Here is a 111,098-nt window from a genome sequence, read left to right on the forward strand (position 1 = left end):
CTAGGACACAGTGCTATCATGTTGGATTTCATAGCCAACCTATATGTGAAAAAATCAAGATATCAGTGTATGCGGGTCATGAAGTAAGGGGCACCTTAATTTGGAGAGATTCCTCACTTTTGTATGTACACTATGTGTATGCTCTGACTCTGGAGCCCAGAAGCATTTGGGGCAACTGTAATTGTTGGAAATGTATTAGGAAGGTCTTTGAAGACTTGGTAAACAAGAAAGTATATTTAGTAGTTCAGTGTTTTGATGCTTGTTTTATTATTTGCTATAGCCAAGGAAGAGAGTACAGCCAAATCACCAAATGTACTACATTACACCAGATTTAACAGACAGAGTGGACTACATTGTTTTCATTTCTACTGTTTCAATGCTTGAATATTCTACTGACTTCAGTTAATTTACTTCCAGTGTTTCAGGGGTGGAGTGGGAAACAAGCAGGTGCAAGAAGCTAGATCATAGTTGAAATTATTACTGGCTAACCAAGACTGCAGACAAACATAACATTATTAGAGCAGCCAGGCCACTCTAGGAACGAAGCAGCATGTTCTGTTCAAACAAATGGTTTTCTTGTCAGGGACAGGTACAGAGATGATTCTGGTTTTGCAAGATTGCTGCAGAAGCCAGCTGTGCATTGCAGATAGGCTGGCACCTGTAATGTTCTGAACCTATCTTTCTCACATTCTTGGAGCACTTTGATCATTCTTAAAATTTGCTTTTGCTTTTTTCCCTATATAAAGAAAGGAAGATGAAAAATGCTTAAATAAATAAAGTCACATGCTGTACTTTTAAAAATAAAAAAGTAGGCAGCTCGCCTGAAGCATGTGGGGAAAGAGGCAAGATTGCTGACTCAGTGTTTACATTTTTGCTTTGCACATCTGCCAATTACATTGCAAAAAGGGGAGAGGGGACCCAGGCTGACCCTGGGAGGAAAGAATCTGCTGTTATTCCTGTTTTAATGTTATGTTTGTACACAGCCCTAAAGCTTGTAAGTTTTTCACCTCAACTGCTGCAGGATTTTACGAGTTTTCTGAAGAAATAACAAAATCAGTTTTTTAATTAGGCCAGAACATCTGCAAGATCAAAATCTCCAGAGGACCGCTGGTTGGGAGCAGAAGTTGTTTCATGAGGTTCAGCTGCATCTCCATCATGGGGTGGTAAAAGATCTTCAAGTGTAAAATCATGACTAGGATCTTCAAGGGTTGTTGTGGGAGCTGCAATAGGTTTCCATGGTTTTCCTGGACACTGCGGAGCAGGTGGTTCTGGGATATCCGGTAGTGGATCAAATAAAGAAAATAAACCCACAGTGCTGTCTTGTGGTGATAGGAGATCTTCATTAGGATCTCTCCTTCCATCTTGTAGAAGAGGGTCTGAAGTGGGTGGTTGATCTGGGATTTCAGGAAGTGGTATAAGGGAGGTTTTGTCTTCATCAGATTCCTTAGAAGACTTATTTTTTTGTTTTTTGTTACCATGTTTGTGGGCGTGGCCGTGGCCATGGCCTCGTCCTCGTCTGTGGCCATGGCCTGGACAATGAACATGAACCAATCCATCTCCAGGTATGTTTTTGCTGTTGGATATGCCTGCCAGTTGAGGACTTCGGAAAGGGGTAAAACCCGGAGGTCTCCTATAAAACTGAAAAGCCATCATAATAATATTTATTTAGATCACCCCTTCTCTGAGGGTCATAACATGCAAGAATTATGCATAACTAGAGTGAACTATAAATTGAAAACTGGCATTCAGACTGGGCTTAATCCACAAATCAGTCCCCCACCCACAACCCCAGATAATGAACCTTCCAAACATTATTCAGGTCTTTGAGGCCATATCTATACTGCAGACTTACCACTGGTTTAAATTCATTCCCTTAGCCCAGGGAGGGACTAATTGAACTGCAGTTCTATGAGTGGAGATGAGGATCCTCCAACAGAATTCTCAGAATACTCACTAAGCTACAGTTTCCGGGATTCTTTGGGAGAAGTCATGGTGACTATTAGACTGGCATAAGTTTGCAGCATAGATGTGCCCAGATTGCCTAGTTCTCTAGAGACTTGGGGGGGGGGTTAGTTCCAAAACTGGCAAAGGACATGCCCCAATACTGCCTTTGTTGTCTGTACAAAGCCCTGTGAGGAGAGACTGAAAGTACTGGGCGTGTTTAGCCTTGAGAAGAGAAGACTGAGGGGAGATATGATAGCACTCTTCAAGTACTTGAAAGGTTGCCACACAGAGGAGGGTCAGGATCTCTTCTCAATCATACCTTGGAGTTGGCCAACTCATGTAACCTACTATTCATGTCTGTTATTTCCCACTTTTCTATAACTATGTCTTTAATCTCTTTATAATCTGTTTATGCTTCTATTTCCTACCCATCAGTCAAGATTACTGCTGCCTTGATTAGATTTGGTTCCAGTTGGTTTTCCACAATCTGTCCCTAGCCATAGCCAGATAATTATTATAGGTTGAAATTGAAACACTTGGATCAGATCTAATGGTCTGATGGAGATGGAGATCATCAGACTATAGATAGTCTCTCATGCAAAATATCTGTACCAGGAGATATTTCTTCAGGAGAAATGCTATTCTCTCACATAAATGGTATTCTATATATCATCACTCTGTGGACTTGTTTCTTCCAAACCTGCTGGGTGAGTTTGGGCCAGCCACTGTCTCTCAGCCTACAAACAAAACTCATTGGGAATCTTGTGGCTAATCAATCTCAGAAATGTGTAACTGTTCAGTTATACAAGGAACGTTTGTCTCTTCAGAAAAGAGATAGCTTTCCCACCAACTCCTCCCCTTTTGTCTTCTTCAGACTGTGAGCCTGCTTGGAACAGGGGTTTTTCTACATTTGCACAGCATCTAACTGCCATGGAAGCTGGTGGCTCCGATGTCAGCAGGGCACTGAATCCACTCCGGGTTTTACTCCAGACTTTCAAGAGCCTGTCCAAGGTGCTGAGCATCAGGAGCACCCGGTGCGCACCTTGGACAGCTCTTTGAAAGTTTGGACTAAAATCCGGAGCAGGTTCACTGCCCCACTGATATCAGAGTCACCAGTCTCCACTGTCAAAGTGCATACTAGGTGCTTAATAAATAAGAAACTATGACTATGATGATGATGGTAAATTGACTGATGCAAACACAGCTTTCAGTGACACCTACAGGGATTCTCAAAGCTTTTCCATTTAGGTCAAGAATGGGGAAACGTTTTTCATCCCAAGGGCTACATTCCTTTCTGGGCAACCTTCCGGGGCTACATTCCAGGAGTGGGTGGGGCCAAAGACAAAAGTGGGTGGAGCAACTAATATAAATGTTGCCTTTGTACAGTAAGCTAGTTTCTGCAAACACTCACACGTCCCTCTCTGTCCTCCATTCAGGCAAGCAAGAGGCATTCACAGAGTTTCAGGGACATTTTTCATGCAGGGAAAAACATTTGAGGCCCAAAGCAGGGCCAGTAAGGGGTGTGGCCTGGGGAAAGGGGGTGTGGCTTAGAAAGAGTTCTGAGGGCTAGACAGAAAGGCCTAGAGGGCTGGATTTGAGCCCCGACCCTGAGGTTTCCCACCCTGTGTGTAGATGCTGCAGGGCAGATGCTGATTAAAAGAACTTCAAATCAATGCCAGACTGTGGTAAACTCATAATGCAGACAAAACGTATGTCAGGAAAGATACAATTAACATAATGTACAATAATCCGTTAGTGGAACCGTTTGACAGACATGTTAGTCTATACTATAAAGCCTTATACGGCACGGGACCATGATACCTGTTGGAATGCCTCTCCCAATATGAACCGGCCCGTACATTACGTTCTGCTACGAAGGCCCTCCTCCGGGTTCCGACTCATAGAGAAGCCTGGAGGATAGTGACAAGATCTAGGGCCTTCTCAGTGGTGGCCCCCGAACTGTGGAACAGTCTGCTCGAGGAGGTGCGCCTGGCGCCGACATTGTTATCCTTTCGGCGCCAGTTTAAAACCTTCCTCTTTTCCAAAGCATTTTAATTTAAGTTAACCTGATTTTCATATCTGTTGTACTGTTTTTAGATTGTTCTTATTTTATATGTTCTTACTGTATTATATTGTGTATTTTATTGTATTTCCTGTGTTCACCGCCCAGAGAGCTATTGCTAGTCAGGCGGTATAAAAGTTTAATAAATAATAATAAATAAATAAATAATAATAAATATACCTTTATTATAATTTTTATAGTTCATAGGTTTCTTTAAAAATGAGTATTTTATATTGCTTTATATAAACTACTGAGAGGCTGTTGTTGATTGAGCTATATATAAATTTTGTTAAGTGAAACAAAACACTGAGTATCTGTTCAACCAAGATGTCTTTCTTGATTATATACTACCAAAAACTCTTAAATTTATAACCGAGTTTGATTACTGCTCCTTGGGAAGTTGACTGATCTTTCTCCAATTACATGTAGCTGATAATGTCCTGTGCTTTAGGGAGTGTGTGATGTGGGGTGGGAGAGACATGGATTTTCATACCTTTGGAAGTTCCTTGCTGCATTTCACTTTAGGATGGATTTCTGACATCCAAGGTCTCTCATAAATAGATGCATTGCAGGTCAACAATGTCTGTGGCCAAAACAAAATGGATCAGACTCATCATGCAAAACAAAACATGGCAAATTATTGAAGCTCTGTCATGAAAACATGTGGAATTTCCCTATTTGCATAGGGGACAAAGGAAAACACAAACAGCCCTTTTATTTGTAATCAGTTGTGTGGGGCATTGGTTTTGTGAAGAAGAAGAAGATGAATTCAACAAGTTAAGGCAAGAAATAAACACAAATTAAGGCAACAAAACTTAACGGAGTTAAATATTACTAGCACTCAGATTTAACCAGGGAACTAAAGAAGTTTACGTCAAAGTAAATCAAGAATGAACTTCTCAAACAGTGAGAATACAAATAATTACATGGATTTGCAATATTCCATCCCTCCATAAACACACATACAAGAATCCAAATTTAAGATCTGGATCTTAAAATATGAATCCTGGAATTACTCCCGGTAACTTACGCCGCCTTCTACAGCATGGCAGTCTTCACTCAGTTTTGGGGACTCAGCCCTGGAGCAATTTGTCTCCTTAATTTTGAACAATACTCGGTACATTATTCCAGCCACAACCTGAAATTTGAGGAGAAAGAAGACTAGCAGCTTGGTTTTAATTTTGATTATAACAGGCTCAGTGTGGAACTTGAAACAGTGTAATGCAAATTAGCTAGTGAACCTGGCAGGAATGGAGCAGGTGTGCCATGCATGTGTTCAAACGGGCTCACACACCTTTACTGAAAGTTGTGAGGAGACACCTATTCCCCTCAGAGTGGCACAATTCCCAGTGTGGTTTAACAATCAATCCCTCTTCTTAGCACCCTTAACAAACTACAGTTCCCAGGATTCTTTGGGGGATGTTATGTCTGTTGAAGTGGTATCATAGTGCTTTAAATGTGTAGTGCAGATGAGGACTAAGTGGCCTTGCACAAGCCACCTTTTCTCTGCCTTAGCCCCACATCCATGATATAGGGACAATAATAACTAATATGTAAAAGATTGCCACAACCCCTACATACCCAATGCACTCTGCAGAATAGGGAATCCGGCAGATTCCATCCTATCAGGAGGTCCATTCCACACAATGCTTCCCGCACTACATATTAGAGAAGCTCCATCTTTGTTGTCTTTTTGGCGCCTGCTAAAGGCGTTCCTTTTTCACCAAGCTTTCTAAAATCTTTATCCCAATTGGTATCTGTCTTGGATTTGAACTGATTTTATGTTTTTGCTATTTAAACTATTTTTACATTTATATTGTTTCAATTGTTTTTGTTTTTGCAACTGTTTTAACTGTTTTTATATATATATTATATTGTAAATCGCTTTGGGATGCGTCATGGGAAGCAATGAAATGGAATGGAATAAAATGAATGAGTGAATGAAATCGTCTTATCTGATGGGGTTGGTTTAAAGATTTCAATAGAATAAATGCAGGCAAGGGTTGTAGCTCAGTAGTGGAGCATCTGCTTAGCATTCAGAAGCTCTCAGCATTCCCAAGTAGGGCTGAGAGAAACTCCAGCCTCAAACCCTGGAGAGCCACCGTCAGCGTAGGCCACTGTTCTTCAGCCTTGAGTCCCCTGATGGACTACAACTCCCATCATCCTTGGCCATTGGCTAAGCTGGCTGGGGTTGATGGGAGTTGTAGTCCGACAACATCTGGGGACCCAAGGCTGAAGAACAGCAGTATAGACAATATTTATTTATTTTATTGCATTTATATCCCTTTTCTCCAAGGAACTCAAGGTGGCATACATGGTTCTCCCCCTCCTAATTTAATTCCCACAACAATCCTGTGAGGTAGTTTAGGCTGAGAGGCAGTGACTGCCCCAAGGTCACCCAGCAAACATCATGGCTGAATGGGGATTTAAACCCTGGTCTCCCAGGTCCTAGTCCAAAACTCTAACCACTATACCACACAATTGGATCCATTGGCTAGTCCTGCTTTGAAAGCATTTCATCAACCTAACAGGCAGTATAGATTCAAGTCTGCTGTGTGTTACTTCTGTCAATCGGATTTTTTTCTTCCCCAAATTTCTCAATATTAATATCAATATTTTGAAAGGAATTATTGATATTTTGAAAGAAAATATAAAAGTTTTTGAAGGAATTGTTGATATTTTGAAAGGAAAGGAGCTTCACGTCCTCGTCCTCCTCTGCTGTTGTAGGCTGGTTACTAAAGGCTTGCTTCCTCCAAGCTTGGATTATTTGAGTGGAGAGAGGGTAGCAGTGAGAAAGAGAGAGCGAGAGCGCTTACTGCTATGCTGTGCTGTGAGTAAAAAAAACAAAACACCCCAATATATTTGAGGGAATATTCGAGGGGAAAATCCAGTGTTGGGGGAAAGCCACTGAAGTTCACAGAGCTTGGAAGTAATTACTCACATGTAATGAATTACTTGTAATTCATTACTTTTTTGAGGAATGAGTGGGTAATTCCTTTACATTTTGATTGTAATAGAACGAGGAGTATTTTATTACTTTTGTGGAGTAATTGTAATGTTTCCAGCATTACTTTTGGGCACTACTTGGGGGGAAGGCAGGGGAAGTCTTCTGCTCCTCTGATTTGTGGATGAAAATCATGTGCCTCAAACTGGGCTTCTGTGCAGCGTCGCTCCACCCTCATGCTCTGTGGGTGGGTAGGAGGCGACGAGGGAGGAGGTGGAGAGTGAGACGGGGTGGAGTGGAGAAAACCATTATTTAAAAAATAGATGGTGGTGGTGAAGAATGGAGTGGAGAGAAAAAGGAGCTGGAGGACAAGAACATGGATAAAGGAGGAGAAGGAGGCAGCAGCGGAATGGAGATAAAGAACTGTGGAGGTGAAAGATGATAACGTGTGTGTGTGTGCGTGTGAATACTATGTTTGCACTTGGCACACAAAGTGGCCTGCACCACCCCCTCTGGCTACTGTGCTGCATTTGCATTATTTTAACTTTTTTGCATCTCGGGAAAATGTTTGCTTGGGTGAGTGTCCCTTAGTTGGTGGCAGGGTTGGGTCTGGGAGGTGGTTAAGTGAGAGAGATTATGCTTGCTGGCTGGGGGGGGGTGCACTAGGTTTGACGTGTAAAGATCTAAGCAGTGGCCTCTGCCTCCCTCCCCACCTCCCTTACCAGTGGAGAGACCACGATTGCTATCTTATGGATAAAAAGAATTAATCTATCTATCTATCTATCTATCTATCTATCTATCTATCTATCTATCTATCTATCTATCTATCTATCTATCTATCTATCTATCTATCACATTGAAATTTAATGGTAGCAACAGAGTTCAGACCTGGCTTGTAGCTTCTGTTATGGTTTCAATTTTATAATAGAATTCATCACTGCATTCTGAGTTAAATTTCTCCAGGGCGGCTGCCAGTGGCTTCTTCAGCTCTGGACTGTCAGTTGGAATGTGGTGGGGGCAACCAGCACAATGAGTGGCAGCAGTGTTGTTTTTTTGTACTGTAAATAAGCAAACCCAAAAGACATTAGATTTTATAACCCTCCTCCTCATCATGGATTATTTGTATGCTTCCTTTCCATAGTAATCTATGCTCAAGGCAGCTCACAACATGAAAAAAGTTACATAATTCACTGATACAAAACAAAATTCAAATAGGCAAACATTGTCAAAGAAACCATCTTGTTAATATACAATAAATTGAAACAATGCCCTTATAATTCGTAATAAGGTTCATCAGTAATTCCAATAACAGCCAAGATAACCGATCAGCAGAATTAAATTCTGGCCCAAACAAAAGCCTAAAAAACACCTCCCAGTCAAGATGGTCTCTGGCATCTCCAGGTAGTAGCAGCTTTTATAGCTGCCGTCAGTCAGGGCCCCACTGTCCCAGGTGAGGTGGAAAGAGGCCAGCAAGCAGGGAGAGGGTCTCGCAGGACTGCAGTCAAGTGGTCAAAGGATGTAAGATAGGGGTAGCTAGTCTTTTTTGGCCCAAAGAGCTGTATTGATCCTTGGCCAACTCTCCAGGGGGTACATGGAAACAGTGGGTTTGGCCACCCTATACTCCCATAGCCATTCACACATACAGGACACGCAGGTGCACAGGACAAACACACATCCCTTGTTATGTTATGTTATGTTACGGTTTATTTCTAGGCCGCCTTTTGACCAAAAAGGCCCCCAAGGTGGCTTACACACAAATAAAAAACACAAACACAAATAAAAACAACACAATTTACAAAAATTCAAGCCAACAAAATCCTAGCATTTCTAAAAAGCAACGATATGCTTCTACAAAGCAAAATTTGCAGTCTATCTCAAATATTTTGAATTTTTTTTAAAAAAAACAATAGTTCTGCAGACTCAGAGTAAAACTACAAAGTGGAAGGCCCAGTTACACAGCTATAATGCTGCTCCTGTCTGCTGCATGGGTCCAGCTGTACTCAGTGTTAACAGGTCTTATCCAAGCCCAGCCTCTCAAGCCACTTGTAGGAGGATTGTGATGCTATGCAAAACTGCACCTTGTGTTCTAAAAACTGCCTTATTATTTAGTCACCCCAATGCAAGACCTGTGTTCACGAGCTATTTTCGTTACGTGGATCTTCTGCTTCTCGCAGATTGATTCTGCATTAATCTTTGCTTACATTTAAACCAGGGTTAAACAAAACTGACCTCTGATAATTCTCCATTCTTATATGCAGGTGGCAAAATCGGACTGGGAGGGGGAAGGAAATTTTGCTAAATATTATGAAGGGGAAGAAGGAGAAAGAAGCATCTCAGACAATCACCTTGGCTCGGTTAATACTGACTGAGGCTATATTTTTAGTTCAGATTCGCAGATCAAAGGCGGCAAGGGGCTTAAAAGAGGAGGGCTGGAACCTCAGCCAGCACAGCAGTGATGGGAGTTTTAGTTCAAAGCACCTGAAGTAGGGGCTCCCTTCAACAGTATTAAATATTTTTAATTTTTTTTCTGATTTCCCAAAATACATAGCAAAAAATTACAAAAATTCAGGTACTTCTTGTTGTTATGTGCCTTCAAGTCGATTACAACTTATGGCGACCCTATGAATCGGGGACCTCCAATACTATCTGTTATAAACCACCCTGTTCAGTTCTTGTAAGTTCAGGTCTGTGGCTTCCTTTATGGAATCAATCCATCTCTTGTTTGGCCTTCTTCTTCTACTCCCTTCTGTTCTTCCCAGCATTTTTATCTTTTCTAGTGAATCATGTCTTCTCATTATATGTCTAAAGTATGATAACCTCAGTTTCATCATTTAAGCTTCTAGTGATAGTTCTGGTTTAATTTGTTAAATGTTTGAGAATAGAATACTGCCCTATTGGATATATCCATGACTTAGGGTTGTATGAGTGACTGGAGGATAAATAATTTCCTTGCAAGCACTGACAAAACAAAGGAACGGAAATTGAATTACATTAAAATGATTGTGTTTGGATACTCCCTTAAATACCTGTAGTGTTATGCCAGATGTTCTGGTTCTGCAGTGTCCCAAACCCCATCCAACGACCCCTGTCTAGAGGGGTCATTTGTGCCTTTCCAATACGTTGCTATTTCCAAATGGGTGGCCGCCAAAAGTATAGCCATTAAATTGTTATGAACTGTCTCCGTGGATAGCATTACATATTTAACAATAATAAAACTGGATCCACAGTTGCACCTGAAGTTCCCCATCCTTTTTGCACCCAGAGAAAAGGGGGCATTTTGCCAAGTATGAGAGAATCTGTGCTGAAATTCTTCAAGAGTTTGATGGGAGCCCAGAAAAGAAAAAAAAAGTGAGAACTTCTCAGAATATTTTTTTTTGAGAAACTTCATCCCACCTCCAGTTTAAAACCATGTCAGCAAAAATGTGTTTTCCAACAAATGGGGGAGTGCTGTTTGTGTGAAAGTCCTTTTATGTGGCTTCCTATTGCCACCTGGGATGAAATTACATGTTTGTATTAAACAGGAAAAATGTTGCTGTTGATTTACATTCAGGTATAAAAGAGTTAACAGAATGTTGAGCGTGATTGGCCGGAGTGTTTGCAAGGTAGGGGGAAGTGAAAGGTTTTTAAATAGGGGAGAAACGACTGGGGGAGTAAGTAGGTTTTGGGGGCTTGTTCTGTCAATATCTAGGGAGTGGGATTCGAGGTCTTATTGTGTGTTAGTTTAGTGTGGGAAGGTAGGCAGGTTAGGTTTAGGACTACATCGAATATAACATCTATAATTTATACTGCAATCATAATAAGCCTTTGTTGGATTAAAAGTAATTCCACGTGTGTGCCTGGTCTTTATAATGCTACCTAAATAAGAAGTTAAACCTAATATTCACAGTTACTCCCCCCACACACACACATATAAACTATATATAACCCAGTAGGCACACTTTGGGAGAAAGTGGGATTGCTAAGGCCAGCACCAGGCATGCCCTTGGGCACCAACCTGCCCCGGGCCATGGCATACACACACACAAGCCCATACCACCTACCTCTTCCTGAAGGGCTCTTCATAAGGGTGGGTAGGTAGTGCTCCCTTCTGCGATGCGTGGTGCAGATCACGGGAGGGAGCTCCCAGGCACCCACACACACTGCTGCGCAGGCCCGCGACTGCCACCTGCAACATGCTCTGCCTACCTCTCCCTTGAGGTAAATGCTGGTTGCCGAGGCTGGCACCAGGCATGCTGGGGCCTGTTGCTCTGCAGGCTCAAGCCTGCCATCAACCAAGACGGTGGCAGAGATTTCCCTAAGGGCCTGATGCCTCTGCTGCCGTCTTGGTTGATGGCACGCATGTGTGCTATGTGCATGCGCGCCCATGCCTGCCGTCAACCAAGAGGGCGGTAGGGGCATCAGGCCCTTAAAGAAGCCTCTGCTGCCATCTTGGTTGATGATAGCCCTGCACGTGCAGTGTGCACAGCAGGAGGAGACAGGAGAGACAGGTAGGTGGAGTGAGCGAATGGGCGGGTGGCCTAGAAGCTCCCTCCCTGCAATCTGCAGCAGGGAGCCTGCTGCGAGTAGCGGCAGGGGAGCACTACTATCCCGCCCTAATGAGAGGCCCTTCAGAGACCCCTGTGGGATGCGGGGCCCTCAGCCAGGGCCCGACCTGGCTGCCCTTTGGCGCCAGCCCTGGCTGAGGCTTATGGTGCAGTAGGTAACTGGCCAAAGTGGAGGCAGGCGCCCTTGGGGTCAACTGTTTCAGGCGTGAGGGACAGGAGAGTTGTAGGCTCAAGACCTGGGATCCATCCAGTGACCACGCTGTGTTTGTGCAGTTTCCGCAGTACTGGGATGGTTTATTTGGTCCTTCCGTAGGAAATTCCTGAAGCTGTGGCTTGTAGGGGGAGGGGCTGCCTACCTTTTGGGGCCATGCACATACATGTAAAACAGAGAGACTGATGTGGGCACCACACACACACTGCAGCCAAGTATATGCCACAACCGTATTCAATTGGCTACAATAGAATGCTTCTTTCAAGCCCAATTTCAGTGGAACTGCTGAGGAGACCTTGTGAGTGCCAGGAAAGGCCTCTGCGGGCATGTGTGCTTGCTGCTCACGGGCGCTGCAGTGATAACTCCTGCTGCAGCTAAACTGGGGGCCATTCTTTGATCTCCAACATCTACCTAGTCCTAAGAAATCTGAGGCTGCATTCCATCCTGCAGTCACCAGAGACTGCTGTTTCTACATTGTCTCTTTTGCCTGTAAGGATTAATGCTGTGTTCTATAATAGGCCCAGCTCCAGCAGTGGGTCAGGCAGGGCACTGGCTAAGGGCCCAGGAGCATAGAGGGGTCACTCACTGGCTCTGGCCCAACCCCGTCAGCAGATCTAGCTCATCAATGTTGTTATAGTATTAAATATTATTTATTTACACAAAAACATGACATCTTTATCTCCAAACAAGTGTGAAATGAGATAATAGTCGAGAGACCCAAGGGTTAATTTCAGATTTGTGGGAGTGAAGAAGAAATGGCACTCATCATTTCAAAAGTTCAACATGTTGCATTGTTTCTCTTTGACAATATGGGGTTGTCATATTGGTCAAAGATTTTTTTTTCTTTAAAGGGGTGGGACCAGGGCCGGTTCTAAAGGGCGGCCAGGTTGGGCACTGGCCCGACGGCCCCTGGAGCTACAGGGGGGCCCTCAGCCACCCCTCCGCTCCCCTTCCATGATCCACGTCCCCCCACGTCTCCCTACTTACCTGTCTGATGTCTTTTACCATTGCCCTTAATGAAGATGGCGGCCGCGGTTTCCCTAAGGTACTGAAGCCCCTGCTGCCATCTTAGTTGATGGCAGAGATGTGCATGCATAGCATGCACGTGTGCCATCAACAAAGATGGTGGCGGAGGCGTCATCCCCTTACGGAAACCGAGGCCGCCATCTTCGTTAAGGGCAACAGTAAAAGACAGCAGACAGGTAGGTGGGGGGCTGCGTGTGTGCATGCGTGCATGCACGTGCACACACACACGCACCGGGGCCCAGGGCAAGCTGATGCTCAAGGGCCCCGGCATTCCTGGAGCTGACCCTGGGTGGGACCCAGAGGGAGGAGGAATGTGGCTTGAGTAGGAAAGCAAGGAGTCAAGGGGCTCCCTGATAGCTTGTGCCCAAGGGCACCCAGAAACCTGGAGCTGGCCCTGATCATGCAGCATTGTGGCCCAAACTAAACCCAAAACTGTCCTGCCTATTTTGATCTCACTCGGAGATTATAAACATGAACGTCACTTGTTTCCAAGTTTTAAAATACATGGAATACAACTCAGATGCTATTGCCTTCACTACATTGCACAACTCTTTCATCATGGTGGGGGTTAAAATTTCTGCAGCTTTGTCTCTAACCCAGTAATTATATCAGCCAACAGCAATGATACACAGGACACCAAAGAGTGGCTGCCTATAAGGAGTGAATAAATTAATTGTTGTAAATCCTTGTGCAATGTGCACTCTCAGAGTACGTCTGCCACCAGCTCAACCCCCAAAGCAGCATATGGACAAAATCTATCAAGTAGGGCACTCCTATGAAACACCCTCCTGTTATAGCTGCTGGCGGCACATTTAACCATGCCAGGGTAAAAGGTCTTTAATATGTAGGCAGGGACTGTAATTTAAAAAAATATATATATTAAAAAGTTATTTAAAAATATATCTGTCAGAAAGCCTTGCTTAAAATCCAAATTGGAAGTTATATGTTCCATGTGCCCCAGCCAATGTATTTTGTAGGAGGAGGAAGAGACTGCCCTGAAAGAGGCGGTGATCCGACCTCTCCTGAAAAAGCCCACCCTGGATCCATTGGTTTGTGACAACTACTGCACTGTTGCAAATACCCCCTTTTTAGGGAAGGCGATTGAGAGGGTTGTGGCGCAGCAATTGCAAGTACTCTTGGATGAAACAGATTATCTTGACCCATTCTAGTCTGGCCTGGCTATGGGACTGAATCAGCCTTGGTTGCCCTGATGGATGACCTTTATCAGGAGAAGGACAGGGGGAGTGTGACCCTGTTGTTCTTACTTGATCTCTCGGCGGCTTTTGATACCATTGACCATGGTATCCTTCTGGGCCGACTTGGTGAGATGGGTATCGGAGGAACTGTTTTACAGTGGTTCCGATCCTATCTCCTGGGTCGTTTTCAGAGAATAGCATTGGGTGATTGTCTCCCCCCTCCCCGGCAGTTGTGCTGTGGGGTGCCTCAGGGTACCATCTTTTCCCCAACACTGTTTAACATTTATATGAAGCCCATGGGCGCAGTCATCAGGAGATTTAGGGCAAGGTGTCAGCAGTATGTTGATGATACCCAGCTCTACTTCTTTGTAACATCTGAATTGGAAGAGGCTGTGCAAGCCATGGACCAGTGCCTGGACTCGGTGGTGGGCTGGATGAGGGCCAGTAAACTCATTCTGAATCCTAGGAAGATGGAGGCACTGTGGGTTGGTGGTTCTAGAGTTTGGATAATTGGTCAGTTGCCTGCTTTGGATGGGGTTGTACTCCCTCTGAAAGGGCAGGTCAGTAGTCTGGGGGTGCTCCTGGATCCATCTTTGTCACTAGAGGCCCAGGTGACCTCAGTAGCTAGGAGTGCCTTTACCAGCTTCAGCTGGTAATATAGCTGTGGCTGTTTCTGGACTGGGATAGCCTGACCACTGTTGTCCATGCACTGGTAACCTCCAGCTAGGTTACTGTAATGCGCTCTATGTGGGGCTGCCATTGAAATTGGTCCAGAAACTGCAGCTGGTGCAAAATGCAGTAGCGTGACTGCCAGTGGGGCAGGGTATTGCCAACATGCAACCCCACTGCTAAAAGAATTGCACTGGCTGCCCATTAGCTACCAGGCTAAGTTCAAGGTTCTAGTTTTGGTGTACAAAACCCTATGTAGCCTGGGACCAGGATACCTGAAAGATTGTCTTACCCCTTATATACCCAGTCATTCAGTACGCCTTTTGGTACTCGTTTAAATCTTTGCCAGAGTTGGCTGTGGAGACCTTGTCCAAGTGCCTGGAATCCATGAGTGGATGGATGGGAAGGAACAAGCTGAAGCTAAACCCCGATAAGACTGAGGTGCTGCTCGTGGGGGACAAAAGGAGGTTGGGAGATGTTGACTTGAAGTTCAATGAGGTGAGTCTACCCCTGAAGGACCAGGTCCGCAGCCTTGGGGTTGTACTTGATTCCAGGCTGTCCATGGAGGCTCAGATTTCGGCAGTGAGCCAGGCAGTCTGGTATCAACTACACCTCATACGAAGGCTGCAACCCTACCTTCCTGTTCATCAGCTCCCACTGGTAGTACACGCCCTGGTCACCTCTCGTTTGGATTACTGTAATGCGCTCTACGTGGGGTTACCCTTGAAAACGGTCCGGAAATTACAACTTATACAATATGCGGCGGCTCGACTACTTACGAACAGTCGCCGCCGGGATCACATCACACCAGTGTTGTTCGATCTACACTGGCTTCCAGTTGTTTTCCGAGCCCAATTCAAGGTGTTGGTATTGACCTTTAAATCCCTAAACGGTTTCGGCCCAGTTTATCTTACGGAGCGCCTTCAACGCCACCAATTATGCCGCCCGACAAGATCGGCCACACAGGGCCTTCTCTCAATCCCACCGACAAAAACAGCTAGATTGGCGGGTACTAGAGAGAGGGCATTCTCAGTGGCGGCCCCCACCCTCTGGAACTCCCTCCCACAAGATCTCCGGCACGCCTCTTCCCTAAATGTATTTCGGAAAGCCTTAAAGACCTGGCTCTTTCAACAGGCCTTCGGGATCTTCAGGGAGGGTTAATAGCTATGACTGAAATGCCTCCTGCCCTGTTTTAATATTGTTGTTCCAGCTGTATTGCTTTTATACTGTTTTTATATTGTATTACTGTATTTTATCATATTGTGTTTTAACGATTTTGTACGTCGCCTAGAGTGGCCATTGGCCAGATAGGCGACACAGAAATTAAATTTATTATTATTATTATTATTATTATTATTATTGCCTACTAAAAACTTCCTCTTTCAACAAGCCTTGAAAGTCTGCGTCTGGGTTGGAACTACTTTTTAAGATGTTTTAAATATGTTTTGTTTTAATGTGTTTTAAAATATGTTTTGTTTTAATATATTTTAATGTCTGTTTTAGTGTTTTTGTTTGCCACCCTGGGCTCCTACTGGGAGGAAGGGCAGGATAATAATAATAATAATAATAATAATAATAATAATAGATCAATAGCTTAGATATTTGGACCAAGGGCTAACTTAGATTTACTTCACTACTAGAGTTATCTGCACCTAATCCCAAGTAACATGCTTCCAAACTGTCACAAGTTAAGCAGCTGAGCATCAGGCCCGGCGCCAGCAGGTGGCTAGGTTGGGCACTGGCTGAGGTTCCCTGGTATTGAGAGGGGCCCCTGTTGCTGGGGCTGGGTGGGTGCATCTCCTACTCCATGATTTGCGCTATTATAGGGTTGCAGAGCAAGCACCCTGCGACCTAATGCTGCCATGGGTCGCAGAGTGGGAGCCACACTCCCAGGCAACACCCCCCCGATGGCACAGGCTGGCTGCATAACTTCCCACGTTAGTTCTCTATGCATGCATGCTTGCCATCACTCAAGATGGGGGGGCACCAACACCCCCCGTCTTGCCTGATGACAGGCATGCGTGCACAGCATGCGAATCCACTGATGCAGCCTGGTGTATTTAAACCCCCAGAGACAGTACTGCCACTGTGTTGCTGCTGCCTTTGAGAGCCCTTCCAGTCTGGTGCCAGCCCTGGCTGTTGCTGAAGCAATATTAAAGCTTTGCTTTTTCTTTTATTATGCAGCCTGAACTCTGCACAAGGCAGTCTTGCCTCACTGTTCAGAGCAGGACAGGCCCGAAGCAGATGCCTAACCATACCCACCTTTGATGCCAGTCTTCCTTTCCTTGTTCATTTCCCATATTTTGAAATATTTCAAAATATCTCTTTCTTTCTTTCTTTCTTTCTTTCTTTCTTTCTTTCTTTCTTTCTTTCTTTCTTTCTTTCTTTCTTTCTTTCTTTCTTTCTTTCTTTCTTTCTTTCTTTCTAGTGCAGTTCCTTAGCTACTATGGCTAATAGCTTTTGAAGGACCCCTCCTCTACAAACTTGTCCAATATTTCTAAGGCTCTCTAAGCAACAGAAAACATATGACATCAGAAGTGCCCACTCAACTGGATGCATAAAATGTAAATCCATCAGTGTTGTGAGATTGTCAGTATTTATCAGCCAGCTATTTTACCAACCTCGAAGTAAACACTTTTGTTCAGCGTGCACAAGCATCTCTGTGAAGTCTACAATGGCATCAGCTGTACAGCTAGCGACATGCTGGATAGGGACAACAAGCAAGAAAAAGAAAAGGTGAAGTGGCCATTAAACTCTGAAGACAATAGCAAATTGTGGCATGCTGGTCTCTGCGAGACATGCTAGAATTCTGCCCAATTCGGATTTGATACTGAACTTTCCTTTAATTTGTATATTGGCTATGGTTGCGTATCCGGCTTTTATGTTGTGATTTTCCTCAGCTGTTTTTGGAAACTAATTTTTTTTTAAATCCATGTTTAAAGTATTGATATTAACATTGATCTTTTGATTGATATTTCCTTTAATTTATTGACATTTCCACCCTGGGCTCCTTCTGGGAGGAAAGGCAGGATATAAATTTAAAAACAAACAAATAAATACAAATGTAATAACAAACAAACAAATAAATAATGTTTGGGAAATTGTTTTATAAAAATATGTGTATTAGCTAAAATTGTATACAAAAATGGGGCTGTTCGGTGAACTTGACACTAAAATGCTGATCAATTTTCGTGCAATTTCATCGCAAACTGATGTGGAAATGTGGAGGACTGAACTTAGGACTGGAATAATAAGAGTCTGAGAGAAACCAAAGTTGACAGATTCACCCATCCCTATAGGGCAGCCTTTCCCAACTAGTGGGCCACCAGATATTGTTGGACCACAACTCCCATCAGCCTCGGCCAGCATTGCCAATGGTCAGGAAAGATGGGAATTGTGGTCCAACAACATCTGGTGGCCCGCTAGTTGGGAAAAGTTGCTATAGGGCAATGGAGATTTTGCAAACTTTTGATCTTCAGGGAATCCTTTCCCCATTGACTCATCTACTGAGCAATCCTCAAGCATCTCCCACAAAATCTCACTACAGTCTTCTGGGGAACAACTCTGCCCCAGGCCTCTGACAGGCCTTCTAGGCCTCATTGTCACCATGCTTGAGCTAAGGGTGTGACCTAAAGCAGGGATGGGCAGAAGGTAGATTGGGATACAGGTAGATCTCTGCCTGGGTTCATAGGTCATAATGAGTTCATAAGTAGAGTGGAACAGTGATGCTTGCCTGGCTTCCCAGTACCAGGATAGCTGCTGGTTACCAAGAGGGGTGACCGGGCGAGGTAGCGAAGATAGTGTTGCAGGGTGAGTTTTGTTTTTTTGGTCCTCCCCAGGTCTCTGGGTGAGGCACCCCAATCTCTGGTTTCTGGTGGGCTGGGGGTACAGCAATGGGCCCAAATCTCCCTTCCCTGGGGAAATTTCAGCCCATTGACACGCCCTCCGGCTTCAGAGCCGGTTTCATTTGATCAGCAGTGTGAGGTTGAACTTCCTCCTCGTCACCTCCCATTGAATGCTGCTGGCTCCAAGATCAGGGGATGTGACAACAGGCTGAAATCTCCCTTCTCCGGGGAGATGTAGGCCTGTTGTCACATACGCCTGGCTTTGGAACTGGCTGCAACCCATCAGCAGGCATGGTAGAGAAAGTTCCTTCTTGTCCCCACCCCATGGGATGCAGCCAGCTCCAGGGCCCGCCCTGTGACATCAGTAGGGCCCGCCCTTGAAATCGCAGGGTTTGAGATGCTTCTGACCTGACAACCCTACGCAGGGAGGTCAGCCTGGCGTAGGTGCAGCAAGAGAGCTAATCCACTGCTCCCACCGCCCTATTCCAACCTCACCACCACCTCACCCCTTTGTCTCTAGGTTAACGGCAGTGACCCTAGCATTGAGAAGCCAGGTAAGCTGCGTCAGCCCACCCCAAAAACTACTACTGTGCCAGACAACACTGGATTTCATGACCTTATGTCTGTTTCAGAGCTCTTTGAATGTGCATCGCTTCCTTTGAAGCTTACATTCATCTTTATATTTTCTTAACAAAGATAGGTAGGTGACAGCCATAGTTGCAGGAGACCGCATCACACGTCCTTTATGGCAGGGGCTAGGGTTCCAATTAGATAGCGTGGTTGATAGCTGCTCATACACCTACCCCTATATTCAAGTGTCTATCCCAGCAGTGGGGAATCTGTGGCCCTTCAGATGTTGTTGGATTCCAGCTTCCATCAGCCCCGGCCAGCATGGTCAATGGTCAGAAATGAAAGAAGTTGTAGTCCAGCAACATCTGGAGGGCCACAGGCTCTCCACCCGGGCTTTAGTGGGCCTCCAAAACTAATACTGCCCCATCTACCCCATTCTCCATAATCTGGTCTTGACCACTGATGGTCAAGGCAGAGATGTACAAAGCAAGAGCAAGCAAATCAGCTGTTCTTTAAGGGCTATTCCACATGAGAGCATTACTTCATACTAAAGACACTATTTTTACCTCCATTTCCTATTTGCACCATCCACAATAAGGGCTCAATGCCAGCTGCAAACACAGTGTTTTCTATTCACACACCCTCTAATTTAACATTTAATTTAGCTTGCTCTGTTTGTTCTACCAGTTGCAGTAGGTTACATTTAAACAAACAACAACCTGGAAGTGGGATATTTGTATTTTCACTGGTATGATACAGCTGAAATACAAATCTTTGTTTGAGCATTGTTATGCCTTTGCACACAAGTTAGGGGGGAAAGAAAAATAATGGCGCCATTTGCAGCAATATAAAAAAGGCCAGCAGGACAGAGGAGAGCAGCAGGAAGTTCCTTGTCAGCCCATAAGAAACAAAATGAAAGGAGGAGGAGATAGTGGGCTTGGAGACTGATACACCCACCTAAAAGCATCGGAGCAAAGTGTCTGCAAGCAGGAGTGCAGTACAGCGGGGATGGTTTTTCCTTCACTTTTTGTATTATCAGGAGATTGGGTTAGTATGGATTTACAGGGGGAAAACTGCATAACAGCTTCTGTTTGCTGGTAACATCTTGTGAACCATGCAAATTAAAAGGAGATGTGAGTAGCACCAAACACATAGCAAACCACCTGTAGATGAGCCCTAATGCAGAGGCTTTTCTAACAATGCAGTAGTGAATAAATTCCTGGTGAGCCTGGATTAATTATATATTTCCACTTGAAGCTTCTCTCCTCTGAACTGCATTGCAGATATATAGTTTAGACAATCATTTAACAACTTCCTTTTTATGGAAATCTTTGCCTGAAGTTAAATTGCTTGCTGTCTTAATCTTTTTCTTTTGGCGACTCTACCAGCACAGCTTTCTTTGCCAAGAGGAAAAACAGAGCAAATTAGACTGCTTCCCCCCCCCCCCGAAGTACTTTTGGCTGCATAGCCAAAGTTTCCTGGAGGTAGCTGTAGCATAGGAGCTAGGCAGGAGTTCAGTGCCCACTTTTGCTCTGATGTTTTTGTAGCCTTGCAGCCCTTCCAGACTGGGTTTTTTTTTTTTTTGCAAGTATATTCTGCAACATGTCATTGATGCAACAAGAGTGCATTAGTGGTGGATTTATACTGGACGATCTACACATCATTCCACATTATTAGTTGTTCTGCGATGCTTCCTGAATGCATTATTACCATCCCATAACTTCTGACCCCACAAATGTTCTGGGACTTATTGTTCTGCTCTTGTTGCGTATTAGCCCCTCTAGGCAGCAATAATGTGGTCACATTGGGGAAGCATTGCAGAACAACTAATAAAGCAATACATTCACCACTAATGCATGATTATTGTATCAATAACATGTTGTAGAATATACCTGCAAATAAAATACCAGTCTGGAGGGGCCCTATTTTTACGTTAAAAAAAATATTCTCATCCAAATGGTACTTATTCCGAAGTAAATGTGTTTAGCACCAGGGCAGTAGAAGCAAACTTCATTTTATTCCTGAAGTCATGATAATGCTATGGCTGAGATGAGATGAGTTTAAATTCCAAAACTGCACATGCTGAGAGTATGTCTTCTTTTTAAATCAGGAACAAACTATTTTTGTTTTTTGCTCTAACACATCATGTAGATGCAGTTGTAGTAACATGAATTGGGCATGAGAATAGAAATGTTAAGGCTGTGCTTCACAACTGAAGTGACACCCAGGGCTATCACTGCTACCCCCCCAAGAGATGGTTGGTTCAGGTTCAAAGCAATGAAGAAATTTTTAGTTTGAGTCCAGCTCAGGTTCACTGAAAAGAAAAAGAACTACTCTCCGCAAACCAGTTTGTCTGATTTGACTCCCCGGCAATTCTGAGTATTTTGAAAGAATAATTTCTTTATATTCATGTTCTCCAACATTGCAAAGGCTGAGGTCGGAGATGGAGAGCATGCCTTCAAGCAAGTCTTGCTTCAAAAGATACGTTTGTATGCACCCTCAATTTCTTCCATTGGTTATAGTTCCATCTAGCTCTGTCCTGTTTCAGACCCATTTCCCAAATTATGTGGAAAGCAAATATGCGTATTGCAGGGAATGCAATTTTTTTAAAATGCAAATTTGTCCAGTTTGTATAATATTCCTCTGTTGTTAAATGTGTGTTTGCTGATTCTGACTTGTTAAGGTCTTATTGTGCACAGAATTCTGGAACCTTTCTGTCTTCTGGAATAGCAAAGATATACTTACACCTGCAGGAACAGCTTTGCATGCTGGAGTCAAGTCTGTAAATTCAGCCTTGGAACAATTTGTCTCTTCTACCAAATACTCAAAACTGTACCTCCATCCAGCAACCACCTGGAAGAAATATTTAAGAGAAGTTGCAAATAACTCAGTAAAGTACCTAGTTTACAAAGTATGTGTTTGGGAGGCGCAGGGTTAAATTAAATTGTATTGCCCACCAGCTATCATGACAGTTGTATTTCCCATCTGGTCATCCAACAGGGCTTTTAAAACAAAATTATAAAATGTGGGAGAGAAGAGGGAATTTGTCTTATTCCTCTCCCTAGCTTTCAAGACATCTGTAGTTACTCATGGAGCATAAAAGCTATCAATGCCTATGAGCCATACTGGCTATATTTTACCTCCACTGTCAGCCTCTGTATACCAGTTGCTAACAAAAGGGGAGAGTGATATTGCGCTCAGGTCCTGCTTGCGGGCTTCCCATGGGCACCTGGTTGGCCATTGTGAGAATAGGATGGTGGACTAGATGGGCCACTGGCCTGATCCAAAGAGGCTTATGTTGTTATATTATTCTTACATTATTTCAACATATTCCTGGAGCAGATAACTATTTTCTTATGAAGGACTGCTACCCACAAGAAAAGTCAATCAGGAGCCACAGTCAATGGCAGGCAAGGCCAAAACACTGAAGGATTGCAGAGTTTCCCCCCCTCTTTGCGGCACCTCAACACTTCTCTCTCTCTCTCTAATGCACACATAGAGCAGAAGAGGAAACAATTCATAGAGAGGCAGTCAAGAGAGTAAAGCCAGGTCCATAGCTGTTTTCCTGCAGGTGATGGGTCTAATATAGGGTTGCCAGGTTCATGGCCTGAGACTGATCCTGTATCTTGAGGAGAAGAGAAAGTCAGCCAAGTGCAGGTGTTCTTGCAACCCTGTAATGAGAAAAACCACAAGGTGGAATTCTCCCTTCCCCCTGCACAGCTTTTAAAGACACCGAAGACCTCTTGGTTGCCAGGCCCAGCCTCTAAGAGGACTTCTGGATCTTTAAAAGTTGTGCAGGGGGAAGGGAGAATTCCACCTTGTGGTTTTTCCCATTACAGTGTTGCAAGACACCTGCACTTGGCTGACTTTCTCTTCTCCTCAAGATACAGGATCAGTCTCAGGCCATGAACCTGGCAACCCTAGTCTAGTAGACCAACTAGGCCAGGCAAAGCTGGTGCAAGTTTAGATTGTAACTTCAACCACAGGAAACCTCAGACTGAGCCTTAAGACTGCAGCTCAGTCTGGGTGGTTAGCTCCACCTCATGTGTGAGAAGCTCTAAGGAACATGGGAACCTTTCTTATACCATCAGATCACTCCTCCATCTAGCTCACTATTGCCAACACTGACTGGCAGAGGCTCTCCCTGATTTCAGATGGGGAATCTTTTCCAGTCCAACTTAGAGATGCCAGGGATTGAACCTGGGACCTGAGGCACGCAAAGCAGATGCTCTATTGGCCCTTCCCCTTCTGGTTAAAGGGGCCTTGACTGTTCAGCAGTCATAAACTTGCACAGCACAAAGGAGATGGAGGTTCTGTTGAGCTTCTGGGCTGGAATCCTCAAGAGGCAGAGGGTGGCAATGCAGGCAGGAAACGTGTAGGCAGAATGGCCTCTTCCCATGCCTGGAGCTTCTCGGGCAGCGGGGACTATCATGGCCAGCTCTGTGGGCAATTCCTGCTCACCCTCTGAATCCTCTGCATCCACAGTCTCATCCCCTGAGGAGGGGGTAGCAGAGCCTGAGCTCATGTCACCAGTGTCTCTGGACAACCAGACAATGCTGAAGGGCGCAAGAAATTAGGTTCTCTACCCCGGCATATACAAACCTGGCGTTGGGCTTTTACAATTTTTCCAACTTCAGAAAGGTAGGGCTGGTCACTGTGGTTATTATACAGCCGTATGGTGTATCTCACAATGGGCAATAGTTCCAAACTCGTGGCGGGGATGGAATGCCAGCAACCTAGGCAGGTAGCCTCCGATTTGTTCACCTTCCCCACAGCTGAAAAACAAGCAAATGAACAACAAATCAGTGTGCCTGTTTGGCAAGCAACACAGCTGCAACTCTGCAGCCCAATGCACAAACAGGTAAGCCTTACAAAGCAAAAAGAAAGTCGGTTTCTGGGGAAAACGACGGTTGTGCAGGGAGAGGGAACAACAGCTCGGGTGAGAGATTCACACTGGAAAAATAACATCAGGAAAAATGTCAAACCCTCGTCCTCCCTTAGTGCTGTGGTCCCAATCCATTTCTGGGATGCCTGCAGCTCCTTTTAATAGAAATTTAAAAAGAAGGGAGAACCAATCACAGTTCAGGAGCCCTCCAGACATTATTGTGCATTCATGATGATTTGTGCTCATGATGCTATCAGGGCAATGCAATCCCGCTATCAACACTGTTTGCACCTGAAAAGGGTTTGGGATGGTCATACTGCTTCATTTCCCATCAGTCCATATCCTGTAACTTTCCTGCTGAAATCTCATAACTTTTCATATCACAAATACTCCGGCTTCTTTTGTTTTCTTTTTTTGTCCCACTTTTGTTGCAGTATAGCCCTTCCAGACAGCAATAGTGCAATAGCATTTGGGAAGCACCACAGAACAACTAATAAAGCAGAACCAATTGACCACTAACGCACTATTATTTTGCCAAGAACAGGTTGCAGAATGCACCCACAATAAAATAGCAATCTGGAAGGCCCCTTGTAATGGTATAGTTATAGTCCTGCTGAACAAAGTCTTGTTTTGTTTCATTGTATTATTATATATTATTATTTTTATAATAATAAAAAATATGTTTGCTGTTTGTTGCTTTGCCAACCTGGGCTCCTTTGGCAGGACAGCTGGACAGAAATCAATAAATGAATAATAGGGGGGATCACCAAAAGAATGGATTAGAAGTCACAGTAGCTGGGAACACTGTGAACAAAGACACTGTTGCTGGGCTTGAACTTGGCAGTTCTTGTGGTCCGGACATGTGCTGCAGCATTCACACTAGTAGAAACACACACAAAAATTGCCATGTGAATTCATTTAGCTCCAGACGAGGCATCTTACATTCAGCAAATGCCATTCAGTAGATTTGTAGGGGTACTTATAGTTGGGAGTAAAGCACCAACACATGTTACAAGTGACCTGAATCCTTGGGGGAAAATAGACAGAAAGGCAATCTGTTATTCCCTTTGTTGATTCCTCCTCCAAAGCGTTTGTTGTTTTTATTTATTTATTTTATTATATTTGTATACCGCCCCATAGCCGAAGCTCTCTGGGCGGTTTACGGTAACTAAAAACATTAAAACAAATACAATTTAAAACAGATCTTATAAAAACAATTTAAAACACAATTTAAAAATTTAAACAGTATAAAACACATGCTAAAATGCCTGGTATTTTTTGCCAGTTTTGCTCCTCCCCTTCCTCCCTTCTCTTCCTGAGTTAGTTAGTAATGGCTCCCTGAATGGAAGCTGCATGCCTGCTTCCATATGACATTACTTCTTTATAGTAATAAACCTGAAGTTTCTTTATTCTTTCAACTATCAGTCTAAACAGACCAGTTATTTCTGCACTGCACTGATATCTATTTATCTGTCTGTCTGTCTGTCTATCTAATCTCAGAGGAAGGCAATGGTAAACCACCTCTGAATACCTCTTACCACAAAAACCCTATGAATAGTATCCAAAATGCAACACGAGATAGTGCTAGAAGAAGAGACCCCAGGTCAGAAGGTACTCAACGAGCTGCCGGGGAAGAACAAAGGATAGGTATGAGTAGCGCTGTGACTAATGATGCAGCTGGGTCAAACCCGAAAGGAAGCCCAGAGGCTGATGAGCACAGATACGAAAGGAGAGTCCGGAGTTGTACAACACACACAATAGGAACATGGAATGTGAGAAGCATGAACCAGGTAAAGTTAGAAATTGTCAAGCAAGAAATGGAACACATCAACATTACAATACTTGGTGTGAGTGAATTAAAATGGAAGGGAATGGGACATTTCCAATCAGGCAACTAAATATCAAACTATTGCCTTAATATCCCATGCAAGTAAAGTAATGCTCAAGATTCTACAACAAAGGCTCTTACCATATATGGAGCGAGAAATGCCAGATGTTCAAGCTGGATTCAGAAAGGGAAGAGGCACCAGAGATCATATTGCAAACATACGTTGGATAATGGAACGGACCAAGGAATTTCAGAAGGAAATCACCCTGTGCTTTATAGATTACAGCAAAGCCTTTGATTGTGTAGATCATGAAAAGCTATAGAATGCTTTAAAAGAAGTGGGGGTGCCACAGTATCTGATTGTCCTGATGTGCAACCTATACTCTGGATAAGAGGCTACTGGAAGGACAGAATATGGAGAAACCGATTGGTTCCCCATCGGAAAGAGTGTGAGACAGGTGTATTTTTTTTATTTTATTTATTATTTTATTTATACCCCACCCTTCCTTCCAGCAGGAGCTGGTTTTTATGACCCTGCTTGTTTAATCTATACGCAGAATATGGACCAAGATGAAGGAGGGAGGGAAAAGTATCAGTAATTTAAGATATGCAGACGATACCATACTACTAGCAGAAACCAGTAATGATTTGAAACGCAGATGAAAGTTAAAGAGGAAAGCACAAAAGCAGGACTATAGTTGAATGTCAAGAAGACTAAAGTAATGACAACAGAAGATTTATGTAACTTTAAAGTTGACAGTGAGGACATTGAACTTGTCAAGGATTATCAATACCTTGGTGCAGTCATTAACCAAACTGGAGACAATAGTCAAGAAATCAGAAGAAAGCTAGGGCTGGGGAGGGCTGCAATGAAAGAACTAGAAAAGGTCCTCAAATGTAAAGATGTATCACTGAACACTAAAGTCAGGATCATTCAGACCATGGTATTCCCGATTTTTATGTATGGATGTGAAAATTGGACAGTGAAAAAAGCAGTTAAGAGAAAAATCAATTCATTTGAAATGTGGTGCTGGAGGAGAGCTTTGTGCATACCATGGACTGCGAAAAAGACAAATAATTGGGTGTTAGAACAAATTATACCAGAACTGTCACTGGAAGCTAAAATGATGAAACTGACCTTATCATATAATAAGAAGACATAAGATTCACTAGAAAAGACAATAATGCTGGGAAAAAGAGAAGAGAGTAGAAAAAGCCCCGTTCCGCAGCTGACCCTGATGGTTGAGTAAGTGGTATATCTTTATAATTCCTAGTATCCGTTGAGATTGAATTTGGTGGATTTCCAGCTGGAGTAATTGAGGCGGGAACATCTAGCAAAGTTGGAATACTGTCTACCGCTCTGAGACGTTGAATCAGCTGGCACAGCTTATTAATAAGTGCCGGTCGTTCAAACTCTGGGAGTTGAGAGTACAGTTCCGTAAGCTGAAGCTCCTCTGGTTCCAGATCCTGTAATAAAGCTGGCATCATTAGAGGTTCGCCAGCTGGAGAAAATTGAGGATCTAAAATGTCCGAGACTAAGTGAGCCGAATGGTGGCAGTTACTGGTCCTTGAGGTTGCATCTGATATAACAGTGCTTGTAGATGAAAGCTGAGCGAAAGAGCCGATTAGCGGCGACGGGGGTGCAGCATTGGTGTAGTATCTTTGCACAATAATCCCCCTTTTTTCTAGACTGTCTCTTATGCTGAGAATTTGGTTGGCTTCCTTGCACGTACGACAAGTGACAATCAGATGCCAGTCGTGCGAATTATGGGAGATGTTAGTCATTGACCTAATATAGTTAATGCATCTCGGAGCGTACGTAAGTTGTCGAAAGCAGTTGTCCAGAAATGAGATGCTCGGATATAATGGGCGTCGTTCACAGACACTTCGGTTACAAGAAATGACCAGCTTTTCCGGTTGTAATTCTAGGGAGCATAGGCTCCAATAATTTCTATTTTCCTCGCCCCTACTTGCTGGATAGTTCTTCACTAATAAAACTCTTTCTGGCTTATCCACATCAGAAAAAGGGCTCTTTGGATCGTAAGATGACTCTGTATTCAAGGAAACAGGTTTTCTCAAATTTGTTTGTCTCAATGGAACTCCTCCATTGAGGAATCCAACAGTTTAAATAATGGTTTGAAATTCAATTTCTCTGAGTTATGAGACTTCGAATTCTTAATATTCTTAGGTTTTTTTGATTTGTTTGTTTTTGGGGCTGAAGGTGACTGTTTCTTCCTGCCTCTGCCCCTTTTCTTACCCGCACCACGGGAGTGACTGTGAGACTGCTCGGGGCTGGGAACTGATGGCAGTGTGGGGCTGTGGGCTCCTGTTATTTCACGTTGAGATGTCATTAATGCTCGCACCAGCGTGGTGAGTAGTTTGTTAGTCTCTGAGATATAGGCTTTAATCAACTTGAATTCATCAAGCAGGACAGAGTACCATTGTTGACCAGAGTCAAGTGGAGGGGAGTTTCCCTGCTCCTTTTCGCTCTCTGGAGAGGTCATTGAATGCCCTTTAGAAGGGCAGTAGGAATCAATGGTTATGATTTCTGATGGGAGTTTGTCATTAGATACATTCAAGGAAAAGTTTAGACCCACATCCTGCAACTCCTCTGCAAGGCTTTTGGCAGCTGAAAATGTCACAAAGGATTTAGCAGCTAAGGGATGTCCTAAGGTCCATTTATCATCCCGCTGTGAAGTCAGATGTTGAGTTGATAATGTCTGTGGTGGTGGAGATGGTAGGTTGCATGCGGGGGGAAAGTAGCTCGTGATTTTAGTTTGAGCACTACTTAACATTTCAGTATCTTTCAGTGTTAATCCCAGCTCCTGATAGTTCCTTCTGGTCATGACCATTTGGTCTCCACACTCCGTACACTGAGTAGTTTAATAAAACAAGCTCTATTCTCGGGTTCCGCCAAGTTAGTTTGAAGGTAATACAGGAGTAATTGCTATAGGCAAGCTTGCAATTGTGTCCGACAGTTCCAAGTTATTTGTCAGGCGCGAATGTTAACAGGAGAGATTAATGGCGATGCTTCCTGCGTGTCAGCGTCCTTGTACAAACAAGTCGGCAATCAGAGATTAAAGTTGTAAATTATTGTACAGGGTTACACCCGCAATTCTTCCTATTCCTTACTCCTCAATCCTTATAAAAAAGTTCAATTCTCCAAACAACTCCCTTGATAAGGGTTTTAAAGTTCACTTTAGGAGAGAGAAGAAGAGGTGGATGCGTCTTACTGGAAGCAAAGCTCCACTGGAAGTCCTACCATTTAACAGTGACAGCTAGGTGTCACCATTGCCTTATAAATATGCCTGAAAGCAAATTTAGAAAGACTTGCTGGTAGATAAAATAAAACTTGACTTTTATGGAAAGCAGCTTAACTAAGATGCTTTCAAGCAGTGCAGGTTGTGAGTAATTTAGGATGCTCTGGCACAGGCACCATGAAATAATTTGCTACAACACCACCTCAATAAGATTTATTATGCATTTTTAGGGGCAGATCCGAGTTTAGTACCAAATGAATTCACTACATTGTATTGCAAATCCCCCCCGGTAATGCATTAGCTACTGTCAGCAGACCGTTTCCAAGGGCTGCCCCATACAGAGTGCATTCCAATAGTCTTTTATTATTACTTACAAATGTATACCCCACCTCTCTACAAAAGTACACAAGATGGGTTACACAAAATCAAGCACAGTAGAAAATAAGATAAAAATGGGACTTCCGGGAAGTGGTGCTGGCTGGTGGTTGTCTCTGAGGGAGCTCTGCCTCAGAGGAAGCTTTTTTCAGGTTAAAAGCCAGCCAAGAGGAATCTTGGACTGGCTTAAATGTTCTCCAAGGTATAGGAGAACCGATCAGATCTTCCACAAGACTTCGTTGAGCTGTCGGCGGCTGGAATTGATCAGGAAATTCCTGAGATAAGAAGGCAAGCCGATCGGCTGAAGACGGAGTCAGGAATTCCACGCAAGCTGAACTGGAATAAAGCGAAGCGTTTTTTCTTCTCTCAAAAAAAAACGTTCTTAACCAGCGAGCCCACTTCTGCCTAAACCTTATCATTCGGCTTAAATTACTGCAATAAAAGGGATTTGTTTATGAATCAGCAATTGAGAAACCTGGGTGAGTCATACTTTTTCTCTTTTAAATATAATTAAGGAAGAAAGAAAATATAAACAACTTATATACTTTTTTTACGACAAAAAGCTGGCTTGAATTTGGACTTTTAAAGTTTAAAAACGGATGAGAGGTAATTATTATATTTTGGACTATTTTTCTCTTTGGACTATTTCTTGTTGGATGAATCCGCTGCTCGTATATGCTACTAATTGTTTAGTCTTGGCAACCAGAATTGTTTTGCATTCTTGGAAGCAGATAAGGACTGTGTTGTGCTGGCTGGATTTCAATAATAGGCCTGGAATATTAACTCTTCTTTTTGGTGGAGGGAAAAAAAGAAAAGAAATAGACTGCCCTTAGGTTCTGAAACAGTGATTAATATTAGAAATTAAAGGCCTCTTTTTGAAAATGACAACTAAAAAAACAACCAAGGCCCAGGGGCGAAGAGGTTCTATTGATACACAGGAAGAGGATATACCCCCAGAAATGTTTCAAAAAATAATGGAAGGGATTAATGCTATAAAACAGGAAATGAAACAGGAAATGAAAACTGAATTGACAGATATAAAAGACTATATTAAAACACAAGTGGATGAGATTAAAGGGACAATTGGGCAAATAAAGGAAGATGCAAAAAATACTAAAGAAAAGGTACAAACCTTGGAGAATAGAACAGATATACTAAATCTGGAACTAGAAAAAAATTTGGACTATTTAGCTGTGACTGAAATGAGAAATAAAGAGCATTGTTTGAGATTCCGTGCAATCCCTGAGGAAACAGGTGAAGACATTAGAGATAAAATTGTTAATGCTTTAGTAAAATTTCTGGACTTGAATGAAGATAGGATGGAATTTGAAATAGACAAAGTTTATAGAATTAACTCCAGATATGCAACAATGAAAAAAATTCCAAGAGATGTGCTTGTTCATTTCGTAAAGAAGACGACCAGAGATATGGTTTTACAGCAACACTTTAAATATACCTTTAAAATTGATGGTAAGGAAATACTGGTGATGAAGGAAATTCCTATTAGACTTTTACGTAAGAGAAAAGAATATGCTTTCCTTACAGAAAAACTTAAGCAATGCAAAATTCAATTTAGGTGGGACGTTCCAGAAGGAGTGATTTTTACATTCAGACAACAGAAATACAGACTGAATACTGTTCAAAAAGCAAGGGACTTCTTGAGAAAAGCTTCAAAAGATATGGAAGAAGATAAACTCAAAGATATGGATATAGTTCCTGGGAAACAAAGTCAACAAGGATATGCAGAGGAGGGGAAGGAAGATGATGGATCAAAAGGAGCATCAGGCAAATTTTAAAATACACGCTTAATGATGGATTACAAATACCTAACTTGGAATATAAATGGAGCCAACACGGCGCAGAAGAGAAAGAAAGTGTTTCATTATTTGAAAAAATTAAAATTGGATATAATTTGTTTACAAGAAACTCATATTCAGAAGAAAGATTCCAAATATTTGATTTGTAAAAATTTGGGTGAAGAATTTATTTCAGCTGGACCAAAAAAAAAAAATGGAGTTGTTCTCTATATTAACCCACAATTGCTTCCTAAATTGGTATTATTGGACGATAGTGGTAGATTTGTGGGGGTTGAAATTACTTTACAAGGTACAAACATTTTGATAGTGGGTATTTATGCCCCCAATGAAGATAAAACAAGGTTTTATACAGGACTTATGGAAAAATTGTCAGAGTTTTCATATGAGCATTGGTGTGTCATGGGTGACTGGAATGGGGTAATCTCACCAAAAATTGATAGGCTTTCTGAAAAAAATATCAAAGAGACACAAGGTAAATTACCGAAGATTTGTTTTGAACTCATGGAACATTTAGAATTGGTGGATACCTGGAGATATATAAATGATAATGCAAAGGAATTTACTTATTTTTCAGAAAGACATAAAACATTTTCGAGGATTGATATGATTTGGATGTCAAAAATTTTAGCGAAGGATATTTTTAAAATGGATATATTACCAAAAACTTTTTCGGACCACAATCCTGTGATATTAACTTTAAAAAAAAAAAATCTTGGATTTAGATGGAGACTAAATGAATCTTTATTACAGAATGATAAAGTAGTACAAGAATGTAAGAAGAAATTAAAGGAGTTCTTTGAATATAATTTATATAAAGGAACAAGTGAAAATATTGTTTGGGATACTAGTAAGGCATTTATGAGGGGATACTTTATTAAATGTAATTCTGAATTTAAAAAAAAGAAACAACAGAAAATGCAATTAATTTTGGAAGAAATAAAACAAAAAGAGGAAGAATTGAAAAAGAATCCAGCTAAAGTTTCTATTGTAAATCAAATTAAAATGTTACAGAAGCAAGTATCAATGTTGACAGTTAGAGAAATTGAAAGGAAATTAAATTTTGCTAAACAAAGGACTTTTGAATTTGCAAATAAACCTGGGAAATGGTTAGCATATAAATTAAGAAAAGAACGTCAAAAAAATATTATTTTAAAGATACAAGAAGGAGATGAGACGCTGACAGATAATGTAAAAATCAAAAAGATTTTTCATCAATATTACTCAACATTGTATAAGTGTCAAGAAATTCCATCTGAAAAAATAGAAGAGTATTTATCTAAACAGAATTTGCCGAAAATTACAGATTTTCAGAGACAAGTTATTAATGGCCCTATTACGTCAAGAGAGATATCTGAAGCTATAAATAAAATTAAATTAGGAAAGGCGCCAGGACCAGATGGGCTATCTGCAATGTATTATAAATGTTTGGAGGAAGAACTCTTGCTACCCTTACAGTCTACAATGAATTCTATTTTGCAAGAGGGAAAGATACCGGATAGTTGGAAAAATGCTAATATAACATTAATACCTAAAGAGGACCAAGATTTAACTAAAACAAAAAATTATCGGCCAATATCTCTACTGAATAATGACTATAAAATTTTTACAATGATTTTGGCTGAAAGATTGAAAATAATATTGCAACAATTTATTCAGGAAGATCAATCAGGGTTTTTACCTAAAAGACAATTACGTGACAACGTCAGGAATGTTTTGAATGTGTTGGAATATTTAGAACAACGAAATGATAAACAAGCAGCTTTGATTTTTTTAGATGCTGAAAAAGCATTTGATAATTTGAATTGGAAATTTATGTTCCAGGTTTTGGAGCAAATGGATTTTGGAGACAACTTTATAAAATGGATCAGATCGATTTATACATCACAGAAGGCCCAGATAATTGTTAATGGAGACTTAACGGATTCATGTGAAATACAAAAGGGTACAAGACAGGGATGTCCATTATCTCCCCTTTTATTTATTCTGGTTTTAGAAGTGCTGCTTAGAGATATAAGGCAAGATAAAAGGATTTCGGGATTAAAAATAAAAAAAGAAGAATATAAATTGAGAGCATTTGCTGATGATTTGATAATTGTACTAGAAAACCCTTTGGAAGGAATTCATATATTGATGGACAAATTAAAAGAATTTGGACCGTTAGCAGGATTTAAGATCAACAATCAAAAAACAAAGATGTTGGTGAAAAATTTAACTTTAAGGGAACAGAAAGAGTTAATGGACAAGACAGATTTTACAATAGAAAAAAAGTTGAAATATCTAGGCATCATCATGACAAATAAAAACTCAAAGCTGTTTCATAATAATTACGAAAAATTATGGACAGAGATTAAGAAAGACTTGCTAAGATGGGATAAACTACAACTGTCATTAATGGGTAGAATATCTGTGATAAAAATGAATGTATTACCGAGAATGATGTTTTTGTTTCAAACAATACCTGTAATATCCTCTGATTTACCTTTTAAACAATGGCAAAAAGATATTTCTAAATTTGTATGGCAAGGAAAAAAACCAAGAGTTAAATTTAAATTACTTCAAGACGCTAAAGAAAGAGGAGGACTGGGATTACCAAATTTGAGACTTTATTTTGCTGCCTGCTGTTTAGTCTGGATAAAGGAATGGATCTTATTGAGGAATAAAAGACTATTGGATTTGGAGGGCCACAATCTGAAGTGGGGATGGCATGGATATCTATGGTATGACAAAGTAAAAGTAAACGTAGACTTTAACAATCATTTTATAAGACGTTCTCTGTTGAAAATATGGAATAGATACAAACCAAGGTTTTATTCGAAAATACCATTATGTGTCTCAAGTCAAGAAGCGTTTTATAGAAGAGAAATGTCTGGAAAAGAGAAATGGTTAACTTATCAAGAACTATTAGAAAATGTACATGGAGAATACACAATGAAAGAGAGAGAACAATTGATAAAGGAAGGATATAGTTTTCATTGGTTTGCCTATTTACAATTGTTAGAAAGATATAAAATGGACAAGAAAATGTATGGGTTTGAAATAAGTAAATCTGATTTTGAAATAGGTTTGTATACAAATGATGAAAACATAATTGCAAAAATGTATAAACTTTTATTGAAAATGGATATGGAGGAAGAACAAGTAAAAGAGTGCATGGTAAAGTGGGCAAAAAATTTTGGTCATAACATACAAATGGATCAATGGGAAAATATGTGGAAAAAAGGCTTGAAATTTACATTATGTTATAATCTTAAAGAAAATTTTTATAAAATGATGTACCGTTGGTACATGACTCCAGAAAAGCTGTCAAAAATGTATAGTAATGTCTCTAATGTTTGTTGGAAATGTAAACAACAAGAAGGATCTTTTTATCATATGTGGTGGTCATGTAAAAAGGCGAAATTATTCTGGGCACAGATAGGTAGGAAGATGCAAAAAATTTTAAAGATAAATATTCAGTCAAAACCAGAATTTTTTTTACTGGGTTTTATGGATAAACAAATAGAAAAGAAATATGGAAGAATATTATTATATATGATTACGGCAGCAAGATTATTATATGCACAAAAGTGGAAAATGGAATCAATACCAACAATGGAAGAATGGCTACTGAAATTAATGGACTTAGTAGAAATGGATAAATTGACGTGTTTACTTAGAGAAAAATCGACAGATACATTCCTTAAGGATTGGAAGCCTCTCTTAGACTTTTTGTCGAAAGATCAAAATAAAATGATGATACTGGGATTTGATGATTAATTAAGACAGCTTATGGAGAAAAGGGATTCTGTATGTACATATTAAGGGACAGGTTTGATGTATATTATATACTTATAGCTGATCTGTGACAAATCGGAAGTCAACCATTTTATTTTTATTTTTTGTTGTAGTATTGTTATGTTTTTTCTTATTTTGTTTTGTTTGTTTTTTGGAAAAATTTGAATAAAAACTATATAAAAAAAAAAAAAGAAAATAAGATAAAAATGCAATCTAAAAACAAAATAAAACGCAGCATTAAAAAACCCAAGCTATAACAAAACCAACTGCAGACAAAAACAAGGAGCAGTTTTAAAAGCAGCAGATCACACAATAAGAGCACATTGGCAGTAGAGTAGCCTGCACAGCCCTGCAGCTTCCCTCACACATTCTTTCAATACATGGAAGGGGGCGGGTCTTCTGAATCCCCCTTATACAATTTACCTGTGTTTATCTACTGCAGTAATTCTCACAATGGACACCAGGGTGCACTACTGTGCAAAAAGGAAGGTCTTCTAGTGTGCCACAGTACCCACCTATGGACATGCAATACATCTCACCCACCATAGGAAGTATAGGAGCATAGCAAGCTGCCATATTGAGTCAGACCAATGGTCCATCTAGCTCACTATTGTCTACACTGACTGGCAGTGGGTCTTCATAATTTCAAGCAGGGTTCTTTCCCAGTCCTATGCGTTTTTGTTGTTTGGTTGGCAAACTGCATCACAATATTCAGTTAAGGGCAAGTTCTGAAGGATGGCTGTGTTTCGGTTCTCATATAGTTTTGGAAAGTGTGAATTTGATAGATTTGGCTTCAAATGCAAACTGAATTGGATTTTCTCCTCCATCTCTCATACTTAATAACTTTGGCAACTTGGGATAGAAGAAGCACAGGTGTATAGGAAGGTGCCTTATACTGAATCAAACCACTGGTCCATCTAGCTCAGTATTGTCTACACTGACTGGTAGCTGTTCTCCAAGGTTTCAGGCAGGGGTCTCTTTCCAAGCCCCACCTGAAGATCCCGGGGATTGGACCTGGGCCCTTCTATACCACTGAGCTACAGTCTCTTTGACTTTCCCTACATCAGGATTTGTTAAACTCCTGCTCAGTCCTGCAAGTCCGGCCTTCATTTCCTATCCTGTACTTCTGCTGTCCTGCATAACCTGGTTTCCTAGTTACCTCATAAAACCAGTCCATGCTGGGAAATATTCATGGAGACCATAGTCAGGCTTCCTTCTGTTTCATGGTAAGCACTGGTGGCATATGTGTCTCAAATATGCCCCCCATCACCCATATATTCTGGCAAAGCCAGCCAAACAATCATGGAGAAGTAGTTAGATCTGCCATAATGTGTGTGCATGACTAGTGTTTTCTTTATGGTATTAGAATGAGGAGTACTCTCTTGAGGCTTGATATACCAGCTAAGAATGCAGATGCTGCTGGTGGCAACTTATGTTCATATTGCCCAGTGGCATACATTTATTTTATTTTAAAATAGATACAGCTTCAGATGCCTGGATCTGGACCCTGTTTGCTAAAGATCTCTTGATGATCCATCTGACAGTTCCAGTTTTTTTCCCATGTGTACTGAATTAACACATCACAAAATCATGGCAAGACTGGTTGGTGCTTCCAAGCCAGCTTTTCCTGGGGAGGATTATTTTACATTTGCCAATATGGTCTATTCTTTTGTCCATTCCTACTGATGATTTTCCCATTCAGTCTGTCCACAATGAGTGCTATCTCAAAAATATTACATACCAGGGGTAATTTTGCATTTCTGTGAAACCGCAGAAAGTTTAGGATAGTCATCAATGTGAACATCAGCTGTACACTCTCCTGAGTCCTGGGGAGGGGGGGAGAGAGAGACAATAACTAGCTTTTATCTGCCTCATATAGAACTCTAGCTGGTAATTCCACTTCAAGGTAGTTAGATACATTAAAATATAACATGAAAAATCAATGCATTATGAGTAACGTACAAGCATGTTTACAAACATCCCATCTATATATTATCTAAGAGAACAATCTAAAGGGGGGGGGGAAGAGTGAGAGAATCTCGGGTGGAGGAACTGTCAGATCCTGAACTGTGGAACTGGCACTCTTACAAGTGCCACATAATACTCGTTCCGCAGTTGTAAGAAATTAATCTTTTAGGGTGGCAACACCTACAGTTTGGAACTCCCTGCCTATTGACATTAGGCAGGCGCCTTCACTATACTGTTTTTGGCACCTGCTTAAACATATTTTGTTTAAGCAAGCCTACGTAACTAGAGGTTACATGTGTTTTAATATGTTTTTAGCTTATTGTTGATTTTAATTAGTTTTTGAATGTGTTTAAATACCAGTTTTCACTTGCCTTTTTATTGATAATTGTAATGCTTGGGTTTTTTGTAAACTGCTTTGAAGTTTTATTACAATCAAATGGTATATAAAATTTTGTTAAATAAAATAAATAAATCCCAAGACCTGTTGGACCCACACCAGGAGGGCAGAAGGTAGTGGTGGATGTTTCTCATGCGGATGTGTCTTGTCTTTTTTGGACTGATGGGGGTTTTGTTCATTTTTGTTTTAGAGTGTGAACACACTAGACACCAGAGCAAAGCTTTTCCATTAGCCACACCTGGAGGGGGAAAAGGTTGATCTGCCGATCAGTTGCGAAATCTGTTTGAAGCTGATTTTAAAAAAAAAAAAAAAAACACTCTCGAGCTGCTCCCACCTGGTTTTATAGTAAAAAAAAGGGTGGGGTTTGACTAGCATTGTGTGCCCCCATTTTCAGAAGAGAAGAGAGGTGGGGACGCACTGGAACCAGCAGAACAGTGAGTGTGTTTCTACCCATAGATTTCCTCCCCTGATCTACTCTGAATGCCCCCCCCATTTGCCATTACTATCGTTGGGGCAGTAATAGCAGTGTGGCAAGTGCAGCTGAGGTTTCTGTGCCTGCAATGAAAATGTTTGCAACCTCCTCCTTTACCTGCAGACTTCCCTCTCTATGGGCAGAAAGGGAGACTTGCTCTATCATATTTCTCCGGGGACACTGTTCCAGAGACCATAAGTTTACTCACTTAGAGTGAAGAAGACAGATGTAATATTAAAATATTGCTCACAGTGAGTCCCTGAGTATCGCCCCCTTCCTGCTTTCACAACTGAAAGATGGATGCACATACTGGAAAATTTGAATGTTGGCTTATCTTCTCCATAACCCCCTACTTCAGATGATCTGGACACCTTTTTTATTTTTAAAAATGGTTGGAGGGGACATTTCTGGGTTGACATCACAGGTGGCCAAACAATCAGTGACATCAACAGCCAGCTTCTGCTTCAAACTTGCAAATCCTGTTTTTGGTTTTTTCCTCCAGAGTGTGGCTGTAGAATATTTAGGCTAACTTGAATGCTATCAAGGTACTTCTTGGGCTTCACTATTTTAAAAAGGCCCTGCTTATCTGGACTTGAAGAGAATGGGCTCACTCACACGGGAGCTAAACTTCACAGTAAAGACCCAGCTTTTGCCATTGCGATAGATTTACAAGGTTCACACTTTCTATCTTCAAATCTGCTGTTTTCTTTTCACACAAGTAGGCATTCCTATGGAAAGGTTTAGTATCACTGTTTCCTTGTGGCCCCGCCCCTAATTTTACATGTTTACTCCCTCCAGAGTATAGATATTGTTAATGGAGAAGGGGAGGTTTTTTTGTCAGTTTCATTGTTTCTTGTCAATAGCACGCCTATCCAGGCTGAAGCCAGGAGAGCATGGGGGTGCAATTGACACAAAAATGTACGGAACTGAATAGAGGGGGGAGTGAGTGAAAGGCAAAGTAGGCAGCAGCTGCCAGCTTTTCCAGGCAGCAGAAAGAGAGGGAGCTGGTGATGGGGCATAAGAGAACCTGCCCACTAAAAAAAATCAAGGCAAAAAGCCTACATGGAGGAGCGCAGCAAAGCTGAGATGGTTTTTCCTTTCCTTTTCTCATTATAATTGGATTGGGTTGATACGGGAAAACTGTGTGATAGCTGCTGATTGCCTGCAACGTCATGTGAACCATGTAAATTAAACAGGGATGCAAATAGCACCAATCTCACAGTAAGTCGCCGTGTGAACGAGCCCAATGTCTTTTTCTGGATATCCCTCCCCATTCTCTGAGTTCTGAAGGGGATGCTTCATCATTTGCCCAAATTAAAATAGTGAGAAGATGGGACAGAATAGAGCCTTTGGTATCATTGCACCCACACCATGGAACAAGCCTGCGAAGGAGATCCACCCAGCTACACTCTTCATCTCATTCTGCTGGCAAGTAAAAACATTTATTTTTAAAAGCATGGCTGGCAGATGTGTGGAGGTTCCACTGACAGATCCTGAAGTTACCTGCAAGTGCTACTGTTTCACTATGTCTCCTGTTGTTTTTAAGAATGGGCAGATCAGTCTTATTTCCGTCCATGTCAGTTTTGCACCTGTTCATTCATAAATCCATCTCATTCCAATTTGGCTTTAATCTGTGACTTGTGTACATTTTTAAAAACTGTATGTAAGTGCTTATTTTACCTCAGTGCATGATTTTCAAATAATATTTTATAGTAAAAATACACATTTTAATGCTTTTTGGTACATTATGTGACCCCAGAACTGCACCACAGATTTTGGAGAAGTGCAAAATTCAGAGAAATACTGAGCTTTGGGAGGAAGGGTGGGATAGAAACTTAGAATAGAAACACACTCACTGTTCTGCTAGTTCTAGTGCTTGAAAATGGGGGCACACAAGACTAGTCAAACTTCACCCCTTTTTACTGTTACACCTGGTGGGATCAGCTTCAGTGCATCTTTCTTTTAAAAAAATCAGCTTCACACAGATTTCTCAACTGATTGGCATATCAACCCGTTGCCCCTCCAGGGGTGGCCAATGGAAATGCTTTTCTGTAGGCGGCTAGGGTGCTCACAGTCTTAGGCTTGAATCCCATGTAGTGCTCAGCAACTGTTCCACCAGCACAAGGATATCCACTTGTGCAACTGAACTTTCCCCCTCTCCTTTCCTCGCACACACCACGTGTCCTTCCGAAATCTGCTCTGAGGGGTTGGGGAAAACTAGGGGGTACACGGGGGGAGGAGAGGGGGAGAAATTCTGTTGTACACATGGATTTTCATGTGTTCCATGCATTGATGGAACACATTAGTTGGATACCACCCTTACAAAATAAATAAAAATCCAAAGGATAATTGTGTTTCAATCTGTGTATACAAATTAGGTCAGTTTGTTTGGAAACATGGACTGAATGAAACTCTTCTCCATCCCAACTTGCCATTGACTTGTAATTAATATTTTTTGAGTATTTGATTGGCTTTCTATTTTATTGTTGTTTCAGGATGTGTTTGAAAAGTAAGTACATCACCTCAGGCACCTCCAGGCACAGTGTGCGCAAATGGAAGATATATAACATAAATAAATTGTCTTTGATATTTTGAGATGATCTAGCCAAGCACTTGTTTTGAAACTGTAATTTGGTAGTGCCGTCATACAGAATGAATCCAAGCAGGACAAACAGACAGTCTGAGGTGATATCCTCTGATTTGTTTACTAAAAAGAATTAATCTAACGTTGAAAGTTAGTCGAAAGCAAGTGACTGAAGAAAATTTATCATATAATGGATCGTTGCTGGAAATGTGGTTTAGGACGATGATATTTTATCCATTGTTGGTGGCTTTGTAAAAAAATAAAAAGTTGTTTATTGGAGAGCTGCTTAAATATAATTCATGAATGGCAGAGTACTCAAAGCACTGATAATCTTGCTTAGTTATTTGAAAAACTGTGTGGACAAGTCTGACAAGGAGCTAATAGTAAATTTATTGATCTCTGTAAAGATGGAATTAGCATGGAAATGAAAGTCTCTGGATTTGCCAGCAGTAAATATTTCAGCAGTAGCTCCCCAATCTAGCAGTTTGCAGGGTTTTTATTTTTGTTCATGTGGATCAGCTGTTTCATGTGCACAAACCCTTACCTCCATAAGCAGCTTCTCAGAGGCATCTGGTTGGCTCTGGTGAGAACAGGATGCTTGCACCCTTGCTGGATGCTGCTGTTACATGTCTAACAACATTAAACACCCTTGCTATATTGTTTTAGACATCTGCTGAAAACATATAATTTGTTTTAAAACATTTACTGATTTTTTATTTGCATTTTATTAATGATTATCTTATGCATACTTGTTTTTTTAAAATATGTTTGCTGATTTTAGCTATGTGTTATTGATAATTTTCTTGTGTACACTGTAGTGTTTCAGTGTTATATGTTGTAATATATGATGGTATAGGTTTGTATTAGGAGAATTATGGTAAGTAGATAGTGAAGGGAGGGGTGTGAGTGAGTTGGGATGTTTGTGAATGCTGTGTGTTGATTGGCTGAGAGAATGGGGGAACGGTGGTTTTTATTTGGGGTGGATGACAGTTGACTGTTAGATAGGGCTTGGCTGAAGAGGGGTGGAAGCCTGGTTAGTAGTAGGGATGGGATCCTTTGGCCAGTGCTGGATCAATAGCATTCCATCGACCTAATAGGCTGGTATTAATTTGAGTTTGCCCTGTGTCCACAAGCCAATGCTTTTACGATCTGTTTTTTCCCCCTCGGAAAAAATATTGATAATAATATTGATATTTTGAAAGGAAATATAGATATTTCGAAAGGGAATGTCAATAAATAAAGGAAATATTGATATTCAAGGAAAGGAAATATTTCTGAAAATAGCTGTGGAAAATCACTACATAAAATTCCGATCCGCAATAATAGCAAATAAGAAAATTAATGGAAAATTCAGTACCAAATTTGAATTCGGCAGAATTCTAGCACATCCCTAGTTAGTGTCAGGATGTATGGTTGGGATTCTGATGTTTCTGAGAATGAGCTAGGAGAGGGGGGCAGTTGGGCTGAGTCGTCTGGAAGGGAGGAGGAGGCTTCCCAGATAGAGGGGAAAAACCTTGAACAGGCAACAGACTCGTTTCTCACGCACTCCCTTCCTAGGAATGTGAAGCAGTTACAGACAGAGGGGGAGGAGGAGGGAGACCAAGGCCCTTCGGCTGCAGAGAAGGGTAGAGAGAAATCGCCTGAAGTGTCGGGCCAACCCCCCCCACTCCCTACCATCCTTTCTGAATCAGAAGGGGAGGAGGCAGCCGCCCCCCGATGGCCCGGCACCCGAAGACAGTTAAAAAGGCGCCAAAGAAAAGAGGAGGGAAGGGGCGTAGATGTGGGCAATTTGAGGTGGAGCGAGAGAATTCGCGCCCGAAAGCCCCCTTGATAAGGGACAGGGAATGTTGGATACTCTGTTCTATCAACTCTCTTCCATGTCGCGGGTTTTGGTTCATGTTAAGAGTTCATGAGGCGGAGAAGCCTATGTCTGGAAATTACTCTAATAAAAACTGATTTGCTTTCATCAAGTGATTCTGTTCTTGAGTCCCAACCCGGGCACGACAGTTAGTAGTGGATAGAGAGGCAGGGTTTACTGATAATATTTGTGAAACTAAATGAGTCTAACTTCTAAAAACTGAAGAACATTATTCTGTAAACTCATGCTTGAGAACCAGAATTTAAAGTATTCTTGTTTATATTATTCTCTATTGTTAAATGGATTAAAAACACTCCTGGTTCTTGGCTGGCTATCGCAAGGAGCATATTGGCTGGCATAAGATAAATGAGGAGAGACTGAAAGAACTGGGCATGTTTAGCCTTGAGAAGAGAAGATTGACGGGAGATAGGATAGCACTCTTCAAGTACTTGAAAAGTTTCCACTGAGAGGAGGTCTGGGATCTCTTCTCGATCATCCCAGAGCTCAGGACATGGAATAATGGGCTCAAGTTACAGGGAGCCAGATTTCACCTGAACATCAGGAAAAACTTCATAACTGTTAGAGTGGTACAGCAATGGAACCAGTGACCTAGGGAGGTGGTGGGCTCTCCAACACTGGAGGCCTTCAAGAGGCAGCTGGACAGCCACCTATCAGGTATGTTTTAATTTTGATTCCTGTATTGAGCAGTGGGTTGGACTCGATGGCCTTATAGGCCCCTTCCAACTCTACAATTCTATGCTTCTATTATTCTAAATAAAGGTTGAAACAGTATCTATGGTAGCAGCAGAGTTACCCTAGAGAGAGTAACAGGTTAAGGGAGCAGCCCGTAGCTGTGGACTTTGAAGGGCGAAAAGATCCACAGAGGGGTTGAGGCTTTTCTGGAACTTGGACAGTAATTAGAGACATTGCTTAGCTAGTGTGTGTGTGTGTGTAAAACATATATTTTCTTGCTAAAGGCAGAAGGATAGCAGTGGGGTACTGTAAATCTTTCTGAATAAACACATGAACCTGTGTGAGGAAGGCTGGTGCTGTGTACTGTTCCATATGGGCCAGATGGTAGTCACACCTTGAGATTTCTATTTCTTAGTTTCAAAACAATGTAACCCACTGTTCTATTTATAACACCCACACACACATATACAAAGTGACATGTAAAGGGACAAAACATAAAATACAACAATAAATGAAAATCCAATACTACTAAAACTGAAAATAGCATAAAATAGTGGACATAACAGCTAATTCAGTGGGTAAAAGGGATACAACATCAGATAAAATAGCACTCACAAGAATCACATCAGAATTACTCTTTGTTAAAAACTCCAGGAAATGAAAATGTCTTTACCTGGTGCCCCTAACTCAAGCTGGAAGCAACAAAGGTGCTAGGTGGACACTTCCATCCTTATATTGACCATTGACCATTGTCAGATCATTAGTCCATCTAGCTCAGTATTGTCTACAATGACAGGTAGCGGCTTTCCATGATTTCAGGCCGGGGACATTCCTAATCCTACCTGGAGATGCCAGGGATTGAACATGGGACCTTCTGCATGCAAAGCAGTTGCTCTCCCACTGAGTTACAGCCTTTTGCCACTGAAAGACAGTGGTCATTATCATCTCTTCTTTTAAAGCCGTCCAAGCTGGTGGCCATTATAAGAACATAAGAAGAGCCTGCTGGATCAGGCCAGTGGCCCATCTAGTCCAGCATCCTGTTCTCACAGTGGCCAACCAGGTGCCTGGGGGAAGCCCGCAAGCAGGACCCGAGTGCAAGAACACTCTCCCCTCCTGAGGCTTCCGGCAACTGGTTTTCAGAAGCATGCTGCCTCTGACTAGGGTGGCACAGCACAGCCATCATGGCTAGTAGCCATTGATAGCCCTGTCCTCCATGAATTTGTCTAATCTTCTTAATCTTCATCTCTGAAGGTGAGGGCATCCATAGCAGGGCTTCAATCAGAGACTTTGAAACCTGAGCAGCTTCGTCTGGTAGTAGGCAATCCTTCGGATGCTAGTGTGGATCCACAGAGTTGTATATACATGCAAATTATCATTATTATTTATTTTTTATTAGTCAATTTTTTCTTCAAAAAGGTGAACGCAAAGTAACTTACAAAAACAAACATTAAAAAGAAGGGTAAAAACAACAAAAATGCTCACCAGTTATATATATAAAAGAGCAGATCCCATCTCACTAGAAGACACAGAAAATTATGATCCAGATGTCTGGGTGAATAAGAATGTTTTTGTCTTGTGCCTAAAAGCAGATAGTGTTGTGCCAGGAATGTCTCCCTGGGGAGAATTTCCCAAATGGTCATATGCACTATAACTTGCATATTTATGCAGCCCACAGAGCTTTATGTTTGGTACTCCCTTGCTAAGGACATCAATGTGCCCTGTGCCCTGGCACACAGTTTTTACATGTTCCATTTTGATCATTTTCATGTGGCCGACCCACCAGCTCATCTGCCACAGCTGGAGACAGGCCTGTTTTTGCCCTTTTCTGAGGCATCTTTGTGACAATGGCATCTGGTTGCTCCATGTCAGTGGTGCTATGGAATCCACTCTGGGTTTTAGTCCAAACTTTCAAGGAGCTGTCCTAATTATACATGCATGTTGAAGAGAAAATATAGATACTTACTCCCTCTGAGGATAGTATGAACTTGCATTTTTGCCAGGGAGTATCTTCTCCGACAGCACAAATGCTTTCCCTTAGCTGATATTTCACAATGAAATTTTTGCCGGGACCTGCCTGGAGAAAACATTTATGTATGTTCATTATTTCTATAGCGAGTGAGGGAGATGGTTTTCAAAGTGATTTCGTAATGGTGGTGGCTGGTAATATTTTGACTTGGTAGGGATACAGTTTTTAACCTGTTTTCATCACAGTAGGACTTGTACAGCACTTATTTAGGAAAGTGTATCATTACACATAGAATCATAGAATCATAGACTAGTAGAGTTGGAAGGGGCCTATAAGGCTCAATGCAAGAATCCAAATCAAAGCATTCCCGTGTCCTGCACTCTGGAACGATCGAGAAGAGATGTGCAGAGTGCCACTGTCTCCTCACTGAAAATATATAAATTCTTTGCACACCTATGTACAATGGAAAAACTTCCATCTAAGTGGGCCAAGTATGGTTTTCAGACTTGATTGACTCCACACCTCTTATTTAGACATTAAGCCATGCCACTTGAAATAAGTTTGTGAATCCATGTATTGATTACATTCTGGCAGTTTTCCCAAAAGACTATGGTAGACAATATGCTTCTATTTTACGTAATAAACAATCATAGATAAATCAACATTAGTACACCTGAATATCCAAATATGGAGCTGTATAGTGAGATAAATAGCTAAATCAGCCTTCTCTTACATGGCATCCTTCAGATGTCTTTGACTACTCATCACATCATCCCAGAATGTTGGCCGTGCTAACTGAGACTCCCATCTCCCACCAGCCCTTTAGCCACCACTGCCTTCATAGCATTTACTTACTTAATTTGCATGGATGTTGTGTCAAAGGTAGTGGGGCAAGGTATGTGTTTGAAACAGAGCTTGGAAAAGTTACTTTTTTGAACTACAACTCCCATCAGCCCAATCCAGTGGCCATGCTGGCTGGGGCTGATGGGAGTTGTAGTTCAAAAAAGTAACTTTTCCAAGCTCTGGTTTGAAATTTGGTTTATAAATCTTTCTAAATAAAATAAAACCAACAATTTAAAATGAATCATTAAACCCCTTTAAAATGTGCATTAAAAGAGCAGTAAGATGCAGCAGTTCGTAAAAATTAATGAAAGGCTGATCAATATATAAAAAAAGAATGTCCCTCTACATAAGGACTGTGCCAGAGGACTAAGCCATAGAAAGTATTAATAGAGAGAAGCGCCTCTGAATATATGCAGAATGCCTTTCCCTAGCTACCACGTAGCAGAAATGGCTCCAGGTTTGAAGGAGTTGTCAGAAAAGCAGGCCCGGTGGGCCTCCTTTTCAATCAATGGGCTTATCTGCTGGGGGTGGCAACAGTGCTGTGATCCATGCCGGTTGACTGGGAGCCATTATTTACATTCCTCGCAATGCCCTGTGAGATGCTATGTGGGAAAATGAAACAGCGAGCAGCTCCCAAAGCCAGCCACCTGGCACAGGAGGCCCCTGGCAGGTTTCAGTGGCGGGCCCTGCTCTTCGCCCAGTCTGCTCCAGAGAGTCCCTCAACTGGGGATGGAGGGAGAAATTCAATTCAGTCACATTTCAAGCCAAATCTATCAAATTCACACTTTCCTAAATAATATGAGAACGGAAACACAGCCATCCTTTGACATTTGCATGTTTCTGAATTTTGCGATGCAGTTCTCCGACCAAAGAACGTTTACAAAAATTCATATAGTAGGGAAAAGTGTGCATGAAAATCAGTATATTCATGCAAATAACATGCATTATGTAAGGAGAAATTGCTTGCAAAAGTGAGTACCTTAGTGAAAACTACACACAAAAAAGCATTTATTATGAGAAATGTGCCCTAAAATGCTGAAGAATTTTCATGAAGATCCCCCCCTAAAATCACAAATCGCTGCAGCAATGTACAGAACCGAATTTAAGATTGGAAAAAAGATAAATGGAGAGAAACGAAATTGACCGCTTCCTACATCCTTACCCTCAACCCTCTGCAGCCGATTTTGAGGGTGCAGGGGACTGGAGGCGGAAGTTCTGTTGCACAAGCGGAAGTCTGATGTGTGAGTGGAGCGGCAGCACTGGATGCAACCCAAAGCAATGAACTCCACTGAAGTCATTTATGCCAGATTATGAAAGATTAACACAGAAGCAACTGTAACTGGGGCCAAATTTCTATGCTATGAAACAGCCCTTTCAGCTTAACAGCCTGTGAAACGTTTTCCACAAACCGCAAAGCAGACCAAACATCTTAGTGAATAAAAGGCAACTGATGGAATATTTAACCACTGTAAATAAAAGCACGTCTCCAGCTGGGGTGTCATGTACTGTTCAAGTGTTCAATAGTGTTTTAATGTATTTTAAGGTCTGTTTTTATGATGTTTTAAAGTGTTTTTACTGCTTTTGTTTGCCGCCCTGGGCTCCTGCTGGGAGGAAAGGCGGGATATAAATTAAATAATAAATAAATTTTTAAAAATGGAAGACTTGTTCCAAGTTCTGCTGTGGTTCTGATGCCCAGTGTTACCCAATTCATTTCTGTGAGCCAGTGATGTAAACTGCATTGATAATGGGCACCTTTGATATAGCCACGTGCCATTTTCTTCCACAATGAGTATCACTCACTGTGCATGAAACCAGAGTGACTTCAGCCTCTCAGTGAGCCTTTATGCGTAATTAGCTCATCAGTAATAGAGGGGTTTGAACAATCCATTTAAGTCATGCAAGCATGACTGCAAAGTCTGTGTTCAGAAATAAATCAAGGCTACAAATAGATTTAAGAAGACTGACCCAAGTCTCTTCTATGCTAGCATCTATGTCAACTCAAAAACTCAGATCAATTTCAGTCTTACGGCAGAGATGAAGTTCATGTAAATTTATGCTGAGGCAAAATTAAGCTGGAAGCAGCTACATTGGCATGCCATTCAGGGGTGCAACAAAACAGTGGGATTGGGGCCCCTCTCACAATACTAGACAACTTGGGATCATTGAGTGAAACCGATTTGCCATAGTTTGGGCTGACAATAAGAAGTAATCTTCACACAGTGCTTTGTAGAATTCAGTATCACAGGATGTTGTTATGATTTCTAGTCAAAATTACTTACTTAGGCTGCAATCCAGTATATACTTACCTGGGAGTAAATCCCATTGAACCCAATGGAGTTTACTTCTGACTAGACATGTATTGGATGGCAGCCTCACTTACTTACTTACTTACTGTATTAATAGAAGGCTACCCAATAGCACGCTCCTGGGCAGCTCATAACATAAAATACAATTACAAATACAGTATCATTGCAGTGTGACAATGCTGAGCAGAGAAAAAGATAAAAGCCAATAAATACTCAGTACATAAAAATAGTGGGAGAGTGGTCAGCAAGCCTGTCCCATCAGTCAGGGATCAGGGCTAGTGCAATGGGATTTCCTCCCTCTCCTCCCTCTGGACACCCCCTGCACCATCCCCAAATCTGTTCTGGAGGGTCAGGGAACCCCCAGAACAGATCTAGGGGGTGAGTGGGGGGAGGAAAGGGAGAGAATGTTCTGCTATGCAATGAGAAATCCTTGCACTGACGGTACTCCTTACGACTGCTTTGAATACAATCCAGAACACTAGAATCACAGATTTTTAAAAAAAGCCTAGAGAGCAAGTGTAGTGTAGTGGTTAAGGTGTTGGACTACGACCTGGGAGACCAGGATTCGAATCCCCATACAGCCATGAAGCTCACTGGGTGTCCTTGGGCCAGCCTCAGAGGGAGGCAATGGTAAACCCCCTCTGAATACTGCTTACCATGAAAACCCTATTCATAGGGTCACCATAAGTCGGGATCGACTTGAAGGCAGTCCATTTCCATTTCAGGGGAGAATAACATAAGACAGTGTATCTGGCTTCAAAATGATCCTACGATGGTGCCAAGCAGGTAATCCTGCCTCTCTGGGAAGGACAGTCTGCAATCAAGGTGCCACCATCGAGGAGCCCCTCTCAGCCACCTGCCTCCCATCAGTTGGGGAGGGCCTGCAGAGAAGGCTCTTTGCAGAGGATGGTTCAGGGAAGTATATGTGGGAGAAGCGGAGATTGATGAGGAAGGAAGGGTTAATTTCACACGAACAATTGCAGAATGGAAGGACTCATTTCGCAATGGTGGGTTAGTTATTGCAAAAGAGATAAGAAAAATGTTTGATCCTGAAAGTGATCCCTGATTGAGTAAAGTTGCCCATATATATTTTTAAACCCTTTTTTCAAGATGTTTTAAAAGCGTTTCTAAAAAAACGTTTTTAAAGTTGTTTTGTTTTGGTGTATTTTAGCATCTGTTTTTATGATGTTTTGATGTGTTTTTAGCACTTCTGTTTGCTGTCCTGGGCTCCTGCTGGGAGGAAGGGCGGGATAGTTTCAGTTGGTGCAGCTTGAGGACATTGACAAGGTGCTTGGACAGGTTCATGCAACCACTTCTGTGCTGGATCCTTGCCCTTCTTGGCTAATAAAAGCTAGCAGGAATGGAACAGCCGGCTGGGCCAGGGAAGTGATTAATGCCTCTCTGCGAGAGGGGGTGGTCCCTGGCTGCCTGAAAGAGGCAGTAGTGAGACCACTCCTGAAGAGGCCCTCCCTGGACCCAGAAAATCTTAATAACTATAGGCCAGTAGCAAATGTTCCATTCCTGGTAACCTCCAAATTAGATTACTGCAATGCAATACTACGTGGGGCTGCCTTTGAAGACGGTTCGGAAACTGCAGCTTGTGCAAAATGCAGCGGCCACATTGGTAACAGGGACCAGACGGTCCGAACATATAAAAGCGATTCTGGCCTGCTTGCGTTGGCTGCCTGTATGTTTCCGAGCTCGATTCAAGGTGCTGGTTTTGACCTATAAAGCCTTACACGGGTTGGGACCACAATACCTGATGGAACGCCTCTACCGATATGAACCCATCCGTACACTACGTTCAAGATCAAAGGCCCTCCTCCGGGTGCCTACTCCAAGGGAAGCTTGGAAGGTGGCAACAAGGGAGAGGGCCTTCTCAGTGGTGGCCCCCAAATTATGGAATGATCTTCTTGACGAGGTGCGCCTGGCGCCAACACTGTTATCTTTTTGGTGCCAGGTCAAGACTTTCCTCTTCTCCCAGGCATTTTAGCATGTGTTTTTATATTGTTTTTATATTGTTTTGAATTTTAAAATTGTGTTTTAAATTGTTTTTTAAAATATGTTTTTAAATTGTGTATTTGTTTTAATGTTTTTGATTGCTGTAAACCGCCCAGAGAGCTTCGGCTATGGGGCGGTATACAAGTGCAATAAATAAATAAATAATAAATCAAATAATAACTAACTAACTAATATCTCCTGTGGTGGCTTTGTTTAAATACAGTTTTATTCATTCATTCATTGCCCATATGATTAGAACAGGAAACATTGTCCTCGCTTTAAGTGGCTTCATTTCCCCTGTTGTAGTGAGTGGCCTACATAGCACTAGCCCTCTTGAGGTGTTGCCATAAAGTGTTTAAAAAACACCTCAGGGAAGGCAGTGGGAACGAGAGTGCGAGCGCTAATCTCCCTCCTTGACAGTCCCGACTTGCCCTCTGACTTGTGCTCGGTGAATGTTTGAAGCAGAGAGTGTGCGAGTATTTGAGGAGGCTCCTCGCTTCAGTCACCCTCTATAAATTGAGGGTGGCAAGAATGAAAGGGGCGGAGCTGGCATGCTCATCCCTGCTGCCCCCTCTGGTGTTTTCTTAACCTTTTATAGCAGGTGGCTCTCCAGATGTTGCTGAACTACAACTCCCATCATCCCTGGTCATTGGCCATTGGCCATGCTAGCTGTGGCGGATGGAAGTTGGAGTTCAGCAACATCTGGAGGGGCAAAGGTTCCCCAGTCCTTTTTTATAATAATGTCTGATGAGGGCTGTTATAATGTCAGCACATCTGGTATGTGATCCCTGATTAACAAGGACCACTTGTGGAAGAAAAAAGTAAATATGAAAGGGAAATGGCCACTCAAACAGCAGCAGAGATAGGGAAATGGGGGGAGGGCAGAAATTACCTATAAACAGCTGTGAATAACTACAAGAAAAAGCAGGAATGAGAAGTTTTTCAGGGAGGATTCATCTCCCCCCAGTCAGGACTCATGAGGAAATGATTGGACCTGGAGAACGCTGGGCTCATCAACACTAATAATTGCTAGTTTAGATAGCTTTCTAAACCAACCTTTTATTATTATTATTATTATTATTATTATTATTATTATATCCCACCCTTCCTCCCAACAGCAGCCCAGACCCCTAGGGCGACTACACTATTTCAAGGAGGAGAGTAGGTTTATCAATGGCCATTAGATGGTGGCCCCATGTCAGTGGGGAGTTGAATCCACTCTGCGTTTTAGTCCAAACTTTCAAGGAACTGTCCAAGGTGCCGAAGTGGTACCATAGACATGGAGCCACCATCCACCACCAGGCGGGCTCCTGAATAACGATGGCTGGAGGTGATTTGTTTCATTCCTTGAGCTTCCAAGAGGCATTTGGGCCAGCCCTGGTTGTAAAGAGAATGCTGAATGAGCTGGACCTTTGGCCTTGTCCACCAACACAGGTTTTTGTAATCCTAATGTTCTAAATCAGGTGTGGGGAACCTTTGGCTCTCCAGATGTTGTTGAACTACAGCGCCCTTCAGCCTCAGCAAGCACGTCATCCAGCAACATCTGGAAGGGTAAGGATTCTTTACACCTGTTCTAAATAGTCAGTAGACGAGCCCTTTTATGCGCCTGATGGCTGCATAGTGTAAATGCCACAGAAGCTTGCATCTTCTACTGTTTTTTTTTTTTTAAAAACCATTATGCGTAGTGAACAGGCATTACCACATTTCCAGAGCTAATGGAAAGTGGAGGGAATTGATGGCAACACTGCTTTTAACGGAGGCCTGCAGACAACTAGTAATTCACGTATCTAGAGGTTTCATGCAATATGTACCTATTTATTTCCACTATATAATATTATATGTCAGTGTTCTGAAGAACAGGGCTACCATCAGCAAGCCATAGTACCTAGAATAACTGGGGAGGATCTAAGCTTTTTTCAAAGGAAGCCTGAGAGAAAGATTACTGAGTCAGACTGACTGGTGAAGAGTGCACTAGAATTTTATGGGTGTAAAACAAATACTCACACATGTCTACAAACATGCAATCTGGCTCTAGAGCGGAGGTATTGATCAAATCATGGGAGGGGCTTAAAGCCAGGCTAAATGTTCAGCCACACACACACATACATGCACACTAATCTATCTAAGACAGAGTATAACCGTCCGTTGGTGAAGACTTTTTGAATGTCCAGTGTGAGCTCTCTGCAGTGAGAATTATGTATACATTTGAAATGTTCAGTAAACAGAGTAACATTGGTGCTCATTTCATTTTATACTAGTTAGAGCTCTTACATGTTAAACAGAGAGAGAGCTATATGAGAGAAGACTACACAGAACAACAATTAGCCCTCATAAATGATGTCCTGTTCTACAAACAATCCCACTGATTTCTATTCCATGTCTTCTTGTACAACAGATTGCTAGTCCTTACGTGTAAAGGTACAAAAGTCTGAAGTCCTCACAGATTATCTTTCTGCTGTTCTTGCTGTTCCAAAGTTTGCTGTTCCAAAGTTTACTTACTGTTCTGCTGGCTTCAAGGACAACGTTGAGAGCAAATTTATTGCCATCAATTCTGTCTCCATTAAATGCTTTCAGTGCTAGATCCACCGCATTGAAGACATCAGGATTGTCGCAATCTACTTCTTGGCCTTGGAGAGGACTGGCGTGGCAACAACAAAAGCTGAAGACTAGCAGAATGAAGAGTTCCATGTCTGGTCAAAGAAGAAGCTTCTTCTGAAATTTTGCCAGTGAAGAAGGTGAAGAAAAGACTCTTAAAAAGTCTAATGGAGAAACGTTATGCTGTGCAAGACTGAACAGACTTTTCTTGTTTTAAGGTAATCAAGCAAAACCAGAAAGTGGGCAGGAGGGCTCTTGATGGACTCTTGTCACTTCCTGTGTACAGTGCAAACAACCTTTTGGGTTTATCCAAACATCTGATTATTATTTTTTTAACCTCTGCTATTATGACACTAAGTTTGTTCACCTGCCACTCTAGTTACAGGATGAACCGCACTATGTCAGGGTCAGAACATAGATTACAAGCTCTCGGTCAGATTTTGTAAATCCTAGAACATTTTGCAGACTTATAGTTAATATGCCGATTTCAAAATTCCCTCAGCTTAATAGAGAGAAGGCTGTGTTCAGAAGAGAAGGCTGAACTTCAAATGTACCAAACAAGCCATGAACAAAGGCGCTGTTGCAACACCCAGAAGAGACCCTCTTCCCTCTGTAGCGGCATCTTCCAGAGGATGCAAGTTTGTCAAGCAGCGTGAGGGTAGAACCAAGGAAGTGGCCAAGTGGAGATGTAGGACATAGGAGAACTATGGCTGCTTGGGGAGGGCTAGGCCCCAGGAAGAAAATACAGGGTGGTGATGTAGATTGCTACCAAGCTGCTTGGTGCAATAGCTATTTGCATTTAGTAAGGGTGGCCTCTTTTCCCTTTGAGGGACATCCTTTTTACCTGGGCATTTTGTTTTGAATGGTTTGTGGTACTCCCTGCAGTGGGAAACCTTTGTATCCCCCAAAGCATCCTAGCAACTGTCTCCTTGCCTCTTCTGTCTCTGTCATCCGAGGCACCATTGAGCACTTTGTGCACTGGATCAGGGCTAGGTTTGAGGCAGCTGCGGCCTCCTGCCACAGATGGCCAGCCTCCATGTAACCACACTCCACCTTCCAGTGTCATGCGCTGATCTGCTGTGGAGCTCCACCGCATCTGAAGAACACTCTCATGTTGGTGTGGGTGAGGATGGTGAGTGGCTCCTATTTTCCTGGATCAGGCCTGGTCCGTTGTTGCCTATGGGGTGCATACCCATGCCACAGCTCTTCAAGGTTCTGGTTTTGGCATACAAAGCCCTATGCAGCTTAGAACCAGGATACCTGAAAGACTGTCTTATCCCTTATATACCCAGTCAATCACTGCACTCTGCAGGTGAGGGCCTCCTGCAGATACCATCTTATCAGGAGGTCCATTCCGCAACACGTAGGAAGTGGACCTTCCAACACTCTGGAATCCCCTCCCCTTAAGTATTAGACAGGCACCATCTTTCGGCGCTCACTGAAGACCTTCCTCTTTCAACAAGCCTTTTAAGTAGAGACCTTATCCCAGTCTGCGTCTGTATTGGAACTGCTTTTTAATGTGTTTTAAAAATGTTTTGTTTTAATATGCTTTACAGTGCTTTTAGCATTTTTGTTTGCTGCCATGGGCTCCTTCTGAGAGGAAGAATGGGATATAAATTTAATCAATCAATAAAAATAAGTAAATATAAAACCAATCGGACAAAGGGGGAGGGATATGCTTACCTCCCCATCCCCCGAATTATGCAATAGAAGTCTGGGCAGATGTCAGTTGGTTAACAACCATTTCAACATCGTCACCTTCCATGTCTCCTTTAAACAGTTTTTTAAAGGGTCACTGGGGAGTCTGTTTCTAGTTATTTGCTCAATATAAAAACAAATCAGAACTCCAATATGTCTTTATATTTGAGCAGGTCCAAAAATATGCAAGTAATGCCTGCCCTTATCATTTATTATTATTTATTTATTTATTAAATTTATATACCGCCCGACTAGCAATAGCTCTCTGGGCGGTGAACATAAAACAGCATAAAAATACAATAAATAACAAAACAATACTAAAATACAAGCAACAATCCAACACAATAAACATTTTTAAAATTAAATCAGTGTAACTTAAAATGCTTCAGAGAATAGGAAGGTTTTGACCTGGCGCCAGAAGGAGAGCAGAGTCGGCGCCAGGCGTACTTCCTCAGGGAGACTGTTCCATAGTTCGGGGGCCACCACTGAGAAGGCCCTAGATCTTGTCATCACCCTCCGGGCCTCCCTGTGAGTTGGAACCCGGAGGAGGGCCTTCGTAGCAGAACGTAGTGCACGGGCCGGTTCATATCGGAAGAGGCGTTCCGCAAGGTATCGTGGTCCCGCACCGTATAAGGCTTTATAGGTTAATACCAACACTTTGAATCTAGCCCGGAAACATATTGGCAACCAGTGCAAGCTGGCCAGAACAGGTGTTATATGCTCGGACCGCTTGGTCCTTGTCAGCAATCTGGCCGCCGCATTTTGCACTAGTTGTAGCTTCCGAACTGTCTTCAAAGGTAGCCCTACGTAAAGCGCATTACAGTAATCCAAACGTGAGGTTACCAGAGCATGTACCACTGATGTAAGGTCCTCTTTACTCAAATAGGGACGTAGCTGGGCTACCAACCGAAGTTGGTAAAACGCATTCCTAACCACCGAGGCTACTTGAGCCTCAAGTGAGAGGGAAGAGTCTAAAAAGACTCCCAGACTACGAACCCGGTCCTTTAGGAGGAGTGTAACCCCGTCCAGGACAGGGTATATATCCACCATCCGATCAGAGAACCCGTCCACCAACAGCATCTCAGTCTTGTCTGGATTGAGCTTCAGTTTGTTAACTCTCATCCAGTCCATTGTCAAGGCCAGGCAACGGTTCAGCAAATCGACAGCCTCACCTGAAGAAGATGAAAAGGAGAAGTAGAGCTGCGTGTCATCAGCATACTGATGACAACGCACTCCAAAACTCCTGATGACCTCTCCCAACGGCTTCATGTAGATATTAAAAAGCAGGGGGGACAAAACTGACCCCTGCGGGACCCCATATTGGAGAGCCCGCGGTGTCGAGCAATGTTCCCCAAGCACTACCTTCTGGAGACGACCCGGCAAGTAGGAGCGGAACCACTGCCAAGCAGTACCTCCAACTCCCAACTCCGCGAGCCTCTCCAGAAGGATACCATGGTCGATGGTATCAAAAGCCGCTGAGAGATCAAGGAGAATCAACAGAGTTACACTCCCTCTGTCTTTTTCCCGACATAGGTCATCGTACAGGGCGACCAAGGCTGTCTCAGTGCCAAAACCGGGCCTAAAACCCGATTGAAATGGATCTAGATAATCAGTTTCATCCAATAGCGCCTGGAGCTGGCCAGCAACCACCCGTTCCAAGACCTTGCCCAGGAATGGAACATTCGCCACTGGCCTGTAGCTGTTAAAATTGTCTGGGTCCAAGGAAGGCTTTTTCAGGAGTGGTCTCACCACTACCTCTTTCAGACAGCCCGGGACCACTCCCTCTCGTAAAGAGGCATTTATCACTTCCTTGGCCCAGCTACCTGTTCCATTCCTACTAGTTTTTATCAGCCAGGAGGGGCAAGGATCCAGTACCGAAGTGGTTGCACGTACCTGTCCAAGCACCTTGTCCACGTCCTCGAGTTGAACCAACTGAAGCTCATCCAACAAAACAGGACAAGACTGTGCTCCGGACATCTCACTAGGATCTACTGCTATAACTTGAGAGTCTAGGTCCTGGCGGATACATGAGATCTTATTCTGGAAGTGATCGGCAAACTGATTACAGCGGGCCTCCGATGATTCCACCGTGTCCGGAGGGTTTGAATGGAGAAGCCCCTGGACAACTCGAAAGAGCTCCGCTGGGCGGCAAAGAGATGATTTAATAGTGGCAGCAAAATGATGTTTTTTAGCTGCCTTCACTGCTCCTACATAGAGCTTAGTCGAAGCACTAACCAGCGCATAATTGTATCCGTCGGGAGTTCGTCTCCATTTCCGCTCAAGCCTCCTCCTATCTTGCTTCATCGCTCTCAGCTCCGGAGTATACCATGGAGCTGTATGAGCTCTACACAGGAGAGGGCGTGCAGGAGCGATCGTGTTTACAGCCCGGGTCATCTCCGTATTCCACAGAGCGACCAGGGCTTCAGCAGGAGCGCCAGTCCTATCAGCCGGAAAATCCCCCAGAGCCCTTTGAAAACCTTCAGGATCCATTAGTCTCCAGGGGCGGACCATTTTAATAAGTCCCCCACCCTTGCAGAGGGAAGAGGTTACTGAAAGTCTAAACTTCAGCAAGCAGTGGTCTGTCCATGACAAAGGGAGTGTTGTAAAACTCCCCACATCCAGATCACTTTCCCCATGCTCAGTAGCAAAAACAAGGTCTAGAGTGTGCCCCGATACATGTGTTGGACCACTAACATATTGAGACAGCCCCATGGCTGTCATGGAAGCCATGAAGTCCTGAGCCGCGCCAGACAAAGTGGTCTCGGCATGAATGTTGAAATCCCCCAGTACTATTAGTCTGGGGGACCTCAACAATATATCCGAGACCACTTCCGCCAGCTCAGTTAGGGAAGCCATTGGGCAGCAAGGTGGGCGGTACACCAAAAGGATTCCCAGCCTGTCCCTCTGGCCCAACACAAGGTGCAAACACTCCAGGCCAGTAACTGAATGAACATGGTGCTTGGTGAGTGAGATGGAACTCTTATAGACGACAGCAACCCCACCTCCCCGACCCTCAGATCTACCATGATGCTGAACCAAGTACCCCGGTGGGCAGAGCTGAGAGAGACCAACTCCTCCCTGCTCACCCACCCAGGTCTCGGTTATACATGCCAGATCGGCTGCCTCATCCACAATCAAATCGTGGACGAGGGAGGTTTTATTATATACCGATCTGGCATTTAATAACAGCAACTGGAGATCTGAGAGTTGGCTGATAGGACTACCAACGACCTTGCGGGTGTGGGAAGGACCGGAACAAGGCACAGCCACAACATGTCTGGACCGCGTTCCCCTTACCTGGCACGTCCTTCTCACAGCGCCATACCTTCCTTTGCCCGTCACTACGGCAATTGGGGCCCCCTCAAGTCTCCCCGCCTGATGGATAAAACTCTCTCCAAAGCACATAATACAACTAAAATATACAACAATTAAAAGTATAAAAACAGCTATATATACAGCCATATATACAGCATATAAACATACACACTCACTCAGACATACATTCATATAATCAGGCACCCATTCATCTCAAATTGCATCAACACACCAACAAAAAAGTAAAAAAAATAAAAAAAAAATAAAAAAATATATAAATAATAAAAAAAAAAGAAAGAAAGGAGCAGCACAGCAGCAGCAGCCTCTCCTTCCCTTGGGGCGATGCTTTCTTTCTCCTGCAGGGCCTGCGTCTCCCAGGCCACCTCAGCCAGCCGGCTTATGTATCCCTCCAAAGAGGGACAGGTGGTAAGAATCAGTCCTGGCTGGCTGGGTACCTGGGGCCTGGTCCTGCCAGGCAGAAGTCCCTCAGGGAAGGGTGGTGGAGATGGTGGTCCCACAGCAGCAGCAGCAGCAGCACAGCAGCAGCAGCCTCTCCTTCCCTTGGGCGATGCTTTCTTTCTCCTGCAGGGCCTGGGTTATCACCAACATTTATCATTTACTAATCAGTATATTATCTTGATCAATCTTAATATGGGGTTAGATGCCATTGAAGTAATATTTGTAAGTTAATTGGTATCAAAATATGTACAATATCTCCTGTCCATTTCAAACATCATCAGGTACATTCATTCCCGGATTTCTTTCCCATTTACGTTGAAATCTATGCTAGCAAACCTTTATTGCTTGTAAACATATATCATTCCTCTATTTAAGAAAGCATTCATATTGGGCCATGTTTCGTTATTAAGGGGCTGTGTCCGACACTGCAGCTCTGTCTGCACAACAGACTTCCATGCATGAAGCAGAGCTTTGGTTTCTTCTCTGGTCCTCTCCTCCCTCCTCAAATCAGATTTGTGGGGGACATGGGGAGTGGAGTCCTATTGCTCCAGCAGGACTTTGTGTATGGAGCATTGGATACAACTCAAGGTGTTTATTGCATGTTGCATTTGAAACAACAGCAAAAGAGTAGGATTATGAGGATCCATTTTTCATCTTATTTGTTCATAAAACAGAATATTCATTCCCTGTAAAAAAAATCACTTATTGTACTTAAGCCTTTTTTCTTCCAGCTAGACATGTCACCCTGAATCTTTTTTTTAAATCATATTTTATTCAAATTTTTCTGTAACATCAGCAATATATAATTCAAACTAAACATGTAGAGTAGAATTATGACTGTTGACCGTTCAAAATAAAACTGCTCCAATTACACACTTTGTTATATCAACTTGATTTCTGATTGTATCTTTATTAAGGACATGTTCGTTCTCGTTTTGAATCATCCCTCTCCACAGCTTAAAGCAAGACCAAGGAGGCATCAATCACCCAAAATCTATTTATCATTAATTTGCTCATTATAGCTGCATGATGTTAGAAGTAATAGACTCAAAGCTAATGTCAATCTATATTTAGTGAACACCCAAATATAATCCTCACATGCATTATTTATTTTTTTCCATATCTTGAATGAAATTCAATGCTGTAGTCATACTCAAATTAGACTCATTGAAATCCATGGGCTTAAATTGCTTAAGTACTTTTGATTTTAATAGGTCTACACTATGACTTACTTCTGCCAGACTTCCTATGTCAGAGCCCCCTTCCCAAAGGCAATTTCCCCAAAAGCTATAAAGATTCTACTCAGCTAGAATGACACTTTACAGAGCATACCTGAAAAAAATTAAGTTTGTGGTTCTTTCAGCTTCGCTCTTTTATTATTGTTACATAAATATATGTGAATACAAGTCCTATATGACAGGAACCCTCGGGATCAAAAGCCAGCTATTATGAAAAGTTCATTCCCCTTTCATTTCAACCCCCCCCCCCGGGTCCGTCTCCTCTGTCCTGTCATAAGTGACAGGCAGGCAGGTTTTAAATCCCAGCTAAAGCCGTAATCTTCTGTTCTTTCTGCTCATCTCCAACCCCCCTCCTTTGCTCTCCTCGTCAGCCTCTCTCCATTATCAAAAGTCTATTCTCCTCTCAAAGCCACACTGGGGCCACTGCAAAGCAGGAGTCAAAACATCCATCAGCTTCTATAGCTCACAGCTATACAGATTTCATAAAAAGCTGGGTTGCGGGCAATATAGGTGTCCAAACAATATGGTGTGCATGGTGTGGCAGGAGACAAGATGACCCATTTAGCCATTTCATCTCAGACCAGTAACAATTAGGTTATTTTAAAAAATAAAATTGTAACATACTTCTTAAAGACTAGGCCTTTTCATTCATTTCACAGCATTTTATCCCAGTATCCTCAAACCATTCCCAGGTATGTGTCCGTCTGCGTGCTTCATAAAAAATTAAAACAATCGGTAAATTGAGTCCCTTTCTCTATCACAGTAAACACAAGCATTGATAGAGCATTTTTTTTTGCTTCTTCCCTCTTCTCCAATATTTTTTTACATATATCTTGCCACTCTTTGCATCTATAAAAAGGGCCCAGGTTCATCTGACTTTTTACGTCTACAGTAATACCTCAGTTAACAAAGTAGATGCATTCCTGGGCATTCCTTCTTTAACAGAAACTGTGGCACCAGAGCTAGGAATAACATAGAAATAATAGGGATAGGTTCCTATACCACAAAAAAGAAGAGCAGTTAAACATATTTCAGTAAACTTTTTATTCCAAACTAACAATACACATGTCTGAAATGAAACAATCAAGTCAGGTAAGCCTTGCATACAGACCACTTGAAGGTTCTGTGCACTCGAGCAAGCAGGCAAGGGGCAGCCACCACCACCCTGTGCTTGGTCTCTCTCTCTCTCTCTGCCATCCTCCCCTACACTCGAGCAGACACATCTGCAGTACACAGTGCTTCCAGGGCATCCAAAGCACTGTTTACTGTGGAGGCACCTGCACCATCTGGCAAGGAGTGCCATTCCAGCCACATGTGAGAGAGCTGCCTGCAGCAGCTGCAATCCAAACGACGTTCTGTGTCAGGTTGTGCACACACACCCCCACACCCCCAAGAAATACTTTGCTTAAAAGAACATCTTTCCTGGAGGATTTGTTAACGGAGGTATTACTGTATAAATCACATACTCTCTCCTCATCCCTTGTGTTGTGTGTCAGTTGCCAACTTTTGATAAAGTCAGTTTGATCGTTGCCCACGTATTTACTGATATCCAGATCTTAAATTTTTATTATTATTTATTTATTTATTAAATTTATATACCGCCCGACTAGCAATAGCTCTCTGGGCGGTGAGCATAAAACAAAAATCCTGATTCAGTAGAAAAGTAGCATGTTACTGAAGGAGAAACATTAGAAAAACTACAATTTTGGCCTGATTCCATGTATATAGCTTTTTTAAAAAACAACTCCACTGTATATTTCATAATTGTTTATTTGATTTATTTATTAGATTTATATCCCGCCCTTTCTCCCACTAGGAGCCCAGGGCAGTTTAATTAGCACATCTTTGGACACCTAATAAAATTCCAGTACAACACCATCAAAACCTGGTGCTTTCTAATTTTTCAGATCCTGTATTCCATTCTTTACCTCATCTCTTCTTATTTCTGACCCCAAAACCAGGGCATCTTTTATAGAACAGGGAAGAGAGGAGGGAAGGCAGACAAACTGTCATATCCAAAAAATGTTTTTGTGTGTGTGTTAGGGATGGGAGAGAATATCTGCTAAATTGGGCTTAGTACTGGATTTTGACTGAATCTGACAGTGCACTGTATTTTTGGACCGGCACTGATTTCTTGCTGTGGGTCACAGCTGTGATTGGCATGGCTTTTTCCAGGGCCAGCTCCAGGAATGCCGGGGCCCTTGGGCATCAGCTTGTCCTGGGCCCCGGCATGTGTACGCATTCGCGTTTGCGTTCATGCGTGCGCGCAGCCCCCCACCTGCCTGTCTCCTGTCTTTTACTATTGCCATTAACCAAGATGGCGGCCACGGTTTCCCTAAGGGGATGACGCCTCCGCCACCATCTTTGTTGATGGCACACGTGCATGCTATGGATGCACATCTCTGCCATCAACTAAGATGGCAGCAGGGGCTTCAGTACCTTAGGGAAACCGCGGCCGCCATCTTCATTAAGGGCAATGGTAAAAGACAGCAGACCGGTAAGTGGGGAGACGTGGGGGGACATGGGGGAGCCACGGATCATGGAAGGGGAGTGGAGGGGTGGCTGAGGGGCCCCCTGTAAACGTTTGCTCCTTTTTAAAATGTAAAGTTCAAATGTAGTTACTATAAGTACCTATTCTGTCGATTAATTAAGATTAATTATTCCATTGAAATCCCATCCAGTTAATTTTCCCTCAATCCAGTTCTTACTACAATTACATAAAAATAACAATTGTTATCAAATACATCTCATTGCATGTTTAATTTTTTGACTGTAAATTGATGATCTGTTTGACCCCCCACTATCTACTAGTCACATATTGGGGTCCCTCAGATTATAAACAAAGTCTTAACCAACCAATGAGATGCATCCAACACTGATGTTAATTTTTATCTCTATGATGCTGATGTTTGCAAGCACAGGAAGCTTTAATTAGGAATCCTGTTGTCCAAGGTGGAACCTATCCAATGTGTATGTTCAGGCCCCTTGAAAGCTCTTTTCAGACACAGAATGGAAAGGGTGTGTACAATATTGGGCTGTAGTTCAGTGGTAGAGCACACGCTCTGCATGCAAATTCCCAGGTTCAATCCTCAACAACTTCAGGAAGGGCTAAAACAACTCCCTGTCTAAAGTTGTGGACTACAACTCCCATCATCCCTGAACATTGGCTATGCTGGCTGGAGTTAATGGAGTTATAGTCCAAAACATCTGGAGGGCATCATATTGGCTAACCCGCGTGTAGTGAACCCTGAGCCAGATGGACCAATGGTCTGACAGTCTATGTACCAAGCATTGGCCCTTCTGATCTGCAAGCACTATGAAACCTCTGGATTGAGAGAAGTCTGGCCTAGGCCACATTCACACCATACATTTATTTCCAGAGCTTGGAAAAGTTACTTTTTTGAACTACAACGCCCATCAGCCCAATCCAGTGGCCATGCTGGCTGGGGCTGATGGGAGTTGTAGTTCAAAAAAGTAACTTTTCCAAGCTCTGTTTATTTCACTATTATTCCACTTTAAACAGTCATAGCTTCCCCCAAAGATTTTTGGGAAGTGTAGTTTGTGCAGGGTGCTGAAAACTGTTAAGAGGCTCCTATTCTTCTCATAGAGCTCCAATTGCTGGAGTGGTTTAACAGTCAGTCCCTCTTCCCAGGGAACTTTGGGATGTGTAGCTCTATGAGGGGAATAAGGGTTTCTTAACAACTCTCAGTACCCTTAACAAAGTACACTTCCCAGGATTCTTTGGGGGAAGCCATGACTGTTTAAAGTGGAATAATAGTGGACTAAATGTATGATGTGAATGTGGTTCTAGTCAACAGAGCACTGTCTGCTGCCCTGTAAGATTCTGCTCAAGCCCCCAGCTTCCAGCCACTGATCTTGGGGATCCCAATGTGGAGAATATATCCTCCAGAATTAGATTTGGGTACTGTCAGCCCCAGTCCAGCCCAACTTGGTTCTGATAGAGACAAGATAGGATTAACCAAACCAAACAGAGGATTTGTGGTTCAGACATACCCGAGGAATATGCTTTCCCTGAATGCTCCTCCCTTCCCAAAGCAAACAAACAACAACCTGTAGTATTTTGTGCATATAGATGTTTTATTTTTCTGAGGTTCAGTTCATGTGACTGAGGCCCATGGCAGGGGCGTCACTACCGGGATGCAGGGGGTGCGCATTGCACCCAGGTGACACCATGAGGGGGGTGACACCCAGAGCCGCCCCGCCCCGCGCCGTTGCCCGGCAAAGGAGCCGAGAAGCGCTCTGGGTTGGTCAGAGCAGCCAACTCCTCCTCGGAGGCACGCAGGCGGGCGGGTGATACCTGGAGCAGCATCGGCGGGGTGAGGGAGGCGCGCCAGTGTTCCCAGGCCTGCTTCTCCAGCTGGGTGCCCCTCCAGCACACGCCCTTCCAGGGGCATGGACGGGGGTGGCTGGCCTCACACGCACGTGCGTGCTCAGCACAAGATTTGGGGGCTCGCCAAGGCCCCCCTGGCACCCGGTCCGGTGTGTGCCGAAAGCAGGTGCCCACTCACTGGTGGTGAAGCCTGGACGGGCCTTCCACCATCAGCCTGGAGCATGTGGTGAGTGCGCGTACGCAAGAGAGAAACACCAGCCACCCCTGTCCATGCCCCTGGGAGGGCGCGCGCCGGAGGTCCGCACTCCCCCACACTCCCGCTAGTGATGCCGCTGGCCCATGGAGCTACATATTTATGCAATTACAAACATTTTCACTTAAGAGGAATGTGTTTCAGTGTGGATATAAAGACAAAAAGTCTGGGCGATCGTGTTTCGGCTTCCCTGGGCATAATTTTGATTCTGAAGGAACTTCTGGAAACGGTTGCGGTACTGGCTTCTCACTCATGCCTATGCCAGGCAAAGTGGTCTCATGGTGTCTTCCATGTGGACTCTTTGCTCCACCAAAGAAGTGTGCACCAGGAGCCTGGAGAACATCATGTTGACTCACAACTGGAATGTAATAGATTGAACCAACATCGCCGTTATGGAAAGAATGGTGGTCTCTGAATGAATTGTGCTCTTCAGAGGACCCACCTCCACTTCTTTCAGCTGAGGTGTCATTATACCTGCAGTCATGGCGGTGGCCGTGCCAGCGGCCAGGAGGTGGGGGAAGATCATGGGGCCATTTAGGAGGTGGGGGAAGATCATGGGGCCATTTAGGAGGTGGGGGAAGATCATGGGGCCATTTAGGAGGTGGGGGACGATCATGGGGCCATTTAGGAGGGGGAGGAAAATTACCATGAGGCCTATGAGGAGGAGGGGGTGGAGGAGGGCCAGCAGGAGGTGGGGGATATTTACTCGGAGGAAGATGGTGTGGGCCACCAGGGGGTGGAGGAGGGTAATAAGGTCCAGGAGGAGGGGGAAAGTCAGGGTATTGTTCAGAGGAATTGTGGTGGCCTGTGGGCCATGCAGGACCATGGTGAGGAAGTGGTGGACATCTACGCCCATGCCTATGCCCATGTTGATGTCTACAGCCACGGTGGTGATGGTGGTGCCGATGAGGATGATGAGGATAATGGTGGTGGTAGTGGCGGCGATGAGGGTGACGATGCCAGTGTGGTGGACCATTAGGTGGATATCTGCATCCTTGCCCAGACTCGTTCCAACGATGATAGTGCTCTCCTGAATCGAGGTGGAGGAAGGGAGGCCAGCCATACTTTCCATGAGCAAATCAAAGGAACACAGCCACCATCCAAGTATGCATGGAACACACGTGAGAGTTGGAAACAAAAGAAAAATAGGAATTAGATACAAGCCCTTCACAGAGGACTCATCGTCATAGTACCATTTTCTGTCATGCAAATGGATTTGGTAATACTTTGCAATGCTTGGACTGTGGTCTACCCTTACACTTCACCATGAAGAGTTGGCTTGAAGTAGACCTCCCCCATATGTTCTCTCTGTGTCAGTGCCCGTGAGGCATAACTCTGGTCTTTACCTCTCCCATCATCCCTGACCCCAACCATTGTCTGTGCTGGCTAGGGCTGATGGGAGCTGAAGACCAACAACTTCTGGAGGGCCACAGGTTAGCCACCGCTGCCGTAAGTCATGTGAAGTTTCTTTAAAGTCTTCTCTTTCACTTTTTGCCTTAATCATCTGTCCCATCTGCTCTTTTCACTGTGTTCTGCAGAAGAGGCCCTCCTGCAGATACCATCTTATCAGGAAGTCTGTTCAGCACAATAAAGGAATTGGGCCTTTAGTGTGGTGGCACCTACCCTTTGGAATTCCCTCCCCTTAAAATATTAGACAGGTGCCATCTCTGCTGTCTTTTTGCCACCCCCTGAAGGCCTTCCTCTTTCAATAAGCCTTTTAAGTGGAGGTCTGCGTATGTGTTGGAATTGTTTTTATATTTATATATGGAGTTGTTTTTAACTGTTTATCGTTGACTGTTTTTAGATGGGTTTCTTTGGGAGGGAGGGTGAGATGTAAATTTAATAAATAATAAACAATACTTTTCCTCAAGCCTGTTTCTCATTCACCTGTTCTATTTAAATAAATCCCAGCCCCCCCGCCCGCTTACTCTTCAACTATCTTTCAGCCTCCTTGTCAGAAAACGTTCCCTTCCGGCAGAGAAGCTAGGAACCACCTTAGCCAAGCAGAAATGGAGGCTCCCCTGCCATAATTGCAATACAGTGTTACTTTTTTAAACTACAACTCCCATCAGCCCCAGCCAGCATGGCCACTGGATTGGGCTGATGGGAGTTGTAGTTCAAAAAAGTAACTTTTCCAAGCTCTGTAACAAACATATTAGTTGCTGTGCTTTGTTTATAGCTGGATGGCTCTGACGTAATAAATGTGCAAAGCTATAAAGAAAAACAGTTGCCACCAAGTGGTGGAGGCTGGTAGTACACTCTTATTGTAAGTAAACCCAAGATGCATCACTGTGAAGGAGCCTGATTTGCATGTTTGGCAGAGCTGCAACATATGCTTAATTGTAACTGTTGTACTATATTAGCCAGAAAATTAGTGTTTGGGACACTTGTGCCTCTTTTCCAGCCACTCAGAAAAGGATCTTTTTTTTCTTTCCCTTTTCTTGCTGTTGTGGCAAGAGTTGAGCTATTGCTGTTTTGTATGCTTGAAATCTGTTTGTTGTAATAGAGAGTCTGTGTTTTAACTCTTCTTGGCTGGAAGAACTCATTTGTTTGAAATCACTGCTGGGAGAAGTTCGTGAACCCTTTTAGTGTCTTGCACTTCCCCTTTCCTGCCACTTGCTGCTTGGAATACAAATTTGCTATTGCCGCTTCTTAGCAGAAGTATTTGCAATGCACCCAAATTTTCTGCCTCTGCCTGCTGGATTAGATTATATTGCACTGATGGCATCCTGGAACCAACTGCAAAACCAAAGGCCGTAGATGAATTTCATTAGCAAATCTAGACCATGGGAGGAGGTGCCCAGTGTTGAACTTGGAGTTGACTTTGTGGCCTATGTTACTAACCTCTTGTTTGTGAACTTGAATAAAAACTGTTGTTTGGCCATATCTCAGGTGTTTGTATGTCAGGAAAGTGGGGCAGTGGAATGCGCTCCGGGTTTTAGTCTGAACTTTCAAGAAACTGTACAAGAAAACACCTTGGACAGGTCCTTGAAAGGTTGGACTAAACCCCGGAGCGGATTCCACTGCCCCACCGACAAGGAGATGTGTAACATTCACATCAGTTGCTCTGCCCATGTTTGCCTTTGGCCCCACCCACCACTGGCATTTGTCCTTTGGAAAGTTGCCCAGAAGGGAATGCAGCTCTTGGGCTGAAGAAAGGTTTCCCACCCCTGCAACTTGATGTTGAACACGGCACTGGACACCAGCCCAAGGGTTACCGACATGAGATGGGTTTGCCTATATCTTGTGGCTTGTTTCCCATTATTTCAAGAGTTCAAGCGGCAGCGGTGGTGCAGTATACTCTTGGAGCATCTACTGTCATGCCACATGGCAAACTACTTTGGAAACTGAAAAGAACACTTCATATTTTGCTTATATCTATGCTGCCTGGGCTAGTGTCACTGCCTAAAATGCAGGTACCTTCCATAAGGAAGCCCAAGCACTTCAACGATAGGAAAAAAATAATTATTCACTTACTTGAATGTCATAGATTTCACAGGACTGTATTTCAACCCCACTGGGGTCTTCTTTAACGACTCTTCCAGTGCAGAATCCCATGTGCTGTGGAGAAGAAGAAAACACCAGTGTGTATCTGTGCTCCTGCATTGAACAGACCTGCATTGGGTGCCGCAATACTTTTTCTAGGAGAGGCAGCAACATGCAGTAAGAACAACAGAAGATCCCTGACAGATCAGGCCAATGGTCCATCTAATGCAGCATCCTGGTCTCACAGTGGCCAACCAGATGCCTCTGGGAAGCCTGTAAGCAGGACCTGAGTACAATAGTGGTATCCCCTCTTGGGACTCCCAGCAACTCGTATTCAGAGGCATACTTCTCCAACAGTGGAGGGAGAACATTGCCATCATGGCTAGAACACATTGATAGCCTTATCCTCCATAACTTTGTCTAGCCCCTTTTTAAAGCCATCTAAGCTGACAGCCAACACTACATCTTTTAAGAGCAAATTCCATAGTTCAACTAAGCTTAGAAACATAAGAAGAGTTTTGCTGGATCAGGCCAATGGCCCATCAATCCAGCATCCTGTTCTCACAGCCATCAGCCAGATGCCTCTGGGAAGCCCAAAAGCAAGGTCAGAGCACATCAGCAACTCTCCCCAGTAGTGATTCCCAGGAATGGGCATACTGCCTCCGGCAGTGGAGGCACAACATAGCCATTGATAACAACACAGAAAATCCTACATTTTGTTTCTAAAGGTGCAATCCTAGTGTCTTTAAGAGGGCATCCCAGGGCCCATATGGCATTGCAGATGTCCCTCTACATGAGAAGGTCCGCAGGCAGAGAAGGGGGTTTGCTCCCCAAAGCCACACAAATGCAGGGGGAGGAAATGGCTTGTTGAGAGTGCATTGACTGAGGATCTGAACCCACAGGATCGGAAGACCATCCATTACCCCGACTGCCTCTGACAAGGGAGGGAGGTAAAAAAAAAGGTATCAAAATGCATATTAATTGCATTGTGAAAGAAAGTGTAGTTTGAGAGAAAATAATTTAAAGTATGTATTTATGTGTTTAAACCAGGGGCGGGGACAGTGGTGACTCCGTGTGGGTGAGGCAGTGGAGTCTGTTCCTGGTTTTCGCCTGAACTTCCAACAAGCTGTCCACGGTGCTGAAACTATTCCTACAGCTCCTTGTAAGTTCGGACTAAAACTGGAGCAGATGCCACTGTCCTTCTGACAAGGAGCTGTCAGCCATTGCATGGGGAACTTCAGCCCAGGACTGAACGTGGCCCTCAAGTCCTCTCTATCCAGCCCTTGAGACACTCACTAGGCCATACCCTTTCCCCAAGCCAGACCCCTCATCAGGTCACACCCCTCACAATCCTGCTCAATGTCCTCCTCAAGTTCTTTTGCCTGGCTAAAATGCATCCTTGAAGTCTAATGATGCCTCTTGCCTGGATGGGTGATGATGAGATATGAGTGGGCAGGAGCGTGTGGCTGCTCAAGAGTTAACTTCTAGAGCAGGGTTAGTTAGCTCACAACCTGTAGGACAGGACTGATGGGAATTGTAGTCCAGAACATATGAAGGCTGCAACAGACCACTTTAACTCTTCACTTACCGCATATCTGTCTGGGAGAAATTCACATGCCGATATGTTTTTTGCAAGAGTGGATCTTGGACATGAGGTTTCTTTTATGGTAAATTCAACAATGTACACTGTACGGTCAGCTACCTGCAGGGGACAGACCATGTGAGAACCAATTTAAAATGCCAGGGCCCACCTTGCTGTTTGTACTGGGCAATGGATAACTACATGGCAAATTGAAACCAGGTGAATTGGCATGGTTTCCCCAATGAACTCTGAGTGTGAACTTATCAGTCATGGTGGGCCTTTAACAACATCCTGATAATATGCAGAAATGTCAGTCAAATGTAGGGAACCTTTTTGGCTCCAAGGGCTAGATCCATGGGCTAACTTTGGGGGTGGGGTGGGGCAACCGGTGCGTCAATCACATAGCATCATTATGACAGCACTTTGATTTATTTATAAATATATTTGTATACTGCTATTTCATTTCAAAAAACATCAGAGAGGTTAAGACTTTCTTCTTCTCCCAGGCATTTTAGCATTTTAAATTGTTTTGAAAAAAGTGTTTTTAAATTTGTATATTTGTTTTTAATGTTTTAATTGTTGTAAACCGTCCAGAGAGCTTCAGCTATGGGGCGGTATACAACTGCAATCAATCAATCAATCAATCAATCAATGAATAAACAAACAAACAAACAAACAAATAAATAAATAAAATAAAATAAATAAATACAACAAATAAAAAGCAGACAGTAAAAACCATTTAAAAATACAGTAATACAACTACTGCAAAATGACATCTCCTTAATTGCCTCCATAAGCCTGGTGGAACAGAAAGGTTTTCAGCATGTGATTCAAGGTTAAAACGGAAGGCACCAGATGAATCTCTGCCACCCAAGCGTTCCAGAGAGCTGGGCTGATAACACTGAAGGCTCAATTTGATTGACAGGTGGCTTGTCCTACCTACTGGACAAAATCCCTTCTGTGAGGTTCCCACAGCACAAGGGGCATTGTCAGCCCTATGCTTTGCAAGCCTCCCCACACTGCTCCTTTGTCAGAGGAGGGAAGGAGCCATGCAGGGCAGCTTCAAAGAGCGGTGCCATAAGGGAGAGGCACTTTCTCTTGAAGGGAAACTGCTTCCCCCTCCTGGAGCAAGGCACGCTCCTATGTATGGTGTAGGGCGAGTGGGGTGGGGGACAAGGGGAGGCCTGGTGGGTTGGGCTATCTGCACCCTCTATTTGCATTGTCACTATCGCTTCTGGCGTCTGTTGGCGCAGAGGCACAGTGCTGGTTTGGAAGATCCTCGTGATATCTGGACTCATAACACATGGACAACCCATGGGATTGGAGTTTAAGTATATCATGGCAACCGTGTTAGATGAGGCCCATCTGCAGGTCACTGGAGTGATTCCTACACACCTCTGATAAGATGCTAATGGGGAGACAGACACTCTGTGGCCCCAAAGGAGGTCCTCAAAAATCATTTTGATCTGCTTGAGCATCCCACAAGTTGAGTTTTGGCAGATTGATACACACCGCACTAAAAACCTTTTGGATTTCCTCCACTTTGAAATAGTGTGTCTGGTTGCTCTCCTGATTGTATCTCTCCAAGATCCTGTTGGCTTCTTTTGTGTACCCTTCAACGTCTTGTACGACTGTTGTTCTCACCGGACACCTCCTGCACTCGTATAATTCGGGTGGAACTGTGAAAAGTGAACAGTGATCAACATTGTAATGCCAATGCCCTGGTTTATAATTGATGTACAGGGTGAAGTCGTTGATTTATAGCATGTCTCATGTAACAGCATCATGCTTTCATCCCTTGGGATGAACCCACTTTTGCTCCATCTGTATCCAAATCTCTCCAGCTGTACCTCTTACCCCATGCTTTTGGTGGATTAACTGCCTGTTTGTTTTTTAAATTGTGCATTGTTATACATTTAAAAGGTAAGTCAGTGCTTCATTCTTTTTTTTTTTTTTAAGTTATTTAAAACCAGAAAAGTTATTCTGGGAAGGGGTCTTCTGACACTAGAAACCTCACCAAATCAACACAGTCGAAGCCAGCATCTGCTGACAACTGGCAGAAATGGTCTCCCTTGGGATCAGTCTGGGAGAGATCATACATCTGATGGCACTGAAAGGCCGTAGCTGAGTGACAGAGCATCTGCCTGCATGCAGAAGTTCCCAGGTTCATTTCCAGGGAGGGTTGGGAGGGACCCCGTCTGAAATTCTGGAGAACCCCCACCAGTCAGTTTAGAGCAAGTGAGTGGCCCTCCAGGCTTCTCTATCTGTCCCTCAGGACTCTTCCAAGGCCACCCCCCTCACTGCTATACACCCTCCTCAAGTGCTTTTGCCTGGCTGGAATGTGCCCTTGAACTGTGATAGTGCCTCTGCCTTGCCTGGGTGGAGGTTGGAGTGGTGTGTGCGTGTAAACCTCTGGCTTTTGTGTGGCTGGAATGTAACCTACTGCACAAAGGTAAGAATTGCATCTATTCCTCCACCCACTTCCTCTGGGACCCCACCACCACCATTGGCTTGCCCACTGCAAAGGTTGCCCGTGAAGCCGTGTGACCCTTGGCGTAGACCACTGTTCTTCAAAGCTGGGTCCCTAAATGTTGTTGGATTGTAACTCCCATCATGCCCAGCCAGCTTAGCCAATGGCCAAGGATGATGGGAGTTGTAGTTCAACAACATCTGGGAACCCAAGGTTGAAGAATAGTGGCGCAGATGAACCAATAGTCTGACTCAGCAGAAGGCATCGTCCTCTGTTCCTATGCAGTGAGTGATTCTCCTTTTTGAGTTAGCAGCCACTTCCTTTCTGAGACACAAATACCTGGGCTCACAGTGCAGTTGTATCCATACAGTCCGCCTTTCTTGAAAACGCGGTTTATGTACAGAACAGCTTTACATTGCCCAAAGTCCTGGAGAAGACAATAGAACAGAGATCAGTTGAAGGCTCTGATGTGAGCAACCATGCTTTCCAAAAGAAACCAGAGAAGTGCGTTGTCAGCTCTGACTGTTACCATGTCCTTTTAGTTACAAAAGCATTGCTATCCATCTCAGCGGTTTCTGCAACTGGAAGAGAAGGAGATGATGCTACTTGCCGTATAGGGATAGAACTGCCTGTGTTCGCAAGACGACCATTTTCTTCTGGATAATACGGAGCATTCTGTTTCCAGGACATCCAGAGTTAAGTAGACAATGGATGCATTTCCCTGACAAGAAGGAAAATACAACAAATTCAATCGTGTTTCAATCGTGTGGGGAGTCTTTGGCCCTCCAGATGTTGCTGAACTACAACTCCCATCACCCTGAGCAAGCATGGCCAATGGACAGGGCATATCTGGAGGGCCCAGGTTCCCCACATCTGCTGTAGAAGATATTTTAGGTGATGGAGCACCATCTCCAGCACTCACTCCTTTTTCTCAGTGCTGTGCAATCCAGAAGTTTCTGAGAAATTAAGAACTGTTTGCTAGAACATCTTTTTTTTTTTTTTGCAAATGTCCAAAATTTGACAAAAATCCAGAATTCACTTTGGAATGTTTTGAAATGTCTAAAATGTTCAAATGCTGCTTAAGGAACTTAAGATTTCTTTCTTTAATTAATTAATAAGATGTATAGACCACTTAATCAAAAAAGAAACAAATAACTCTCTAAGAGGTTGAAATAAAATGGTATAAAACATTCAAAAGAAAATATCAATAACATCAACACACTTATAGATAAAACAAAATATAGATAAAAGCCAACAGAGTTTAAGAATTGAGGGATACATTCAACATTAATATTGAGGGATAATTTTGCAAAAACTAAACCTTAAATTTTATTAATGGGAGGGATCATATCTCAGTGACAGAAAACATGCTTTACATTCAGAATGTCCTGGATTTAATCGATGGCATCTCCTGTTTAAAAGGAAACTCATGTACCAGGTGATCTTGGCAGGTGAATCTGGAGAGCTGCTGCCAGTCAGAGTACAGAATACTAGCTCAAATGGACAAATAATCTGAGATGATCTAAGTAGACCCCTTACTTTTTTGGGAGCAGGGTCTCAGCAGGGTCCTTATATTTTCAATGTACTTTCCTTTGATTGGAGCCAGAGTGAAAGCAGGCAACTCAGTCACTGAGGAACCTCTTTTCAGTAGCTAACATACTCCCCTTAGTATGACAATCAAGAAGGTAAACTCAGCAAAGGAAGTTCCTAACCTTACAGTACCTTAGTAGATATGCCCAGGTACATGCACAGAAAATCGTAGATCTAGCTGAAATGCAATACATGGAGATCTCCATTGATCTTTGCAATGCATCACTAAGGGGAAGTACTCCAAACAAAGTAAGAAAGCGAATTTTATTGCATAATCTTAGAAGGGGGAATGGCTGTGAGGAGGTGTGGTGTGACTATCATGAAGGGACCCTGCACTTCTGAATTTGCCACTATGCTACTGGATCTAAGGCAGCTTCCTATGATGAATTTTAAGACAGTAGCATTAATTATCAACTTGCAGAACCCAAGTTCTTCTATACTCTGACTTTCCCCCTAAATCCAGCTCTTCCATAAGTGAGAAGGTGGGGGAAAACATCAGATTAGAGAATAACTGCTTTGTAAATTGTGCAGGCAGCAATGCAACCTCTGTCACCAATTGCTTAAGATACGCTGGTGTTATGGAAAGTGCACAAACATTGGCCCCCGAACTATGGAATGCCCTCCCAGACGAGATACGCCTGGCGCCTTCTCTGTTATCTTTTCGGCGCCAGGTAAAAACTTACCTTTTCGCCCAGGCTTTTTAAATTTTGTAAATTTTTAAATATTTTAAATTTAATATTCTAAACTTAATATGATCTTAATTTATAAATCTCAATGGCAATTTTATTAATGTTTTATAATTGTACTATATATATATATTTTTTCCACACTTGCTCATATTTTAATTGTGATTTTATTTGTTGTACACCGCCCTGAGAGCTTTCTGCTATAGGGCGGTCTAGAAATGTAATTAAATAAATAAATAAATAATTTCCAACTAAACTGCTCAAAGAAGAAACAGTCAGAAACAAAACCTTCAGACAGCCCAGCTTCTGTGAAAAGGGATAGTTGTCAGTTTGGCTGGGTTTAAAGCCTTATGCAGGCCCTAAAGAAGGAGGAATTGTGTGATGATGATACCGGCTAGTTGTCTGGGATGCTGTTCCGAAGGTTCAGGGAACCTGAGAGACAAAGAAAGGCAAAGTAGGCCGTACAGGAACAGGAGGAAAGTGAAATTTTAAGAGAGAGAAAATGGCTAGGAAGCCCGTCTGACATATGATTGCCAGCTCTTAGAACCTGAGTGCCTTTAATAGCTGCATAGATACAAGAGTTCTACTAGGGGTGACTTTCACTCTCATTGTACCGTCATGGTCCTTCAAAAATCTCCCACCATCTTTTTCATTCTCCTTTTGCATAGATTAAAATTTTATTTTGTTTTATTTATTTCAAAAATTTATAAACTATTTAACACCACTTAGGCTGCAATCCAATACATGTCTAGTCAGAAGTAAACTCCATTGGGTTCAATGGGGTTTAATCCCAGGTAAGTGTGCATTGTACTGCAGCCTTAGACTCTAAGTGGTGTACTGTAGCAATTTGTGATTTTTCTTTTTTTAAAAAAATCCTCATGAAAATTCTTCAGAATTTTAGTGTGAATTTCTCCTAATAAACTCCTTCTTTGTATGCAGTTTTGAATAACGTACACATTTTTGCAAGTAATTTCTCATAATTTAATGCATGTTATTTTCACTAATATATTACTTATATGCATTATAAATTATATGCATTTTTAAAACATTGGTTGGAGAACTGCATTGCAAAATTCAAACAAGTGCGAATTTTGAAGGAAGGACATGGCCAGAATGTGCTTCACTTCTGTCTTGTAGATCCTGGCAACTGGCAGCTGGAGCCAAGTGCTCTTTGTGGCAGGGAGGGGGAAAGTGGGCTCCCTGCAGCCACTCGTTCACCAGCTGATGGATGAGGCTGGGCTGGTTTCCCCCTTTCCATGATGGTGTGGTGGTTAGAGTGTTGGACTAAGATCTGGGAGACCAGAGTTGAAATCCTCACTCAGCCATGAAGCACAGTGGGTGACTTTGGGCCTGTCACTCTCTCTCAGACTAACCTACCTCACAGGGTTGTTGTAAGGATAACATGAGGAGGGAGAGAACCAGGTACACCATTTTGAGCTCCTGGGAGGAAAGGTGGGATATAAATGTAGTAAGTAAATAAGCAAATGATGTCCTCAAGAGGCAGGGAAGGCAGACTTGCAGAGGGCAAAGTCCCTGGGTAAGTCTGATACGCTATTCACATGGGAAAGCTTTTTTGAAATGCCCTCAGGGCTGGAAGTGAATGCTGCCCATGGAAATCAATGGAGAAATCCAAGATTTTACCATAGCTGGGATTGGGCACTGTGATGTTCCTGTATTAGTGTATATATGGTAAGTGCTGTTTGTATAGGAGATACATGGTAAGTGGAATGAAAGTGGAGGGGGGAGTGAATGGGCAGTAGAATGCTGGGTGATTGGCTGAGTGTTGAGAATGGCTGACAGTATAAATGGAAGGATGACAGTTAAATCTGGGTGGACGGTGAGCGTGAAGTGGGTTGTTTTGGTGGGTTTTTGAGAGGAGATTGGGTGGAGAGTGTGGAGTTTGGATTAATACTAAGACCAGTACCTCAGGAATAGATGTAACCATATGCTTAAGTGCCTTTATGAAGAAATCTTGTTATCTTTGTTATTTAATAAATATATTTGGTTTACCAAAGGCCTGATCCTTGGCTGGGGTTTCACAGACCAGAAGGGAGGGTAAGGTAATGACCAAGGCTGAAGGGAAACTGTAACAAATGGTGGCAGCGGTGAAGGGGAGAATATAACACCACAAGTATTCAGAGCAAACCAGAATTATCTGCATTGATACAAAGGGAGTGGGACAGCTTGAGCACTCAGTCACAGAGGTAACCTGATAGAGAGACTCAGGCAGAGTCTCTGGAAATACTGGTTATAGGACGTGACTGGTGGTGCTGCCTAGCAGGGGGATCTGTTGAGATCTGTGCTAGAGCGGGGAGAGAAACCATAAAAAAGGACAGTCCGGACTGGTGGAGTCCCTGGTGGTGCCTAGTGACAGGCAGTAACCACGAGCAGGTAGGAACCTGACAGGGAGAGCCAGGGAAGGGCGTCACAGGCACCAGTGTGTCCTCACCTCATCCACACCCCAAAATCCTAGAACCAGCCCAGTGCCAACTAAGCATGCTCACTGGCCATGAAATGTTGGTGTCTGTTGAAGGTGCTAGGAATTGTAGCTCTGTGAGGGGCAAACGACAGTTCCTGGGATTCTTTGGGGGAAGTCATGCCCTTTAAAGGCATGGTTTACAGTGTTATACAGCCACAGGAGTGGCTGTATACTACAGCCAGCACAGATTTTTCACATTCTGCAGTGTTAAATTGAAAATATCCCCCATGCCATTCTGATGCTTCCCATAATGTCATTTCAAAACAAAACCTTACAAAACTTATAGTCCTGAACTCAGAAACACTTGCTTAATACCCCTCTAAATTTTCACGGTGATACACAAAAAAGTCAGGGAGAATTGAGAGTTCAAAGGGTAAAAAGAGCATTCACTTCTAGCCCTGAGGGCATTTCAAAAAAGCCTTTTAAGTTGAGACCTATCCCAGTCTGCATCTGTGTCAGAATTGTTTAATATGCTTTAAACCCTTTTAAAAAGTTTTTTAAATGTTTTTAATGCTGTTTTGTTTTAATGTATTTTAAGTTCTGTTCTTATGATGTTTTAAAGTGTTTTAGTGCTTTGTTTGCCGCCCTGAGCTCCTGCTGGGAGGAAGGGCGGGATACAAAATAAATAAATAAATAAATAAAAAGAGAGGAAAAAAACAAACCCCTGTTGGACTTATTTCTGTCAGTGTTCTCATAATTTGTTGGAATTAATTAAAAATCAGCCATGTTCACAGAGTACCTGTCCTCCTATTACTGACCTTGCCCTATACTCTGACCGTCATCTTCTGCAGTTCAAAAGTTAAAAAAAATGCCTGCCTGATTTTTAATTAATTTAAGAAATTTAGCATTGGAGTGAATGATAAGCTGGGGCATGCTCAGTAAGAACCAACTGTCAGTGTTCTAAAAGCCAGACTCACAGCTGCTTGGCTTGGCTAATCAGGGAGCCACACCCACACCAGACCTTTATTTCACTTGAGACAGTCATGGATTCCCCCAAAGAATAGTGTAGTTTTTGAAGGATTCTGAGAGCAGACTTCTGTTCCCCTGACAGAGGTCCAGTGGCTGGAGTGGTTTAACAGTCAGCCGCTCTGATTGAAGCTCCGTGAGGGGAACAGGGCACCTCCTAGCAATTCTCAGCACCCTTCACTAACTACACTTCCCAGGATTCTTTGGGGGAAGCCGTGACTGACTAAAGTGGAATAAAGGTCTGGTGTGGATGTAGCCAGTGACAGCTTTGGTTTAAATTTGGGTGGGAGACTACATGTGCCTGCTGCAGAATAAAAAGGTGGGGGAAACACTGAAAAACAATGATATTGTTCACAATGATTTCCTTTTGGAAAGGAAAGTAGCTTCCCCTCTGCCCAGTGTCCACCTATCCAATCTCCTCCCCTCCCCCTTCCTCCCTCCCCCTCCCCTTCCTGCCCTCCTCCAGGTCAGTTTCACCTATCTTAAGCATGATTGCACAGGAGCAAATCCCATTGAAATCAAAAAGGATGCAAATGAGCAAGCCTGCCCTCCCCCTCCCTCCTATCCCCTCCCTCTTTCCCCTCCCCTCCCCCATCCTTTGTCCCTCCCCTCCCCTTCCAATCCCCTCTTTTCCCCTCCCCGCTCCCCTCCCCCCTCCCCCCATGGTCAGTTTTACCTATCCTAACCATGACTGCACAGGAGTAAATCCCATTGAACTCAGTAAGCATGCAAATGATCAGACCTGCCTTTCCCCTCCTTCTCCTCTCCTATCTCTTCATCCCCTCTTCCTTCCTCCTCCTCCCCTGCCCACTCCAGTCCTCCCTCCCTCCCCATGGTCAATTTCACCTATCCTGGATGCAGGGGAATAAATCCCACTGAACTCAATAAGTATGCAAATGATCATAGTTTAATTCTATTTTAATTGTATATTTCTGTATGTTTTAATGGTGTTCTTTTTAGTTGTAAGCCGCTCTGAGTCCTATTGGAAAAAGGGCGGGGTAGAAATAAAGTTTATTATTATTATTATTATCAATCCATTCTCAGCAAACTTGCACAGGATCCCATTTCTTACCTCCTGGATTAAAAAGCAGAGAAATTCATTAATAGGCAAAAAAAAACCCTTGCGGTTTCAGAACATATCTATAGCCCACAGATATTTCTATCAAACTTTAAAAAGCAGGGAAATTGGGCAGCTATAGTGAATGCACCGGGGGAGCAGGAGACCTGACCTCCTCTCTGAGATATTGTACTGCCCTACAAATTTGTAAAATGCAAACACAATTTGGGTTGGTCTTTCACAGTCCAATCCACTTGCTGTGTAGCTTGAAAGAATTTGGTAACATGTGCCTCTGAGCATATGGTGAGTGGTGGCAGCACTGCAATCAGCCCAAATAACAGAATGAAGACATGTGCTGTGCTGATCTTGTTTTAGCAGGGAGGAAGCAACAATATTAAGACAGTTGATATAGTTCAGATGGTCACTTTAAATATGTTTGATTTGAATTGCAATATTAGTGAAGTTTTCTATAGTAAATCATTTTTTTTCTTTTTCTGTGAATATGGGCTCATCCAGACGACTGCAAAATGTGTGACATGCACGCTATGTGTGCTTATTATTTTTTGGTTGTCCAAATGACGTTGCGTGGTGTCACTCATTTCTGCGGGTTAAATCCGCTCCTTCCAATACCGGCAAAAATGCGATTTGCTGTTTGAAATTGGGAATTTCATTGGACTTTTTTTTCATTGGGAAACAGCGAACAAAAAGGCGAAAAGTGAGGACTATCAGCTGACAAACTGGATATGGAAACGGTGGATTATCCTGCTCCATGTGGATAAGCCCTATGTGAAGTACAGCAACACTTTCTAACACTAAAAAAACTCCAAAAAATTGTGGAATAATGGCAGTGACTATTTGCAGAATAGTTTCTAGTGGACATGAGGAGTGTCTCAGTTTGCACAAGATAAAACGGTGGGAGGTGAAATATATTCTAGCAAAATTCTATGTGTGCTCTATGTTTTTAATTGACCATGCCCACCTCTCTTTAAGTGGAGTGGTTTAAGCATAGCAGGGTGAACACATGCATCTTGGCCAGGGCAAGTTTGTTTCTTCCAACAGCTAGACGAGTCATTGTTTAAGTAGCAGCTTACCGTAATCAGTCAGATTTTACATCAAACTGCAGTTTCACATTCAACTGTTAATGCATCCAAAATAGAAATAGAACATAACCTCCAATTTGAAACACAAAAGGCTGTCTGCACCATCATATGACAATGACCAATTAAAAGGCTTTGAAATTAATAAAAATAAATTTGACACAGATTTCTAAGATGAATAATGAAAGAAATATAATTTTCCAGGTTAGATTCTCTGTAGAAACAGTAGTAACACAGGAAAGAAGCAAAGTAAGAAGAACACCAACAAACATACAAAAATGTAATCTTCCATCTTTGGAGATGGCAGATGTTGCCACCACTCACCATATGCTCAGAGGCACATGTTACCACATTCTTCCAAGCTATATAGGAAGTGGATTGGACTGTGAAAGACCAACCCAAGTTGTGTTTGCATTTTGACAACTTTGTAGGGCATTACAATATCTCAGAGAGGAGGTCAGGTCTCCTGCTCCCCCGGTGCATTCACTATAGCTGCTCAATTTCCCTGTTTTTTAAAGTTTGATAGAAATATCTGTTTATAGGTATGTCCTTAAACCATAAGGTGTTTTTTTTTGCCTATTAGTGAATTAGCATATAGCTATATGGATCGATATGCTGGCCATCTGTGGGAGGAAGGATGGGATATAAATTTAACAAACAGATAGATAGATGATCAAACCCAGGCAATAAAAAGTAAAAAGAAATGGAAACAGAAGGGCAGCACAGAAATTAAAATTACCTAAAAAGCACAAGAGAATTGAAAGGTTTTTAACTTTGCCCCAAAATAATGAAAACAATGTGGTTCTAAGGACCCCTTTGGGATGGCTGGCTTGACAGGCGTAACCCCACTGCAGAGAATGTCTGACACGTGATTGGCAATTTCCCCACCTCAACTTCCCTAGTTACAGATGCTGTTAGTTAGACATAGGGATTTCATATGGGAAATGGGGTAGAAGGATTTAATTTAGCAGGCTGCCAATTTAAAATTATTCCTCTGAAATTTATCATAAGCATTAAGGGCACATACCCACTAGAAACCTGCTGCCAGAAAATTAGCTGGTTTGTACTGAACAAAGGTGCCGATTGATTGATTGTTTTTGTGGTTACACCCTTGTATTCTGTAAACAGCACTTTGGAAATTAGACTAGATCTCTGCATAGGAAAAATCAGCTCAGCTCTATTGAAGCGGTCCAATCCAGAGGCCTCGTTGAGTGTGGATGCCAGTTTATGGAACCTGAAGGGAAGGGGCCATAGTTCAGTGCTAGACGGTCTGATCTGCTTGCAGAAGGGCCTAGATTCAATCCCCGGTGTTTCCAGGCAGGGCTGGGAAAGATTCCGTCTCTGTAATCTCATGTTTGGCCTGGAGAAGAGAAGACTGAGGGGAGATATGATAGCACTCTTCAAGTACATGAAAGGTTGTCACATAGAGGAGGGCCGGGATCTCTTCTCGATCGTCCCGGAGTGCAGGACACGGAATAATGGGCTCAAGTTGCAGGAAGCCAGATTTCAATTGAACATCAGAAAAAACTTCCTAACTGTCAGAGCCATATGACAATGGAACCAATTACCTAGAGTGCCTCTGACACTGGAGGCATTCAAGAGGCAGCTGGACAGCCATCTGTTGGGAATGCTTTGATTTGGATTCCTGCATTGAGCAGGGGGTTGGACTTGATGGCCTTGTAGGCCCCTTCCAATGCTATATTCTATGATTCTCTGGAATCCTGGAGAGTTGCTGTCAGTCAGCATAGACCAGAATAAGGCAGTTTCCTATGGTACATGACACCATGAAAGGAGAGGGTTGTAGCTTGAGGAAGAACTGTGGTTCAGCGGGAGAACATCTGTTTTGCATGCAGAAAGTCCAAGATTCAAGGCTCCAGGTACAACTAGGAACGTCCCTGGTCTGAAACCCTGGAGAGCTGCTGCCAGTCAGAGTAGACAATACTGAGCTAGATGGATCAAGGATCTGACTTGGCATAAAGGCAGCCTCCTAAGCTTCCTGATTTTGTCCCTGAACTACAGGGTTGTAGCTCAGTGGTGGAGCATATGCTTTGCCTACAGAGGGTCCTAGGTTCAATCCCCATCTCCTCCTGCTCAGGCTGTGAGGGAACCCAACTTGGAAAGCCCCTGGCAGTCAGTGTAGATGTTCCTAAACGAGACAGACCAATGGTCTGACTTGGTAAAATGCAGCTTCCTATATACCTAAAAGACAAGTTAGAGAATGAGCCGGCCAGAACTGTGGTACTTACAGGGGCATCACTACCGGGGTGCAGGGGGTGCGGATCGCACCCGGGGACACCATGAGGGGGGTGACACCCAGAGCGGCACCCCCCCCGCACTCCCACTAGTGATGCCGCTGTTGACCATTGAACCGCACTGTCACTGAGTTTGTTTTCCATCAAGTCTGAAAAACTGTAACTAGGGGGAGTTATGTCTTTGCCCAGTCTGGGAACGGACTGCCAAGGCCGTTGCTATGGTAGCCATCGCGATAAACTGGGAAAAGTTCTAGCAGCTATCTGTGTTAAGCTGAGTCTTCTGTGTATTGCCTCTGAACTGAGAGGTTGTCTTCTGTGTTTACCTTTGGAGAGAGAGGTACCAGAAGGGGTGTGTGAAGAAACTCTACATGTATTTACTCTTAAAGCCTTAAGCCATAATGTCTTAATAAAAGACTCTTAACCTGATCTAATGCATCTGAGAAGTTTCTTGAGCAACTTAACTCCAACGTAACGTATGCTGTTTCACGCAACAACGCACACACGTCAACAGCCGCTGCCCCCCGGCACCCGGTCTGGTGCGTGCCAAAAGCAGATGCCTGCTCGCTGGCGATGAAGCCTGGACGGGCCTTCCACCATCAGCATGGAATGCCGGGCGCGCGCACGCTTGCGCATGCACAAGACCAGCTGCCCCTGTCCATGGCCCTGGGAGGACGTGCACCAGAGGTCCACACTCCCCCACACTCCCGCTAGTGATGCCACTGGGTACCTACCGCATGCTGAACGTGAGCATCGGCAACACGGAATAGAGCAAAAATGTAGCCGTCCCTGCGGTGTTTATTGATCAAGTCAAGGGTCAGCCCTGCATCCTCTTCTATTTCTACATCATTACAGTCTGCAGAAACCACAGAAGTTTGGCTTTGGCCATGAGAGCCGAGCAGCACCGTCATAAACACAGCAGCTACCAGCAGCTCCATTTGGGCGGCACTAGAGACTGACTTCTCCACCTCACCCTTTCCGGACACTCTGCTGAGTTTGCATCCAACTTTCCTTCCAGAGACACACACACGCAGGTGGGTGCTGAAGAAGACACATTTTTTATATTGATGCAGCATCTGCATAACTAAAGCAATAGCCTTGACATACGGCTAAGAAATGCAAACAGAAAATGAATGATTAATAGAGCAGAGAAAGGAAGGCCAAAGCAAAACAACGTGCAAGTTGGTGGAAATGACAGGTTTTGCCCAAATGCCACAAAGGGTAGATATTTTGGGGCGTGGGCTGGTAAAGATGCATGGCCTCTGGTGCAGTTGGCTCAAACAAAAGGGCCCACAAATAAAGAAGCACGTGTTTTGTAATTACCCCATTTTTATTCATGAGACAAAACCACTGTGGAGTCTTGAAGAGCTTTTATTCTCCTTCTTCCTTCACTTCTCCTTCTCCCTCCTCCTCCTTCTCCCTCCGCCCCCTTTCTACAGGGCCCTGTTCAGACCAATTTTATGACTCAAACTTATTATTCACAGAATACAACACATCTTCCCTTTTTATATTAACCAACATTATGTAAGCTGCCTGCTGAAAACTGGGTAACAAAGTCTTGAAATCTTTTTGGTGGTCTTCTATCTCTGCAACTTTTCCTGAGACCTGTATTGGGATCAAGACCAGACAATTGATCTGCTTGACCTGACAGATTCTCAGATCTTCTCTCTGTTTCATCGGATAGGTCCACATCAGAGTAAAAATCAAACTCCTCATCTACTTTTTTTTGCATGTATACTTTGGACAATCTTGACATATTCCATTTCTTGCCATCGTTCAATATTACAGAATGTCCTATAATCTCTTTAATTTGTTTGGGTTCCGAATATTTGGATTGTCCTTTCCTAACCCTATAGGGCAGTTGCACTCGAACTAAATCTCCTCTTTGAAAGGTAGGAGGTTTGGCACCCTTCTTTTTATCTACATACACTTTGTATTTATGTTGCTTTTCCCTCACTCGATTGCTAATCTCCTCATCTGTAGATTTGGATTGAAGAAAGGAACCCAAGATGTCTTTCCATTTTGTAAGTTTAGTGTTAGCTCTGCGTCCTCTCAGCAATTCAAAAGGTGATGCTCCTGTAGTAGAATGAGGAGTAGTTCTGTAAGCAAACAGAATTTCCCAAATTGCTTCCTTCCATGGTCGTTGTTGGAAACTGGCTAATTGCAAACTCTCCTTCACTAGTGCATTCATTCTTTCCACTAACCCATTTCCCCGTGGATGATACAAGGAAACAGTTTTATGATTTATGCCATTATTGCAGAAATATTGTTCCATGTCATCAGAGGTCAACTGCTGCCCATTATCAGTCACTATTTCTTTAGGAAGACCTTCCCTAGCAAAAATAGATGCCATGAATTGAATCACTTTGTCTGTGGTCACTTTATCAGAAAATGAAAGTTCCGGCCACTTAGAATAATAGTCAACCATTACTATAACAAATCGTTGATAGACAGGTTGATCGTCATAAGGACCCATTATATCCAATGCCAATTTCTCCCATGGACTGGCGGGATATTCTACTGGAGTTAATGGAGTACAAAAGACCTTCTGGGATTTATCACTTGCAGCACAAACCATGCAATGCCGAATGCTTTCCTCAACTTGTTTGTCCATTCCTGGCCACCAAAAATTTTGTCTGAGTTGTCTTTTAGTCAAACTCATACCCAGGTGACCTTCATGGGCTAAGTTAATCAATTTTGTTTGTAATGATGTTGGGACAACCAGCCGGTCTGTTCTCATAATCCAATCATCAATGAGATATAATTCACTGGCTACTTGCCTATACGAAAGAAGATGTTCAGGTGTCCTTTGCACACATGGCAATCCATTCACTATATAAGCTTCGAGATCAGTAAGTGTCGGGTCATCACTTATGGATGTCCTCCATTCAGAAGGAGTGATTGCACCTTGGGTAGATGAGGTTATTTGTGCAATAACTATTTCTCCATCGTCATCATCAACAATCACATTGTCCTTTCGGTTTGGGATTGGGAGACGTGATAAGCAATCAGCAGTGGTATTCCGGTCACCTGGCAAATATTCCATTTGGAAATCAAAGTCCATCAGTTTAGCAATCCACTTAGCAATTCTTGGTGTTGCTCGGCCAGAACCTTGAGTGGTGAACAAAGCAGATAATGGTTTATGATCCGAACGCAATATAAACTTCCTACCCCACAAATATGTCCAGAAGTGCCGTACAGCCCAAAAACATGCCAGAGCTTCTTTTTCTATGACCGAAAACTTTTTTTCTGATTCAGTAAGTGCCCTGGAAGCAAATGCAATTGTAACTTCTCTTCCATTTTTTAACTGGCTTAAGACTGAACCTAAACCATACTCAGAAGCATCAGTGGTGAGAATTGTTTTTTTGCCAGTATCAAAGGAAGGAAGTGCAGGACACTCTGATATAGCCATTTTGATTTCCCGAAAACTGCCCCTGCAAATTTCATCCCATTGAAAGGCTGTATCCTTTTTTAAGAGAAGACGTAAAGGAGCAACTTTCATGGCAAATTGTTTCACAAACTTGGAGTAATACTCACAAAGGCCTAGGAAGGACCGAAGCATGTCTTTATTCTTGGGTTCTGGTGCTTCTTTTATAGCTTCCACTAAGTCCAACTTAGGTTGTATACCCTTCTGAGATATTGTGTGTCCTAAATATGTCACTGAGTTAGTACAGAATTGGCACTTTTGTGGATTGACCGTAAGACCATGTTGTCGAAGTTTTCCCAAAACAACTCTCAAAATAGCATCATGTTCTGCAACTGTTTTTCCATATATTAAAATATCATCTTGAAAATATGTGACACCTGACATATTGCCAAATATTGCATGCATCATTCTTTGAAAAACCGAGGCTGCTGAGACTAATCCAAATGGCATTCTTTTGAATTGAAACAGTCCTTCTGGAGTTATGAATGCTGTGTATTTACGAGAACTTGTAACCAAAGGAATCCTGATGATATGCTGAAGACATATCCAAAGTTGTAAACACTGAAGCCTCCTTCAAGGTAAGCAACATCTCGTTGATATTGGGTAAGGGATGACAATCTGCTACAATGTTGGAGTTTACATCTCTCAGATCTATGCACATGCGAAGAGATCCATTCTGTTTCCGTATCAAGACAATGGGAGAAACCCATTCAGATGAGTCAACAGGCTCTATGATGTCAGTTTTACATAACTTCAATATCTCTTCTTTTAGTGTTTGCTGCAATGCTATGGGGACTTTCCTCACTTTATGTTGTACAGGGACTGCATTAGCTTTCAGTTGAATTTTATGTTTGAAATGCTTGGCAACACCTGGAGAGTCAGAGAAAACATCTGAAAATTGAGTGATCATGTCTGTATATGGCTCATTGTTCATTTGTAATACAGGATCATTGCTATTGGGATCCAAAATCATGTGAAGTTCTTGTTGATAATTCCATCCTATTATGGAGACTCCTTTCTTTGCAACATACACTTTACATTCTGCAGTGCGACCCTTGTAGTTCAAAGTAGCTAGGAAATATCCATTGATGACAATAGGAGATCCTCCATAACCCCCTGGGTTTATATCTGGAGCTTCCAAAGTAAAGCCTGGCTTGGAAAATAATACCTGGTATAGCTGAGCAGGAATTATAGGATAAGGTGATCCGGAGTCAGCTAACATTCTTAGTTCATGTCCATTTATTGTCACACTTAAAATACTGTCCTGAGGCTGTGCATCACCTTCACCCTCAGAGTACACTTCTGCCACAACTGGTATAGCAGACTTGCATACTTTGGCAAAATGTCCTTTCTTGTGGCATTTATTGCAAGTCACCTTTTGGGCAGGGCACCTTTGAAAATCAGCTTTATGGTTTGGATCCCCACATCTGTAGCAAACATAACTTTGTTTGCCCTGTACATGCGCCTTGCAAGACAGAACGGAAGTGAAAGTCTTGTTCTTGGAAATATTGTCTTGAACAGCTTGCACCTCCGTGGTTTGAGGAGCCTGAGAAGTATTTGGAGTTGAAGAGAGTGATTTAGCATAGTGAATGGCATTCTCAACCCTTCTAGCTATTTCAACTGCAGTAGTCAAAGTAAGCTTCCTTTCCATTAAGAATTTTTCTTGAAGTTTGGAAGAAGAGGTTTTCATGACAATTTGGTCTCTAATCGTTTCTTCAGCCATGTTGCCAAACTCACAAGTAGCACTCAGTGCACGTAATGCAGTGACAAATTGATCTATTGGCTCTCCTGGCAATTGAATCCTTGAATAAAATTTATACCTTTCAGCAATTACATTTAAAGGAGGATTAAAGTGATCATCCAAGGTTTGGAGAGCTAGTTCATAAGGATTTACATCCTGAGCTACTTGAGTAGGGGAGGGTAGATGAGTGTAGATTCTCTGGCCCTCTGGACCTAAACAATGAAGCAGTAAGGCCTTCTGTTTTGCAGGGGTTATATCTGTAGTCTGGATGGTAAGAAGATAATTGCAAAAGTAGGCCTTCCCCTGTTTCCAGGGAAGCGGAGGGTCCCCTGGGGTAGGCAGGAAGAAAGGTGGTACAGGATACATAGTGAGGAGAAGCTGCAGCAAAGGAAAATGCTCTGGCACAAGAACTGAAGTACCTGGAAGCAGCAGTATTTGCCCAAACTTCAGAGATCCCGCTGGAGGCCTACCACTGTGGTGAGTAGGAAGCAGCAGCAGAAACCGAGACTGAGTGGATTGAAGTAGAAGCAGCAGATGTTACTGTGGGTTGTTTGTAAAGCTCGTCGCCATTTGTTTTGTAATTACCCCATTTTTATTCATGAGACAAAACCACTGTGGAGCTTTTATTCTCCTTCTTCTTCCTTCACTTCTCCTTCTCCCTCCTTCTCCTTCTCTCTCCACCCCCTTTCTACAGGGCCCAGTTCAGACCAATTTTATGACTCAGACTTATTATTCACAGAATACAATGTGTTTTTGCACGGATATGATTGTGCCTTGATTAGAGGGCTATGTATGTATTTTATTTTATTTTAGAATCTACAAGCTGCTCTATGTTCACAGGATACCCAAGCGGTGTACAGAAATAAAAGGTCTGGAGGGAGGGAATGACATCTTTGGGGGCCCCTCCAAGCCTGTGGTTTGGGTTTTGAAAGGTGGGATTCTGTCGACAGAAGGGCTGCTGAAGTGGTCAGACCAGTCCCTTTGTAAAGATAATGGCTCTCTAGCCAAGTCTGTGTTAAGAGTCCCTTTGCATGACTGAAGAGTACAGGTGACTGGATTTCCACAGAGACTGCTACCTGGAGACGAGGGTGTCCAAGGAGGGGGGGGAAAGGGGGGTGCTTGGCCCTCCTGGAATTCTAAACGTAATGGTGGGTGGAGTGTATTGGCCCTCCAGGCTTGCCATACTAGGAACTGCTGAGTTAGTTTCAGTTCTAGGCCTGCCTTAGAAGCAGCACCATGCTATGGGCATTGTTCTCTGCATATGATTAGTTATAGTAAAGTTCTTGTTATTGTTTAGATCCTCTGTGTGGCCTCTTCCTTCATGATACTTTTCACTGGCTACGAGGATGGGATTCTGAGGCACACAGAGTGTTTCCTTCAAGCATTAGAGGCTTAAAGGGAGAGCACATTTCTCCTTAGATTGGATTAGATGTCAGCTTGGGCCTTGTGGAAACAGTGTGTATCTTGTGGAATATGGCCACCCAAGGGCATCTCGAAGTATTTAACCCTACATGTCCCAGCAAGTGGGAAAGTTATGCAGCCAGGCTGGAGTTTTACTTGGCAGCAAATGGCATTACAGAGTCAGAGAAGAAGCATGCTCTGTTACTCAGTGTCTATGGGCCAGACACCTTTAAGAACATAAGAACATAAAAAGAGCCTGCTGGATCAGGCCAGTGGCCCATCTAGTCCAGCATCCTGTTCTCACAGTGGCCAACCAGGTGCCTGGGGGCAGTGGCGTCACTAGGGTTGGTGTCACCTGGTGCGGTAACTCATGGTTTCACCCCCATGGACCTCCTCCCATATCAGACCATACAGAATCCTTAGTAATGTTTTTTGAACTAATGTTACTCGTAAATCATAATTCCTATATATCACTGAATGTAATGGCAATAGTAGTGACATAAACAACTAGCAAAATTAAAATTACACCTTTAAATTACAATATCATACGCACAGCTCAAATTCTTGCTCTTATTACTAATGGGAGTTAATTATCTTGCATATGCCCATAGTAAATTTTCAGATACTTTCAGACCCTCAGCAATTTTCAAGTGGTCTATGTCGAAGCAAGGTTTGGGAACCCCTGGAATAAGACACCTGCTTATGTCCCTATGCTGCTCTCTCCCCTCATTTAGGTGCCTGGGATGCATGCGTGTGGACACACCTCCTTACAATTATGGAAAGTGATTCTTAATAATAAGTCTCCAGACACAAATTTACATAGGTATTTATCAGTTGTTTAGTAGAAAATTCAGAGCTGCAGGGTCCCTTCATGATAGTTACAGCCACGTACACCCTTTTTTGCTCCTGGATTAAGAATGAGATCTTTGTTAATGCATTCTCTCACAACAACAAACATCTCGACTTCCCAGAAGGATTGCTGCGCCTGTGGCTGCCTCTGAGCTGAGCTCTGTCTCAGAGGAAGCTTTTTTCAGTTTAAAACCAGTCAAGAGGAAACTTTGACTGGTGTAAATGTTCCCCCAGGCAAGGGTGAACCGAAGAGGTTATCCACAGAAACTTCATTGGGCTGTCGGTGGCTGGAATTGACCAGGAACCCCCTGGGAAAGGAAAGTATACCTAGCAGCCGAGGACAGAGTTAGGACTTCCAGCAAGCTGGACTGAAAAAAACGAGACGTTTATTTTCTTTTTAAACGATCTATAACGGGCGAGCCTTCTTCTGTCTAATCTTATCATTTGGCTTAAATTACTACAGAAAAAGAGATTTGTTTAAGAATCAGCAACTAAGATACCTGGGTGAGTTACACTTTTCTTTTTTATACAAGGAATCAAGGAGGAGGAAAGAAAATCTAAACAACTTACTTTATTTTTTATGGCAAAAAGCTGGCCTGAATTTGGAATTATAAAGATTAAAACGGATGAGGGGCAACTTATCCGATGAGAAACTCTAATTTAGATGATTATTTGATTGATATGTATTTGGGACTATTTTTTCTTGGACTACTTTCTTTGGATGAATCTGCTGTTCGTGTATGTTACTAATTGTTCAGTGCTGTGAACCAAATTTGTTTTGCATTCTTGGACGTGAGGGAGATAAGAACTGTGCTGGCCAGATGATGTCAATAAGCCTGGAATATTAACTCTTTTGTTGTTGGAAATAGACTGCCTTTATGTTTAGGAGCAGTGTCAACAGGCCTGGAATATTAACTCCCTTATTGCTGGAAAAAGAAGCAAATTACTCTTTGCTTGGGAATTGTGGCTATATTGGAAATTAGAAGGGTTTTTTCTTCGGCTTTAAGAATGACAATCAAAGAAGTGGCAGAGACCCTGGATGTACCCCTGGAAGGGTTTTCCCCTCTGGATATGTTTCAGAAGATAATGGATGAGATTAAGATAACGAAACAAGAACTGGGACAGAGTAGACAAGAGATGGCAACTGAATTTGGTAAAGTGAAACAGGAGCTGAAAGAAATAAAGGATTATATGAGAAAAGAAGCAGAAAGAAAACAAGCAATAGAAGATGAAAAAGAAATTAAAGGGAAGGAGCAAATTCTGGAGATTGGATCAGATATATCAAATGTGGATTTGGATTTTATGGCAAAAATTAAAGGGAGGATGCAAGTCATGGAGATTGGAAAAGATATATCAAGTGTGGAACTGGAAAAATATTTGGAGTTTGTGGATCCTGGAGATAAAGATTACTGTTTGGAATTCAGCGTTGTCCCTGGAGAAATTGATGAAGATATCAGAGATAAAGCTATCAATGTTTCGATGGAATTTCTGGACTGGAATGATTTGATGGAACTTGAAATAGAGAAAATTTATAGAATTAATTCCAGATATGTGACAATGGAAAAACTCTCAAGAGATGTGCTAGTACATTTCGTAAAAAAGAGGAACAGAGATATGACTTTACAACAATATTTCATCAACACATTCAGAATTGATGGCAAGGAAATATTTGTGATGAAGGAAATTCCCATCAGACTCTTACTATATGACTATGATTATGACAGCAAGATTATTATGGGTGCAAGGATGGAAGTTGGAAGATGGAATTAACACTGATAATGGAAAAATGGCTATTGAAATTACTGGACCTAGCAGACTTGATGAGATGGATTAATTGACATGTTCATTTGGAGAAAAATCGATGGATATATTTCTCAAGGAGTGGAAACCTCTCTTTGACTTTTTGCGGAAAGAATAAAGTGATGTTAATGAGATTTGATGATTAATTAAGATAACTACTGGAGGAAAGTGATTTTGTAATATATTAAGAGACAGGTTTGTTATATATCATAGACCTATAACTGATCTGCGACAAATCGGAAGTCAACATTTTATTTTATTGTTTAATTTGTTTCTTTTTTGTTTTGTTTTGTTTTGTGTTTGAAAATTTGAATAAAATTAATGATAAAAACAACAACAACAACAAACATCTCTAGGAGCCAATCAGCATGAAAGTGGAGAGCGTTAGCAACTGAGAAGAGTCTTCTCAGTGGCTGACTCACCTCCTTTCACTCTGATTGGCTCCAATCAGCAGAAAAGGCAAGCAAGCATATTAAAAGACTCTTCTCAGTGACTAACACACTCCCTTTTCATGCTGACTGTAGGATGCTTGGAGACATAGCGACCCTGCTCCCAAAAACACAGAGGGACTAAGATCCCCTGGGCGACTACCCTCCTGGTGCTTATGGACATGACCATAATATATTTTGTGACGTGCAAGTTTGATATTATTTGTTAAGTGTGTTTAGGATTACACTGATGGCATTCCCAAATATGTACTTTCCAGAACTTGGAAAAGTTACTTTTTTTGAACTACAACTCCCATCAGCCCCAGCCAGCATGGCCACTGGATTGGGCTGGTGGGAGTTGTAGTTCAAAAAAGTAACTTTTCCAAGCACTGGTACTTTCACACAGACTTTGGTTTTCCATAACACAATGTTTGTCCAAGCCTCCACACTTGGGGGGGCACTACTTGCACACCCCTTCCATAAGCACATCAAAGTTGGATACACACCTGAACCAAGACCCAGACAAAAGGGCACTCAAAACAAAAAGGTAATTACAGTGGCTGAGTAGATCTTGTACAGTGGTTATACTGACTGGGCAGCCACTGTCCTTCACATTTTACAAAATACTTTTTCCTACACAAAGATTAAATTTCTGTCTATGAAAAAGTAATATATGAAGCGGTCTCAATAGTGAGAAAAGTAAACAAGTGAATGGTGATCCAAATGTTTTTCATTCTCACGTTATGAAACTAGCTGCCAGATGATGTATCACCTTCCCTACGCATGCGGCGTAGACTGAAAAAACAGCACCCAAGCCACCATTCAATACGTGCACATGTTCTTTCCGACATGAATCTACAGGTCTCAAAAAGTAATGTGTGACAAAGTCCTCAAACACCTTATAACATGCCTCAAACATGGTCTCTTTTTCTATCAGCATGCCTTCACACCATCACTTTGCCAAAACATAAGGATAGGTAAATTGCTTTTAGGGAGGTTCACAATTATGATTTCCTATTTATTAAATCTAAAAATATTTAAAATACATAAAAACAGCCAGGGGAAGATATTGGAGAAATATAAAATAAATACAAATAAAAAAGGGGGGGAGGTGAAGAGAACTTAAATGTGCGAGCAGGGGCACAGGATATAAATTCAGAAGAGCAAAATTACCACAGGCCTAACCACAAGTGCCAAAGACACTTGAAGAGAGACACTGCTTACAAGTGCCTGTACGCTAATGCTAGGAGCCTGCGAACCAAGATGGGAGAACTGGAGTGCTTGGTCTTAGAGGAGAGCATTGATATAGTGAGCATAACGGAGACCTGGTGGAATGGAGAAAACCAGTGGGATACGGTTATCCCTGGATATAAACTATATCGGAAGGACAGGGAAGGACGTATTGGTGGCGGAGTCGCTCTATACGTGAAAGAAGGCATTGAATCCAGCAAGCTTGAAACCCCAAAAGAGGCGGACTCCTCCACAGAATCGTTGTGGGTGGTGATACCGTGCCCCAGGAGGGACTTAATACTGGGAACGATCTATCGTCCCCCTGATCAAAATGCTCAGGCAGACCTTGAGATGAGATATGAAATTGAGGAAGCATCCAAACTAGGAAATGTGGTAGTAATGGGTGACTTCAACTACCCGGACATAGACTGGCTGCATATGTGTTCCAGTCATGACAAAGAAGCAAAGTTTCTAGATATTCTAAATGACTATTCCCTAGATCAGTTGGTCATGGAACCGACCAGAGGGACGGCAACCCTGGACTTAATCCTCAGTGGGGACCGGGACCTGGTGCGAGAGGTAAGTGTTGTTGAACCGATTGGGAGCAGTGACCACAGTGCTATTAAATTAAACATACATGTAACTGGCCAATTGCCAAGAAAATCCAACACGGTCACATTTGACTTCAAAAGAGGAAACTTCACAAAAATGAGGGGATTGGTAAAAAGAAAGCTGAAAAACAAAGTCCAGAGGGTCACATCGCTCGAAAATGCTTGGAAGTTGTTTAAAAACACTATATTAGAAGCTCAACTGGAGTGCATACCGCAGATCAGAAAAGGTACCGCCAGGGCCAAGAAGATGCCAGCATGGTTAACGAGCAAAGTCAAGGAAGCTCTTAGAGGCAAAAAGTCTTCCTTCAGAAAATGGAAGTCTTGTCCGAATGAAGAAAATAAAAAAGAACACAAACTCTGGCAAAAGAAATGCAAGAAGACAATAAGGGATGCTAAAAAAGAATTTGAGGAGCACATTGCTAAGAACATAAAAACCAACAACAAAACATTCTATAAATACATTCAAAGCAGGAGACCATCTAGGGAGACAATTGGACCCTTGGATGATAAGGGAGACAAAGGTGTACTAAAGAATGATAAGGAGATTGCAGAGAAGCTAAATGAATTCTTTGCATCTGTCTTCACAGTGGAAGATATAGGGCAGATCCCTGAACCTGAACTAACATTTGCAGGAAGGGATTCTGAGGAACTGAGACAAAGTGGTAACGAGAGAGGAAGTTCTAAGCTTAATGGACAATATAAAAACTGACAAATCATCGGGCCCGGATGGCATCCACCCGAGAGTTCTCAAAGAACTCAAATGTGAAATTGCTGATCTGCTAACTAAAATATGTAACTTGTCCCTTGGGTCCTCCTCCATGCCTGAGGACTGGAAAGTGGCAAATGTAATGCCAATCTTCAAAAAGGGATCCAGAGGGGATCCCGGAAATTACAGGCCAGTTAGCTTAACTTCTGTCCCTGGAAAACTGGTAGAAAGTATTATTAAAGCTAGATTAACTAAGCACATAGAAGAACAAGCCTTGCTGAAGCAGAGCCAGCATGGCTTCTGCAAGGGAAAGTCCTGTCTCAGTAACCTATTAGAATTCTTTGAGAGTGTCAACAAGCATATAGATAGAGGTGATCCAGTGGACATAGTGTACTTAGACTTTCAAAAAGCGTTTGACAAGGTACCTCACCAAAGGCTTCTGAGGAAGCTTAGCAGTCATGGAATAAGAGGAGAGGTCCTCTTGTGGATAAGAAATTGGTTAAGAAGCAGAAAGCAGAGAGTAGGAATAAACGGACAGTTCTCCCAATGGAGGGCTGTAGAAAGTGGAGTCCCTCAAGGATCGGTATTGGGACCTGTACTTTTCAACTTGTTCATTAATGACCTAGAATTAGGAGTGAGCAGTGAAGTGGCCAAGTTTGCTGACGACACTAAATTGTTCAGGGTTGTTAAAACAAAAAGGGATTGCGAAGAGCTCCAAAAAGACCTCTCCAAACTGAGTGAATGGGTGGAAAAATGGCAAATGCAATTCAATATAAACAAGTGTAAAATTATGCATATTGGAGCAAAAAATCTTAATTTCACATATACGCTCATGGGGTCTGAACTGGCGGTGACCGACCAGGAGAGAGACCTCGGGGTTGTAGTGGACAGCACGATGAAAATGTCGACCCAGTCTGCAGCAGCTGTGAAAAAGGCAAATTCCATGCTAGCGATAATTAGGAAAGGTATTGAAAATAAAACAGCCGATATCATAATGCCGTTGTATAAATCTATGGTGCGGCCGCATTTGGAATACTGTGTACAGTTCTGGTCGCCTCATCTCAAAAAGGATATTATAGAGTTGGAAAAGGTTCAGAAGAGGGCAACCAGAATGATCCAGGGGATGGAGCGACTCCCTTACGAGGAAAGTTGCAGCATTTGGGGCTTTTTAGTTTAGAGAAAAGGCGGGTCAGAGGAGACATGATAGAAGTGTATAAAATTATGCATGGCATTGAGAAAGTGGATAGAGAAAAGTTCTTCTCCCTCTCTCATAATACTAGAACTCGTGGACATTCAAAGAAGCTGAATGTTGGAAGATTCAGGACAGACAAAAGGAAGTACTTCTTTACTCAGCGCATAGTTAAACTATGGAATTTGCTCCCACAAGGTGCAGTAATGGCCACCAGCTTGGATGGCTTTAAAAGAAGATGAGACAAATTCATGGAGGACAGGGCTATCAATGGCTACTAGCCGTGATGGCTGTGCTGTGCCACCCTAGTCAGAGGCAGCATGCTTCTGAAAACCAGTTGCCGGAAGTCTCAGGAGGGGAGAGTGTTCTTGCACTCGGGTCCTGCTTGCGGGCTTCCCCCAGGCACCTGGTTGGCCACTGTGAGAACAGGATGCTGGACTAGATGGGCCACTGGCCTGATCCAGCAGGCTCTTCTTATGTTCTTATGCTACTCACCATCTTTCAGCCTATCCTCCCCTCAGGATGAAAACAATGGAGAACCATGACCACCCCCAGGAAGAAGGGCACACTTAAAATGTAGAGGAAAAAATCGTCTACAACCATAGTGTGAAATCAAATACTTATTGGGACACAGTATGAAGAAATATTTATATAAACATGACTCTCAAATATGTTTATGAATTACACAATCTGTAAATATATTTATAGTGCAATCCGATGTTTGTTTACTCAGAAGCAAGTCCCAATGTATTCAATGGGGCTTACTCAAACTGGGAAGTGTGCAGAGATCTACAGCCTCAAGTGATAAGGAACTTGTTCTTTCAACTTGTTCTTTTAAGTTGAGACCTTATCCCAGTCTGTGTTGGAATTGCTTTTTAATATGTTTTTAAGTCTTTTCTTTTTTTTAAAAAAATGTTTTTTTAAAGCTTTTAAAAAATATTTTCAAAGATGTTTTAATATATTTTAAAGTCTGTTTTTATGATGTTTTAAAGTGCTTTTAGTGCTTTTGTTTGCCACCCTGGGCTCCTACTGGGAGGAAGGGCGGGATATAAATCAAATAATAAATAAATAAACTTCATTCACCCAACCCAAAATTCAGAATCATGCCTCTTTAGGCTGTTTTGCAACTGTTTATTCTTGCTTTATGGTTACTGGATTTTAAATGGCTTTATTTCTTGTTGTGAGCTGCCTTGGTTTCCAACCCTACCTCACAGGGTCGTTGGAAAGACTACACACACACACGGCAGATGTATAAATACATACAGCCCATATAATAGTTTATTGTCAAACCAGTTGGTCATTGCAGAAAAATCAGTATTAGTTTTTAAAAAATCAGTATTCGTTTCCTACAGAATAAAAACTGTAATACCTACGTAAGCCCTGCCTACTTGCTTTAAAATAGGACTGGGGGGGGGGACGGAAAGAGAACACAAACACAATTCTTTTTTACATTCACTCCAAAGTCCCATCGATTTTAAGAACATAAGAAGTGCCTGCTGGATCAGGCCAGTGGCCCATCTAGTCCACCATCCTGTTCTCACAGTGGCCAACCAGGTGCCTGGGGGCAGCCCGCAAGCAGGACCCGAGTGCAAAAACACTCTCCCCTCCTGAGGCTTCCGGCAACTGGTTTTCAGAGCATGCTGCCTCTGACTAGGGTGGCAGAGCACAGCCATCACAGCTAGTAGCCATTGATAGCCCTGTCCTCCATGAATTTGTCTAATCTTCTTTTAAAGCCATCCAAGCTGGTGGCCATTACTGCATCTTGTGGGAGCAAATTCCATAGTTTAACTATGCGCTGAGTAAAGAAGTACTTCCTTTTGTCTGTCCTGAATCTTCCAACATTCAACTTCTTTGAATGTCCACGAGTTCTAGTATTATGAGAGAGGGAGAAGAACTTTTCTCTATCCACTTTCTCAATGCCATGCATAATTTTATACACTTCTATCATGTCTCCTCTGACCCACCTTTTCTCTAAACTAAAAAGCCCCAAATGCTGCAACCTTTCCTCGTAAGGGAGTCGCTCCATCCCCTGGATCATTCTGGTTGCCCTCTTCTGAACCTTTTCCAACTCTATAATATCCTTTTTGAGATGAGGTGACCAGAACTGTACACAGTATTCCAAATGCGGCCGCACCATAGATTTATACAACGGCATTATGATATCGGCTGTTTTATTTTCAATACCTTTCCTAATTATCGCTAGCATGGAATTTGCCTTTTTCACAGCTGCTGCAGACTGGGTCGACATTTTCATCGTGCTGTCCACTACAACCCCGAGGTCTCTCTCCTGGTCGGTCACCGCCAGTTCAGACCCCATGAGCGTATATGTGAAATTCAGATTGTTTGCTCCAATATGCATAATTTTACACTTGTTTATATTGAATTGCATTTGCCATTTTTCCACCCATTCACTCAGTTTGGAGAGGTCTTTTTGGAGCTCTTCGCAATCCCTTTTTGTTGTAACAACCCTGAACAATTTAGTGTCATCAGCAAACTTGGCCACTTCACTGCTCACTCCTAATTCTAGGTGATTAATGAACAAGTTGAAAAGTACAGGTCCCAATACCGATCCTTGAGGAACTCCACTTTCTACAGCCCTCCATTGGGAGAACTGTCCGTTTATTCCTACTCTCTGCTTTCTGCTTCTTAACCAATTCCTTATCCAGAAGAGGACCTCTCCTCTTATTCCATGACTGCTAAGCTTCCTCAGAAGTCTTTGGTGAGGTGCCTTGTCAAACGCTTTTTGAAAGTCTAAGTACACTATGTCCATAGTGTAGCACATTCATAACCATGTCTACTCAAAAGTAAATCCTATTGAATTCAATGGGATTTACTCTGGAGATATGGGATTAGCAATGCTTTTACCCACACAAAAACAAGTATTGGGAAGGTTTTGAAAACACTGCCCAGGATATGACTCCTGCACACAAGAGGGGAAAAAACTGAAATGTATATACTTACCCAATTTATGAGATTTTCAGATAAACGGGGGGGGGGAACCACCATTTTCTGGCCTTGCAATGAGGTTTACTAGACGCTGTCACAGGTCAAACAAACACTTCACTGATTGGCTGCAATCCTGAACTGGCAGGGTTAAAGCTACAAAGTGCTATATAGTAGTTTAAAAAAAGATTTAACGGGGGGGGCTGACATTTTTATGTACATCTCGAGAACCAGACCACCTAGAAACTTAATTTTTTTTAAATTAAAGCTGAGAATCACCCCCCTTTGATGGTGTCACCTGGTGTGGTCCGCACCCCGCGCAACCCCCTAGTGATGCCACTGGGGGGTGGCTGACGTTTTTATGTATATCTCGAGAACCGGACCACCTAGAAACTTATTTTTTTTTTAAATTAAAGCTGAGAGTCACCCCCCTCTGATGGTGTCACCTGGTGTGGTCCGCACCCCCGCACCCCCCTAGTGACACCACTGCTGCATCTTGTGGGAGCAAATTCCATAGTTTATGCGCTGAGTAAAGAAGTACTTCCTTTTCTCTGTCCTGAATCTTCCAACATTCAGCTTTTTTGAATGTCCACGAGTTCTAGTATTATGAGAGAGGGAGAAGAACTTTTCTCTATCCACTTTCTCAATGCCATGCATAATTTTATACACTTCTATCATGTCTCCTCTGACCCACCTTTTCTCTAAACTAAAAAGCCCCAAATGCTGCAACCTTTCCTCGTAAGGGAGTCGCTCCATCCCCTTGATCATTCTGGTTGCCCTCTTCTGAACCTTTTCCAACTCTATAATATCCTTTTTGAGATGAGGCGACCAGAACTGTACACAGTATTCCAAATGCGGCCGCACCATAGATTTATACAACGGCATGATGATATCGGCTGTTTTATTTTCAATACCTTTCCTAATTATTGCTAGCATGGAATTTGCCTTTTTCACAGCTGCCGCACACTGGGTCGACATTTTCATTGTGCTGTCCACTACAACCCCGAGGTCTCTCTCCTGGTCGGTCAATACCAGTTCAGACCCCAAGAGCGTATATGTGAAATTCAGATTTTTTGCTCCAATATGCATAATTTTACACTTGTTTATATTGAATTGCACCTGCCATTTTTCTGTCCATTCACTCAGTTTGGAGAGGTCCCCCTGGAGCTCTTTGCAATCCCTTTTTGTTTCAAGAACCCTGAACAACTTAGTGTCGTCAGCAAACTTGGCCACCTCACTGCTCACTCCCAACTCTAGGTCATTAATGAACAAGTTGAAAAGCACAGGTCCAAATACCGATCCTTGAGGGACTCCACTTTCTACAGCTCTCCATTGGGAGAACTGTCCGTCCATTCCTACTCTCTGCTTTCTGCTTCTCAACCAATTTCTTATCCACAAGAGGACCTCTCCTCTTATTCCACGACTGCCAAGCTTCCTCAGAAGCTTTGACCTTGCCCAGGCCCTCGTAGCACCAGCAAAACTTGTTAATGCTGTAGGGCCCCACTTTTCGGCGGCCCACTTTTCAGCGTTCTGCCAATACAGCAGCTTTCAATTAGAGTAAGGCTCCACTCATACAGCACTTGTTCTGCTTTTACGGTGTTTTTTGGGCGTCAGGCACCACTCTATTGACAGAGTTCCACTTTTTGTCGGGTTTCGCTTTTCGGCAGGGTCTGGAACATAACCCGCCGTATGAATGGGCCCCCACTGTACATCTTATGAGGATATTCTGAATGGTTTACAAGGACATTTCTCTCCAAAACTGTCTGAAGTAGCACAACGTAATTCTTTCTACAAACAAAATCAGGGCCCAACAGAGTGTGTGTCACTGTATATTGCTGAACTTAGACGCATGGCGAAACACTGCAATTTCCCAAACATTGAGGAGATGCTACGTGATCTCCTGCTCTGTGGGTTGCATGATGAGGGCCTGCAAAAGTGTCTGCAAAAGAACAGCTCACGTTCAAGACTGCATTAGAGGAAACTCTGACTACAGAAGCAGCAGTGGCAAGTGTCCAAGAAGTGCACTTGGCAAGAAACTCACTCTGTTCAGAAACCCAGCTGGCTAAAGATTCAAATCAACAACTTCTAGAGATCCACAGGCTTCAGTGCAAATGCTCATCAACCAGAGTAGGTGCTGCAGGACCTCCGAGATCCAGACAAGTTTCTCCAGTGAAATGTAAGAGGTGTGGCGGATCCCATGAATGGCATGCCTGCCGTTTCAGAGGTGCACAGTGTCGGTATTGTCAAAAAGTTGGGCATATTGAGCGGGTATGGCAAGCCTGGAGGGCCAATACACTACAGAGTGAGTTGCCAATGACCTGTAGTAACCATTTATAGACCTTGCCTATCCTCCTAGAACGATTTCCGTGGACACTTTTGGCTGGAGATGCTTCCAGAAGGCATCAGGCCGAGGCGTTCCTATTTATCCCAACATTTTACATGGAATTTTAGTCAGAACTCCACTTACTGTTCCTTAGATTTATGTTTTTAGCCTTCCTTTTATTTTGAAACGTTGTATATGTATATCAGGTGCCACCAACCATTTTGGACCAGAGGACACATTTCAAAGTCAGAGATTGCTGGGGAAGCTAGTCACAAAATGCCTGCCATGGGGGCGTGGCATAACACAAAATTAGCAAGTAGTCATAATTGTATTTCCATATTAGAAAAGGCATGACCCATTGAATTTCTGCCTGTCATACTGCTGTTAAAGGCACAAGAACCCTTCCCCCCCCATTGCCAACCTTAAACCAAAGCCTAGGCTGCCATCCTGTATCCATTTACCATGAAACACAAAGAGACTTCTGAGTAGATATGTATACCATTGTACTGTAAGTTAACTAATAACAGTGAGTTCTTAATGAGTCCCTGGTCTTTAGTTCCTGCAAAGCAGAAACCATGCCTAAGCCTCTTTGCAAAGTTTTTGCATTTGCCTTTTGAGGGGAGGGGGATTCTTTAATATTCATCCTCACTTATTGTGTAGTAGTATTTGCAGAAAATAATTTCTAGACACTGCCTGATCTCAAGTGAACCCAACACAGGAAAGATGCATTCTGGTTGCTGGGGAAAAAAGAGGTCAGACTATGGCGATTCAAACAACTAGGAAAAAAGACACAAGCAGGAAAAGTGCACTCAAAGGGAGGACAAAACAGCAGCTTTTTAGGACCCCAGGGATTCCTATTTCCTGGCATTCAAATTACTCATTTTCTTAAATAATAGCTCTGGCTTCATTCATTGGCTAATGAAAAGGACAGGCAGAAGTAATCAGGCTGGCTCATTTCACAGAAATTGCTTAGAAGGGTACCTGCACATTTTGCTCCATAACTTTCTTACTTGGAGGGCTACAGACTTTTTTTTAAAATGAAAACTCAGATTCTGGGCTACCTGCTAGGGTCACCATTGGAAGCCTTCACAGGTGCCATGGTGTCAGTGGTTGGTGACCCCTGCTATGGTGTATAACCTTCCCACAAATTTTGTGCAAACAAATCAGGATGAATGCTCAATAAAAACTCATCTAGAAGCGATGTTAGCGCACACCCACACCATACATTTAAATCACATTCAAAGCATATGGCTTTCCCCAAAGAATCCTGGGAACTGCAGCTTATTATGGGTACTGGGAATTGTAGCTCTGTGAGGCGTAAACTACAGTTCCCAGGATTCTCTGGGGGAAGCCATGTGCTTCAAATGTGCTTTAAATGTATGGTGTGGATGTGGCTGTAGTTTAATGAAACAGAAGACATTTAGCGTGGAACACTTGCCCCTATGCCACATTAACCAACGCTTTCCAGTCAAAATGGAAAAAGACCCTAAATATGAAATTACTAAGTTTAGGATTTTCTCCTACCACTGTTCTAGCATTAGGTTACATTAAAGCAAAAATGTGCATTTTCCAGCGAATTCGGGACATTGAACTCCAAAATCATTTAAATTTGGCAGCATCCTATCCTGATTTTAGACATAACATAGGGGCATTTGTACCTGCTCATTATTTGGCTAATCTGGCCATTCTCAAATTTAGAAAAGCGTTTACATTAGCTAAGTTTAATGTCTTACCATTGGCACTTTTGGATGGCAGGTTCAAAAAAATCCCTTATAGCGAGCGAGTATGCCCTTGTGATGCAGGGGAAGTAGAGACAGTGGGTCATGTTCTACCTTATTGTGTCTTTTATCGTGACCTTCGATTCTCTCTCATTACCCCAATTTTACAAAAAATTCCTGGTAGAGATGATGCATTTTATCTGGAGTATCTTCTGTCTGATCGGAATCCTCAGGTCACAGTTAAAGTGGCCAGTTTTTGTGCAGCGGCCATTAAATGCTGGAGAGCAATGATAAATCAATAGCACACATAGGCTGTGTAACTGGCTTTTTATCAGAATTTGTTTAGCTTTGTGGATGTTTGAATTTTAATTATACCCTATTGTTTTAATGCTCTGTATGTATATGCTGGTCTTTGCCTGTAATAAATTTACCACTACTACTACTTGGGATAGGGAATCTTTTCTGGATGGTGGGCCAAATCATTATCTCCCCAACCCCTGGGAGGCCAAATCTGGCAGGTGGGTGGGGATGCCCATCTGTCAGTCACCTGATGTCATAGTGACATCAGGTGATGCTGCACTTTGAAGCCCCATTGAAAGCCCTTTGGTGATTTCAGAGGGCTTTGAAACAGCCATGCTGCCCCTTTAAACCTTGCAATGTGCATTGCTCAAGGAGGGGGCAGTGGTTCCATTCAAAAGAAATCACTTCTGCCTCCTAGCACTGCTTTTTGAAGCTTCCTTTACACCTCTGAAAGGCTACATTTAAAAGGCTGCGAACAGGCACATGCAGTCAAAGGAAGCCTTTTACATACAGGCTCCTTTCTTCCTGCCTACCCCCTGGGGGAGGGGAAAAAGAACCACTGTGCCAGCCATATGTGTGGCACTTCCCAAAGTTTTGGGAAGTAACAATCATGCAGCTAACTTATTTCTCTTCTCCCCTGGGATCAAGCCATATCAATGGCGGCTGATGGCTCCATGTCAGTGGGGCAGTGGAATCCACTCCAGGTTTTGGTCTGAACATTCAAACACCTTGAAAGCATCTTGGACAGCGCCTTGAAATTTCAGACTAAAACCTGGAGCGGATTCCACTGCCCCACTGACATGGAGCCACCAGCTGCCACTGAGCTGTATGATCAGTGCTTTCCAATAAAATTCCACTGTAGGACCAGCAAAGTGCTTATTTCAATGCAAGCATCTCCGCTGTGCCCCATGAAAAGGAGCCTTCATGTGACAGGCTACTGGAAATAGGTGTGCACAGCCAGACGGAGCAGAATTTAACCCCTGCTTGTCAACTTTAAATCCTGCTATACTGGCTGCAGGTGCCTATTCCCTGCTGGGAACAGGCACTTACCACCGATGCAGAACTGAACCCTGCCCTTCCACTGATGTCACAAGTGATGTCATCTGATTGACAGGTGGGAGTGGTTTGAGGGAAATGGTTTCATGGGCCAAAACCTGGCAGGCTAAGATAGGCCTGTGAACTGGGGTTCCTCACTCCTGTCCAGTTCATGCAGAGTGAGCACACTAGTCAGGATGTTAGGCAAGAACTTTATTGTCTTCCTCCAACAAGAAGAGAATGGTAACACAGGGAACTCCTGACTCGATCCAGATACAGTAGGGCCCTGCTTTTCGGCAGCCCGCTTTTTGGCGTTCCGCTAATATGGCAGCTTTCAATTAGAGTAAGGCCCTACTCATACGGCGCTTGTTTCTCTTTTACGGCGTTTTTCGGGCATTGGGTACCGTTTTATTGACAGAGTTCCGCTTTTCAGTGGGTTTCACTTTTAGGCAGGGGTCTGGAATGTAACCTGCCATATGAGTGGGGCCCTACTGTACAACTAAGTCCAGTGCTACCTACTGTCCTGCTCAGGGTGAGAGCCACGAGTCGGAGACGAAGGTGAATGCAATTCTTGTTTTATTAAAGTAATGGATACATCAAAGGCAGTTCGCTTCATAGAAGTTCCTATGCTAACTCACTACAATTCCCTAACTAAACTCTACACATGCTCTGCAGCATATGGAGTAAGTTGACTCAGCACCCAAACCTGACAGCTGCAGTCTTAAGTAGGAAAAGTCTGGGATCGTAATATCTGACTCCTTCACAAGCCTTGCCTCTGCCCTGTCCGTTTCTTGTGGCGTCGAGAGCGAGGTGAACAAGAAATAGGGCCTTCTCAGTGGTGGCCCCCGAACTGTGGAATAGTCTTCCCGATGAGGTGCGCTTGGCGCCGACATTGCTATCTTTTCGGCGCCAAGTTAAAACCTTCCTCTTTTCTATGGCATTTTAATCTAACTTTAAATTTGTTTTAAGTTTGCTGTAATTGATTTTAGATTTCTTATCCTCTTATATGTTTTTGTTGTATCATATTATGGAATTTTTGTATATATTTGTACTCTTGTTGTACACCGCCCAGAGAGCTATGCTAGTGGGGCGGTATAAAAATCTAACAAACAAACAAACAAACAAACAAACAAACAAACAAACAAACAAACAAACAAACAAACAAACAAACAAACAAACAAACAAACAAATAAATAAATAAATGGGGCGTGCTTCCAACAGCTCATCCGAAAGAACCGGCTCCTTAGCAACAGGCTCGAGGTCAGGGGGCGGAGACGCATTTGAAGCATCCCGAGAGCTGCTTGGTAAAAGGGGAGTCAACACGTGCTCCGAAACATTGCCCAACTGCTCTTCTGGCATGTCTGGGGGCTGTGCGCTGTCCTCTTCAGAGGCACCGCCGTCCGTGGGAACTGGCACGAAGTCAAACTCACTCCCTTTCCCAAGGTCTTGAGGAGACTCAACAACTACTGGATCCTCCGTGCCTTCTGACTGCTGGGGAACCTGAAACTCATGCCTTCCCCCTCCCGGGGCCTCATGAGACAGCTGGGGCTCAACACCTACTGAATAAACTGTATAATGAAACAATCCATGTAACACTAATATATAGAAAAGAGAAGCATAGATCAAAAGAGTTTCTTGTGGTTTTCTTGGGATTCTGAGGGCCTGATGTAACAAACTGTAGTTTCTTGAGCAAATAGTAGCCAGCTCCACAGGATGCAGTAGTCAGCCAAGTCATGGACAACATCAGGTGTCTAGCTCACACGACCATGGAATGAATACCTCCCCAACTTTGTGGAAAGTTCAATGCCCACATAGCCTGACTCTTATCTGTTTGTTTTGGACCTTTGATAACTGAATTTGGCATCTGCATGCTTTTTAAAGGTTACCTGTATATTATATTCACAGTAGAGAACAGAAGGAAGAGATATCATTGCAAAATCACAGGAATTGTTGTTGTGCATTTGGACCTTGTCTCAAATTGCACATACACACAAAAAGCCTCCCCAAAGGATTCTGAGTATGTTGCTGTGTGGCCACCATTGCTCATCCCACAGAACAAGGAAGGAAGCCATTGCACTGGCCCTTGCTGGTATGGAGCTCTAGAGAGTTTGGAGCTCCAATCAGGAATCAGAAGTCATGTGGCACCAACTTTGACATCTTTGAATTGTGAGGGAGTTAACCCAGTGGCCAGAGGCTAGTAAAGCAAGACCACGGAAGGTGTGGAAAAAGCTGGGGAAAGCAAAATAGGGTCTAGAGGAGTGCTTAGATTTCCCTCATTCTGAGATCAAGGGCAGCCAACCCTTCTTCAGGATTACAGGAATATGGTTTATTATGTGCATAGGATCTCTGGCATTAAGTTGAGTGCGCATAGGAGGCAGGGCCAGTGGGCATGATCCCACTCCCTCCTCCATGCATATTCAGATGCCTGTCTGAACAGTGCTCAAGCCAAAGGACTCTCCTGCCTTGTTTTCTACATCATTGCCGCCTGCAGAAACCACCAAAGGTTGGCTTTGCGCATTGGAACTGAACAAACACTTGTGATCCATATTATGTTTGTACTGCAAAACCCTTGAAATTTGCAGATGTTCATACGCATTTAAATTATATTCCTGTACTATGGGGGTAAACAGCAGGACAACGAAAGTGGATTTTGTGAGCCCTTATGGTAGCTAGAAGTCTTATACCTTGAGGATAAATACCCACTGTCTATTACCCAGTGGACTGAGGATCTCACTGCCCTGGCTGCATTGGAACATATTTCATATGTCAGTTTTGAGTGGATACCTATTTGGATATCTGGAGGGCTTATATTCATTCATATGGTTAATGCAAGATGCGTGTACGGAAGGTTACTGAATCCGTAAAGTAAACTGGTGGTGGTTTATTACTATTGTTAGCATTCATATTACTTATTTTCTTTAATTTTTGTATCCTTAATATTTATTTCGTTTCATTTTATTTCATTATTTTTACTTTGTTTTCTTTTACTTTCATTGTTAAATTTGCAAATTAAACAAAATAATTGAAAAAGAACTGAGCAAAGACTGCAAGACACGCAAGCAGTTTACCTCACCCCATCTGTGCTCTGCTGAGTTTGCCCTTGCCAGAGGCACATGGGTTGATGCTCAGCAGGACACTGCTTTTTTATGTATATATATCTAGATGTAGCATTAGTGTCATTAAAGCAATTGCCTTGATCCCTGGTTAAGAAATGCAAACAAAAAATGAATGATTTATGGAGTGAGCAGCAGGGAAAGGGCCCCCCAAAGGGAGACCAAAACCAACATCACACAAGCCAGCAGGAGTTGCCCAAGTGTTGCAAAGGGGAAATGTGTTGGTGCATGGGCCCACTGAAGGAACAAAGATGCGTGGCTGAAATAATCGCTCCATATATAAGGAAGTGGATGCTCTGCTCGTTTATGATAATTCCTTGATGTTGCCATCAACTTAAGAATAGAGTTTTCCAGTCCTCATTTTTATGGGGATTTTTAGGGAGAAGAGATGTATGGAGTTAGGTATATGCGCCAGGCTCTGAAATGAGAGAAGATGTTGCTGAAACTCCTACAGCAACAGGTGCCAATCTAGCATTCCCTCCCTTTCCTGCATTCAGCAGGGGGCTGGACTGGATGGTCTTATAGGTCCCTTCCAACTCTACTATTCTATGATTCTGTGATTCTCACACTGTGCAATCAGTGAGGATATGTCTGCACCAATGGTTCTCCCCCCCCCATTATAAGTTTCAGGGCATTGTTGAAACAGTTAATGCTGTATTCACCCCTTTCTTGGTGGCATTCCTGTGTAGGACTCCACTTCTGGGCTTTGTCCTGGGAAAGGAAGAATGGCTTGGATGGCAGCAGACACCTCTCTCTTGGATGGAGCCGTTAAGCATTGGCTCTCACTTCTGAACATTGGACATAGAAGGAATGGCTGTTATTACAGGGCTTCCCACGTAGAGAGATCCTTGGAGCTTGTTTTTTAACTGTAACCATTGAGGCTTTATCCACTAGCCTCTTCTGGACACTTGAGAGCTCTCTGATCACAAATAACCTGCTCTTTCTCTAGCTCTAATATTTTAGTAGTTTTACTGAAGAGATGGCCCGAGGAGTGGATGTGTCAGTGAGCAGGCGGGAACCTCAAGTCACCTCAGATAGCTTGCCCTTTTCTGCCTCTCTGTGTGTGGAGGGCATAGGGTCGGATACACCAAACCTTTTGCTGTTATGCGGTACATCCCACCCCACAAAATGTACGAGAATGGGCTGTCTTGGGCAGATGGACAAAGTTTGAAGGGATTTCCTTTCCACTTCCAAATATGTTTGTAGGTCTGCAGGGGATCAGTGGCTTTAACTCTGTCTGTCTGAACGTAAGAAGAGCCCTGCTGGATCAGACCAGGGGCACACATGTCTAATTCAGCATCCTGTATCCCACAGTGACCAACCAGATGGGTATCCCCCAATAATATTAATATTAATATCAATATTAATATTAACAACAATATTAATAATAATAATGTTAATACTAATACTAATAATACTAATAATAATAGTCGCTTGACACCTGAAGGTCCCCAAGCAGCTTACACAATATCAAAACAAAAACAAATGAAACAACACTATAGAGCACAACAATAAACAGCAACAAAACAATAGCAATAGCACCCAACTAGGACAAAAGGGGAATAGTCTTCTCCCACTGCTCTTCCCCAGTAGCTGGTGTTCAGGGCAAACTTTTGAAAGAGTTTTGAAAAATTCACGGAGGATAAGGCGATCGATGGCAACTAGTCATGATGGCCTTGACTAGTTGCCATTGATGGCCTTGTCCTCTGTGAATTTGTCAGATCTCCTTTAAAAGCCATCTAAAAGCTTTAAAAGCTCCCACTGCAGCATGTGGCAATGAATTCCACAGACGTATTCTGTGTTGATTAAAATTCCTTCTTTCCTTCTTCTATCTTGATGAATTACTTCCTGATGCTTTTTGTCCTCTCTTGCTTATGGTGGTTGGACCTTAGGGAGCTGCCTTATAGGGAGCTGCCCAGTCAGGCTGTTGGTCCATCCAGCTCAGTATTGTCTACATCAGGGACGGAAAACAGGGACTTGCGTGAAAGGGGCAAAGTGTTGCTCCCCCCACCCCATTTTTGCCTGGTTGCAGGCAGTAGAACGGGATGATCTTTGGGTGCAGGGCATAATTCAGGGTGTGAGGCAATTCACAGGGCAGTAACAACACTTACATCAGTGCTCCTCTCAACAGCTGCTAGACACTCCTATATACCCCCTTTTTATTAGGGATGGGCAAATCTGTTAATTTTGCTTTCTCATCTTTCCAGTCTTAAGTTCAGTCCTCCACATCAGTGTTTTTTTTAAAAAAGTCCTCATGAAAATACGTCAGGATTTTAGTGCAAATTTCTCCTAATATACATGTGTTTGCAATTTTGCCTGACATGCACATCTTTGCAATGCAATTTTTCCTAAAGCAATGCCTTTTTGTATGTTATTTTCACTCACATATGCCTTTTTAATGGACACTTTACCCTAGTAGCATCAGCTGGTATAGCACAGTGGGGAGGAGAGCCTGGCTGGGAGTCCAGAGTCTGGGAGTTCAAATCCCCGCTCGTGTCTCCTGGGTGTCAAGGGCCAGCTAAAGATCACCCCCACAGTGAGTGGCTCAGGGGTTACGTGCCCTGCCACCTGTGCAGCCATGGGTAAGCTGCATAGTCCCAAGGAGCCCAGTTGCCCCCCAGCTGGCAGTTGCAGACAAGGAAGGGGCTGGCTTGTGCAGCTGTGGCAAGCTGAGCAGGCCCTAGCCAGCTGGGGAGGACTAGCCTCAGAGGGAGGCAATGGTAATCCCCCTCTGAATACCGCTTACCATGAACACCCTATTCATAGGGTCGCCATAAGTCAGGATCGACTTGAAGGCCGTCCATTTACCCTAGTATACACATTTTTTTGCTACAGCACACCTGTTAGATTTTGTGTGTGCATGCAACTGTGTGTTTGAGGGCTGCCTGTGCTGCAGTGGCACAAGAGAGGGTGGTGCAGCTCTGGTACTGAGACTGTATCCTCCTGGCTTAAGCATGTCAGAAACGCATATTCTTAAGCATGCCAAGTGTGGGGACTGCGTAAACTGTTTTGGATACATAACTGTGACTGTGAGCACCAAGAAAGAAGAGGTAAGCCTGAAGAGATTGTAATGAACTGAAAACTTGCTTTAACGGAATGGACTACTTGTAACAGTGTAACTGTACTGTGATTATATGTTTTGATGGTGTATGTTTCAATTTATTTATTAACCTGCCTTTGACATTTCTCTACAGGGACAGCTGTTATTTTGTTGTTTGTTGGTAGGGCTGGGGCAGACCTTTTTCAGGGGAGGGTTTATAGGATTGGGGAGTTGGGATGGATGATGGCTGTGGGAACCCTCCAAGTCTGTAATTCTGTCTGTAGAGATGGAATTTGTAGTAGCAGAACTGGTCAAGCCAGTTCCTTTGTTAGGGCAGTGGGTTCTGGCCAACTCTGTCAAATACCCGATCTACATATCTAAAGACTTGGTCAAGAGCAGATGTGTTGCCATGGGAACAACTGCAGTAGGCCTCTCTGCAACCATCCTAGGGCCAGGAGGTAGCATACGTGTTTTTAGTCTGGTACAGAGCTTGAAAAAAAACAGCTCTGTGTGCTGAATCCCAAGCCATGGCTTTGGGAGGTCTCCCCAGAAACCTAATGGAGAAGCAACATCTTGGATGTTGGAGTGTTATTGCTGTGAGCCCCTCCATCCTATATGCTCAGGTTGTATATATGTGTAACTAAAACCATATATTCTAAAGATACCACAATCTATTCTGACCTTCATTCCAAGGAAACCGAACCCTGAGTAAGTGCTGGAACCCATGGAAGTCTCTTACCACTCGGAGATTGGGGTGAGAGCAACAATATGTTGCATCTCTTTCTACATGACAGCCACCTCCAGGGTCTCCTGGTTTTCTCAGCCTAAAGCGCCGTAGGCACACATGTGCAGTTATCATCCTGAAATCTTGAGGGCTAGAGGCATGCCTTGTTTCTTAGTGAAAATGGAAAAGTTCTGTTTTCTGAAAGGGCCACTGGAGAGACAATAATATCTAACACTCTTTTATTACGTGTAAAATTTTCTAACTCCATTATTGATTGTAAAGTTTTTGTCAATGTTAAAACTATATTGTCGGCATCTAATTTAATCCTTTTCTCGTATTTCTTAATCTGAATCCCACTTATGTCCCTACACTGCCTAATCTTAACTGCAAATGATTCAATTGCCAGTATAAACATTAGAAAGTTATATGTTGACAGGTTAAAGGTGTGATTCTCGAACCAGCTCTGAGCCCATGTCCTTGGCTTTAAAGCATCTGAACACTACTGAAAACATGTAGCGATATTAATAACTAATGAATTGCTTGCTAACGTTAATACTGGGCATGAGGCAGGAAACAAGATACTCCTATGCAAGTTTACTTATGAGAAAACCCCATTGCGTTCATATAAAGTTTACTTGTAAGTTTGTTGGATTTCCCACTTACATTACAATGGAATTTCCCCATTCTTTCTAATCAACCTCCCCTGTTGTGAAGGTAAAAGTTCTCTCCTAAGAATATATGTCGCACTCCTCTCTCCACGACAGTCACCTTCAGGACCTCCTGGTTTTCTCAGGCTAACAGCACAATCCAAACTCAAGATCTGTTTTCTCCCTCCCAAGAGAGAGTTTGTATTTGGTGGATCTTGGGCTTTCCTGGATGAGCCCTCACCCTCAAGCAGGTTTAGTGGAATT

At 42.9% G+C, this 111,098-nt stretch overlaps 2 protein-coding genes across 3 annotated transcripts; both read right to left on the reverse strand.

The window, feature by feature from the left end:
- Positions 1-243: 243 nt before the first annotated feature.
- KNG1 (kininogen 1) lies at positions 244-52,873 on the reverse strand. 2 transcript variants are annotated; one of them, XM_061637417.1, is made up of 10 exons: positions 52,538-52,872; positions 44,886-44,996; positions 36,692-36,776; positions 23,614-23,786; positions 21,757-21,864; positions 17,218-17,299; positions 7,839-8,008; positions 5,037-5,144; positions 4,500-4,589; positions 244-1,638 (listed from the first exon to the last, which is right to left on the reverse strand). In XM_061637417.1, the coding sequence occupies exons 1-10, from the start codon at positions 52,724-52,726 to the stop codon at positions 1,066-1,068; spliced, it is 1,689 nt and encodes a 562-aa protein (XP_061493401.1). In that variant the 5' UTR covers positions 52,727-52,872; the 3' UTR covers positions 244-1,065. The 2 variants fall into 2 exon arrangements, with proteins under 2 accessions (XP_061493401.1, XP_061493402.1); XM_061637418.1 differs by lacking the exon at positions 44,886-44,996 and having other exon boundaries at positions 52,538-52,873.
- Positions 52,874-63,420: 10,547 nt separating this feature from the next.
- On the reverse strand, positions 63,421-82,666 carry HRG (histidine rich glycoprotein). The gene is made up of 7 exons (XM_061637419.1): positions 82,344-82,666; positions 72,096-72,206; positions 71,825-71,912; positions 70,528-70,694; positions 69,022-69,135; positions 67,425-67,508; positions 63,421-65,011 (listed from the first exon to the last, which is right to left on the reverse strand). Exons 1-7 carry the CDS (start codon positions 82,545-82,547, stop codon positions 64,088-64,090), a joined length of 1,692 nt encoding a protein of 563 aa, XP_061493403.1. The 5' UTR covers positions 82,548-82,666; the 3' UTR covers positions 63,421-64,087.
- Positions 82,667-111,098: the final 28,432 nt, after the last annotated feature.

The sequence above is a fragment of the Rhineura floridana genome, chromosome 7 (assembly GCF_030035675.1).
Source record: "Rhineura floridana isolate rRhiFlo1 chromosome 7, rRhiFlo1.hap2, whole genome shotgun sequence".
NCBI classification, from domain to species: domain Eukaryota; kingdom Metazoa; phylum Chordata; class Lepidosauria; order Squamata; family Rhineuridae; genus Rhineura; species Rhineura floridana.

Bases quoted from the DNA above. Each gene is read 5' to 3' on its own strand.
- HRG (XM_061637419.1), bottom strand. From the start codon at position 82,547: ATGGAGCTGCTGGTAGCTGCTGTGTTTATGACGGTGCTGCTCGGCTCT. The intron at 70,695-71,824 runs GTATTTGTGTCT...CACTTTTCACAG, and splicing joins CAACTGCACTGTGAGCCCAG to TTCCACCCGAATTATACGAG. The intron at 69,136-70,527 runs GTGTGTATCAAT...TGTCCCCTGCAG, and splicing joins TCCAAAAGGTTTTTAGTGCG to GTAGCTGACCGTACAGTGTA.
- KNG1 (XM_061637417.1), bottom strand. From the start codon at position 52,726: ATGGAACTCTTCATTCTGCTAGTCTTCAGCTTTTGTTGTTGCCACGCC. The intron at 23,787-36,691 runs GTATGTAATATT...CTTGTTTTTCAG, and splicing joins GAAATGCAAAATTACCCCTG to CTGTGGGGAAGGTGAACAAA. The intron at 8,009-17,217 runs GTTGGTAAAATA...GCTTATTTACAG, and splicing joins ACAAAAGTGTTTACTTCGAG to TACAAAAAAACAACACTGCT.